The sequence below is a fragment of the Pyrus communis genome, chromosome 16 (genome assembly GCF_041283825.1).
Source record: "Pyrus communis isolate YQ-2024b chromosome 16, ASM4128382v1, whole genome shotgun sequence".
Taxonomy (NCBI): domain Eukaryota; kingdom Viridiplantae; phylum Streptophyta; class Magnoliopsida; order Rosales; family Rosaceae; genus Pyrus; species Pyrus communis.
In genome coordinates, this window is record NC_142580.1 from 11,687,831 (window position 1) to 11,826,889 (window position 139,059).

Sequence of the window (139,059 nt, forward strand, 5' to 3'; positions counted from 1 at the left end):
TTTGAAAAGGAGAATCCTACTCAATAAATTTCACAATATCACATACGAGAAAGTCTTTATGCGACACATGCATAAAAACGACAATGATGGAGGTAGATGTTGGCAGTACCGCAGTAGCAATGCTGGTTAGGTGACGGCGTGGAAATTGTGGTGGCAGCAATGATGACAACTATGGTGGGAGGTGATGGTGATGGTGGTACGGCTGATGGTGCTAACTATCACGCCATGATTCCAAGATAAGTAAGGATCGACAAATGGCAGACAAAAGTAGCAATACAATAATATAGAGAGTCAGGTGGGACTTATACATAATATACATCAGAGTATTAGTGGAAACGAAATTACAAAGAAAGGGAAAAAATCTTACTCTCAAGTACACTGCACACGCCAACTACACCCCTTAAAATTTATTCTCTAACTGCCACATGTACTATGCAAAAAAACAGCTCCACCTCGTAGGAGTGATGCACCAAACAAAGCAAGACCTGTATAAGCCATAAAGCTTGTGTGAGTTACAGTAATAAGACATATGTGATTAAAATGAATTAATCACATTTAGAAAAAATTATTTTGGAATCGTTTGTATATATAAGATAATCTCACTCGACATCTCAAATGAATCCACACATGCATTCAACCGAACTTTCATAATTATCACACACATTCAATCATCTATTGTATGAATATAATATATGCCCCAGATATACTCGTGATTGATAGTAATAATAAATATAATATATGCCCCAAATATAATCATGGCTCAGTATTAATAAATATAATATATGCCCTAAATATAATAATGGCTGACAGTAATAATTATATAAATACATATAGTTCAAAGCGTAGCATTAGCATGAGGAGGCAATTAGATAACATGGACGTGGCTTTACCAAATAGTTTTTACAATCTAGATTACTTTGACAAGTGTCACAAGGATTAGGACCAATGTTTATTTGTAATTATTTTTATTTAATCTCCAAGTTTTGCTGCCGCCATCTTTTAGTATAAACCCTAGTTTGGTACTGAGATGATTCTAAAAAAAATGGCTATAAAAAAAAAGCTATGAGCTTTTTTATGTTTGGTAAACATTCAGCTTCAACTTTTTTCCACAATTTTCACAGCTTTTTTTCACAGCTTTGAAAAACCAACTTTTTTTCACATCAGTTTTACATAAAAGTTTATCAAACACTATAATACTGTTTTTTATTTTTTTTCAAAAGCACTTTTTCAAAAAAGTTTACCAAACACTCTGCTGCTTTTTTCACAACTACTTATTCTCACAGCACAACAGAAGCAGTTTTTTTTCAAAGCACATCAATACCAAACCAGTCCTAAATAGGACATTCCTCCAACCGTTTTCAAACGTGAAATTGTTTTTGAGAAATGCATGCTATGCCTGAAAGTGTTTTTCTTACGTAGAGGTGTATATGTATATATGTTTAGAGAGAAAAATTAGAAGATAAAAGACAGTAGAAAAAATATATGATGATTTAGGAGTGATCAAGGAACTTGCTTAAGTACATAGAGCTTAACTATTTCGGTAGTGATGTGAATGAGTGAAGCTTAGCTATTTTGGTAGTGATGTGGATCTTTATTTTATCTTTGGAATCTAGGTAGGGGAAATGCGGCATACATTTATGGAAATTGATTTTATTAAATTTCGTGAAGTGTTATAATATTCTTGATCTTTTTGGTTGATTAATGTTGTTAGATATTAATTGGCTAATTGTTTAAGTTAAGTGTTTACTTGTTATTGGTTATGAAATTATTGCTGGAATGCTATTCGTTGATAATATATTGTGATATATGTGAAAGATGAAATGACGTTATTTCTGCATAACTCATGTTGTGAGATGTGGTTGGAATATCAGTGTTGAGATTGGAATTCGGGAAATGAGGGTAGTTGGAAAGGATATTTTTGTATCGTTGAATCTATTCATTGTGAAACCAGTTCCAAGCAAGCCCGGTGTGCATATTAGAATAGGATATCGACGGGATAATTGTCGATATGGGTGATTTAGGCTGGAGATCAATGAATTAGATAACATGACTAGCAAAAGGGGTTTATGAACTTGGGATATTGTATGGGGGTTAGTTTCTATAATAAAACATTCGAACCACCACTGCAGTGGTAAAATGCATGGTATGGGACGTACAGGTCCGCGTGTTTTATTATATAAATTAACGGGTGTCGTTGAAAAGGTTGGATTGCATACATGCATTGTTGTCATTTATGATTTGATATTTGGCTATATGATTTCATGGCGCTTAATTTAATATTGTCAATGTATTGTGATAAGGTTATGTCTCTACTAAGCTGTTGAAGCTCATCCCTTTATTGCTATGCATATTTACAAACTAGACATTCAAGAGGATAGGCAGGATGAGATCGGATTAGATGTGAGAATATAATGTTTATTCATCTATTTATTGTAGACTGTAAAGAGTTCTTGATTTGTTTAAGAATCATGAATTATTTTAATAAGAGGAATTTATTTTCCAACCCGTTTCTATTTCATTTTATTTATTGAGTTTTTAACTCACATTTCGAATTTGGGTTCGAGTTTTTATTACCAACCCCAGGTTCAGAGCGTGACATCTCATTAAGCTACTAGCAACTCTAGCATGAAGATTGAAGCACTCAGACACGATCAATGCTTAAAAAACACACAAGTATTATGTGAAAACCCACCCACGAATTGCACTATTCAAGTTCCATATTTCGAAAAATGAAATTTATTTTAATTTCGTTAATTTTGAATTTTTTTATTTCTTAGTTAAAGTTTGGAATTTCATAATTCGTCATTAAAAATTCATAGACCTTTCAGGATCAATCTTAGTATTTTCGACTAAAACTCGATCCAACGAACGTGTAGGCGGAAAACGTTCGCAAATTGGTGTTATAATGAAGGAGAAGTTAACAAACAAAAGGTAGGTCAAATTTTTCTTTTGGACAAATATATAAAGAAACTCCAGTTTTTCTAGAGGGGCAAACGGCGGCAGCGGCGGGCACTGGGGATTGGGGGTTTCTAGTTTTGAAAAAGTTGACCCATCATTTGACCTGTTGACCCGAATTCCCCTTGACTGACCTGGTTCGTTAGGGAATTTTCAGACACTGTTTCTAGTGTGCTCCAGCAACAAAAGACGTTGCCACTACAACTATTCAACTCCTCTCTTTCCCAGGAACATGTTCCACCTAAACACGACTCCATTTAGACACCGTTCACGGCGAGTCGAGTCGATAGTGTCCTGAGTCCCTTATCATCGATCTCGTGATTCTTTTCACTCTGACATCAACCACCAATAGCCACTGACTCATCCCGACTTGTGCAACAAAATTCAATTAGGTTTCAAGACGTTGAAGCTCTGATGAAGGCAAATCGATGTTGCGAGGGTGTTGGGTGTCCCAACGTTTCCTTGCCAATTTCAGGCATTTTTCGGTGAAATCAGATGTCGAGGTAGATATAAAACTTACTCTTCTCCTCTTGAGCTTCATATGGTGTAAAATGAGCCTCCGCTGGTGTTGGCTGGAATTCAGTGAATGAGATGTTTATTGGTCGCTGAGTCTGGCAGCACTTGGTTGCAGTGCGTGGCCAAAAAAACTGATCTCATGTTCCTAGGATTAGTTTGATGTCCTGATTTCATTTTCACTACCCATATGTCAATCACGCCACATGGTAGCCCATAGTCAGCGGTAAAGGCCTAAAATGAGATGTAAGGAGAGTCAAAACAGTGCTTGGGGAGGTAAGGTTGGATAACTAAGGTCGAGCAGGGTGCTTAGCATGGCCATTTTGAACAATCATGCCATTTTAGCTGAACACATGTCATTTCATCGTTGAATGTCAGGCTAATAAGTGAAAAGGTGTAAGCACCATAGTTTACGTACGTGGCGCAATAAATGCCAAGTTAGGGTGACCCAAGGCTAAAAGGTTTATTGAGGACCTATATAAAAGGGTGAGACCTCTTGTATTGGGGTCGAACGACTGAGAGAAGAAAGAATTGATGTATTAGCCGAGCACTATTTTATCTTGAAATTTAAATAGATCCAAGTAGCATAGTGGACTTAGTCTAGTTTTGAGAGGTGAACCTCTTACATCTGTAAGTCTAATCCATTCATTTCGTATCCAAAGCCCACCCAAGGTTCATTGTTTAATTTGTTAACCAACAAATTTTTTAGCGTTAACAAATTCAAAACTAGTGCAGTAGCCATTTCTATAGACACAATAAAGGTCTTCTTCAATAAGGATTAGTAATCCTAATTAATTGAAATCTAGTTATGAATCCTTCTCCAATTGAGGAACCAAGTCTATTTGGAAAACCATTCTAACTAAGAAAACAACTTTTATTGGGTAAACAATTTAATCCTCGAAGACTATAATTCCTAATATAGACTTAGGACAACTCATCATGGGCTAGAATAAAACTCAACAATCTCCCTCTTCGGACGATGAAGAAGTTATACCAAAATATGATTGCCCATTTGATCAAACTCTCATTGTTCAAACTTCTCATAACTAGGCTCCCCTTAATTGAAATACTCATGGCTAGACTCTCCCTAATTGAACTCCTCTTTCACCAAACTCCTCTTGATCGGACTTTTCTTAATTAGTCTCCACCGACCAGAATTCTTATTGGGCCATAAGGGACCGTAAGAGAAAGCGCTTGCATTCCCCCACAACTGTTTGACACACAAAAAAAAAAAAATATATATATATATATATATATATATATATATATCTAAAGTAAAATCCCAAAACTAGTGCACAATTAAGTGGATTCCGATAACATAGGAAAACAAGTAGTTGCAACAAAGAATCGTAATATATATGACAAAGACCGGGAAAAGCCCATACTATTTTTTAACATGAAATAAATAAAGATGAAATAGAAAGATAAAAGAAAATACAAATTACAAAGAGAATCAAATTTCCCCTATTAGTCATTATCAGAATTCCTTCTGATCTTAGAAACATCCGAGAAAACCTGCTATGGAGCTAACGACAATGGAAAAAAAATAAAAAAATAAAAAATTCAATGCCAAAGGAAATTATAGGCTTCTTTGCTAGAAACCAAGTTTCATCTGCATTAAAAAAGCTTTCCATTGTAAGTCACAACACCAACGGTATTGTTCCCATCTTTTTTTTGTTCTTTTTTTCATTTACAACAATGCTTTTTCATGTGACCTTTTTTCCTATAATAGTGGTAGTCGCCACTAAGTCTCGTCTCACTAGATTTTTTGCCTCTTTTCTATGTGATGCAGATTTTTCCAGTGTCTGCACACCTAAAGCTTTTCTCCTTGTTTTTTCATTAAACATGCTATCCATAGCAGCGTCCATAAACACTACACCATTAGAAGCCAAATTGCTTACAATTACAACGAAGGTTTTCCAACTATCTAGCAAGGATCCTAGCAACAATAGTGCTATCAGCTTTTCTTCAATATTCAAACCTATAGTGGTCAACTGTTTGATTATGTTCTAAAAGTTCAGGTGCTCTATTGCACTAGCATCTTCTGCATACTTCATGTTGACAAGCTCTTTGATAAGGAATGCTTTCTTGGCATCGACTTTTTTTTTTCTTCCTTCAATAAGGATTCTAACTTTTTCCAAAGAGCTTGTGCATCAATCTCTTTAGATACATGGTGATAGATGCTCTTATCCACTCGTTGTGTACCAAGATTCTTACGACTCATCTTGGTTCAATCAGCATCAAACATACTTACTCGCTTGCTCTTTACACGTTCAATTGCCTTATGAAGATCTTTACAATAAAACATGTCTTTTAAAACTACCTCCAAACACTATCCATCTATTTTAAAACTACCTCCAAACACTATAGTGAAATTTAAAATGACCAAAATTCCCTTTAAATCACTTTTCTCAAAATTGTAAAATAGATAAGGCTTTTTAGCCAAAATGGTCCCTGAGATTTCAAATCAATAGAAGTAGTCCCTGAGATTGTCCACCATCCATTATTTTGGTCCTTCCATTAAAAACTCCGTTAAGTGTCCCGGAGCTCTTGGCCGGAAGTTTAGGCAATTTTCAAAGCTTCGTAACTCAATCGTTTCTTAACCAAATTCGACCCATAATATATCAAAATGAAGATAGGAAAGTGTAGAATAAGATTATACCATTTGGAAGCCCAATGGTTGTAGGAGATGGTCGGAAAATAGCCTCAAAGTTGACTGGTCCGATGAAAAACTGGAAAACTCGCCGGAAACTGGGTAAACTTTAAATGTTCATAACTTCTTCAATACTTAACAAAATCAAGTGATTCAAAAATGAAAATCATAATTCTCGACGAGATGAAGAGAATGGTATCTTTTTCAACGGCTAACTCGCCGTGGTTTGGCCGAAAAAGGGCTCGAAAGTGGCTAACTCGAGACCAAGATAGACACTGTCGAGCCGTTTTCCAGCTAAACCACGGAGAGTTAGCCGTTTAAAATGTACCGTTCTTTTCATCTCGTTGAGAAGTATGATTTTCGTTTTTGAATCACTTGATTTCGTTGAGTATTAAAGACGTTAATGAACGTTTAAAGTTTATCCAATTTCCGGCGAGTTTTCCAGTTTTTCCTCGGACCAGTCAACTTTGAGGCTATTTTCCGACCATCTCTGACAACCATTGGGCTTCCAAATGGTATAGTCTTATTCTACACTTTCCTATCTTCATTTTGATATATTATGGGTCGAATTTGGTTAAGAAATAATTAAGTTACGAAGCTTTGAAAATTGTCCAAACTTTCGACTAAGAGCTCTAAGGCACTTAACGGAGTTTTTAACGGAAATACCAAAATGATGGATGATGGACAATCTCAGGGACCACTTCTATTGATTTGAAATCTCAAAGACCAAAGTGATGAGTTATGCAAATCTCAAAGATCATTTTGGCTAAAAAACCAATAGATAAATAAAACTCAAATACATCTTAGAATTCAAAGTACAAAAGAAATTAATAATAAATTTCAAAAAGAGACATGATATTGGCAATGATGATTGGGTGCCGATTTTAAGGACTATAGTATGGTCATGGAAATTTACGTGATTATTTTTCCGAAAGGATAACATTATTTAACGTATTTTGTATCATCAATGTTTGAACAATAGAGAAATGCTAAGGAGATTTTTTTAAAGTGAGATTCTTTTTGCCACCTTATTCTTTTAATGTAATATTTTAAAATGTTAGCACATAAATCGTGCCGAGAAAATAAGATGACGGAGAGTCCATGAATGTCCCACTTTTAAGAGAATCTTCTTAGCATTTTCTTAAGGATTAACTTCCAAGTAGTAGCCGCCAATGGAAAAAAATCTACCAACGTTGAAAGGGGATTGTAGGAATATTAAAGTGAGAGCAACTTCCATTGAAAGGGCATTGTAGGAATATTGAAGTTGCTCTGGGGATTGTAGGAATATTGAAGTTGCTCTGGGGATTGTAGGAATATTCAAGTGAGAGCAACTTCCAAGTAGTAGCCGCCAATGGAAAAAAAATCTACCGACATCGAAAGTGGCTTGTAGGAATATTAAAGTGAGAGCGTAGGAGTATAAAAAGCTTAATTTTAATTTTAATTTTTTTGTCAAACAGTAAATGTTATTAAATTAGATGTTAAATTAGTCACCGATAGAATTTGAACCTAAATTGTCATGCAAAAATTCAACTTCTTTTCACCACTGTGGTAAAGGGCCACTTGCTAGGAGTATTAAAAGCTTTAACTTTTTTTTATCTTCTTACTTTATACATATTAGTATATTGGGAGTATGATTCTCTTCCTTCAAAATCTTCCTCTCTTTCAGGCCCTTCCTCTTCAGTTGCCTCCTATTTGTACGGTTACGGTTAAGTCACGTCAACGTCTTGTGTTGACTTTTTTATAGAGAGAAAAACAAAAGGAAAAGTTTAAGAGGAGAGGGAAGAGGAGGGAATTTAGAGAGGATAAAATTCTACCCCAATATACTGTTGTATGCAAAGCACTTAATTTTTTTTTTTATTGTTTATTTGGAAAATGAAGATGGTGGTAATATTAGAGAATAAAAGTATAATTATTCTGTCAATTTATTCTAAAATCACCTCCAAACACCGAAGTAAAATTTAAAATGAACAAAAGGTCCATAACATTTTAAATTACTTTTCAAAAAAGTAAGAAATAATAGTAAGTTAACATTTACAATGATGATGAGGTGCTGATTATGATTACTATAGTAAGGTGGTGGAAATTTACATGATTTTCTCCTTCTCGAAGTATGACTTTTTAGTGTATTTAGTGTCCCCCAAACGTTTGAGGATTAAATAACTTGATGGTATTTGTACAAAAACCTCTTTGACAAAACTCCTCATCGAGTCACGTAGTGAACCCCAAACAGGAACTAAAGCTCGTCATCAACCTGACGTTATTAATTCTGCGTCATAGACACCGAAGAAAATTCTGAACGTGCATGGAAATGGATATGGTGTGAATGATGATCTTAATAAACGGCGCCGTCCTAAGTAGACGAATTACACTCTTTGCCTGCTGATCCGAAATTTACCAATACGAAGTTACGAACTCGTCGGGTTAGGCCAGGCTGTGTTGCTCGACGAAAGAAGCTGATCTGAGTGACTCATTTCATTTGAGTTTAGGCTTACTAATTGAACTGTTTTTGAAACTATCATTTAGTCTCAATTTACTTTCTAAAAGTGGTTTTTGTCTCACTTTGCTATCTGAAATTGCCATTTTCAATGTATTTGATTGCACTTCATTCCATTATGTTAAAGAAACGTTAAACTCAAACTTAATAAATCATTAAATTCCTCTTCTTTTATGAATGCTAATTTGTTTCGCTAAGAAGATCGGTCAATTGAACTGAAGAGCAGGATGGCGGCACGATAAAGAGGTGTGTAAAAGTAAAATGTCCAAAATACCTTGAGTTTACGTTTGTTTGAAAATAACAGTTGCATGGGGCTAAGTGAGACAAAACCAATCCCAATAAATAAATCATGACTAATTAACAATTTTAGGGGACAATTCAATTAATAAGTCTTTGGATTCATTATTTCAAATGCCTTTTCCCAGCTACTCTATAGTTTTTTAAGTCTTTAGTTTGTAAGTTTGTGGTTTATAAGATGTTCCACAATAATTTAAGGGACTTTGATTTCTATAACACAATTGTTATAGTGATGTGAGATGGATTTCGAGATTTAATTTAGATCAGTTGAACAAAGTTGAGTCTGCACCCCTGTATGCAGATCCTAACCCACTAATGTAAATTAGAAATTGTAATTCTCATCCAATCCGCCTACCATAGTTTTCGGCGAGGTCATTATCCAAACTATGGACGTGCCGCAGGCTTACCGACATAAACAAGAGTAGCTTTCATTATAGAGGGGTCCGGATCCTCGCCGGATCCTCTTAGTGAGGATTCTGAGAATCCATTAATTATGTCCGTTCATCGTACATCGTGTAGTAAAAAATCATTTTAAATATTTTTATTTAAAAATAAACATAAATCGTACTTGACAAAAATTGATCGCACGATGTACGATGAACGGACACGATTCACGAATTCTCAAAATCCTTATCAAAAGGATCCGGAGAGGATCCTGTTGGATTATAGAGGTGTGATTTGAATATCACACCATCAAATCTTTTACAAGAACGTCGGAGTATGGGAGACAATTGTAGGTATGATTTAAAGTATCACACCATCAAATCCTTCATTATAAGGTGGCCACGATATTCCGCGTGAAATATTGACCCATACAAAAATTGTAATCGCCATTGTTGAAAGCAAATACTTTTCATTAGGTTGAAAGATGTTGAAAGCAGCTTTTTCTTAATAATTTCCGTAATTAGTTGTGTCTACACATAATATAAAAAGTTAAACGAGTTTATTTTTAACAGATGACGTTATCTACACCTAAAGGTGGAGAAGTGAACAGTCTACGCTTCTTATAAATACGAGAAGAAAGCCTCCAGTTAATTTACAACACCTCCACTTACTTGTGTATTTCAGGTAAGTAAGCATGTCTTCCAATACCATGCAGCTTTCCGAATTCGGTAGGTGCACTAATAGAATCCAAATCAAACCCAAAAAAAAATGGCGTTCTGCTTATCTGGCCATCTACTGCTCCAGAGCCTTCAACCTTTCTGTGCCCAAATACGCAGACACCGAAGTCTCTCGCTCTCCTCTTTTCGCCAACATCAGAAGGAGAGAGGCAGACGACCGTTTCAGGATTGACCAAACAACCCTCACTGACCTTGTGAAGGACAAGAATCGAGACCGGGTTCAGCAGCTGGGAGGGGTTGAAGGAGTAGCATCATCCCTCAAAGTCGATGCAGACCATGGAATTCAAGGTGATCATGATGGTGAAGATATCGCCCGCAGACAAGAAGTCTTTGGCTCAAACACATACAAGCTACCACCACCAAAAGGGTTGTTCCATTTTGTGTGGGAAGCCTTCAAGGACCTCACCATTCTCATCCTTATAGGTTGCGCTGCACTTTCTCTTGGTTCCGGAATGCACAACCATGGACTGAAGGAAGGTTGGATCCACGAAGGAAGCATATTTCCCGATATCATTTTGGTCATTGCTGTGTCTGCTGTGAGTAATTACAGGCAGAACAGACAGTTTCATAAAATGTCAGAAGTCAGCGACAACGTCCAAGTGGAAGCTCTCAGATGCTGCAGGCGCCAGAATATTTTGAAGTCTGAAATTGTGGTTGGTGATGTCATTTTCTTAAACGTAGGGGATCAAGTTCCAGCCGATGGGTTATTCCTGGATGGTTATTCTTTACAAATAGACGAATCGAGCATGACAGGGGAGATCGACCCTGTTGAAATTAGCCGCAGCCAGAATCCATTCTTGTTTTCTGGTGCCAAGGTGGTTGATGGGTATGGTCGGATGCTGGTAACTTCAGTCGGCATGAACACAATATGGGGCGAGATGACAAGCAGCATCAGCCATGGCACAAGTGAACAGACACCTTTACAAGCTCAAATTAGCAAGCTAACTTACTTAATAATTAAAGTTGGTTTGGCAGTTGCTCTCCTATTGCTCATTGTATTGTTAGTTCGATACTTCACAGGCAATACAGAGGATGAGAATGGAAATCACAAGTTTGATGGCATCAAGACCAAGGCCGATGACATAATATATGCGGTGGCTGGGATTGTAGCGGCTGCAGTTACAATTGTTGTGGTAGCAATCCCAGTAGGTTTGCCACTAGCCGTGGCCCTCACTCTCTCTTATTCCATGAGGCGAATGATGGCCGATAAGGTAATGGTGAGGAAACTCTCTGCTTGTGAGACGATGGGCTCTGCTGCCGTCATTTGTACTCACAAAACAGGCACTCTCACCATGAATGAAATGAAGGTGACCAAGTTTTGGTTGGGCAAAGAACTTGTGTCAGAAGAGGCTTATTCATCTCTTTCTCCGGACGTCCTGAACTTGATCCGAGAAGGGGTTGCTCTCAATACAACTGGTTATGTATACAGACCTACCTCGGATTCAGAAATTGAGATCTCGGGCAGTCCAACAGAAAAGGCTATCCTTTCGTGGGCCGTTCATAAGATGAATATGGATACGCAGCAAGTGGAAACGAGTTGTAGCATTCTCAATGTTGAAGCCTTCAATTCACAAAAGAAACGAAGTGGGATTGTGATGAAGAGGCACGCAGACAATAAAATGCAGGTGCATTGGAAAGGAGCTGCAGAGATGATACTTGCAATGTGCACAAGTTACTACAATGCTTCTGGACATGTTGAGGATATGGATGACAATGCTAAAATGACTTTTGAGCAGATTATTGAGGGTATGGCGGCTAGCAGGCTCCGATGCATTGCTTTTGCTCGTAAAGAAGTTCCAGCTGAGGAGCAAATGGGTGATCAAGGATACAAAGTTGTGCTAAAAGAAGAGGGATTGACCCTGTTAGGACTTGTGGGTCTTAATGATCCATGTCGTCCAGGAGTGAAGACAGCAGTTCGAGACTGTCAGAAGGCAGGAGTGAAGATCAAAATGATCACTGGTGACAATGTTTTCACTGCAAAAGCCATAGCCACCGAATGTGGGATTCTCAAGCATGATGTGGATATGTCAAGCGGAGCAGTGATACAAGGCGTGCAATTTCGCAATTACACACCTCAAGAAAGGAGGGAGAAGGTAGATGAAATCTGTGTAATGGCAAGGTCCTCTCCGTCTGATAAACTTCTCATGGTGCAATGCTTGAAAGAGAGAGGTCATGTGGTTGCAGTGACAGGTGATGGCACAAATGATGCACCAGCATTGACAGAAGCTGATATCGGACTTTCTATGGGGATTCAAGGAACAGAAGTTGCTAAAGAGAGCTCTGATGTTGTGATCATGGATGATAATTTTGCTTCGGTGGCCACAGTTTTGAGGTGGGGAAGATGCGCGTACAGTAACATCCAGAAGTCCATCCAATTCCAGCTCACTGTAAATGTTGCAGCTGTTGGAATCAACTTTATGGCAGCCATTTCGGCAGGTGAAGTCCCATTAACAGCAGTGCAATTGTTGTGGGTAAACTTGATTATTGTCACACTGGGATATTTAGCTATTGCCACAGTAGAGCCCACAAAAGAACTCATGGAAAAGCCACCAGTGGGCAGGACTGAACCTCTCATCGCCAGCATCATGTGGAGGAACCTCTTGCCTCAATCCCTGTACCAAATTGGGGTCCTCTTGACTCTGCAATTCAAAGGTGAAACGATCTTCGGAGTAGATGACAAGGCAACTAAAGGCAACTAAAGGCAACTAAAGCCTTGATTTTTAACACATTTGTGCTTTGCCAGGTCTTCAATGAGTTCAACGCAAGCAAGCTTGAGAAAAATGTCTTCAAGGGAACCGGCAAACTGTATTTGGGGATCATTGCAGTGACGATTGTCCTCCAAGTGCTGATGCTCGAATTTCTGAATAAATTTTCCGATGGGGAGAGGTTGTATTGGAAGCAATGGTCTGCATGTTTTGGAATTGCAGCTTTCTCCTGGCCAATTGGTTGGGTTGCCAAGCGGTTGGATTTTCAAGTCCTCTGGGAACTGCAACTTTCTCTCGCTTGTAAACTCTCTTGCAAAGGCAGCTTTCACTCAGATGATGTACAGCCATCAGAAGATGGAGAAATGATGACCACTAGCGTTTGAAGGTAAACAAGCCCCAGGCTAGAAAGCATTGGCTGGTAATGACAAACAAGATACATGTATCCTGGCCATACAATAATGATAAACCAGAAAAGTCAATGTTCTTTGTTAAATCGATTGGATTGGGAAGCTCCATGCGTTATTATGGTGATTTGGTAATGTATATGAATGATATCGTTGTTGAAAAATAATAAGGAAAGTATTTAAGGGATATGATTTAATTAGTGATTTTATATGATTTAATTAGGATTTTGATATGATTTGATGTGGTTTGGTTTCCTTGTCTTGTAGAAAAATGATTGTTTTGATTTATTTACTAGTATTACTCCTTTGTAATCTTATAAATAATAAAGAATTGAAGTAGTATTTAAGAGTTGTGAGATTGTAGAGAATTATTATATTTGTCATCAACCCTTTATTCTCAACTATTGTGATTCAGAAATATAGATGTTTATGGCGCTGTAATATTCCTTTCGTTAGGATAAATGAGAAGAATTTGTACTTGCTACCTGAGGACTCTATTGTTTTTTGAAGTCTTCAATTTCAAATGTGTGGTTTATAGTTATTTATATTGCATGATAAGATCTCTTGCCGAATGTTCACACTTCCTACCCTTGTAAATTGTAATTATAAGTGAACTCGTCGGACTCCCATCTAAATCAGGTTATCATAAATCATATCGGAAATCACAATTACAAAAATATTTAAACCTTTGAGTTGAAGATAACAAATGTACATGATTGCATTGTTGTCTTAAACCAAAGTTGTGATGTATGTCAAGAACTGGATCCTCACTTCCAGTGTTTGGCTCTTCTATTCTAAATGGTAAATGTGTTGCGGCAGATCACGAGGAAAATTAAAACTGGACATAGGATTTGGTAGGCGAAGGATGGCAGCGATTCAAGTTCCTTGTCATGCAGTATGTGCGTTACTCTTGAGCCACCCATATTATTACCGCGAACACCAGTGTGTGACCGATTTCTTTGGCCAGAAGAAACCAAGGCTCCACCAGGTAATTAACACAGTTGCAGAAGCAATTAGGGAAGGGAATGTTATTTGTAAGAGGGCTCGAGGCTACCATGCATTTAGTCAGAGGAACAACCCTCTGCTTGTGGGCACTTGATGTTTTACACAGACGACTTACTCTACAAGAAAATGCGTTGCATTGGAAGATGGTTTCGCAGTTTTTGTTAAGCGAAACCATTTTACAAGAAAATGTGTTCCAAAAATAAATCTGGCTGCTGAACTAAAAAACATAATCATGTAAATACGTGTCATGAATTCAGACCGTGGTTAGTGGGGGAAGTATCTGTCCCGGACGAAAGCTCGACAACCTGTCTGACAAAATTCCTCATCGAGTAGCCTGGTGGGCCCCAAACAGGAAGGAAAGCTCGGATTTGGATCCTCTCCTGAGTAAAGGATCCGAATCATGCTGACCAATGAATACGGATCGTTAGATCAAAATCCAACGATTACAGTTATTATAACTTTTAGAGGATCTTACTGCTTGTAACCGTTGGATTTTGATCCAACGGTCCTTATTCATTGGTCAGCAGGATTTGGATCCTCTGCTCAGGAGAGAATCCCAATCCGGAAAGCTCTACACCCAACAGTGACTATATTCTCTCTCAATTATTGGTGAGAAAAATATTTGTATATATATTTTAGGAAAATGTGGAGGAAATTTTCTTAAAAGTGGGATTTTTCATGAACTCTCGACTACTTATGTTTTTGGCACAACTCCGATTCTAATATTATAAAACATTGTGCAATAAATATGAGGAGGCGAAGATTTCACAAATAATCTCACTTTAAGATATTCTCCTTAGCATTAATTATCCATATTATATATACTCTGCCAACAGAAACAAATTAAGCTCTCTCTCCCGTCAGCAAAATAACTAGATTGCTTGAATTTCTAAAAAAAAAATAAACAACCTAGATTTGAAAACCCAAAAACTCATAGCATTGGTAGTTGGTCGGGTCTAAATGAATGATATCCATTGATAGGAATGTGTCCTTGCTTCCCAATTAACAACTCTATGGTTTGAATTCTTTAATTTGTAAATGTGTGGTTTATGTATAACGTGTTCTACAATGTTTGGCGAGTCTAATTCTTATAATACAACTGCTATAATGGTGTGAATTAGATTCCTAATCATAACAACAATAGTTTTAGACTGGTTGAACAAAGTTGAGTGTCTACACCCTTGCGTGTGGATCTGAATCCCTTCGCATAAATTAGAATCTTGTAAAGAGAGAGAGACAATGAAAATGCCTTAACTTTTGGAGAGAGAAAAATCTGCCAACATTGAAAATGCCTTCACTTTTGGGAGCAGTATTCTTTCTGTCCAAATTTCCTTCTCCTTTTCTTTCTTTCACACTTTTCTCTTTGTCTCTATAAAGAAATGAACACAATGTTTGTCTGGCTGTAATTGTTCAAATAGAAAAAGAGCGAAAAGATAAGGAATTTAAAGAAGAAAGAATCCTACTCCTTAATTTTTAAGGTTGTCTAAAATTTCCAAGAAAGGGATGGAAAGGGAAATCAACTGAATGATATTGAGATCCGTTCTTGCAGTGTCGTAGTGCTAGGGAAACGTGTGCCCACCAACTTTATGTTCTTAATTTTTGCTCATCGAGTCATTGACACAAAAGAGAATTCTATTCTCGGTGAAAATGCTCATTTCTGAAAAGATTATTTGGGAAGAGAAGCATTCGTATGACATATTTACAAATAGAAATTTAACTAGATATTATTGTTAAGAACTTGCAAGGAAAGTGTGAAGTAATGCTTCTTTTTAAAATAATAGATTGATCAAATTTTTAAATCAAATTTGTAAACTAAATGATGCATTACAAACAAGAAATAAGAAGATTTAGGAAAAATCATCATGGGCTGTAAAACCCCAACAAAACCCCAACAAGGCTCTCCTTAATTGAACTACTCATGATCAAACTCTCTCTTATCAAACTCCTTTTTGACCAAGTTGGTCTTAATCAGACTTTTCTCGACCAGTTTGCCCAGATCATAATTCTTATCTGCTACCCTTTTTGAAAAAGTTACTTGTAAAGAAAAGTATTTATATAATACATTAACGAATAGAAATTCTAGATATTATTGGTAGGAACTTGCATGGAAAGTGGTCTGAAATAATGCTGCATTTCTTTTGGATTTAGGCTTATTAATTGAATTGCTTCTCAAACTGTCACTTAGTCTCAATTTACTTTTTCAAAATAGTTTTGTCTCACTTTGCCTCCTGAACATGCTATTTTCTACTCATTTAGTCTCACTTCACCTCATTCCATTATAAAAAAGTTAGATCCAAACCGAATAAATCATTAAATTCCTTTCCCTTATTTCATGAACCCTAATTTGTTTCACCAAGAAGATTAGTCAACTACATTGAAGGGCAAGATGAAGGCAAGACAAAGAGGTGTGTTATAATGAAATGTCCAAAATACCCTTGAATTTAACATTTCTTTAACTGAATGCGGGTGAAGTGAGACCAAAAGTGTTGAAAACGGCATTTTCAAGAGGCAAAGTGAGAAAAAACCATTTCATGGGATAAATTGAGACTTGACAATTTCAGGTGGCAATTCAATTAATAAACATTTTTTTAATACAACGATATACTTTACACCAAGATGAGGGGGAGTTCGATTAAGCCACACATTAAATAATAAACCTATGACAAATGTGCCATCTCTGTCTTTGTTTTTTTCCCAACTACTATATAGTTTTAAGTCTTTATTTTGTAAATGTGTGGTATATAAGGCGTTTCAATAGTTTAAGCAAGTTCGATTCCTATAACACAATTGCTGTAGCGATGTGATCCCGAGATGTAGTTTAGGCCAATTGAACAAAGCTGAGGCTGCACCCTTGTATGCGGATTCTAATCCCTCTCGTCTAAATTAAAAAGGGAAATTTTATTTGAATCCATATAACATTTTGCTATATGCAGCTTACTCTTTGCACCCGCATTATTTGTAATTAAATTATTAAATCTCTTTCAACCCAAATTTACTACTTAAACTACCCTCACAAACTCAATTCAATATGTAAATTTATCTTTACACCCATTTCAAAAAATGAAAAACCAAAATCAAAGCATTCTATCCACATACGTTATCTCCTTCCAACAATTGTTTTTGATAGAATTTCCATTATCCTCTATAGCGTTACTCTCAGTAAATTCCAGGTTGCTGTGTGCCAACTATATAGATTTGCAAGAAATAACTGCAAGCAATCAAATAATTCATTGATGGGAAAACATATACTTGACATTTGATGGCATGGAATAATCCGCAGTAGCATGTAACTAAATAATAAGAGGTAGGAGAGAAGTAGCATTTCTAACATTCTAGTCTTGAATCATGAGTTCTTGAGAAATACGTTGCAAAGATTGTTCTTCTTCCATTAAGCTATGAGAGGTTTTGAAATCATAAAAATTAAATGCAATTCGGACTAAAACTATGAAAGATTGAATGATATGTACCTCGGCGGTGGAATTGATCCACTAAGTTAAACAAATTGTACCCGTTTGAAATTAAAAAAAAAAAAAAAAAAAAATACTCAGAAGTAATTACATGAGAAGCACTTTGAAGGAAGATAGAAAATCTAGTTGAGAGCAACTCTATTTGGTGAGAAAACTTCTTGTTCATTTGGATATTGTCATTTTTGGTGTAAGAGAAAGAAGCATGAACACAAACATAAAAACTGTATTGCTGGTCAATTTTTTAATAACATAATTTGTACCGAATGGTGTCATTTTTTGTTAGGGTTTGATTATTAGATGTATGTTTATTGTTAAATCTTATTTTTATTGTTAATTGTATCTTGTACTTAATAGTAATTGTGTGGCTTAGCCAAACTACCTCATCCCTTTAGTGTACAATATATTATTATACTAAAAAAATGTTTAGGTTGGGAGTAGAAAGAGGTTATATGGGTTCAAATAAAATTTTCCAAACTTTGTTTCAAATAGTTAATTTAGATTTTTTTTAGTACATCGATATTTTTATACTAAGGGGATGGGGAGTTCGGCTAAATCATACAATGGGTAACCTAATTTGATATTGAATTTGCCGTCCACCAGATTCAAACCTAAAACCTCTCACTTCAAAATGAAAAGGAATATCATTAGACTGTAGTATTGAGAGGTATTGAGAGGCAATAGTTAATTAAGAATTAGATTAAATACAAATTATTCATTCAATCCCTATGGAGAATCTAGCTAGAGCCAACCACATATTGTGCTCTTGCAAGTATTTTCAAGTATTTTTATCTCTACTTTTGCTGGTAAAAATCATATCAGGTAGCTATCCAGAAGGTTTGCCACTAGCCGTGACCCTCACACTTTCTTATTCCGTGAAGCGAATGATGGCTGATAAGCCACTGGTGAGGAAACTCTCTACTTGTGAGACGATGGGCTCTGCAACCGTCATTTGTACTCACAAAACAGGCACTCTCACCATGAATGAAATGAAGGTGACCAAGTTTTGGTTAGGCAAAGAACTTTTGGAAGAAGGGGCTTATTCATCTATTTCTCCAGATGTCATGTACTTGATCCATGAAGGGGTTGCTCTCTATACAACTGGTTATGTATACAGGCCTATCTCGGATCTAGAAATTGAGATCTCAGACAATCCAATAGACAAGGCTATCCTTACATGGGCCATTCATTAGATGAAGATGGATATGCGAAGACAAGCTGTAGATTCTCAATGTTGAGGCTTTAAATTCGCAAAAGAAACGAAGTGGGGTTTTGGTGGAAAGGCACGCAGACAATAAAATGCAGGTGCATTGGAAATGAGCTGCAAAGATGATACTAGCAATGTGCACAAGTTACTACAATGCCTCTAGACATGTTGAGGATATGGATGACAATCATATAATGACTGTTGAGCAGATTATTGAAGGTATGGCAACTAGCAGGCTCCGGTGCATTGCGTTTGCTAGTAAAGAACTTCCAGCTGAGGAGCAAATGCATGATCAAGGATACAAAGTTGTGCTAAAAGAAGAGGGATCTACCCTGTTAGGACTTGTGGGTCTTAAAGATCCATGTCGTCCAGGAGTGAAGATGGCAGTTCAAGACTTTTGGAATGTAGTAGTGAAGATCAAAATGATCACTGGTGACGATGTTTTCACTGCAAAAGCCATAGCCACTGAATGTGGGATTCTCAAGACTCATGAGGATATGTCAAGTGAAGCACTGATAGAAGACGTGCAATTTCTCAATTACACACCTCAAGTGAGGAGGGAGAAGGTTGAGGAAATCTGTGTAATGGCAAGGTCCTCTCCATCTGATAAGCTTCTCATGGTGCAATGCTTGAAAGAAGGAGGTCATGTGGTTGCAGTGACAGGTGATGGCACAAATGATGCACCAGCATTGATAAAAGCTGATATCGGAATTTCTATGCGAATACAAGGCACAGAAGTTGCTAAGGATAGCTCTGGTGTTGTGATCATGGATGATAATTTTGCATCGCTGGTCACAGTTTTGAGGTGGGGAAGATGTGTGTACAATAACATCCAGACGTTCATCCAATTCCAGCTCACTATAAATACTGCAGCTGTTGGAATCAACTTTATAGCAGCCATTTCGGCAGGTGAATCCCGTTAACAGCAGCGCACTTCTTGATGGTAAACTTGATTATGGTCACACTGAGATATCTAGCTCTTGCCGGAGAAAAGCCCACAAAAGAACCCATGGAAAAGCCACCAGTGGGCAGGACTGAGCCTCTCATCACCAGCATCATGTGGAGGAACCTCTTACCTCAATCCCTGTACCAGATTGGGGTCCTCTTGATTTCAAATGCGTGGTTTATAGTTATTTATATTGCATGATAAGATCTTTCGTCGAATGTTCATACTCCCTTCCCTTGTAAATTGTAATTGTGGCTGAGCCCATCGGATTCCCATCTCAATCCGGTTATCATAAATCATATCTGAAATTACAATTACAAAAATGTTTAAACCTTTGGGTTGAAGCTAACAAATGTACATGATTGCGTTGTTGTCTTAAACCAAATTGCGATGTCAAAAGCTGGATCCTCACTTCCAGTGTTTGGCTCTTCTAAATGACAAATGTGTTCGGCAGATCACGAGGAAAATTAAAACTGGACATAGGATTTGGTAGGCGAAGGATGGCAGCGGTTCAAGTTCTTTGAAATCAACTGGACATAGGATGGGTACGTTATGCCTTTGATATTTTCTACCCCAGATTAGATGAGACAGGTGGCAGCATTTGACCTGAAGTTCCTCCTAGATTGAATTCCTCCTTCCTTGGATTATTCCCATGAACAATCCATATGTTTTAATAATTAATTTCCACGTGATCATAGAAAATTGGGATCATGTTATTTATCACATATGGGAAAGTCCACGTGACACATGCATCAAAGCCTAGTTTTTAGATCATGAATGCTGTAATTTCATCTTCTTGCCCTTAATTAGTGATTTATTAGTTTCAATTAAGTTAGTCGTTACAAATTAGTTTCTCTGGTCTAGTGTTAATTGTCTCTGTTTGGTTTGAAAAGGTATTATGTTTGAGTTCGACTCACATAAATACAAAGCCAATATATATTTATGTAAGTAAGCTCGATACATAACTCCTACGTAATTCCAGTCCTTTATGGATTGTACTTTGCATTAATGCATAATTTAACTTTCGCGTATGAGGATTGAGGTAAAATCCAAGAAGAGGTGGCCATGGAAAAATTTGCCATACGAATTTTGTCGTACTTTTTATCTTGTCTATGACAAGGTAGGTAAGAATAATGGCCAAACAGTAGTCATTTTTTTTAGCATAAAACAATAGTCTTATCTTTGCTAATTTTTTATTTTTTAAAAGGGTACAACTGATGATAAATCACAGTTATCCACCTTCTCAGCCAAAAAGGCTATGGGAAATTTTACCATGCCCGCGACCACAATCAAACAGACTCACCAATTCAGAACATCGAACCTAAGACCTTTCATATAATTCAAAGCAAACTGTTTAATATCCTAAAAAGATATGGTAATTGTCTTAAAGGTTGAGCTAAGTATCGCACAAAGTAACATCTGCTTGGATTAAGTTTGGTATTTTGCATTTGTCCACTTTATTATGAAAACTATCCCAACAAAACTGGGATGAACATTTTTTTCATTATTAGATTTTTTTTATTTATTTTTTTCAATATTAGAGCTTAGAGGATCAGGCATGGCTTAGAATTCAAAACAAAGTACAGTTTCAAGTTAAAAGTCTCTTGCTACATGCGTATGAGTGTATCAGTTGAGGCAAACCAAATTTTGTAAAACAGATGATGTAATTGTTAACGATTGGATTATCACTTAAGTTTTTATTAACGTGCTTATTTTTTATTGATGACATATCATTTGATTTACAAATTTTACGTAGCATTAGCCATATATGAGCCTCACCATTTTTATCTTCTCATTTTATATAGAATCTAGCCTCTTGCCACACGCATTGCGACAATTGGTTTTTTTTTAAATATATTTTGAAAAATGATGAACGTAATTATTATTTTATTTATTTTAGATGTTGTTGTTTTTTATTAAATATATTTTGAAAAATAACAGTCTTACCAGATGGACTTTTTTTTGTGTGAATATTTTTATTATGCATGTTTCACTCTTTTTACCCTCTCCCTCCATATAGATATCATTGTTTAAGGAGCACTTTATTTATTTTTTACTTTTTTTAATAAAAAATATTATCTACACTAAGGGAAGGAACAGATTAAACCTCATAATACACTAGCAATAATATGAATAATAATCAAACCTATGATTTTCCACTTACAAATAAAAAATACTGTTACATCGTAATACTAAATAACTTTATTTTTTATTTTTTTATTTTTAAAAAAAAATTAAGACGTTGGTAATATTAAGGAATAAAATTATAATTATTGTATCAAAACACATTATCATACGAACAACTCAGCCACGCCCTATCTCCTCCGCGTGCACAACACCACCCTAACGTTTCTTCTCCTTTCCCCACTCCGCTATGTCACGTTCTAGCAGAGAAAACATGGCACCCGCTTTATACTATCCGTTACCCACTCTCTCTCTCTCTCTCTCTCTCTCTCTCTCTCTCTTTTTCCACCAACGCCGCAACTCCTCAACGTTCTCTGTTGGACCTTGGTCATGAGTGTGGACCAAACTCCACCCTCTCTCTCTCATCCTCCTCCTTCTCCGTCCCCCTCTCTGCTGAACTGTAATCATATCTCTAACATATAATTACCCACAAACTGTATTAAATTTAATTCTCACTCTCTCCTCCGCCATGAATGCTTCTTTGCTTCCTTGACAACCCATCTCGCTTCTTTCTCTCTTTTAAGCTCTGCACTCATTCATTACTAGCACATATTCCTGACCTACCAAGCAACCATCTTTTCGAAGCAAAATCCCAAATAGGACATTTTTTCCGATCCCATTTAGCCAGATGAATGCCCTTTTGCTTTCACACCACACCTCTCCTGCTCTCTCTCTCTCTCTCTCTCTCCTCTAAAAACTTGACCAGAGCAAAACCCACATCCCAGAATTCGAGTTCAAGCTCCAATGTCTAAGCACTCATCCCAGCCCGACCCGGAAACCATGCCGTTCTTCGAAGCTTTCAACAAGTTCAGGCGTTTGAAGCCGTTGGAGCCGTCCCTGGGCGTTCTGGGATTCTTCTTTGCCAGTGTTTGCGTGATTCTGTTCTTCGTTTACTTGGATGACAGAGCTGTGGCCAAAGGGTTTCAGTTCCCAGGCCAATCGGAGCGGTTTATGTGGCTGCAGAGTAACTGGCCGGGCAAGTACCGGAGGGTTGAGTTTCTGGAAGAAGAGGGTGGTGGGTGTGACGTGTTTGAAGGGGATTGGGTGTGGGACGAGGCGTATCCGCTGTATCAATCCAACGATTGCCGGTTTGTGGATGAAGGATTTAGGTGCTCGGAGAATGGCCGTCCTGACTTGTTTTACACCAAGTGGAGATGGCAACCCAGGCATTGCAACTTGCCCAGGTACCTTTTCAGTTTTTGGTAGTCACATTGATTTTTATTGTGAGAAATTATTACTGTCTCAGCCATCCATAGGAAACTTCTGTACTGTTTTTCAGCATTTTCTCAGCAACCAAACAACCCGATAACGCTAATTGACTGTATGTATTTTGTCAGCATTTTTAGTTTTGTGTGTGGAGCAATAATCCTTGTCTAACTTTACATATGCTTGATGGCGACATTTTTGAATAATTTTACTCAATAATTTTTTCCCCGTGAATAATGAAAACAGATTTGACGCGAAGTTGATGTTGGAAAAACTGCGTAACAAGCGGCTAGTTTTTGTTGGCGATTCAATCGGAAGAAACCAATGGGAATCACTCCTGTGCATGCTCTCTTCTGCAGTTCCTAATGAGGATTCAATCTACGAAGTTAATGGAAAACCAATCACTAAGCACAAAGGGTTCTTGGTCTTCAAATTCAAGGATTTTAACTGCACTGTGGAGTACTACAGGTCTCCGTTTCTGGTGCTGCAGAGCCGTCCTCCTTCTGGAGCTTTGCAAAATGTCAGAACAACTCTGAAAGTGGATCAAATGGATTGGAATTCTGTAAAGTGGAGAGATGCCGATGTGTTGGTCTTCAACACGGGGCACTGGTGGAATTACGAGAAGACTGTAAGAGGGTAAATCTTAACTCTCAATCCTATTTGACTACGTTACAAGATTCACTCATTTGCATTCGCGCGAACCAACAGCGGAACTTGAACTTTAGTTATGTTTCAAGTTTTAAACATGATGTTTTTTCTTTCTTTCTGGATTTTCCTCTGGGTAGAAGGATTAAAAATTTCTGTATGTTTTGTTCAGGGGTTGTTACTTCCAGGAACGGGAACAAGTAAAGATGGAAATGAGCGTAGAAGATGCATATCACAAGTCCATGGAGACTGTGGTGCACTGGATAGACACTCAAGTAAATTCAAGCAAGACTCAGGTTTTCTTTCGAACATATGCTCCTGTGCATTTCAGGTTCGTATTTTCATTTTTTCGAACATATATTCTATCTATGGTTAAGCATATCCTAGATGTCTTAGGCAATTGGTCATGTCTTACGTACATTTTCGCAATGACCAAAATAAAAATCTGCATCATTTTCTTGCTCTTTTCTGGTGAAGTAAGATTCTATATGAAAATGTTTCCGAAGAAAAAAAATACTATACGAAAACCTTTATCGAAATATTATTCTTGAATAACGCAGAGGTGGGGATTGGAAGACGGGGGGAAGCTGCCACTCGGAGACACTGCCTGAGCTAGGTTCCTCATTGGTGCCTTCTCAATCATGGGATCAATTCAGGGTAGCCAATGTTGCGCTATCAGCTCACTCAAACACATCACAAACGACAAAGATTGATATGCTGAACGTAACTCAAATGACTGCACGGAGAAAAGATGGACATTCGTCCTTGTACTATCTAGGTCCTAACGTTGGCCCTGCACCTCTCCATCGCCAAGATTGCAGCCACTGGTGTCTGCCTGGAGTCCCTGATACATGGAACGAACTACTCTATGCACTATTCCTAAAGCAGCAGATGACCGGCACAGTTAACACGTCGATTTATAGAGCACAGGTACGATAAGTCTCCTGTTTGTGTTGCCATGGAAGACACGCTTCTATTGGCACAGTAATGCTTCCGAGGGGGGAAGGGAGAAGATCAAAGAAAACGGCACATAGCATTAATTTCGTCAGGATTTTGAGTTTCGGGTTGATAGCAGCCCTCAGATTTTTATCTCAATTGTGATTTGTGGGAGGAACAGGACCAGCATTCTTTTGGAAGACAGATCCCAATTTAGCCGGGAAATAGGTTGGCAGCGGTTTCTTGGATAAAATTATGAAAGTGTAAAGAAATTTCACATTTTTTTAAAAAAAATTAATTTTTGAACCGGCATGGTAATCCTTTGGAAAATATGTAATTAAATAGTTTTGAATTATTGTTATGGGTAGACAATGTCAATTCAATTTTAACTGATCAGTTGAGAATCATCAGCTTACTGATTTTTCTTTATTATTTTTTTTTTTCAACAAATGATATTATCTTCATGCATGGTAGGCAAGTGTTTCGGTACGGGCTAGCCATAATAAATCTCACACTGGGCTAGCCATTATAATGTGGTTCAAATTCACTTTTAACAAAAATCGAACCTAACACATCTTATTTACAAGTGAAGATGATACCGTACTACTAAGTGGCATTACTGTTCCTGAACATAAAATTTTATGAATAAAAAGTAAGGCATACCCTCATGCAATTCTTAATGGTGTGCTTGAAAATGGTCAGGTGCAATACATTGAGAAATCGCTTGTATTAAAGAGCGTTTAGAATAATGTTCCAGTAGTAAATTTGTGGTGCTTAAGCTGCTTAACTTCAATTGTTAGAAATAAAAAAGAGTGCGTGAAAGACTAATGCGTAAAAGTTAGCTCTCAAACAAAAACTTAAAATTAAATAATTATCGCATTAGGAATGATGTTTCAGTGGTAAATTTGTGGTGCCTTTGTTTGAGAGAAACACTTGCTTTAAAGAGAGTTTGGAATAGTGTTTCGGTGGTAACTTTGTGGTGCTTTGAGTAGTTCATTAACCAGGTTTCTCAAACAAATATATGAAATGAAAATGTATTGAATTGTTTATATGGCAACTTTTAGTAGTCATTAAATTGTTTTTGTGAACGTAAAGAGGTAAAGAAAAAAGAAGCATCGATGCTTTGTAATTGTTCGCATGACAGAAAAATTATGTAGACAAAAGGATTATAACTCATTTGATTAAGAGGTCTTACACGTAGTTCTTTTCTTTTTATTCTTTTTTTAAAATGAAATCAGTTGGTGGCTTCTGTCATAGTAGATCACTCTTTTAGAAGAGGAGAAGACTCACAGAGGCATTTCAACCTTCCTTAGCCACCATCGTGTGATTCACCGGAACCAAGAAATCGAATTCAAAACATACCGTGTAAAATACAAACCTGAAATTCATCTCTAATGACTGAGTCATTCCATAATGATTTCTTACGTGATAGTTCTAATTTCAATTCTTAGACCCCTATATCCTAAAAGCATATACTCATTTTGATTAATTTTTTAAAAAAGCTTCTGTTCCCTAATCTCCCGAGTTCTAAACTTAAATCACGATTGAAAATAAAAATAAAAATAAAAACAAAAACAAATGGAGTTTTAATAAAACACTCTCGGTACTTTTCACTTTTAACAAAAAATCACGTTTATATCTTTCCCTAGTACTATTCACCATAAGTTTTTCATGAAAAATGAAGTTTTTTTTTTTTGAACTTTTTATTAGTTTTCTAAAACAAAAAGCAAAATAAAATAGAAAGAAGAGAGGATCGTTCAGTTTGGAAGCGTGAAAATCAAGCCTACTACAGTCAGTCACACTCGCCCCGTGGAAGAAGTATTACAATTAGCAATGGCACCAGCGTCCACAGCCCAAGAGAGCCGATCGAGGGACCTCGATAAACTCCTCCTCCGCCCCGGTAATCTCGTCGGAACCGCCTTCGAACCCGGCCCTGGAGTAAACCCTTTTCTTCCTTTTCCTTCTCTCTCAAACACTCTCCTTTTTCGATCGATCAAACGATTTTGTGGGTTCTTACAGTGATTTTGTTGCAGCTACGAGATGATCTCAAAGAGTACGCCAGAGTTTTGGTGGTTGGGGCTGGTGGGTTGGGCTGTGAGCTGCTCAAGGACTTGGCTTTGTCTGGTTTCCGGGAGCTCGAAGTCATAGACATGGATCGCATCGAGGTTTCCAATCTCAATCGCCAGTTCCTCTTCAGGTTATTTGAATTTTTTTTTTGGGTGCCTTTTGCTTTAATTTGTAAATTTGGTGCCTTTTGCTTTAATTTGTAATGGGTGAATTGGAAAATTTGTTGATTTTACTTGTTTATTGCCCACTTTACAGTCTTTCATTAGCTAGAGTATTGAAGATTTGTATAATCTATCAATATTTTAGTTCTCTAACTGATCTTAATGACCCAACATTTTAATCTTAACAGTAAAATTATCCCTGAACCATTGATGTTTGTGTGTGTTATTAAATGTCTAATCTCTCAATATTAGCATTCTATCTGCTTCAGAACCGTCTATTTTGATAATCTCTGTCGTATACTAATGAATACTGTAATTTCTTTTTTTCTTTCTTTTTTTTTTTCTTATCTGCCTTATCGATGTAAAAAACAAGGGAAGAAAAAGAGTTGCACTTCAATTTCTTGTTAGAGTGCTTTCCTCATGAAATTTTTGTCGTAGACTTGAAGATGTAGGTAAGCCAAAGGCTGAGGTGGCTGCGAAACGTGTCATGGAGAGAGTTAGTGGTGTAAATATCGTTCCACATTTTTGCCGGATTGAGGACAAGGAGCTTGAATTTTATAGTGATTTCAGTATCATCGCCCTCGGTCTTGATTCCATTGAGGCTCGGAGCTACATCAATTCTGTTGCTTGTAGTTTTCTTGGTCAGTATGTTCAACCTATCCATGTTGCTCATATTTTGTCTCTGTATTACATATTAAAAGTTCTATATGGGTTCAGGTGTTTCTATAATTATATTTGCGCTTGTTTGTGTGATATTGATTATTGACCTTCCTTGTTGCTCTAATTATTGATAATTACAGTGTTTATTTTCCTTATGAGAACAGAAAGAATAAATTTAAATAAAATAGTCCCAGAAAAGCCTGCAGACAATAGATTTTGGTCATTAAACATGCTTGCTAAAATTGGTCCAGTTTTGCAAATTTAAGGTGTAGATTTTAGGGTGTCGAAATTGACACACACAGTCCACTTATGATATGTCTTGGAACTCTAAGGTGTCAAAATTGGTCCAGATTTTGGTTTGAACTTTTGTTTCTAATATCAGATCCTTTGTTGCTTTGGTGACCTTGCCTTGAAGCTCTTATGTATAACAGCATTTTTGGGACTTTTTTTTGAAAAAAATTCTTCTTGTCCTTGCCTTATCACATGCTACCCTTTGTACATCGTTCTTGAAATGAATTGCTTTTTCTTTACTATACTTGAGCTAACGTGGCCCTTCACATTTTATTTGTTATTCTTTTGGAAGAGTATAATTCTGATGATACCCCACAAGAAGAAACCATCAAGCCTATGGTAGATGGAGGGACTGAAGGTTTTCAAGGACATGCTAGGGTCATTGTTCCAGGGGTCACTCCATGCTTTGAGTGCACCATCTGGCTTTTCCCCCCTCAAGTGAAGTTCCCTCTATGCACCCTTGCAGAAACCCCTAGAACTGCTGCTCACTGTATTGAATATGCTCACTTGATCAAATGGGATGAGGTGACACATTCCACACGATTTCACTATTCTTTCCCCTTTACGTTTCATTACACTTTATAACTGTTCCATGAGTTAAAATTGATGGTATACAACTAAAAATGCATTCTACAAATAGTTACATAGCGGAAAGTCTTTTGATCCAGATGATCCAGAGCATATGAAGTGGGTCTATGACGAGGTCAGTGAAGTACAATTATGTAGTGATTTACATTTTGTTTATATTGATGTTCATTTTAACTTAGATTTGTTGCTCAATATCCAATAGGCTACCAAGAGAGCTGAGCTTTTCGGTATTCCAGGAGTTACATATTCTTTTACTCAGGTTCATATGTACTTAAAGATTTCTGTTTCTCCTAAGATTATTTTCTTTTTAAGATTCTGTGCCACTGAGCTGCATAGTTTGGATTGGGTGTTAATTTATATGGGTGAAGAGAGATATTACGATTTGCCTCCCTTCTCTAATAAGCAGATTATGTTGTTTACAGGGTGTTGTGAAGAACATCATACCAGCTATTGCTTCTACAAATGCAATTATATCAGCGGCATGTGCACTAGAGACATTGAAGATTGCATCTGGATGCAGCAAAACACTATCAAACTATTTGACGTGCGTTCTATTTCTCTTCGATACCACTCAACTTAAACATCTTGTCCTAGATGTCATAACCAGTATGGTTGCAAATCTATGTATACGATTAGTGAATGACCACTCACAAAATAGTTTAGGATTAGTGAATCCCCACCTCCCCCCCCCCCCCTCCTCCTCTCTCCCCTTAATTGCTTTGACTCCAAGTTTGCATTTCATTATGCTTGATCTCCGAAAAGTTAGATTGCAATGCTAAGGTTGTGAAAAGTGCCAATATTTCTTACATTGGCAAATTAGCTCGCTTTGGATGCTAGGTCATTGTTGAACATCATCATCATCAAAATTAAAGCAAATGGCTGCACATGTTTCATCTAATCAAACTTGTTAACAAAAGGTTTTATTTCAATATGTACTGAGTGTTCAGAGTCTTTGTAGGTATAATGGTGCACAAGGTCTCCACACAAAAGTGACTGAATTTGTCAGGGACAAAGACTGTCTTGTATGCGGACCGGGTGTTCTTGTTCAACTGGACACCTCAATTACTTTGCAAAAGGTTATTTTCTATATCCTTTGATTTGCTAGAATTTGGTTTCTATGAACGTATCTTTGGAGAAAATTTAGTTTCAGCAACATTCATGTTTAAGTTTCTAAGTCCGGCATTTTAGTCTTTGTGGTTAGTGTTCCTATAACTGGATTCTAGTAGTCGTTTGATGAAAGCTATTGTATGTTTAGGAGGCAAATGCTATACTATCTTTTAGTTATGATCCTTTTGATCTTATGGTTAAAACCTTCTGCATAGTGATATTTATACTCCTTGGTGTTGCTTTTGATGTCAACTCTACTTGTTTTGTGTTATATTTTAAAAGGTTCGTTTAACTTAAGAAATGAAAAGTGATTCTAGTTTCTAAGTGAACAAAGTCGGTACCGCACCAAGGTGTTATGTTGTGACCACCAACGATGCCTAAATCTCAAGTTCTCAATTAAGAAAGTTGTTAAGACTTCTCTTCCTTGTCATTTCTCCTTTGTCAAAAGTGAAACGCTCAAGTTAGTTTTTCTGATAATTTGATTCTGATTTGTAAGTATCAGTGATATGTCCTATTATTTTGCGCGGCTGCGCCTGTCCTAATTCAACTTTTATGGCAACAGTTCATTGATCTACTTGAAGAACACCCGAAATTGCTATTATCGAAAGCAAGCATCACACACAGAGGGAAGAATCTGTACATGCAGGCTCCACCTATACTGGAAGAGATGACCAGATCAAATCTAAGCGTACCACTTTTTGAGCTAATGGGTGAAGTTCCGAAGGATGTTGTCCACGCGACCGGTACAACCACAAAGAATGACAAAAAAACTTCGTGTCTGAGAAAGTTGCATGTTATTTTCAAAGGAGTGGATGGGATCACAGATATGGATCCAGCAGGAGAGTCATGATTTTTTCACTGGATCTGATCAAAGGCCACAGGAGTTGCAAAGCTTTTGAAGATTCTCTCCCTGAAACGATTGAAGCAAGAGACGGAATTGGTGAGGCAAGCTTGAATACCATTCTAAGTTGTAAATCTTTTCTTCGAATATTATCTTGAAAGATGATTGATCGTTTACTATCCACCATGAAAGCAATGAGATTTTACAGTTTCAAGTTGCCCTCATCAATTGTTTGGATGAGAATGTGTCTGGGTGAAAAAGATTGACCGTATGTGATCAAATCCTGTTATGGGCCTTATGACCCATGGATTCATGTCTTACCGTTACCTGGTAATTTATTTAGTCCAATGCTACAAGATACCATCTGTTTACCTGTTATTCTAATGATTGAACTAGTGTGTTTCAAATTGCTTCCTTAAGATTGCTTATAAACGCCTTTGCTAAAAGTGCTTTTATTATAAACATGTTGAATATATTATTAAAAATCCAAGTGTAACATGAATAGTCACGTTTGATGTATTCTTCGTAAAATCCTTTTAAGAGTTAGATTCACTTTTAAGTCTTTCTGTTAAACATAGTTATTAGAAGCGTAGTCGGTAGACCTTGATTAAGTTTTCCAAAACATGCCATGGTAGAAGATACCAATGTAATTTTCTAAAATATGAGGGGGGTCATTGCAATTTTATTTAACTTGAAGACAAGTTTGAAGATTCTTTATGATTCACAGACAAGGAGATCCAAACATCAAAACTTGATTACCACAGAAAACTTCATAGTACCAAGTCTTGTTGGGCATGCGCACCTGTCAAGCTATCCACAACCGAAATAAGATCACGGGAGCTTGAGGATGAGGCTGTCATTCCAAGTCAAATGGTTCAAAATCCCTAATTAATTCGAGGCCTATGAGTCTATGACCAGCTTCAAGCTTGGATGATCCCACATCCAACCCAACATTCCACTCCATGAACAGAAAATGATGAAATTTCAAATTAGTAATCCTCATTTAACTAATATAATAATCAAATGCCGTGTGAAACAAATTACAAAGACTAAACACCGTCGTATTATTGAAAAATCTACTGTGTCATTAAGTTGTATCCCCTGTCACTTCTACAACGCTTATTAATGTCATAACTAATTTCAAGATTCATTCCTCAATGATGTACTCCCTTGTGATTGCAAAAGTCATTAAGGCAATAATTAGCTTCAATGTTCATTCCTAGTTCCCACATGCAACCCAACATTTCATTCCAATAAAACGAAGAAAATTCAAACTTCATTTTTTGATTCATCAATAATTAAGTACCATATGAAACAAAGATTAAACTATCATTTTTTTTCAGTTGAGAAAATTTAATATGTCATCTGGATATATATTTTATGTCTACAACATTCATCAGGTGTCATAGATTATGTGATGATTGCTATAGAGTATAGACATAAAGAGATATACTTCATGTCATAAAACTAGTATATTTGGTCGTACTGATCACGTGATTAGTGTTGTAAACATAATGAGATATATCACGACGTCTACGGTGAGGTTTCTTCATTTTAGGGGTCATGATATTCCATGCAACCCTAATGCTCAACCAACGCTAGCCATGAAACCGTGTGGAAAAGGGACGTGGACCAAGCAACACCATATATACAATTCAACATTTTGCTTTCCAAAGAAGAGTAAAGTAGAACATGAAACAAGTGGAAAGAAAAAGAGAATAATAATGCATCTTACCCGTTAATGCTCTTGCAATTGACTGACCGATACAGAGGGAGGCAGATGAATGAAGAAGTGGGAAAAATCAAGCACACACAAAAGATCAATTTATCTGGCAACAAGTCTATTTCTCTAGTCATGCATGCTGGCTCACATGTTGCTTAACCCTAGTGAACCAGTTGGTGCTATTTGCACCCTTGGTTGATTGATTTTCATGCATACACATCACACTCCTTCTATTTCCAAAAACTAACACATCATTCTTGTTTTGATTTTTTACTTCCTTTTATGGCTTATACAAGATATGCATATGAGGCCTAATTGAATATGGATCGACAATATGTTTACTTTTCAAGGGTATTACTACATTTATGTGTTTTTGAACTTATGAATTGTATTCAATTAGTGTCAAAACACAATTAAGAACAAGTGATGCTTTCGTTAGCCGCGGATACTTCCATAGGTTGGGCACTAATTCTTTACATAGTAAAACTCTTCCGCATAGTGAAGCTATATATAAGCAACACAAGTGGATTAGTAACAAAAACATATTGCTAAACCATAGTGAACCTTGCACCCTTGGTGATTGATTTTCATGGATACAAAACTCTCCCTTTTAATTTTGAAAAACATCCCATCATAAATAAGGGCACTAACGCGTTACTAATATAACATTAAGGCTCTTACATTGCAGAAATTTTTCAATGTGCTTAGAACACGAAGTGATACACCACGTGTCATTATACAAGTGGTGAGATACTTGTGTTAATGAATTAACAACTTAAAAAGTAAAACTTCATTCCACTTATATAATGACATGTTGCATACCATCCATATTCCGCACACAATGAAAAATTTATCCTCTAAGTCGAGCGAAGCTAGCAAGCAGTACGAGTGGATAGTAATACTATATGACAATTTATACATCCTTGAAATAATACTATAAATGTACAATGTTTGTTTTTATGTGGACTATATATGAATGTCGAACCAAAAACTAGGTATTTATAGGGAAATGGATATGAGGGGCAGAAAAGTCATTTACAACCAAGTGTGTGGGTTTTGCTACAGATTTTAAGTCGATCTTGGATTGGCACGTGTCTGGGTGTGGGTTGTTGCCGGCTGTTCCTCATCTCTTTTGGGGCAACTGGATAATATGATGACATACAACATGATTCTTGTGGGGCAGTGGGACTTCAAATACAGATAGGCCAACTGCCTACCCTTCCACATGGCTGAACAAAACCATGTGTGTGTAGAGATGCAGAGTGGGACTTCACATAAACCCACCCATCCCCTTCCCCTCTGCCCTTTGCTTTTCCCCTATATATAATCCCTACTTATTTCCTTTAGATTTTATTAAGAGAGTTTCAGGTTCGGAGACAACACTCAGGCTTGCTTAACACACAAATAATAACCCAACTTCTTGATTAATTAAGCTGCATATATGGAAGTTGCCATGGAGAAACTAGAAGACGACTTGTTCTTTGCAGACTTAACTAAGCAAATCTCTCTTCTAATCATGGATGATGAGGAGGATCCTATCGCAACTTCCCCTTCAGTTTCTCTTCAGGTATACACTTCATTTGCAGTGATTGTAATTGTTTATCTTCTTCTTCGTGGATACGCTAGCAACATGTGGACGTAGCTCGTATTAATGTGAAGTGATTTCCGCAACTCTTGTCTTCCTCTGCACACTCTTGTGACATTTGAAATGAATAAATCCAGCGTTGTGTAGAAGGAGAAAAAGAGTGTGTGGAAGTCAGTAAACCATGTTAGATTTTAGTGTGTTGTTTTGTAAGTTTACTTTTGTGTTCTCGATCCGTGTATGATTACATCGTGTTGTACTTGTTCTATCTAGGAGATGAAGGGACTGATTTCCTAACATGTTTTTAATTGTGCTTACAGGCTTTCTCTTGTGCAATCCACCCACCTGCACATCCTGCCCTTCTGTATGAGCAATCCTGCAAGAGAGAAACCAAAGGAACTGGAGTTTTCATCCCACAATCAATACGTCCAAGAAGAAAGCACAGGCAGGGAAGGTTTGCCTCATGCAACTCAAAATCCCACAGATCGTCACAAGCTGATCACAACAAGACGATGGTTTCCCAAGCATCTTCCGACTGCGCTTTTAGACCGAAAAATGGATGAGATATAGAACCCTAATTATCAAGAAGTATTGTACAATGCAATAAATTTCTGCTGATGAGTCCCTTTGCCAAACATGGCAAGGCAAGGATTTTATGATACTAATATTGTTATTGTTATGGTGATGATGTTTATGTGTATGGGAAGGCAAGGAAAAGCTATTTACTTTTGTTCCTTACTCTGCCAAGGGGAGCTTACCAAAGGGTAGATTGTACCCTTTGAATTGTAAACGTGTATGGGGGATTGTTAGGTTGGATATAGGATGAGCTTTCTCTAATTCATTAAATTCTATTCGTTAATTGTTTTATTTTGATTTTAATTTGATTATTTGTCCAAAATGTTGTATGACATTAGCTTAATTTGATTTAACTCAAGATATATGAGTTACGTCAGTTAGTTGTGGTAGTTTGTCCAACTATTTGCATCTAAGTTCGAAATTTCTCCTGTAATTTAGAGTAGTTTAGAATAAGAAAATGATTTCTACATACCTTGTTCTCCATCTTCAAACTTGGGTGCATTGAAATTAGTTTCGTTAAAATATTGACTTGCCAAAAAAGAAAGTTCAATTGAAGGCAACATAAGTGCATGGTAGATCTAATGAGAGTTACATTTGTAGTAAAACAAGTACTCCTAACAGGTTACCTTAGTTGGTAAGCATAAATCCAATTGAGAAAACAAAGACTTTGGGAGAAAGATTGAGGTGCAACTTTCAGACAACGAAGCTTTGTAGCTTGCTGGATCTGCAAATTGGAAGAAGATATCTTGGATTTGTTTTTATGCTAGGAATTATCGAAAGGTAAAAACAGATGAGGTGGAAGTGACAAGCATATGAGCAATTTGGTTGGTTGCAAATCAACCTAAAAGGAAAAGCTATTCATTTGACTATAAATATATGTTCTTGTTTAAATTATTGGAATCTATTAGGGCCGTTGGCAAAGGATACTGCATCATTGCAGGCATCAACTTTCAAATTTCTCTTTAATCTTGACATAATTGACCACTTCTATTCCTTCTCTGAACTTTGCGTGATGTTTTGTGATTGATATTTATAAAGTCGTTAGAGTTGTATGATTGAAGCTTAGTCACCAAACCCTACTATCATCATTCACTAAACTTTTTCTTTTGTTATCAAGTTAAGGAAAATCAATTAGCAACAAATTAATATGGTTCTTGGCCAGACTTTCATGGCAGAATAACGACGAATATGTGGTGCAAGAGGCTCCAATTCTCAACGTGGAATTTACACTTTCGACGTGGAACATAAAACTAGTTCTACAACTACTGTCAATTCATTTCTCGCTTTGAACATGCTCTTTGATTAATCTTCCCTCAGCATGTCACGTTTCGATGGTACAACTACATGCATGCATTTCTTTCAGAAGGCATTCCTTTCATTTTCGATGTCATGTTTGAGTTCTCTCTTTAAACGCTTCATATATTTTCCCTTTCTTTTGGGCAACCTGTTTCATTGCTTTTTCTTATGTAGTTTTCAACTTTTGTGTCCCTTCCATACTGGCAGCCCATCAGGCCACATGACCTCTCACTTTTGATACGTGCCCTGTCGGCTTAGGTGAACTGAGAGTTGAGAGGGTGAATCATAAATCAGGAAACTGAGAAATATTACATGAGCTTATAAGGAGTTGAATGACTTTTCGTTTTATAATAAAATGTCAATTTCTTTTATGGTATTAGCCAATTAAAACATATTTTCTACATGTTGATTTCATCATCTTATTATCAATGTACTGTAATCTGTGGTGGAACTTCAATTTTCTTAAAAAGAGAGTGACAAATTAAGTTGAAACAAATAAAAATATTATTTGTCAGGGAATATTTGCGTTGATTTTTGCTTTGAGATCTAGCTAGCTCTCACTTTTATTTTTCCTTTTTCTCTTTTGTTGGATGAGAGCTGAGAGAAGTGAGATCAGAGATCTAGGTGCAGCACTTGCCCATCTGTTAACCAGTGGAAGTCACAAACTTTCAAAAACAATCGGTGAATTATTTAACGAAAGAGAATGAATCTGTGGTGCCCCACTTACAGTTTATGTCCATCCATATCTTAAAAATTGAATTCAAAGCTCAACATCTGCTTTTAAAACACAAGACCAAGTCATGAGATGAAATGATTCTGTGAGTTTTTCGGGTCTCTAGAACAGTAGACTGTCGTGGCAAAGTCATATGCTAATTTCATTTTTAGAGGGAAAGAAAAATGAAAAAAAAAATCCTAGTGAATAAGGTGTTGGATTTTATATATGCGTCTCCAAATTTGAAACTCATCCCTCCCTTATATTAATGTATTAATTTTGAACTCTCCTTTATCTCCTCAATAATAGTAATTTAAAAATAAAAAAAAAATTCACGAGTCACAACTTATGATAGGTAACAATATGAAAGTTCTTAGCTATTTTCCGTAATATATGTATTTACTTTTCAATTTTCGTGTTAGTCACAAGAAATAAAATCTGAAAGTTGATTGCAGTTTCTTGCTTCAACATATCTTGATTAATCAACACTTACGTAATAATCCAATTATCAATAAACACGTCATATAGTTTACAAAATATGATTTAAATAGATTCTCTCTAGCATTACTAATTCAATAATATGTGAGGTGCTAATAAAAACCTTCCGTTAATGCTTTTTATACAGCAATATTCTACTCTAAATCTTTAAACGACGCATAAACTTGAATGAGGATTACCGTTACTATCTAGAAGTGCTGACATCAAACTCATCGCATATAATCTTGTAAAAAAGTGTAGAGTGGGAGACTAATACGAGAAAATTCGGTCTTCAGCAGCCCAACTTTTAGCCAACTTTTATTCAACATTTGGTTTTACACTTGTGCTTATTTGGACGATGTAAAATGGTTTGATCTATTAAATTGGTTAGGCAGATCACAAATCAACTTACTTTTGGTTAAATCGCAATCGAATTTTTATGCAAGTGGGAGATTTTCAGCGGTCTACGACTACGAGCGGGTTGTGGTCCACCGATAAAGACCGACACCATATGCATTTGGACAAGTCAATAGGTCGGCCGATAGTCCTTTGCCTTCGACAGAGTAGATTGAAAATTTAACCTCCGGACCGACCTAACTGCTGAATGCAATTAATGGCAGAGCTAAGAATTTAAATACAGGTAAATTAATTTATTTTTCTTGTAATTTATAGTGAATCTAAGCATTGAGGGTATGCTAGGTTTTTGTTTTGTGCAATATTAACATAACATGCTTAATTTAACGATTCATTTTTCTTAATTGATCTCATTTTTACACTACTTAGTACTATGATTTAGTGATATTCTTCTTCACTTATAAGTGACATCATATTATTGCTAGCTCGTTATGAGGCTTAGCTCACTTCTCTACCCTTTTAGTGTAGATAATATCATTTGTTAAAAAAAATAAAAAAATTGGTCTCCTTTTTTTAAAGAAAAAGAGAAGAAAAATATTCTTGGCATACATTGGAAGTGACTTGCGATGTATTCAAAAATTTTATTCTTATTTTTTAACCTTACTAAATAATCATTTTATATTAAGATATGTAAGTAATTTAATAATAAATTTACTGTGGGGTCTATTTAATAAAATGTAGGGGCTAATAAAAAAACCTAAAAATTGGAGTAAAAAGTACATAATTAAGGTCTCATATGATTCTGCTCCACTGATTTTCTCTTATGTGTTACAAAATTGGAGTAAAAAGTACATAATTGTTATGATTGTTGGTGTATGGTGTCTTTAATCTTTATCGCAACCCATTCGACAAAATCCATGCGCAGGAGAGAGATTTTTTTTTTTTTTTTTTTTTTTCTTCTGATTCTGATGAAGGGGGAGAATTTATTAATATCATTGGGCCTGACTGCACAACTTCAGACCCAAACTCTGGCCATATTTCAGTTCAGGTAGGCCAAGACCCGAAAAATGTATTTCCGGGCCGCGTCTGTCCGGCCCATATTATAGGCGGAGATCACAAAAAGTCAATGAACTGAATTACACAAGTGACAACACAACACTGGCACTCTCAAGTTACCAACGATTTCGAAGCTCCGTCGATGGCGGACCTCTCCTTCCTCGCCCTCCTCCTCCTCCTGCCGCCCGCCCTCCTCTTCCTCATTCTCTACGTTATAGTCCGGCCCCGCCCCGTCAAGATCCCAATCAAGAACCGCCACGTGTTCATCACCGGAGGCTCCAGCGGAATTGGTCTGGCCCTGGCCCACCAGGCCGCCACCGAGGGGGCCAGAGTCTCCATCCTCGCGCGCTCCATCGACAAGCTCGAGGAAGCAAAGAACTACATCCAGCTCTCCACCGGCATCGACGTGTCAATCTTCGCCGCCGACGTCCGCGACTACGGCGCCGTATCGAAGGCGGTGGAGGAGGCGGGTCCCGTCGACGTGTTGATCGTGAACCAGGGGGTTTTCGTCCCCGAGGAGCTCGAGAAGCAGGGATTGGATGAGGTGAAGTTCATGGTGGACGTGAATCTGATTGGGAGCTTCAACATGATCAAAGCCGCTCTCCCCGAAATGAAGAAGGGAGAAGACCGTGGGCCGCGCTCGATCGCGCTGATGTCATCCCAGGCCGGCCAAGTCGGAATCTACGGCTACACGGCCTACTCCGCCAGCAAGTTCGGGCTCCGTGGCTTGGCCGAGGCTCTGCAGCAAGAGGTGATTTCTCACGACATTCACGTTTCTCTCGTATTCCCGCCGGACACAGACACCCCTGGCTTCGCTGAAGGTAAAACTGTAAAAAAATTGCAAATGTTCGATGTGGAATTTGATTGTTTCGATTTTGATTCTTTTTTATACGAGCGATATTCTACTTTAAACTAATATGAGGGGGATTCGAACTTGGATGCATTGGAATGTTAAATGCGGGTAGGGAGATTCGAACATTGGTGCATTGGGGAGCGCATCCGCTCTAGCCAACGTGGCTACTCGTGATTTTGCTCTAATTTTAATATTCAATTGTTGTAGAGACCAAGAGGCGGCCGCCCCTGACTGGCATTATAGCGGAGTCGTCTGGGGCGATGAAAGCCGAAGATGTTGCGAAGAGGGCTTTGGATGGGATTAAGTCTGCTTCTTTTATTGTGCCTTGCAACTTTGAAGGGTTATTGTTGTCCATTGCCACTGCTGGGTTGTCTCCTCAGAGGTCCTTTGTTATGGCATTTTTCGAGGTGGTTGCAGCTGGTTTGGTTCGTCTCGTTGCTCTGTGTTTTCAGTGGAATTGGTATACTAGCATACAGAAGTGGCAAGCACAGAACAAGAGTGAGTATTGTTTCATATCACTGTTTAACTGATTATGTTTTAGTTTTCGGTTTGATCTTACTGCATAGAAATTGTATTTCCTAGACGTAGTTGCCAATTGTTTGTATATTTCCTGTTGTTATCCGAACTGCCTAGTTTAATGAATGGTGCTGCCGGGTTTAGAGATGTTTCCTGCATTTGAATTACTCATATTGTGTATCCAACTTTGCATTTCAAGACAATCTTAATAGGCTAGAGAGACTAATGTCATTTCCTTGTTTCATGTTTCTGATCCGAATCTGACAGTATAATGAGGACGAATAGATGCATCGATTAAAAAGAATGAATCATTCACTAAGGAAAATATGGTCCATGATCGGCGGATTGCAGGACCTAGCACCGGTGTAGCTGACCTTGAATGGTTGGGATAAGATTGTGCTGTTGTCATTGCTAGTTAGTAGGAGATCAAAGCGAAATTATACCTGTGTGCTGCTGCTGCTTGTTCATCTGTCGTAGAATGTTACATATTAATTCCGATTTTTGTAACCAATATACCCAAATGGCGGCATCTTAGATTCTTAAGAACCTCCTTTCCCTCTAATCTAAAGTAGCAGTCTGGGAGTTCGATTCTTTTCTTTTTTTTTCTGTGCTGACATCCTTGCATGTTTAGTTATGAGTGAAACTTCACCATTTCTTGTTTTTTCAACGATTTTAATTTCAGGGACCTGAGATTCGCGGTGCTTTGTATTGCACTTGGACTGCAGTTGTCTGTTGTGGGTTACTTTGGTTCTTCTAGTCTCTGACCTCGTCCAAGGTGGAGTTTACCTGTTGAATTAACGGCATTGCTACTTGAGGAAAACTTTTCGGTCACCAGTCTCCTTATTCCTAAATTGACACTGTTGGTTTTCCAGGCATTCAGTATCGTCTATATTCATTCCCGATTATGATAGATCCGTTTGTTAGGAAATTAAAGCAAGTCCTGAGATTTCTTTTGATACCCTTTGAATTTTGAAAAATCTTATGCATCGTATGCCAATGGCAGATCCAAGATTCTAGCATCAGGTGATCCTAAATAAGGTACTTTATGAAATATTTTTTTGAGTCGTATGAATTTATAGTGAATTAAAAGAAAATAACGGTGTCAAATATGTGGTTTAAAAAGCATTGATTGAGTTATACATCATTCTTCTATTAATTAAAATGTTATGTGACACAACCTGATTGAACAACAATTAAAAAAAATGAGGAGTTGGCCACGTGGGAAATGGAGAGAGCGTCTTTCTTCTTTGTTGGAACCAAGGTCCAAGAAAAACAAAGCCATGATGATCTTCTCTGTATTCCTCTTCGTCTGAAATTAAATCCTTCTTCTTGGTTCAAAATTTCTATTGCAAAACTTTTGCACAACCATTCTCTTCCACCACCTGTCCGGACCGTTGGTGGTCCTCAAAGGTCCTCATAGGTGCTTCTTTGGACTTCTAGGTTGTTTCGAGACCAACGGGGTCCATGAATAGATTAGCCCTTGCACATAGCAAACTATGATTTGTTTACAAGAATGAACGACTTTTTACATGTGAGGATCTAAATATTTTCTTGGTTAAAATACAAACTCAAAAAATAAATTATTTTAATCCAAACTTGAAAATGAATTATTCTAATTGAAAGGACATTTCGACCGAAAAAATACCCAATGATAGTGATTTTCTTGCACTCTTCCTCTCCTCCTTTGTTTTTTTATTTTTTTTATTTTTTTATTTTTGAACAAACAATATTATCTACACTAAGTTTTTAGCCTTGAGGGGGTGAAGATGGATCGCCTTGAGGGGGTAAAATTTTTAGCCTGGAAAATTTAGCTTTTAGCCCAGAAACAACTTTTCTGCTTCAACCGTTCTGGCCTAAAATTTTAGCCCGGGATTATTAAAGAATGAACTTAGGCTATTTTTTTCCTTAAATTAAATTTTTTTTAAATAAATATGTAGAATATCGTAAATTAATTTTATGAACATTTTTATCTAAAAATATTTAAATTCCGATAAATATTGAAAAATCACTAAATTTTCCACAAAGCAAGCCTTCAACTTTCAATTCACCAACCATTCCGCCACCATTGCAATTTTCTTGAAACTTTGCAATGATTTTATCCCACAAAACTTTCTTATTTTGATTTATGACAACTACATCATCTTCGCTAACAGAAACTCATGCCAAGCATAAAGCAACATCTTCCTCGCAGGTCCAATTACGACCTCTAATATGCTCTCTTGCCATGTTGAACAATTTGGAAATGGAAAGAAATTGTAGAAAGATAAATTGGAAGAATTGTAGAAGAAAATTGAGTTTTGTGTAGATGTTTGAACAAATACATAGGTATTTATAGAGTTTTTGGGTGAATTTTGAGTTAAATCATTTTTTTTTAATTATTTTAGCTGTTGGATTTTAGATTTTTTTTTTTACCATTAGATTTGATTATATTCGACCTCAGTCGTTGGATTCAATGTATTTTAAAATAACATATTCTAAAAAAATTAAATTTGAATCTGGACCGTTGGATCAACCAACGGTCCTTAGATCTCAGCCCTTGGTTTAAAAATAGAGTTGTTGGGGTTTTTTTGGGGTGGCCGACAGCTTATGACAGAGGGGCCCACCCCTGTCGAGCAATGTCTGCAAGCCCATCGATTATATTTGATCTCAGCCGTTGGATTCAATGTATTTTAAAATAACATATTCTAAAAAAATTAAATTTGAATCTGGACCGTTGGATCAACCAATGGTCCTTAGATCTCAACCCTTGGTTTAAAAATAGAGCCGTTGGGGTTTTTTCTGGGTGGGCGACAACCTATGACAGAGGGGCCCACCCTTGTCAGGCAATGTATGCAAGCCCATCGCATGGGCGCGTTGGAGAGTGACCGTGCCGAGAGTGGCCCAACTGCCCGTGAGTCCACTCGCATGGGGGGGTGAGGGTGGGAATTTGGCCCAGCTTTGGCATTCGGCTTTTAGCCCAAAGATTTAGCTTGGGTTGGAGTGGGTTTAGGGGGGAAAATTTGACATTTAGCCCATTGTTGGAGATAGTCTAAAGGGTGGGGGAGTGGGCTAATTCAGGCTAGAAATAATGTATTTCAAGTTTGCATTTAACGAAAATTGAATCTAAGATCTCTTATTTATCAATGAAGAAGAATATTTTTATACCGTAGTACTGAATGACTTCTCTCCTTTTTTATATAGGGTAAATTACATTTTACCCCCTCAAGTGCATTTAAAATATAATAATTTGTTTATAAAAAACAAAAAAACAAAAACCCATTTTCACCCCCCCCCCCCACCAAGACTCCCTCTCCTCAATTCTTTTCACCACCCCTCCCATCCAAAAACCCACCCCATCCCACCCCACCCCCACCTCCCCATAACCCCCAAACAACCCTCCCTCCCTTCTCTCTCCACAGCCGACGCCCCCGCAACCCCCCACCCCATCCAAAAACCCAAAAAAAAAAAATCGCAATCTTGAACCCAGATGAGCACGCAGAAGAATAGGATCAAACGACCTCTCGATTTCGTCGATCCTTGGCTACACTATGAAATCGAACTTCTCTGGCAATGGGTTGGCCTGTGCGTGCACCAAGCTCTCATCCAGATCGAGAAACTCTGTCATCTTCTCTGGAAGAGACAGCGGCGTAAGTGGTGGCTTGAACAATAGCTTATGGCAAACGGGGTTTCCTGATCCGGGTTCGCATTTTGGGCATTGGCCGTGGAGAGAAGGGAGGGAGGGAGGGAGGGTTGTTTGGGGGTTGCGGGGGAGGTGGGGGTGGGGTGGGTTTTTGTTTGTTTGTTTTTTTTTTTTTTTTAAAAAAAATAGGGTAAATTATTATATTTTAAATGCATAAAAAATTTATTATTTTTGCCACGTGGCACAAATTTGGCAGCCACGTCAGCATAAATATGGATTCCATATTTGCCACGTCATCACTTCGGATTTTCTAACGGATGTATGAAATTGAAATAAAATGATAAATAAATGTATGAAATTGAAATATTTTAAAAATATTATAAGAAATTGCAATAACTTAAAACCTGAAACGATAAAATGTAATTTACCTTTAGTTTCAACTTTAAGGTTTACAAACTCAAGGCAAAATAGACGGACAGAAATAAACCTAGGAGTGCAGAGGAGAAAATGGGAGGCTGAATAAAAATCACTACCCATTCCCAAGAACAAAATGGCGTCGGATTATGTTTCGGCCCATGAAAGATCCAGACGCGAGGCCCAAGTGAGTAAGACCGTACAGACCGTAAACTTGGGGCCATTCCATCCGCGTAGACGATTCCTTCCTCCAATTGTGGAACAACTTACCAACAAAGCGAAACGAATTCAGTGAGTCGACTCAACTGCTCAGCGCTCAGCAATGGCGTCCACACTTCTGAAGCGAACGAGCTTCTCCGCAATGAAATCAGTGGTTGGAGGCTTCCAAATCGGAGCTCAATCAAGAGCCTACGCGGCCGCTGCAGTCGGGACCGACCTAGTCTCCGCCGCAACCAATGTTTCCCTCCAGAAAGCTCGCACCTGGGACGAAGGCGTCTCCTCCAACTTCGCCACCACTCCTCTCAAAGACATTTTCAAGGTTTCATTTTTCATTTATGTGTTTAATTTTTCTGTTAACATTCTGGTTTCAGTAAAATTTCAAGATTTTGGAGGCTGAAAATTTTGTGAAATTTGTGTTTTCAGGGCAAGAAAGTCGTCATCTTTGGGCTCCCTGTAAGTTAATCTCCCTGTTTATATCATGGGCTTGATGTAATTTAATATGTTAGTGAGAAATGCCAAATTTAGGGTCAGTAAAACACTGAAAAATTGAGTAAATTATGAATCAAAAGCATTGAATTTATGAATTTTGTGAGTTCCTAGAAGAGGAATTTAAGTGGGTATTTTGTTTTCAATATGTCAGGGCGCCTTCACCGGCGTTTGCTCTGTGCAACACGTCCCTAGTTACAAGAACCAGATTGATAAGTTTAAGGCCAAAGGGGTTGATTCTGTGATTTGTGTAGCTGTGAATGATCCATATGTTATGAATGGCTGGGCAAGCAAACTCGAAGCCAAAGAAGCTGTAAGTGTTCCCTTTATTAAGTGCCTTCTTCTAATTTACGGAAAGAAGTAACTTTGTAGATTGCGCCGCTCTTAGTGACTTGAATTTGGTGCCAAAAGTAGATAGATGGATGTCTGGATCATCAGTTCTAAAACTACATTCTAAATTTTAGCTCGTTGAGCTAAGCGGCTATAGCCTATAAGAGTTCACAAGTCAGTCTCGAGGCTAACTACTTGGAGAACAATCGTGGTTTTTATGTTTGCGAATTCTTCTTTTCTAAATTGCTATGTTAGTCTCAACTCAAGTAGGTTCAGCTTGATAACTCCGTCTGCTTGTACATAATAAAAATCGCATTTGGCAATTCCTTCAAGGTTTAGCAACAGTGCTTTATTGTTTGAATGTAAATTATTGCCACTTCTTTTTTTACTTTTTGAAATTTGGCTAAATAGATTGAGTTCTATGGGGACTTCGATGGGAGCTTCCACAAAAGCTTGGAATTGGATAAGGATCTCAGTGGTGCTTTGCTTGGACATCGCTCTCAAAGGTATAATCATCATCGGTTGTATTTGTTTACATTTTTGTAATTGAGTGTTTTGGAGAAACAAAAGGGAATTTATTGAATAAAACCTAGATGGGTATCTGGATTTTGCATCGGACGCGGTTTTTTATCCATGGACTGTTCTTTAGTCCTTTTACCCCATCCTCCCTTTTTTCCCAATAATTCTAAGGGTCACCCTCCCTCGGTTTTATCCACAATCTATCTTTACTATAGCCATAAAAATTTCAGTTTTGAAGAAAGTTTTGCTCTCTTTATGCAGATGGTCAGCATATGTGGTCGACGGGAAGGTGAAAACTCTAAATGTGGAGGAAGTGCCATCAGACTTCAAGGTTTCTGGCGGGGACGTCATTTTGGGGCAGATCTAGTTTTTATAGTTCTTGTGACAATTTACACGGTGCTTGATCCATGATGAGACGTCATCCATAACTGACTTCTGTTGAGTTCTGTTGAGTTTTGTTTGTTAATAAGGTTATGAAGGCCGAGTTTTGGCATGAAGTTTTCGGATGTTATGGTTTTAGGAATGGGACATTTCCGGCCATTAGCATCTCTACCTTTGTTTCCTAGTTCATATTGGACCCGAGACCCCTACCATATGATGCAATCACATTCTCCAGTCCAATTGCTGTTTTTTTTTCATGCATTCCTAGTTTGTCCTCCAGGTAAGTTTTCGTTGGTTCGTTGCGCCCACATTTGTTGTATAGCTCTTTCGGTTCATCCTCTCTTGACAAGGGTTTCATAAACGATCGTTAAGCTCATTTCATATGATGGGAGTTGCGCGGGCGTTGGGCAGTGCTCTGTTGTGCTATCCAAATCACTTACCTAATTATATTGGTAGCTTCAGGACTAACGAAAAAATAAACGCAGGACATGTATATTAAGTAAGTTTAAACAGTTGAGACAACTGTTAGGTAGTAGGAATTCCCCCAGAATCCACTTAATACTAATTACTAAGCTACAAAGGAAGGGAAAATGTGAAGGGGGAGGACAAATAACTCATCATCACACTGCATAAATAGGCAATGAGCAGGACGCAAAACGAACCAGCAGCGTGTGGCTCTTCACATAACGTCACTTGCTGAGGTGCCTAATGCTTGAAAGGTAAAACACATTCCTTATGCTGAGAGGTAAAACACAAACGATTTGGAGATGAGCCAAATCCAAACTCCATACGGCATCAGTGTCCGCTCTGTAGCAAAGCAGGTTTTTGTTAGGTGTTGCTTTACACATTAAACAAGGGGAAATAAAGCTGGACGAATGAAATGATTTTTGCTTCTATATTTTGAAACGTAGTTTCATCTTTCAATATTATTAGCAGCAATTAGTCAATAGAAAAATGTTACAAAACGTCAATTTATAGAACCTGTGCAGAAGAGACTTCAACTCGGCCTGCTGTAGCAGCTTTGACGTGAAGGTGCATCTGAACTTTCATCAGCAACTCTCCCACTGTTACTACAAGAATGAACAATAACATTCTCTAGCACACCTTTTCCCTTGAAGGAAAAGTTTGAAGTTTCTCCTCCGCTATGGCCAGAAACAGGAGAAGGGGCTCCAGGTCTCTTTGGAGTAAGGTCGAGGCGCTCAAACATTCTTGCAACACCAGCAATTCCTGCACTCATCTCACGTTGAACCCCTTTGGTCATCTCCTTGACTGAGTTGTTACGAGCAAGTAGCTTTTCCCTAAAGCCTCGAGTGCTTCTTGAGATTGACTCTTTGTATCTTTCACAATTTTCAAACATGTGTATAAGAAAGGAGTCAACATCAACTTCAAAGTGAAGTATAGCAGTAGCATTTCTACCTGGCTGAGGCAGCAGACAACTTGGATTTGATAGAATCGGGGAAATTGATAGTCTCGGATGGGCTTGGTCTGTGTGGACCATCTGGTGATGGCCGGCCATAAATAACTCTGGAATGACCAAGAAATAGTAAGCCACCAGAAGATAAAAAGAAGAGATGAATACTATAGACAACAAAGATGACGAAACAAGCTTAAATCATATTCATGTGCCATGAGATAACACCTTCTATCTATGCACTTCATACTATATTGCAAACTACATTCCAGGTGATCAGCACAAGGCAGTAACATATATCTGCTTCTTGTGTATGTATTAGAATAAAATAAAATTTATGTGCGTCCACATTAGGGAATAACTTTTGGCCTTAGGTGCAAACCTCGGCATGCAACGGATATCACTATTGGCAGCAGTGCTGCAAATAAAAGACAATGGAGATTGAATAATAGATGGCCTTTGAGAAGTTGGCGAATCTTCTGGAGAAGTTGGGTATGTTTGCTGGAAACCAGGCACACTTTCATGGTTGGAAAAAACAAAAACACGGGAAGGACCTAGCCCAGATGATCTCTGTCTTTCCCTTCTGCGAGCATAACGAGCTCTGCTAGAAGCAGCAGCAAGATGCTGCATGATGCGCTCATCCAAATCGGAGTCATCTGAGAAAGATTCCTGAAAAGTTCAAGTTTGCTGTCAATGAAAGTCCCGTTACCAGCAAGAAAAATTAAGTATACAAAATTTATTATAAAAACTCACGTGCTCAGCATCAAAATCCTCATATGAATGATATGTTTGGGGTGCCATGGAAGATGTTTTTCTTGACCTTGAGTTCTTCTCATTTTGTATAGCAGCTAGAAGCTCTTGGCTACACAGAAAATAAAAAAATAATTGAAACATAACGGAAAGCAATCAAGCAGTAGCACATGCATGAACTAGAGAAAGTTACATACAAAGCAGGATCCTTCAGGGAAAATGACTGCCAACAAATTGGGCATTCTTTACTTCTTTGTGACCTAAAAGAATATCAAGATTAATAAGAAAAAAACCATTTACAATTAAGAAACAATAAATTACAATTAAGAATATCAAGATTAATACTTCTTTGTAGACCGTGGAGGATGGAAGTAATGTATCATTTGGCCATATAAAAGACATAACCTATATATAAAGTGGGGTTACCATTCTAATATACAGTGAAGATGATATTCGTGTTTGCAGCTGGTTATCTGAAACAAGGATAAATTTTCAGGGTTAAACACTCAGATAAACGTCTGAATCTATGAGTGCAATACTCGCAGACAGGACATATTTCACAACAAGGGCTGTTTACTATCCATTATGTGCTATAGAGATCTGGTACAACAGCAAATAAAAGATATCTAGTTTTTGCGAAATAACTTTAGCATGATCACAACCATCACTGCAGATCCTCTTATCGCAGAAACTTCTCTTATATTTCAAAAATATATAGAGAAAAAGATGGAAGTCCAACTTGGTTCTCAAAAACACTTGCATTCTAAATCTTTGCGCATTCCCACCCGTTCATTTCCGTCAAATCCGACCAAGGAAACCGAAAGATTGTATTAATAAAGGATATACTTCAATGAATCATCATGCTTTATGATAACAATATACATTAATCAAACACAAGATTACATTGTTTTTCCATCAACCAAGTTTCCCAGACACTGAAAGAACCCCAAAAACTAGCTAAAGAAACCAATTATCAGAATTGACCGTAGATCACAGTCCATTTCGGCTACCAAAACAAGAGAAACTGCAAAAACATAAGAACTCGAAATCAGACTGTCAAAACCGATTTCCACAATTTACATTAGCAATCACAATCAGCATTACGAGACTGACCCAGTAAATACTGTCAGTTGGGTACGCACAAAACACTGAGTTGTACAAAAATTCAAAAGCTTTTCAGGTTTTGAAGAATCATACAGTGCCCGGGTCGTCGCAGTTGAACGGCTCGAGGCAGATGCTGCAGCAGTCTTCATACGAGTCGTCGAGAAGATCCGTGGAGGAAGACGGGGGAGCTGAGATGGGTTTTGGATTAAGAGAAGAAGAGGGAGCGAAAGACGCCATTTTTGAGCAATGCGGAGGGAGACGGAGAGGTGCAGAGGGACTGAGGGAGAGTGATTTTAATGGAGGAGATGGGGGGACTGGTGTGAGGAGGAAGAAGACAGGGAACCCTAGAAAAAGTGTTGGTGGGGAAGGAAAGAGTAAAGGGTCAAAGTAAAGAATTTTAGGGAGGAGAAAAATGAAAAAGGATCAGAAAACGCAGCGGCAAAGCTAAACACCGATTCACACGCTTTGGTTTGATCGAATCAATCAACCAAATACTGGATTTCAATAATATATAATCAATCTCTATATTCTCTATTTATCATTTACTCCTTTTGTTTTGGTTTATTGTTGTGCAAGGGAAAGTTTGCTAACAAAACCACTATTTTTGCAATTTTCTTACCAAAAAACTAAATTTTTTTAAAGTATTTCTTGCTTGTATAAGGTTTTTTTTTTTTAAGGTATATGTGAACTGATTCTTTAAAAAACACTTATCAAGAACATGAACTACTTGAATTTCAAAATGTTTAGACCATCTTCAATGACACTTGATTATCGGTCTCAAAAGAATGCTTCGATTTATTTTATCAAATTTTGTATTTCAGTTTGAACAAGTAACTAGACCAAAAGTAGCATGGGCAAGTAAAGACAATTGCTTACATACTTCAACTTTCATATAGAAGATTTACCAGTAAGACCGATAATCAAGTGCCATCTTACCTAACATCAAACGAAATTTCATGACTTTAACTTAGAAATACAGTTTTCCTAAAATAATAAGCTTTTGAAAGACTCTATAAAGCTAATTTGGATGACTTGTTAGTCCCTTCTAAATTTCAAACTAACATTTGCTCAAATAACTAATCTAGATGACTTGAATGATATATATGCTAATTTGTCAGTGACAGAATGAAAATTTGAAAGTTGAAAGGACTATGAAAGAAATACAATAAGTGTGAGGGCCTTACGCAAAGGTCCATTTGTTTAGAGGGCAATGGCTCGCCATTGTATTGACCGTCCAACAACTCCAACCGCACACCATCAAAACACAGGATACGACGCCGTTGCAATTTGGTGCTTATAGACGTTATTTTCCCTCTATAATCGGCCGGCCACAAAGAGAGAGATCGAACCGAGTCAGTGACTCACTGAGTCTCCGTCGATGGCTACACTCTCAGCTACTCAGCTGCTCCATCTTCCACTCCCGCTTCAAACTCAAAAGCCTCGCCATGCCCATTTCCACTTTGAATCCCTAAACCCTAACCCCAGGCTCTTCTCCTCCAACGACGTCGTATCCAATTGTCGGCCATTACAGGCCATTATCAACACTCCCCTTATCGCCACCGACGCCAACTCCGAACAAGAACCCCTCACTCTCCGCCGCATTTGCCAACCCCACGTTCCCGACCACGTGCTCAAAAGAATGGAGGACTTGGGGTTCGTCGTTTCGACGCCCGTACAGCGGCAGGCTCTGCCGACTCTGTTTTCCGGCCGCGACTGCATACTTCACGCGCAGGTCAAAATTCGTAGACCCTTTGGTGTCATAGGTGTGTTTTTGAATCCAAGTTTGAATCTTGTTATGTGACTTCTGGTAATTAGACAGGTTCTGGGAAAACGCTGACGTACCTGCTTTTGATATTTTCTGCTGTGAACACTCGGAGATCAGCTGTTCAAGCTCTCGTTGTGGTTCCCACTAGGGAACTTGGGATGCAAGTAAGTCTTTTGGTGTTAAGTTCTCTGGTACTGATTAAAAAATGGCTGTAATTTGCACTTAGTATGGTGTAATGTATGATTATTTTGTTTAAGTGAGTTTAAGAAGATGAATTTACGTGTGTTTTATAAGCAAGGTTACGAAGGTTGCTAGGATGTTGGCCACGAAGCCTAAGGAAGGCGAAGTGGAGCAGAAATCGTGTACTGTTATGGCTCTTTTAGATGGGGGAATGTTGACCAGGCACAAGAGTTGGTTAAAGGTGCTGCATTTTAGTTTCGTTTTACATGTTTGCAATGATTTAGGTTTTCTGCAGTTGTATTATGTTACGAAGAAATATTGTATTTTAGTAATGTGCTTTATTCGGTGCTTAAATGTTGTTTCAGGCGGAGCCCCCTACTATTGTGGTGGCAACGATTGGGAGTTTGTGCCAAATGCTTGAGAAGCAGATGATTAAGCTTGAATCGATGCGAGTGCTTGTAATTGATGAGGTAGTTTTGTGTGCTAGATGAGTTGTTATATGAGTAGAGTAATGTATTGTCCAAAAGGCTAACCAAGGTTGTCTGAAAATGCTATTGAATGAACAATGCCTTATATTCGCTGTTTGTTTAGGTTGACTTCATGTTCAGTTCCAAACAAGTCGCTTCTCTTCGGAAGCTGTTGACATCCTACACTTCAATCAATACCCGACAGACTGTTTTTGCCAGTGCTTCCATCCCTCAGCACAGACGATTTTTACATGACTGTATACAGCAGAAATGGACCAAGGTTTGTTGATATAGTTCTAGTTTCGTGTCAACATTATACAGATTTCATGTTGCATAACATTATGTGCGTATTTTACAGAGTGATGCAATTCATGTCCATGTCAATCCAGTTCAGCCTATGCCATCATGTTTACAGCATAGATTTGTGGTAAGAAATTTCATAAATATGCAACCCATTCCATCCTGCTTTCTGGTTTACCTGTCATTAAATCATCTACACATCTGCTTTGATACTTTTTTTCAACAATTGTCTTCATGACATTGCATAAGAGACATCTATGTTCTTAATGTTCTAATTTCGAAGATGCTTATTCTGTTCATACTTGACAGATATGCCGTAAAAACAGAAGGAATGAGACTTTGCTGTCCTTATTACAGTCAGACGCGCCACGGTCTGCTATTATTTTTGTCGGCGAGCAGGTTTGCATTGCATATCCTTCTTTGTAATTTTATTTTTCATGGTGAAGTAATCATAACTTTAGTAGCATACATAGTTCATAATTGTATCAACGGTTTACCCAGAAAGTAAACCTCTAATGAAGATGTCGTTTAGGCATGGGTCATATGTGACCGACCGAGTGCTAGAGATGTACTTAAAATTAAAACTTATAATCTGTAATTGTTGATATAATATAAGTTCATTTTTCGAATTATATAGATGGGCTATCCATTCTAGTAATATATAGTTCTTATCTATTTGGTCAGTCTGAGAAGTCAAAGAAGGCTGGAAATGCTCCATCAACAACAGTATTAATTGATTTCCTGAAGGCTTCATACGAGGGATATTCAGACATCCTCCTTTTGGAAGAAGACATGAATTTCAATTCACGAGCAGCTTCTCTATCGGTAAGTTATATGCTTTTCTCTTCTGGTCTGAATCAGTAAATCATGTTCAATAACTTCAATTCCTCGAAAGTAATATTAGTTCTAACGGAATGCTGAACAGAAATGCAGTTTCTGTTTTCAATTTCCGACTTACCTCTGGAAAGCATCCAAAATTTCCATTTTGCGACAATTTACTCTTGGTCTTTTGTATGCAATCATTTCGAGTGGAAATCTTCTGATGTATCTATTTACTTAATTTAGGAAGTCAGACAAGGAGGAAGCTATCTTCTTGTGTCAACAGATATAGCAGCCAGAGGGGTTGACCTGCCAGACACTACTCATATATACAACTTTGATCTGCCAAGAACTGCTGTTGATTATCTTCATCGAGCTGGAAGAACAGGTAGGAAACCGTTTTCAGACAAGAAATGCTCCGTTACCAACATTATAATGTCAGAGGAGCGGTTTGTTTTACAAAAATATGAAAATGAATTGATGTTTAACTGTGAAGAGTTAATTGTATAGAACCTGTGTAAGTCTTAGTCTGTAGCTCCAAGGAGTAGATTATGTATCACTTTCCTTGCGGAAGGAAAACCAAAAAGCAATCACAAATGCTTCATAGCATAACTGCATTTGCAGATGCTCGTTCAGTCCTTTTTCCTTATCTTCGGGTTTCAGGAATATATGTCTTTGGACCATAAGTGGTACACTGTCTTAACGTTTGATGGACAAGATTGTCCTCTCAAACAACGATATGGATAATTGCATATGTCATTTTCTGTACACACTACACGCATACATTTGAAATGAATCATAACTCGTTCTCGAAAGTGGATTAACAGGATTAGGGTGCACGGGGGTTGTTACTTGATTGTGTTATTTTAGGAAGAAAGAAATGGCAGAGTTGCTTATGGCTGCTTAATGTTTACAAAATAACAAGGTTTATACACATCCGGATCATGACTGTCTTGCTCTATTGACATGAGTATATATGTTGATTCCTATTGCATTTTCTCTTTTAGTTCCTTCCTGGTATACCCATAAACTAGAAGGATGGATGGATGTTTCAGATCACAAGTCCATCGACGATGGTTGAATTTTTCAATATGATGGTTATACCCGAGCGGATGTAGAACCCTTCTGACGATCTGTCAGCTTCCTGTACGCCCTGCAATTTCATGCATAAACAATGAGAACAAATTAGACTAACGCATGTGTGTGATTGACAGTCGTTAACTGTTAGGGGTAACTAATAACAGTGGGCATGTCGTACCTCCGAGTTTGCAATAACAACGTTCTTCCCAATCCTTGCGTTTTTGTCGATGATGCAGTCTCTGCACATGACATCAAGAGCCATGATAAGCAAATAATTTTGTTGAACACTGTAAAACTCATAAAAGACAGGGAGGTTTAAGCAGCTTGTACTTGATTTTTGTATTCTCTCCAATTCCGACGGGAACTCTTCCTTCTGCTAACAGTGACACTCTCTCAGAATCGGTTTCGTAATAATCAGCGCCGAGCATTACTGTGTCCTGCGTGCGTTTTCACAACCTCCGTTTGAATTACTCTTTTGTGTTGTTGCATTAACAGGTTGAGATTAATATTCTTCGGAATTTATGAGACAAACCTTCAGGTGAACATTGGAGTTTATTCGTGATCTGATACCGACAACGCTGTGCTCTATGAAGCTGTCGGTTAAGAAACTTCCATGTGATACGATGGAGTCAACAATCTGCACAAGGAGGAGGCATGTTTTATATTTGTAGGGGTTTCAGGGAGATTCAAGTGCAAATGAAAGACAGAGCTGCCAACCTTGCTGTTGTCAATCTTCGATGGAGGTAAGTTTCTCCTTGAAGTATACATCGGCTTTGCTGCATCGTAGAAACTAAATTTATTTGGCTGAAAGGTATAGAAAAATAAACGTGCGTTAGATTCTATCTGTGAAAGTAGAAGCTTCTTCCGCTAGACTGCTACAATGGAAACAACACACCATTCAGAGGATTAGCTTTGTACTTACATGCTCGGTGAGGGCAAGGTTGGCCTCGAAGAAGGATCGGATGGTTCCAATGTCTTCCCAGTAATCATTGAAGAGATAAGCCTGCGCAGCGGTTTTACCCAAAGAAACGTCATGGAATGCTGAGTGAAATACAAAGTGAAAACCAAAGGTTAGTGAGTTCAAATTCACATATAAAATTCTCAGAGAGAGATTTGATACCGACCTTTATGAAAAATTCTTTGGCCGAGGCAGGGATTATCTCTGATCCAAAGTCATTCGCTGTCGGAAAACGCCATCTGACTCGAACAGTTAGTGTAGTTTTCTCAAATTTCTTTAACATAGGGTGCGTGTTTGTGCACGTAAATGTGCAATTTTATTTATAAATCATAATTCATATATGATTAGCACCTTAAGAGATTCAGAAGTATCTCCTTCTTGAAGACATACACTCCCATGGATGCAATGTATGGTTTCTTTAGAGCTTCCTCCACCGAAAGTCCCAAAACGGTCGTATCTACTGCCTGCAGATTGATGTTTGTACCAAATTCAGCATACAGGTATTCATATTCCAATGCCACATCAAATTATTGTAGCTTAAGCATGAGTATTACCATTGCCTTCAGGTCATCTCCTTTAGGCTTTTCGCTGAATGATAGGACCCTTCCTTTCTTGTCTATCTTCATCAGACCAAAGTCTGAGGCTCGGCTATCAGCGAAAGAGAGGAAAGTCCAATAAGGTTGATGAGCAATAGTTGTAACTGAAATCAGAGTTGAAAAGAGATGTGTTGCGCAAGCGTACCTGTCATCCATTGGCAAACAAGAAATGGTAATATCGGCGCCACTCTGCCTATGATTCTGCAGTGAATTGAGAGGTAAGTTTTGATGTATTTGAGAATTGACTTTTTGAATGTTTTCAATTGAAGAAAAACTAAATGTTTTGCCTTACTTGAACATAGTCCAAGTAGTCCATTCGATACAAATGATCTCCGGATAGAATCAGCACATCCTCAATGTACTTGCTTCTTGCATCCTGCAGCATGAAAAGCCTTGATACAGATTATAATGCCTCCAGATTTTAGGCCATCTGCCTCGAATTATTTACGAGATAATGAAAAAGAGAGTAAAAAGGAAAGGGAGAAACAAAGAGAAGTATAGATGCTCTGTAAATTTTTAAAGGAACTCCAGACCTAATTACTTCAAATTAGTAGAGGACAGACAGAAACTTATACTCTTTTAATTCTTGATTTAAATGCTTAGTCCTTAATGGCTCTTTCTCTTTAATATAACGCAATAGCTCTCCAGATGTTCCCTCAGGGACGATCGAAAGATCTTAATCTTAACTGTTTCCGTTTTCTGAAGAAAAATGACCAAGATCTCCAAGCAGCATAGTTTCCTCCTACTAGCTTTTGGGTTCGTGAACGGTTCTCTGGCCAAGGTGAAGGTTGGGGTTTTATAACTTAGGAAAGGAAATTTCTCTGTGAATCGTACAAACCGGGGTGCATCTATAGTATCACTTTCAATCCCTGACAAAAATGGAAAGCTGCCTGACATTGTCCTAGGGTTCAATTCGGTCAAGGATTACATGAACATTTCCTCTCCCTTCGGTGCAATTGTTGGACGGGTTGCTAACAGGATACATGGCGCTGCATTTACGATGAATGGAACCCGTTTATTAGCTAGTTCCGAATGACGGCAACGACATGGTTCATGTTGGTCCAAGAGGATTCAGTCGTGTTATTTGGAAAGCGAAAGATATGAACCATAGTGCTAACCCTAGCATCCAATTCTCCATCACAGCTTTGATGGCGAAGAAGGATTTCGATCTCCTTGTCACTGTGATGTACAAACTCGTTCGAAACAACCAAATGATTGTAAAAAGGAAAGCCACAGCTCTAAACAAGCTTACTCCAGTGAATCTAGCCCACCATGCCTTCTGGAGCCTAGGTGGTTACAACAATAGCAACATTTTACACCACTATGTGCAGATATTCGGGTTCCATGTCACACCAGTCGATAGCCAGTTTATACCTACTGGTAAAGTCATGCCGGTGAATGGAATACCTTATGATTTTCACCTCACCTCACACCATCAGAAGCAGGATCAAGAAACTACTGAACGGTTATGATATCAACTATGTGCTTGATGGTTTCAAGGGTGACAGAAAACTGAAAAGGGCGGCTTTCTTGCACGAAAAGAAATTGGGAAGAGTGTTGGAGCTATGGACAGATGCTTCAGGCATCCAGTTCTACAGCGGTAACTACTTAAAGGGTGTGAAGGGAAAAGGTGGATCTGTTTCTAACCGACACAGAGGACTATGTTTGGAGACTCGAGGCTTCCCTGACGTAGTGAATCACCGAAATTTCGCTTGACAAATTGTGACTAAAGGAAAGCCTTACATTCTATGCTGTTCAAATGTACTTCTCCATAGCTTGCATAGATATTTCTGTATTTGATATGTATTAGCTTTTTCTTGAAGCTCAAGAAACAAAGAAGACAATCTGAATTTTTTTTTCTGTTTATCAAATTGTCGTTTTTGAGTACCTCGAAAAGCCAATGGAATTGACGGACAGCATCTGCAGTACCCTGGAACCACCTCTGCCCTGCCTCGCCCGGAGTTTGAGTAGCTGCTAGAACCTGGCATAGAGCGAAAGAGCGATATTAGGGTGTGTAACATTTTGTCGAAATTACTTGATGCTGATTAGTTAAGTGGGGGATTAATTATGTTAATCTAAATACGTACCTCTACATATCCGTCGCCGAAGGAGGTGCCGCTGCCAAAGTTGTAAGCTCTTGAAATGTGCCTGTTGAGTGATGCTGAGTTGAACTGAGTGAGGATATAAACTTTGTTGATTCCACTGTTGATGCAGTTACTCATTGGGACATCAATCAGCCTGTATGCTCCCCCTATTGGAACCTAAATTGGAAGATGTAGAACAAGAGGGAGCATTCCTCAACAATTTATGATTGGTTTAGTAACCATTTCGTTTTTTGTTTTTTCCAGAAATAATATCACACAATATTGCGCTAACAGCAACACGTTAAACATATGAGTACAAACTAGAGCAGAGTGCATTATGTCCGCTATTTGCATTGATTTGCATCAATATTATCTAAAATGTACCGATAATGTATGAATATATACGTTTTGTCACAATAATAACATCAACCATTATCAACAACGCATTAATTATATATTGTTTAAAGAACGGACGCATGTTTCATAGTCGGATGGAGTAAAGCTTCAAGTTTTGTAACATGGAAGAAAGACATACAGCAGGTTTGGCACGCCTCTTGGTGAGTGGGAAAAGCCGAGTCCCGGCTCCACCTCCCAGTATGATTGCAACGACTGTTCGTGGATCCCTCTTCTCAATATCTATGTCCCTCAACTGTGATATGCACCCAAACATCATATATCAATTCCACATATGCATATATGCAATGTTAATTGGGCAAGTATTACCATACACCATGGGCTTCTTGGCAAACCTCTAAATAAGGAAAATAATTTTTGTACACTCTTTCTTTCGCACTTCTATTAAAAACTGTCTCTTGATTCTCTTTTTCTTTAATCTGATTCAAATGACAGAAATAAACAAAAATATGCATGGAAAAAAAAATATTCGTGTGAAAATCATTTTCAAATGTGAACAAAATGTGATATGATTAGTATTATTGTTTTCGTTTTCACTAAAAAAAAAAAGGGCACTTTTGGCACTCCATTTTTATCTATCTCTACTTTTAACCGAACATTTATAAGATTTTCTGCACTCATAGAAAGTTGGAGGCCTGCAAAGATGCTTGGAGAAAATGAGTGTTAAAATCGCCAGCGAAGAAAAAACGTTTGACTCTTCGTTGTACACGTGAACTTGAACAATGCCACGCAATCTAAAGCCAAGTAGGCTTTAGACACGATGATTTTATGGAGAGAAGCAATCTCATGCAAATACAACAGTCATGCATGAAATGAAATTCATGATTGTAATTAGCTAATTAGTCAGTAAGTAATGCTTTTTTATGTGGTGAGTTCGAGAGCTCACTTTGGCCTCCCCCGCTATATCAGCAGCAACAGACATGCAAACATGCTGCCCAACCCTACCATTCTTATTAGCTTCAACTTGAAGCTGAGGCAGGTTTAGCTTCTTCCCCATCATCTCTCCACTACAAAACTTCACAAGCCTCTTGTTCCTCCCCGGCACTCCTGCCGCACTACGCCATTGGCTGGCGGCAGAGAGCGAAATCCGGCAATGATCCGCTGACACTGCCATTTTTCTTCCCTCGGATGTTAATTCCAGGGAGGGGAAGGAAGCAATAGAGCTTACTTGATAGCTATTGGAGGATTGGGACACGTTATCCAGACTCAATAGCATCCACCAGTTACATATTGTGTTTGTATTTTTCCCACCATGAAAAAGCTTGTAATTACAGATTAGTCCCTCGTGATTTCTTGGAATTTATGAATCAAAGAATATGCTGGGCAGCCCTCGATTGTGCATGTTGACAAGTTGTAACTAGTAACCAACACGATAATTTCAGTATATGTACTTGTATACACTATAGTTGGAGTGCTAGAAACAAAATTGAGTGTGTTAAATCGCTATCTCTAGGAGAAGTCTTAATTAAATTCAATCTAACAAAAAAAAAAAAAAAATAGAGTTACTTGAGTTTGACTTCAATAATATGTATCATTCAACGATGCAGATATTTTACCCATTAAATTTGATTTCGAAAAGTGTTAAATCTTTTAATTCCAATCACACCGTTGAATTTTTTTATTTTGCATTGTTCTTGAAACAACATCGCTTGAGCCCATAACTACAAAAAGTACTATTGGAAGAAGGAAAAAAATCTAGAAGGTATGGTTTGGAAGGAGTTTAATGATTGAGAGGTTGGAGGATATGTACAAGTGTCATAGACTAAGAGGAAAGGTTGGAGGATATGTACAAGTGTCATAGACTAAGAGGAAAACTTAAATGAGATGAATTTACTGTCACGTAGAGTCTTTTGTCGGAAAATATAATGTCATATATAAATTTTTTTTCACATGACGATGTATGATTAAATCGAAATGCTATTTGATAGTAAACCTATTCCGTGTAGGTTGTTCTTCGTAACCTAAAAAGTTCCTTTTTTTCTTTGGCATCAAATTCAACTCATTCACAAAAGTTGATGTTTCTGCACAAACTCTGTAGCAGCACGTAAGAACGTCAAAAATCCCTAGTTACAAGTAACCCAATCTGCAGGTATGACCTAAAGTTCCATGTTACGCAACCATCTCCAACAACTAAACCAATTCATTTTGAGACCCAAAAGTAACTCGTATTTGTCCACAAACGTACTCTCTATCACATGGAAAAAATAACCCATATCTCCAAATCGAAGGGGTTAAACGCAAAAGGATTCTCAACCCTTCTATTCTCATCTCTTTCCATTACCTCCTCTTACACGTTATTTTTTATCTTATTATCTCTATAAAAAAAATTCAATATAAGATGTTAATGTGGTTTAACCGTGACCATTCAAATAGGAGGGCATGGAAGGGTAGAGAGATTAGGAGGGTAGAGAATTTTCCTCCGGGTTACACATAGCTGCGTGCAAAATTATAGTTCTCAAGAATTATTTTTAAATGAACAGTGTCAACTATATTCATAAACCATCTCCAACCGACTGAAGGGGCTAAACATAGCCCCCTCAATAATTTTCAGAGGGGTGCATTCAACTGGGATTGTAATGGATTTATAAATCTCATAAATTTTGATGGAGTTTAATTTATTTATAGAGATTTTACTTAAAATTTTAAATGAATTCCCTCAAATTCTCAAAGGTAGAGTGAGATTTGAGAATATTTCACACCACAAAATTTCTCGAATTCCCTAACTTTTTAAAATCTTTTAAAATTAAATTCTATTTGCATAAAGGGAGTCAAAGTAGTGATCATGGCATGTCGAGACACTTCTTTGTCGGTCCTATCCATTCCACCTGGAATGTTATAAACTCCTTTAAAATTATGATTTTTTTTTGTCGAACCTTTAAAATTATGATTTTTTTTTCCTTTCCAAAAGTAAGAATTTTATTAGATTTGAATGGAAATATTTACATCAGAAGCCAATATATTAAACAACCATTGTGGCTTAAGACCATCCCAACAATGAAAGAAAGCCCTCTTCCCCCCCCCCCCCCCCCCCCCAATCAAACAAAGCCACTAGATGCGTTGCCTTGTTACCAATTCGAGAAGCAAAGATAAATTCTATTGACATCAACTGTTGTTTCAAGCACTGAATATCAAAGAGGATGCCTTCAATCACAACATTGGGTTGCATATTCCCATTAAGGATATCCACAAAGACACTAGGAGTCTGACTCTACCTGAACAACCGCAAAGCCCTTATCAATACAGGCCAACACTGCCATTCGTATCCCATCCGCTTCTGCCATCAAACTAAATTTATATGGCAAATATCCACAGCCGTCCGTCCCCTGAAAGATACCCGAAAAATCTCTTGCTACCTAACCATATCCACCACGGCCCGACGCCTTGACCCAAGCTCCATCACAATTCACTTTAATTGTACGAAATGGTGGTCGTGTCCAGCATATAGGAACAATATTACTTACCTGGGCAAAAGCTTGTCGCTGCACCCTATCTACACATGGTGCCTTCTCTTGTTTCAGCTCTTCAAATTGACACCATTGTCTCTTCATTAGTTTTATGGATTCCAATGGTTCCACATTCTTCTTTTCAAATACTAGACAATTCCGAGACTTCCTGTACCATTGTAGAATCCAACTGAATAGGGGTCCCAAACCAAAATACCCGCAAACGGGCAATGAAAGAACATGTGGCATTGTGTTTCCTCAGCAACCCCGCAAGTCGGCCAAGTAGTAGGTAGGCCAATACCTCGACGCTGGAGGTTCATTTTAACCATCAAAATATTTTTGCAACTCCTCCAAATAAAATGCCGTAATTTATATGGGACATCCAACTTCCATCTTATCGACCAAACCTTGCTCCGCCCTTGTCCTGCACTCGACTCCCCCATCCTTTGCGTCCAAGCTCACCATTACGGTTACGATTCTGAGCAATGTAATACCCAGTTTTCACCGAGTACACCCCACCTTTTGTATAGTGCCATATTAATTTATTTCTCCACCCAAACTTGCTTAACGGCATACTCAAAATACATCGGGCTTCCACACTACTAAAACAGGTAGGTAGTCACGATATCAGTACGCCATTGGCCAAGGCTACTATCAATCAAATCCACCACTCGTTCCGACATATTCTCATGGTTCGAAATAGGTTTGAAAGTTCTCGGGTAGGCAACCATGGATCAAGTTTAACTCGTATTTGTTTCCACTCACCAACCCTCCATCAAATTCTAGCTCGTAGGATCGTCCGTCCTTAAAATTATGATTGAATACACCTAAAATTTCGGAGAATTACTTAAAATCTTTATTGAATACCTGGATTTGTATAAAGAATTAAAATCTCTCAAAATCCCCACCCCTTAGTTTTAAGTTTATTTTTTAAATTTACTAGTTAATTTAATTAAATTACCATGTTAAAATAAGGCTATCCGAATATGATTTTTGAGTGTCACATACTTAAAAAACACCAATAAAATTTTCAAAACGAAACCTATTAAGCAATTAAATCATTATTATATTCAAATACAAAGATGGTATAAAATTCAAAGAACATTGTATGTGTGATATCCCATCGCCAAAATTAGTATTTTATTTCTTTTTAGACGTATTTTGGAGATTTTACAGAAGTTAGTTCGTTAAATTCTCTAGTTTCGAAAAAAATGAAGTGAGGGGTATTTCTGTCATTTCCAACTTTATTCTACCTTTTCGGTCAAATCTTAAGTTGTTTTTGGTAGAGCTTGAACCCACGTGACACACCCCAATCCCGATGTCCTAGGGACATCGAGATGGCCACGTGCTGGCCGACACCTGAAGGTGACGCAAGCCATTTAATGAATGCATATGCTGAGAACATGAAAAACATGCGTATAAATTTTGCTCAAATACTAATATAATAAAATAATATTCAACTGCCAACAATGAAAACATAATGATAATGCATGACATGTTCAAAGCATACATCTAATTCAGAGTACAAGCGGAAGATAAAATAGAAAGGTGCTATTACAATAAAAGTCAAAGCAAAGAGAATGACACTGTATCACTGGTAGGGGAATGCCTTGTATCTCAGATTGTATTCCTTGTCCCTATGTCCTGAGGGGGCGCAAAACAAACATGAATGGACCAAGTTGATATACATAATAATAAAACAGTTATTCAACATACTAACCCCAAAGTTTTATGAAAACTAATAGCATAATATGTAATAGGTTTTCCGAAAACCCTAGCATGCCATAAAACCTTTCATGAAACATATCTCGTAAATAGTGTGCTAGCTAGTGATATCAATATCAGTATCTCTTGGCCCGAAGTCATTAATATATACCTCCTGCTAGCCATATATCTCCTTCAGCCAGATATCTCTCTCGCCCGTAGGCAAAATTGTGACCACTAGATACGCACAAAACCATTGAACATAGTCTTTCCAAACATAGATACATATATCTCAAAACATCTTCATAGTATAAAGTCATCCATCGTCTATACTATAAAGAAGTGTGTAAAAACATGTTCTAAATAGCATATAGTCATCCATCATATATACTACAAAGAACATCAATTCGATAAAATATGATATTCCAAAATATTCGCAGTAAGCATAATATCTCATAAAACATTTCATAAAACATAATCATTAAATCATGCTTTTCATGTATGCATTTCTACTATTAAAACATGCATTTTAGAATGGGTACACTCACAAATACTCCATCATCGAGAGCCGTACAAAAAGGGAATGAAGGAATCGCTGCTAATATTCGCACCTAAGCACATAAAGTGTCCAATTAATATAACTCTATTCAAACAACTGAATTTGGGAAATGGGCATAAAAAACGGATCCAGGACGTCGAAATTAGCCTAGGAGGGGTCCCGAACGAAAACCGAAAAAAAAAGTCAACAAAAGTCAACATTGATCGTTGATCAGTCAAAATCAAAGTCAACGGTCAGCATTGACCTGGTTAACGGGTCCGGGTTGGGTCAAGTCAACCGAGTTTGGGCTTGGGTTGGATTCGGGTTGGGATTTGGGCCAGTGGGCTAGTAACCCAGCCCAAGGGGAAATGGTTTAGGGTTAAGAATTCACGGGCCGAAACCCTTTGGTCTTGGGCTAAAGGCCTGGCCCAAATAAAAGGGTTTTGGGTTTTAAAAATAAGAAAATAAAATAAAAAGGATTTGGGTTGGGTTTTAAAGAGGATAACATGCCTAAAAGTCAAGTCCTTTACGGCCCAAGGGCCTAACTAACAAGGTTTGGGTTTGGGCTGCCCTAAAGCTTTGGGTTTAGGGTTTAGGCCCAAAGGCCCTAGGTTGTTAGTTCTCACCGGGGAAGGAGGCCGGAGCCTCCCGTGCTCCGGTCAACGCCAATCTTCCACTCTAGGGTACGATTTAGGTACGAAAATGAAATGTAAGGTGAAGGAAAATGTTTTCTCACCTTCAATTCACCGTGGGATGGCCGGAGGTGGCTGAATTTCGGCTTAAAACTTACGGGGTTCACCGGAGCTAGTTCTTGGTTTCGCCAAGCTTCACAGAGGCTAGGGAGAGTGAGAGTGAGCCCACGAGTCGATGCTAGTGATGTTGGTTCATCGCATGCAATATAGGTGTGCAGATGGGTACGTGTGAGTGTAGAGATCGGGGAGAGAAAGATCTGTGAGAGGGAAATGGTACTGAGCTAAGAGAGAGACTCAAGAGTGTTGACTTGGGGGAGGGGAAAGAGAGAAGAAAAGAAAATAAGAGTTGAGGGTCTACCATGTGACAGGCTACGAAGGAAGAAGAATCTTAAAGAGAGGGTACGGATTGGTTAAGGATATGGGACTAATATGCAACTTTTATATACTTTTAGGGTAATTGTGAAATTACATTAAATTTTTGGGGGTGGGGTTTCACACCAAGAGCTTGTAGGCATAAATGGATTTCAATTCCGAGTTAGAACGAAGAAGTTAGACATGTTTAAAGCGAGGGATATTTTGGTTATTTAGACCTTACCATAAATAGTGGGCTTCTACAAGTGGATACCCAGATTCTTAGAAGTTTCCATTTCATGAAACCTGACCCATAACCCAGAAAACCCACCCAAATTGACCCATGCGACCCATGAACTTCCGACAATGATTTCGATCAACTCCGGCTTCATTTTTTGACACCACCACCACCATCTTGAAGCTCTCACTCCCCTCTACAAAACCCAACCAAGAACCACCTTGATTAACCTCTGTAGGTGGTGGCGCGAGGCCACAAAACCCAACAAAAACCAACAATGCTTCAGCCATCCTTTTCATTTTTTCGGCGCATCGGCAAAGTGACTGCCGACGCCACCAACTAGACGTTGTAGCCCATCATCCCAGGAGTAATTCCTGACCAGCCTTGACCACGTTGGACCACCGTAGGTGATGAATCGATGCCAGGAAGCTTCCAGCACCCGCCGGCATTATTGGCAAAATTTACCCTCTTTCGTCCACTTTTGGACTTCGTGGCAGGTATAAAAGTTGATCCTTACCTTGAGCTCTATCTTCTTATAAATTTTGGTAGAATTTGGAATTAGTCGATAAAGTGGGTTTCCGATCGTTGAAAACCATTAGCGCAGCGGCGTGTAGGGAAAAGTTAAAATTTATGGATTTTAGATAGCGAGACAGTCTCAATGTCTTGAGCCAATATCCAAAGTCCATTTATTGAAATTCAATACGGTGATTCGATTATTCAATTCTTCAGATAATTGTACCGTCGTACGATTTTTGTAATTGACAACAATCTGACTGTTGGATCGTCGTGCAGTTTTGTGAGCATCCTTGTTATTTGTTGTTACACCTTTAAGAGCTTACGGATTATAAATCCGATGAGCGGATCTTCCGAATTGAATAACCTAGGTTTGTTGACCTTATAGGACCTTTGATCAACATTTGGATTTTTAGTCAATGTGCCCTATTCTAAAGTGTCGTTGTTATAGAATGTTATTAAGGCTTGATGGAGCTTAGTTGGCTCATCTCGACGACGTGCAAGTGGCACTTGGCCTCGGTTTACGTGTTAGTCTTATTAAGTTTCCTAAGCGGGTTTTGTGTATTGTATTAGATTCCCTTGGAGCGAAGTTGGTGAATCTAGAAGTGCAAATAACCCAAGTGAGTGACATTAATATTATGTGATATGGTTATTACCCATGAAATTCCTTGTTATATACTATGTGGATATAACATGGATTAGCAAATGATTTTATGGAAATGTGTGCTACTATGCTATGTTTACTTGAAGATGCTATCAGAAATATATTTATATGTTATGCTTGAAATGATTATGATATGTGAGAGCTAGTAGAGGACTGCTAACCGAGTACATACGATGATGTGGGATAAAATGGGAATTTGCACCATGTAGCAATGGTACATGGATGGTCCTGCTTGGTTAATCCACAATGGAGGACCAAACTACTTTGGGATCATGCTTGGTTAATCTACAATGGGTGATCCTTATTACTTAGGTATGGCCATACATATTTAGGGGTGATCATGCTTGGTTAATCCATGATGGGTGATCACTACCTATTAGTTTTCGTAGGAGTGACTCTGCTTGGTTAATCTGCTAGGGGGGGTCACTACCTACATGGTATTCTCATGAGTGGTTTTGCTTAGTTAATCTTCAATGGGAGACCACATCCTGATTGGTTACCTATTGTAGGCTTCAGCCAACCTATGTTTCTCTATAACCCTAGAACATTGTTTATTATATATATGAAAGATGAGATTGAAGGCCTGTGTGGCTCAATCTAGAAAGTGACAATTGAATCAAATAGTTTACATGATGATGTTGCCTAAAAGAGAATGATTTTGGATGTGACTCATTCCTACTCTAACGAAGAGTGCAATGATGGAAAAAGATACCAATCTCATTCCTACACGTGATTGTATTATTGATTTTGCGTCATTCCTACACAACTTCGGGTTGTGTGATGACTTAGAATGTTATCATGAGACGTGTGGTGAGATTCAAAATTGAATGTGGTTAGATATGAAATATGTGGCAATCAGACTCTTATGATGACTCGGAATTGATGAAAGGCGAGTGGTGAGTAACAATCCGAAGAAAATGTCAGAATGATATTGACAGTGATCGGATTGGCCCATTATTCAGAGGAAAGTCCTGTGTGGACGTAGCACTACTTTTTCATTTAATCATTTGATGTTATTTCTATTCACGTATGCTGTTTTATTGTCACTCACACGAGTTTCGCAGCTTATTTAGGTTTTGCTTTGCACGATGCGCCATTCCCACGGCGTAAGGTTATTTTGCAAAGTAACTGGTAGCGGTTAGAGGAGAAAATTTCAGGTGGTGTAGCTGTGAGGGCAGTGCACTTAAAAGTAGGGATTGCCACCCTTTGTTGTAAGTTATTTTCGCTAAGCTCTATTGTATATTATACGTATAAGTCTTAGTGACTCTATGTATTTTATATTGTACCGCTACTATCCTATCGTTGCGTGTTGATTCTGGACGTATCTCGAGATCGAGACGTGACAGTATGATCATAGTCAGCCTTGCTTGACTTCCCCATATGTATTCCCTCCATCCCTACTCCTCCAATACACACCATTAAGCAACCATTACAAGATTTCATCAAATTTTCTCTGATTATTTCCTCATCGATAATTTTTGTAAAAAAAAATCTCAGATATGACAATTGCAAGGTTGAATTTTTCATACATGAACCTTCTGAGCCAATTCTTGAAGGAGAAGAGAACCTTGCAATCTCTCCCATTAGAGACGACCTTACTTTTACTTTTTTTCAAACATGCTTTTTGATGTTGATGCTACCATTTCAAAGTTGTTGCCTAAAATGGAGGTATTACACTTGATGAAGGGCTGGACCAAATTGTGTTCCTCAATCAATAAGCTTGGGAGCATGAATAAACTTACAGTTTCCTCCAATATCTTATTAGATATAGTTTCCTCCAATGTCTTATTAGTCACATGTAAAATTACCATGAATAATCTGTCGAGAAATAATTGAATAGAGAGTAAATTGGAAGTTTAGCACTTAAAAATTCAATCTTGTAACAGAGAAAATCGGAAGAAAAAAATTAATAATAAGGGAGCAATAGCCAACTCATGTTTTAACTACCTTTTAGATTGCGTATATGGATCAAGTCATAAATTTCAAATGTTTTCGTTGCTCATAAATATCCTATATGTTTGGCATATTAAAAATATGATGATCATGTTTGCCAGAAAAAAGTATGACCATTCTATAAACAAACAAAAAAAATTTTGATGATTATTTTTTAATCCTCGAATTCCTATACTTTTTCCAAAATTCGTCGAGAAAGAAGAAACTAAAGCAAACTACATGGTAGCACATGACAAAGTTATGACAGCATAACACGAAGAGTATATGGGTGCCATGGTAAAAATTAGAACCTTATAGTCAGTTAGGTAGAAATTAATAACTGATATAACAGAAATATAGTTAGAGGGATATTATTGTAAGTAGGTTATATGGCTATATAAGAGATTGTATAGCTATCATTTCCTTAAGTTCATTTTGTATACATTTTATCCATTCAATCAATACAATCTCTCTGGTTTTCTCTCTATCATCTTCCTTTTCCTCTGTATCAATTTTATATTTTGCAATGTAATTAATATGGTATCAGAGCCACCAGGCTCACGCCATAGATTCTGGTGGTTTCACTTCTTAATAGTTAAATTTTTTTTTTTTCCTACTCTCTCGTTTCGACACCGGATTGCTGTTTGTAGACAGAGAGAACCTTCGTGCTGGCTTTTAGAGTTTGCCTCTGCCATTTGAAAAAAAAAAAAAAAAAAAAAAAAAAAAGCCCAGATTGACCTGCACTGGAGTTTTCTTCTTCAGATCTTGTGTGGTCAACGGTGGAAGGTTGGCGGGACAAGAAAGATCGAGGTGCTCTAATTCCATTTCCTCGAGTTGACGATTTTCTGGTGGCTGAAGGTGGATTCTGTTCTTGGGAGCTCTTTGTGTTCCAATTCTGTGCACTCCAACTGTTTGAAGAAATGGGTCAGTGAATTCTTTGATCTCTACTCTGTTCTCTGTATGGAAGAAAGATCAGACATGAGTGCACTCCAGGTGTTTGTCGAAATGCCCAACTCAAAAGTTTCATGTGAAGGTTATGTTTTCAGTCCCTTTTTCTCTGAATTCTTGAACAATTAGAATGGATCTTTTCTGGGTTTTTTTTTCAAGTTTTTTTGGTGCTGGTTCAGAATTACGGTTCTGCTACTTGGTTGTGGCTTATGTTGCTTTTGGAAGTATATTTGTTCAAGATTTGGGTATTCTATTTGTGTTTCTGTTGTGCTCCCATTTTCAAGAATATTGTTGGATTATGTAAAATGGCACTACCAGTTGGAGTTTTCTTTGGGTATTCAATAAGGTGAATTCCAGTGATTTGTGCCTTGGTGCGATGGGTTTTGAAGATGAGTTCTGATTGTAGCTTATTTTGTGTATCAAGTATTTTGGGTTTTGAAGATGAGTTTGTTAGCATTGTTTCCGGTTTTTGTGAGTGGAGGATGTTGTTGCCCGTGCAGAGGATGAAAGTACTAGTTATATATTACCAAACAAATGGATCTGAACTTCTGTTACCTGGTCAGTCTGTCAGCAATTCGACTAATGGTGATTTATCTGTAGTTTCACCCAATCTTAGCAGTATAAAATGGAGTATGAGGGGTTTGCATTTTGTGCCTCTGAACTTGTAAGAAATGGACAAGGAAACTCTCCTGAAAGTGGCAATCCCATGCTAGTGAATCTTAGGCAGAACAATGTGCCGGGGTAAAGCAGAGAAGCAAGCAGCAATGCCTGTTTACCGGTCAATTCGAGTGTTGGGTTTCTTGAAGATTTTGCGCTTGGAGTTTATGCACATGTTCGATCTCTGGTGTAAATCAGGTGATTTTGCTCTTGGTATCCATATGCAAATCTATAATGTTGTCTGAGAAGTTTATTGTGATTTGAGAATTCGGAGCTCTCTGATATGAAAAATTTGTGCAATATCTACAATTTCTGTGAATTGGACTTTCTATGATTTCGTTTTGTGTGAAGAATGAAGAAGGTTGTTTGATTAGTATACTGAGGATTATTATATTTGAGATTTGTGTAATTTGAGAAAAGCAACGGAGTGTCAATCTCTGGTGAAAAGTGAAAAGGAGTATCAATCTCCTATGACAAGAAAGTGTCAGTCTTTCTTGGTAGAAATCAGTATAATTTTTTTTTTGTTAGGTTTCATGTCAGCGAAGTGAAAAGGAGTGTCATTCTCCTTGGTTGATTTGGGTTCTTGGAGTGTCATTCTCCTTTGTTGATTTGGTTTCTTGGAGTGTCATTCTCCAAGTACTTAGTGAGTTCTTGGTTGCATTCAAGGGAATTCAAGAAGCACGTCACTAGTTTGCAGCAAATCAGAGGTTCCAAAAAGGGTCCAGTCACAGTGCCTTAATGTCAACAACTCCAGACTATCATACACTGCTCCAAACTGCAAGAGATAGGGGTTGAAGCAGTGCAGACATCTTCGTTTCGTAGTTCCAGATCAGTCTCAAGTACCTAGCTAGCTTAAACTTCACTTGGATCCTCCAAGTTTAGTTTGAGGGGGGAGTAATAACTGATATAACAGAAATATAGTTAGAGGGATATTATTGTAAGTAGGTTATATGGCTATATAAGAGATTGTATAGCTATCATTTCCTTAAGTTCATTTTGTATACATTTTATCCATTCAATCAATACAATCTCTCTGGTTTTCTCTCTATCATCTTCCTTTTCCTCTATATCAATTTTATATTTTGCAATGTAGTTAATAGAAATAATGCTAAACTATTGACAAAACCAAATAACTTTTAAGTTTTAGTAGCAGGAGGATTGTCGCCGGATCCTCTTTGTGAGGATTTTGGAATCCTCTAATCACATTCGTTCATCGTACATCGTGCAGTCAGAAATTATTGTAAATTTTTTTATTTAAAATTGAATATAAACAATACTTGATAAAAACTGACCGCACGATATACAACGCATGTGATTGAATGATATTCGGGATCCTCACAAAGAGGATCCTCTCTCGTTTTAGTAATACTTTTTTCAACGTTAACATTAAAAACAATTAAAACTACATGGACTTATATACGCTATGAAATTCATGGACAAATGTATACTCCTGGCCAAGGTCGTGTTCTCTTGAGTATGAAATTAATCCATTTATCATTGATCAAGACAACGTACTTGACACAACTCCTAAAACTAGCACTCTCTGTAAATGAACTCCTCATAATTTTCAAACCCAAAATTAATAAACAAGTTACGGAAGTTGAAATGCATGAACTAAGCCATTGGTAATGTATCCACATGCCTACTTTTGTTTCTTATATACTCCTCTCAATTTTCGATGTTCAATCGAATAAATTAAAGAAGATCAATAACTAAAAGTTAACATAATTGTGTAAGAAATAAAAAAATGTGTGTGAATAACATTATCTTTAACGTAATGTACCACTTTATATTCAATTTCGAACTTCCCCTTGTGGGATGTACTCAAAAAAATTTCGAGTTCTCATTTCTTTTCGATATGCATAAATTAAAATGGGTTGGAATATTATCTGATGAAAAAAAAAACATCAAAATCAGAAATCATTTTGCTTTATTTTTCACTTTCCATTCATCTTGTGATGTTTTCAACTACAAAAAAAAATAACCAGAACAAAACCTCAAGTTTAAATGGTTTACTTTCCCGATAATAATAAAAACATTATTATTTAAATATTAATTAACGTGTTCATTTATAAATGTAGTATAAAAAATGGTGTAACGTTACTTCTAATTTTGGTTCCAAAGGACAGACCAAACTTTTGATTAGCATCCGATTCCAAAACACAGTCGGTTTAGGCCGCGAAGGCTCACCCGAAAAACGTCGTCGTTACGCCCAGTTAGGAGTCACATCTTCGTCAAACAAAGTAAAGTCTGCTTCCAGTTTTAGCTTCTACTTAAAGCAACAGAAAGAAAAGCAAACTCCCAGAGACTATACATCTCTCCACCGCCACCGTCATTAATCTGACCTCGCAAGAATCCGCCACAAGCTCCGCCGACAATGGCGTCTCCGCTGGGTCTCCTCCTCCTCCCACTATTCCTTTCCTGCATTGTTTTGTTGAGCCACCAGGTCAAATGCGATGGAGGTAAAGTTTTATGCTTTTGCTCAACAGCTTTAATTAACTTCCAAATCTTGAGGCTTTATGACAATGGTGGAGTTTCTGTATTCTGTTTCTATATTTTACATTTACGATTTTATTTCTAATTTGGGTTTGTTTAATTTATCAAAATTATTATTTTTTAAAAAAAAAACCCCATTTCATATGAGATCTGATTAGAGGATATTGAACTGGGTTTAATTAATTTGGATTGAAAAAATAACAACATAGAATGTGTACTATCTTACTGGATCTTGAGGGTTTAGTTCTTTGCAAATGGGTAGGTAATTGTAGACTTGTAGCGTGTGCATTTTTGCTTGAATGTTGTGGGAAAACTACAATATTACACTCTGCATCTCCCTGGATGAATCAATGATCTGTATTTACTAGGAAGAGATCCCATAGACTTGTGTTATTGTATGAGACTCGTTCTTTTCTTGAGTTTCATTCCCCTTCGGAAACATCCGATAAAATTGGAAGGATACAATATAGGCATAGCTGGGGAATATCCGATAAAATTGGAACGATACAGAATAGGCATAGTTGCATTTCAAAAAATAGACTTAGTTTGGGAACATCTGATAGAATTGGAACGATACAAAATAGGCATAGTTTGGGCAGACTCGTAGTTCCTCAGTTGTATATACAACCAAGGGTTGTCAATATTAGTTACAAAGTTGCGTTGTTCATTAAACATGGATTTGCTATGCTGTTTCTAAATTTAGTTCCATAAACTGAGGAAAGCTAGGTATACGTTCTTGGGACTAAGGCTAGTTTGGGAAGTGCTGTTAAATGACTGAAGGCGCTTTTAGAGAAAATGTTTTTGGATTCCAAAAGCACTTCAAGTGCTTTTCCTGGATTAACTTTCATTTTTACTAAGGATTTACTCCATAAACATTTTCTCTAAACGCGCTATCAGTCATTTAAAAGCACTTCCCAAACGAGCCCTAATTCTATACAAGACTGTATCGAGAAGATAAAGTGGAATAGACCAACCGCAGAACAAATACATTGGTTGCCTAACCCTAAAGCATATTCAGGGTAAAACTCAAAGAAGAGCTCTGGTTTGACAACCGAAAGTTAACTTTCAAATTTATGTTGTACACTGCCACATGATTGTCTAGTGGAAGTATGTATCACCCTTTTGACTTGTACATATTGACAATCAAATTTCGGTCTATCTTTTTTGCAGTAGATGAAGAAGATAGTCTTCTTCAAGGCATCAACAGCTATAGGACTGCCACATTGAACCTAACGGCCCTTACAAAGAATGCCAACGCAGAGTGCCTTGCTGATGAGATGGCTGAGCAATTCAAAAATCAACCCTGTACAAACACCACAGGCTCCAACACAGTACCAGGCACTGAACCTAATTTCTCCGACTACCCAAAACTTTTAGCCAAATGCCATCTGAATGTCTCTAACACAAGAGATGGGGTCGTAATGCCTGCTTGCGTTCCCAGCCTTGTTCCTAGTCTGGTCCTTACCAACTTCACGAAGTCTCAGTACTCTGATAATCTTAACGACACCAAGTTTACTGGAATTGGAATTGGCTCTGAAGATAACTGGATTGTTGTTGTTCTGACCACCAGCACACCAGAAGGAAGCTTTGTGACTGCACAAAGTTCACCAGATGCACAAGATTCTGCCGGTTCTGCTTCCAAGATCAGTTTGGTTCCCTACCTGCTATTTCTACTAATGGGTTTTATCTTTCATTTGTAAACCAAGCGGATCTCCGTACACTTCATATTTCCTTGGCAATTGCTGCATTTACGGAGAAACCTCAGTCGAAGGATGCTGCTGTAAGACAAGTTTTCAGCATTTTCGACATAGGAGATGCATGAATTTCCTATGAGAGCGAAATATTACTTCCATAACTTGATGTGTCTTGTAACTAATACTGGATTGTTGAACATGTGTATCATCGATTCATCGTTGTTATTGAGCTTTCAATTTTTCGAAAAGTTTTGTGATTGAATACATGAACTGTGCTCATTTTCTGCATTGTAATCAGTATTTAAATAAAATTTGCACTAGATTATATTATACATAGCAGTGTTCTAAAAAACGCCCTAGACGGCCGTCTAGGTGCTAGGCGCCTTGGAACCGAGGCGATTCTGTGCAAAACGGTTGGAAAAAATCGGGGCGGCTCTGGGCGGTGCTAGGTGGCTGGGTGATTTTTTTTTTTTTTTTTTTTTTGTGTGAATTTGTTTAAAGTCTAAGTTCTAATTATACCTTGAAATTTTGTTAATTTTATAGAATAGGTGTGTTGTGTATCAACTTAAATTCCGGGATGCTAAAGATAATTAGTTTACATTACTAAATTCCCTTATTTTCCTCCTATTTTCCATTTTATATTGTTTTAAACTGTGAACTTGTTATACATGTGTCATCTTACAATACTCCTCACTATGGTTATATGGCATATATGCTTAATGTGTTTTTAAATTTTGAACTTGTTGGATACTTTTTTTGCATTTTATCATTCTTTTATTACCTTATCCATGGATTTCATACAAGTATAATTTTTTATAAGTATCAATATGCACTTATTTACAAGATATACAAGAAATTTACCTAAATCCGTCTAGACGCTAGGCGCTAGCCCGTCGCCCGACTAGCGCTTAGCGTTTTTTAGAATCTTGGTACATAGGATGGGTAAAATACCCGAGTATGGGTAACTGACAATTGATGGTTACAGTTATAGGTATTTAAACTGTTATGGGTAATTGTTTAAATAAATACACGATTGTTATGAGTATTATACGTAAGTACAAAGGGGTGTCAATTTAACCATGCTTTATGTTTGCAAACGGGTACCCATTTAACTCTCTTTTGTTCTTGCAGTCTCTTTCCTCTCGACCAATGGCAATACCCGAAAACTGACACTGACGTGAGGTTTGTCTTTTAATATTTTATCAGCAGAGTCTTAATTAGACTCACAATAACAATAAATTAATTGTTTTGGTGTTTACAATTACACATATATATGTATATGTATACATATAATGAACAGTGGTTGCTACGTGCGAATCCAAACAAGTACAGAAGTGTGAATTCAATTAGTTTGTATTTATACAATTAAGTGATTTATTTTGCAGAACGTAATTGGTTTTTTCTGGATATTTTTTGACAATCTAAGTGAACAGGATGACTAAAAAGCCAAAAGATACATCAAAGTGAAAAACCGTCCTCTCTAACCCATATTTTCCTTGCTGATATGAAACTAAACTTTTCCAGCTTCGACCAACATTATTGAATTTGAATCCGATATGTAAAACTCCAAATGTGAACAAATCCAATGATACACGTTTAATACAAGGACTCGCTTCATGCATTTGATTCTCATTGTCATCGCTAATTCAAGCGCTCTTTAATCTGCTCTTGTTCACAAACAAATACCTCCTTAGAGCAAGCAAAAGGACCCATGTTGTCTTTGTGATCTTTTCCTTTATCATCAAAAGCAATGCCGAGCTCAGCACAGTTTTCAGTATCTGCGCCTGTAATCCTTTGAAGAAACCCAACGGCCCCTCTCGTTTCCAAATGGCATAAAATGCACCTGAAACTGTCTTTTGGGACTTTTGAGTTTCGCTCTGAGCTCCGTTGCTGCCCTCTTCATCTTCTTCTGCAGCTTGAATCATGACCTTGCACCTGTCGCAGTACATGAAAGCCATATATGAAGGGAGGTACGACATGTATCAGTTCCAAAACCCTGCTTTTCCGGCTTCCTGTAAAGACTACAAATAAACTATATACGTGTTGCATAGAGAAGATTGGTAGAATTGAATATCCACCTGATGGCTGGGTATGTCAAGCAGGACGCAATGCACTTTGAGACGGCGCCCAATACGAAAGCAGAAAAGGCAGAAAGGGCTTCTGGAGATGACTCTGTACCTGTTCTTTTTCTCAGCTGCCCCCTCAGAAGTCTTTGTTTCAACTGATCAAATACTGTGTACTGTACAAAAACAGCTCAAAGATTCAAATTAAGTTATCATTTTAGCATCTTCAATCAATTATAATAGCCTGTATATGGTATATCGTACACTAGAGCGTCAACTTAAGTACCTGGATAGATGGGTTAGATGTCAAAAGAAGAGATATGCCAAGACCATCAAATGCCTCAATCCAAGTTCCCTCTGAAAGCGTCTTCCAGAGTCCTTTGGATTTTCCAAACTCACTTGTCTGCATCTTTGAGGATGCTGTATCCAAGGGCTGCAAGCAAAACCCAGAAACTTTAACATCATATGGTAAGGACTAAAATTAGTAACTAAAAAATAAAACTGAGTTCTTTGCTCGGTGATAGCATACGATTTTGAACTCGTCTATTGACTCTAACTGGCCCACGACTAACATGCATATCTTTAGTAAAGGGACATACTGTTTTTCTAACTCACCTGTGTCACTATGACCATACAAGCCCCGGCAGCAGCTGCAACAATTAAGTTTGCTCTTGTTCCCATGTTTTTATTTCCACTTTTCTCCAAGTATAACCTCTTAAAAAAACTGTATCCATAGAAGTAGATGAACTGTGAAATAAAGGACTGAAAGTTCTTTGTCCCAAGGCCCTGGTATAAAGAAAGCACCTGACGGGTAGAAATTGCTTCCCATAAAACATCAGAAATGTTCCTGCAAATGCCAAAAAAAAAAAACATTCAGATGAAAGTTGCATAAGAAAAGTTTTTTTGGACATATCTTGTTAGATTTAAAACAAGACTTGATCTTTCCATGGTTAACCTAAGGATATTTGAAATTTCGAAGCATTGGAAAAGCTTCCTACAGTGAAGGAAATTTCCTTCTTTCTTTCCTAACCTTCTAAGGTGAAACAAGTTCAAAATGAAAAGGGAGACAGATATACACAACATATTGTCAGGTCAGGTGCAGCTTATACACCGAATACCGCTCTGCTAAATAACATATGAGACAAAAATCACTTCTTCGGTGATAAAGCTGGTTTTAAAAAAAGTACACATTAAATCACCACTCGCTAGCGTTTGTTACTCAACGGTTAGTTCATGGAATTATCTCATTGCTTTTCTTACGGGGGTACCTCCATGAAAAACACTAGAAAGATCACATTTTGGAGGCATAATCATATAAAAAATATTGTTTAAGGCATAATACACAACTGCAGGCTCATCATTGAATAATCTTTTCAGATATCGGACACGCAAAGAGTAATTAAATACAACTCTAGTTCGACTTTCATCTTAAGTTAGCACGACTGACAATTTATTTGGCACAAATGTTGAACTTAATCTGCATTCCAATTCAAGCAAATGACTAAGCCAAAAGCTTAAAACTTTGAACATGGCAGCCTATAAGATAAACTGCAATTACATTTGAAATATGGGTAACAATAAGGCTCAAATCATACACGCAATTATATACCTTAGGACCCAAAAGGTAATCACATTCCCATTAAAATATAGAATATGGGTAACAACAAAGCGCAAAGCATACAAACAATTAGACCCAAATTAATAAAAACAAAAACCCAGAAAATAAAAGAGGCTGAAAAAAACAACCTGTATTTCTGCTGATGCTGAGCTCGGACTTCAGCTTGGTACTTGGTCTTGCAGGTGTCGAGAGGGTACAAGATGGTGGTGCTGACCAGAGCTCCAATGGCGCCTGAAGTTGCCTCTGCAACTGATTCCAGATCAAATCCCATCCTCTTCTCTTTGGGGAATTGGAATCCTGGGCTGAGAAAAGAATTGGGATTTTAGGGGAATGGAAAAGGAATGTAATTCATGGGGAGCTGGGGTGGGCAGGTCCGTAAATATGGAGGTATGGTGTGGTTTTGTGCGGGTGCAGGGCAGTTAGTGAGGAACTGAAAGCGATGCAGTGAGCGGTGAGAGGCCAATTGGGATGGGTTGGTCATACAGTTTCTTAATCTTCTCGGGAAACGGAAACGTGAACAGTCTTCTATCTCTAGAGACTTGAACCGTGAATGAGGACATCCTGTTTATTGGATTTGAGAATTCTCATATATCATGTAGTAAGAAATTATTTTAAATATTTTTATTGAAAATTAAATATGAATAGTATTTAATAAAAACTGATCGTACGATATACTCAAAAACTTTTGTTAAAAGTACTTTTAGTAGTTTGAAAATTAGTCTAAAAAAATTAGTTTATTTTGCATTACTCTTTAATTAAAGGATTAAGAAAATCATTTGAAATTGTAATAAGTATCTAACAAGTGCCTCTTGATAGCCAAAAACACTCGAGAAATTTTTCCGATACACCATAACTCATTATAAATAACTTTTATTTTTCAAATGTCAAATGTTAATTTGAAGACTTATGTGACAATATCAATTTTTTTTTCAAATAATAAACGTAAAACCTGATTTTAAAAAGCAATAATAAAAAGTAAAATTACTTTAGTCTAAAGTAGAAAATTCAATTGCAATGTTCAACTAAATAGTGTTTTGTGATGCTTTAAGTGGCATTCACTCGTAGATTTAACTCATCGGCTGAAGATGCTGTAAGTCTTTTTTCGTCGAATGCATCATAATTGTTTATGGCTACCAAACATTACTTTGACTCCCGAAAGTAATCCCAAATATGTGGATGAGCCGCCGAAAGCCGATCTCATTCAATATTGAGAAAATGCACCATTAGACTAACTAGTTATGTCTATTAATTTTTCAATTTCACTTTGTTGTTTGAAAGATGTAGAACAATTTTTATTGTTCTAGTGTCTCAAATTTTTTCCATCGTGTATGCAGAGCCATCAGAACTTCACATGATAAACAGGTGCATGAAAATTTTTGTCCAAAAACATTTACAAAGTGTCATCATATAACTTAAATGTGGAAGTTTCTCACCAAAACGTGAATATGCACTATTTCATATAGAGTTCATATAGTGTATCAATGTATTAAACTAGGATTGTTAATGATAAAAAGACTGTCTATTATTGCAACTTGACTTCAACAATCGATAGGTAATGAATTTTTATTTTCCTATTGTTTGATTCTTAAAATATTTCTTACTAACCTTAAAAGTTGTTAGGATTACATCTAACATCTTCGATAAGGGAAGGGATCATCTCTAGATCCCTTCCTTCTAATCCACCAAATCAGAGGATCTCCGAATTCCACGATTTGGTGGATTAAGAGGAAGGGATCTGGAGAGGATCCCCTTCCCTTCGATAAATATTGGGCCAGATATTTAAAAGAGAAAATAAAAACATTGGTCCATGAATTTTGACTCAATTATTTAGAGTTATAGTCCATAAATTAAAAATATATAATTATTAATTTATGAACTTGTTAAAATATGGAGTAATGATTATTTTGGATAATTACGGTAGAATATTCATTTCATATATGTAATAACTCGTCCCAAGTTTAGTCGTTTTAGTTACGGTAGAATATTCATTTCATATATGTAATAACTTGCCCGAGACCATTCGTAGCGTATTTCGACACTTTAATTCCAAATCAGCACTTCGTTTTCCCAAGTTTAGTCGTTTTAGTTAAGTTTTACTAATTGGTCCAAATATTATGCTTAGGTGTAATTACTATGGGAGACTCTGACTTTCCTAGTTCGAACAGCTACAACCTCGCAAGTATATGTGAGCAGGTCTTTTCTTTTATATAGTATATATATTTGTTTAGTTTTCCCATATATATTTAATAATAAATTTTCTACATGATTACCATAATTAAATTAACGTTTATAAGAAAGGTCATAATGTTGAGAATTATGAAATTATTCTGAATCATGCAGGATGCACAAGTATGCATATTATTATGGGATGTCTTAATTATACTTGCAGTCATGAATAGGGTTATGTTGACTAGAATTATCTATTTACGTTATTTGCTCATCATGTGTTGCACTGGTGTTAGTACTCGCCCAAGCCAAGGCCAGTCTTTCAGTTTTATGTTCACATTGCACCGTACACTCACTTTGGATCCATTGTAGGTGCCAGTCATGTCCTATATTGCTATAGGCAATTAAGACTTTTATGTGATGCGTATAACGCCAGTCTTCATGTGATTGTAGTACTAGAGCGTAAATCATTATTATACCCAGTCATGTTCATGTCAGAATATCTATGCATAAACTCGTGTGTCATCATATGTCAATGAGCACTTAATATGATATGTTTGTTTATGCGAAATTATGTGATTACCTGACGTTATGTGTTTATTTACGAATGTCATGACACATTGCATTCTTGAGATATTACTAGCTTCGGTAAGTATTTTTCATACCATACATAATATATATATATATATATATATATATATATAAATTGTACTTGTTTTACGGCGAGGGGTTATTACGATTTCAAAAAGTTTTACAAAGCTTTATTTGTAGGCCCACTCACCGTTGTTTTTCACCCCTCCAGGATTTAGTGGCAGTGTTCGTGTCGATGAGGATTTCTGGTAAACGCTGATATCAGAGATTACTTCTGATGGTATACTTCTTATTCTAATTTTTACTATACTTTATTTATGCTCTGACATCACGTGTGAAATATGTTCATTCCTGCTCACAAGTGCACCCTTATATTTAGGCAATTTTAGGTTTAAATTTATTTATATCTTCCACATCACTACACTTTATGGTTTCATCACCCTCCGGATGTTGGGCAACACAACTTGATTCGGAGACTAGGTAGACATTCCAAGTTGGGATGTGACAATATATTTCCTTTAAAACTTTTTATTTAGATGAAAATTATTAATAGAATTATCCAAAATAATCATGGTTTACATTGTAATTCATAACACAATAATAAGGCACATTCAAATGGTGACCGTTTGGTTATATCTATTTTTTTATTTTTTGAATTATAGAGAAAACAGATGCCCCAGACCTTTTCCCTCCATTCAAAATTTTCAACTCTCCTCTCTCCTTCCTCCTCCCACAGAGCAACCCCTCCGCGGCCCCACCACCAAATTTCAAGAAACTAATGAACCTCACAAAACCCTAGCCTTGCTGACCCTACAGCTCCACCGCCGATGGCAATGAGCCCCAACGACCGACCTAAAAAGAAAACGCTAACACCAATGCAAGGCCTCGTCGGCTTGATACGCGAGTCCCTGCCGCTTCGGCCTCCGCGCCGGGACGAGGTAGGAGGCGGAGGGGGAGGAGGAGGATTTGGTGGCCTGGTGGGGAAGGTCCGCTCCAGCCTCCGAAATTCGCGAATTGGACTGTTATCCAAGGCTCCGGTTTGTGCTCTTCCTCCGGTTGCTTCGAAAGACGACGCACCGGCGATTCGGTGGCGGAAGGGCGAGTTGATTGGGTCCGGTGCCTTTGGCCGGGTTTACATGGGAATGAACCTCGATTCCGGAGAGCTTCTCGCTGTGAAACAGGTCTGCCTGCTTCTTAATTTCGAGATTGAATTCGGTTTCTTGGTAATGGATTTGGGGTTTTGATGCTTTTGTGATTCTTACAGGTGTTGATTGCGGAAAACAGTGCTTCAAAGGAGAAGACACAGGCATGATTCTGATGTTGCATAAATTTCATTGCTTTCTATCAAAGTTTTAATTTTTAGATTCTAGTAGTTGTAATTTTTGTTGGGGATTGCTTAATTTGCATTTGGAAGCAGTAAAAATTGCGATTAATTGAATAAACTAAGCATTTCGGTGATAAATTTGTATTCTTTGTTTGGCTGCATATTAATGACCTCATTTTTTGTGTGCTAAGTTACTGTTAATAGTTTGAATGATATGTTTTCAGATGTGAACTCTAATTTTCAGTTTGAGACTAAGTGACTGCAGTTTTGTCTTTCTAAACTAATGAAATCAGGCTCACATTCGAGAGTTGGAGGAGGAAGTGAAGCTTCTTAAGAATCTCTCACATCCAAATATTGTTGTGAGTACGATTGTTTTCGTTCTTTAATGGAAGTGATGGTGATGGTGATCACTTACTGTCTTACTGTTTCAATGTTGTTATTTAGAGGTACTTGGGGACTGCTAGAGAGGAGGATTCATTGAATATTCTATTGGAGTTTGTGCCGGGTGGATCCATATCGTCCCTCTTGGGGAAATTTGGATCCTTTCCTGAGTCTGTAAGTATTTACTACTTCCAAGTGATTGACATCTGGTGTTTGGAATATCAATTTTACATTTTGAAAATGTTACTTGTGCAGGTTATACGAATGTACACAAAGCAGCTGTTATTGGGTCTTGAATACCTTCACAAGAATGAAATTATGCACAGGGACATCAAGGTATCTCCCCATTTGAACTGTTTAATCTTTTCAGTTGGAGTACGAGGTGACCTCTCTCTGTCATTTAATCATGGGCATGCTTCATATAGGGTGCAAACATCCTTGTGGATAATAAAGGGTGCATTAAACTTGCTGACTTTGGTGCATCAAAGAAAGTTGTTGAACTGGTAATGACATTTTTAGTATGTATTATGGATAAATGATTTTATTGTCTTTTTCATACACATCAATAGCAATTTCATTTATTGATACAGGCTACTATAAATGGTGCCAAGTCAATGAAGGGTACTCCATACTGGATGGCGCCTGAAGTTATTCTTCAGACTGGCCATAGCTTGTAAGGACAACTACTAATTTTTACGCTGAGGATGGTCACACTACTCACAATTATATCTTGATACAATGTCAATTAGAACTTAGAAGTGTTTCTTAATTCAGATTTGAAGTATCTTTACTAAGTTTAATAGAGTCGACTATTTTGTGATAATTCCTTTGCTATTTGTTTTATTGTTTATGAACTTTGTTTTCTGCATTAGCCATTATTTTTAGTCAAAGTTTTTTTTTCCAGTACCTTACTGAGACTTGTTTTGCAGTCTTGTGTGTTCCTTTTTTCCAGGACTGGTTTTACAAGTCTTCTATTTCAGTTGTGCATATATTAATTAGATAAGGTTCACTGATGTTGATATTTTGTATACAGTCTGTTTACACAAGAAATGGTACAACCTTTAGCGCACTTCTCATCCTAACCTCCAACTAGAAGCATGTTCTCATTCATTGATGATTTGTGCCATCTTTGTTAGTGGATTCAGCTACTCTATGTTTCTGATGCTTGGATCTCATTTGTTTTGAATATGTTTTTTTAGCTCCGCTGACATATGGAGCGTTGGATGTACTGTGATTGAGATGGCTACAGGAAAGCCTCCATGGAGCCAACAGTATCAGGAGGTAACCCTTCAAGCTGCTTTAGCCAACTAATAGTTTGATTATTGTGTCTAACATGACTAGAATTTTTCTAATTTAGTGTGGTTTTATCGAAGAGGTTGGATACTAAGATTACGAGTTTTTCTTTTTAGGTTGCTGTTCTTTTCCATATTGGAACAACAAAATCTCATCCACCCATCCCCGAGCACCTCTCTGCTGAGGCAAAGGATTTTCTGTTAAAATGCTTAGAGAAGTACAACTATGAATTCTATTTTTCCCTAATTGTTTCCATTTGTACGAGCTAAACATACTTCAGTCTCTAGATAGAATATGCAGATGTAAATTTTTTACAAATGCCATCTATTTATATTTTTCCTTAACTCTTATACTCCATATTTTGGTGGCAGGGAACCTTGTCTACGGTCTTCTGCGTCAGAGTTAGTGCAGGTAAATATGAATGCATACAATGTTGCATATTAGTTCGTAGTGTAATTAGGAATGGGGCGTTACATACAAGCAGATGCGTCATAGTTTTCAATCATAGATATTTGACTTCCTAGTTATTATGTCAAAGATAGGATAATAAAATAAATAAATCGTGTCCATCTAAAACTACGGTCGCTTGTGAAGGTCTTTTTCTTCTTCTTCTTTTTCACTAATGAAATAATATGTGGTCATGTGCAGCATCCATTTGTGATTGGGGATTATCAGGAACCTCGTCCAGTACTTCGTGCTTCATTTATGGTTGGTATAATTGACTTAGTTTTATTGGTTCAACTATTCTATCTGTTTGATCATTGTTCTACAATCTTCATTATCTAATAACAATACAATTAGTTAATAACTAGTTTTATCAGGAAGCTGGAAACGAGATGGCAGCACCTGGGACAGATCTTAAGAACTTGTAAGTCTTATCATTTAATCGTTTTGGAATTTATTTCTGGTTGACAATCTTGCCTCTACTAATTTTATTACCACTACAGCCCTTCGATCAGAAGGTCTACCTGTGCCGGCTTGAAGGATATTTGTGATATTGGCTCTGTTAGGTGCTCAACTGTATATCCAGGGAATTTTTCAGGAGGGAGCTCCCGCTGGGGACCTTCCAATAATGATGACAACGACATGTGTCAGATTGATGATACGGATGACATTGTCCTTGGTTCATTTGCAAAATTTAGATCTGTGGTTGGACCTGATGAATTAAACAAGGTAATGAACTTTTTCCTTGTCCTTCTAGATCATTCAGAATAATGAACTCCAATTATGATGAGTGATGTGATTGTTTGAAATAGAGTTTCAATCCCATGTGTGAACCAAATGATGACTGGTCATGCAAGTTTGATGAAAGTCTGGAAACGGAGAGAAGTGGAATTAACTTCTCCCCTTGTCAAACAATACATGAGACTTCTGGGAGCATTGGAGCATCCCAAAAGGTGGAGACTGAATTCACGTTTCCTTCTGGGCCATCAGCAGCTGAAGAGGATGAGGAAGTTACAGAGTCAAAAATAAGAGCCTTCCTGGATGAAAAGGTACTATTCATGTCTGCTGAGTTCTTTCCTGTGCAAATTAGTGGTGAAATCATTCAACAATGGTATGTTTTCTCGGAGTTTGTGTGGTAGGATTCTAATGCAATAAACTTGCTCCATGAACCTAATCAGGCGTTAGAATTGAAGAAGCTGCAAACACCTCTATATGAAGAGTTCCGTAGCTCATTGAATGCAGCTGGTATTGGAAATGCAAATCGTGAACATGTTTCAAAGCATCTGAACTTACCTCCTAAAAGTAAATCACCGAGTCGCGCACCTAGTAGAAGATTCTCTACAGCATTTGATGCTGCAGGCCCTGGGAAACATACAAGAGATGTATCAAATGCCAGTGGTGTACATGACCGAGTCTTGCAGGAAATTCAGCCACCTCAGCTTAGTGAATGGAAAGAGCTCCCTCATGATCAGAAAGAATCATTTAGTCTGAGGTTTGTCTTTGGTGTTTGATGCCTTTTCATACCTTATGTCTTGCACTATTCTGCTGTAACCAAATGGAGATGGGTTTAATTTCAGTGCAAGCTTTTCTGAGATGCAAAGAAAGTGGAAACAAGAGCTTGACGAAGAGCTCGAGAGGAAGCGAGGCAAGTTTTCATTTGTATTTTTCAACCTGGCATAACTAAGATTTGTTTTGTATTTATGTATGTTGTTTTGTTTTGATTAGTACGATCCTCTCTTTTTAAACTTGCGGGTGACCGTATATGATTCTTTTAGTATATAGCACATAAATCTTACTGGAACTGGCTTGATGCAGAGATGATGTGGCAGGCTGGTGCAGGAACGAATACGCCATCCCCAAACAAAATTCAAAGTCGACAAAGAGAACGGCTAGGGATGGTTTTCCCTGGAAAATGAAGTGTATGTATGTACCTCACTTGTATCTATTTTACCATGATATAGAAATAAGTTATGCTTTTTGCTTGGGAGCCCACAGTATGCACGCACTCGGTAAGGATGTTGTCCAGTATTGCATTGGTCCCCTTGCCGTAACAGGCCGTGCAACCTTCTGCCTGCTGCGTTATGTCTCATGCAGCACAGCCAGAAAACGTCACAAAACCAGTGATTTGTATTGATTTTAATTTATGTGGCCTTTGTATCTTACTGCTGGATATGAGACATGAAGTACTGAGTTTGTATGAATTTTATAAAATTTCAATATATAGTATGCTGCAGATTCTATCATGCATTCCTCTTGTCAGTGGGGTGATTGAATATTTTACCAAAATGCAAATTTCTTGGATCAAATTGTTGAAGCCACTGCATTTGAGGGCCTTAAAAGAAAAAGAAAAGGAATGAACGTGAAACAAACTGAGCCCAAACCTCAATTTGGGTCATTTTATAAAATAAGCCTTGGCTTAAGTACCCATGTTTGATTAGCTTTTGTTTACGTTTATTAAAATTTTATAAACTAAACCATATTCACATGAAAATAGGTGACTTCTGGTGTAAATAGTGTTTTTTCAGCGTCCGTTTCTACCCCAAGATCACTTTTAAAAAAGTGAAATTGTTCCCATTCGGAATAGTCTGTAAATGCATGTAGTGACAAGAATGACAAAGTCTATTTCTAGCCAAGTAATCCCCAAGGCAACACATACAAACGTCAATACATTTTTAAACCAAAATTTTAAATTAAATGATGTGGTCGTAGATGATTGGATTATTAATTAAGTGTCAATTAACGTACTTGTTTCTTATAGGTGACACTTCATTTAGTTTAAAATTTTGGTCTCCTTAACATTACTAATTTAATTATTGATTGCATATAAACAATCATGACTAGTCACAAATGAATTAGCAAAAATTTTCTTTAAAAGTGTCATTGCTAAAATATGTCACTCTAACTCACTCTTCAAAAAACTCTTTAAATTTTATTTTTCAGCTTAAAATATTAATATCTTAACTTTATGTTAACTTGCACAACCCAATTTGTTAACTTGAAGTAGCAGCTGACCTTATATATTTACAAGGTCAGTAGTGCTAATTCTTTATTTTGCTAATTGGGTTGTTAGCTCATATGCGTTTTTCTTAGGTGAGAGCATCTCCAAAGGAAATGTCAAAATCCTTGGTGCAATGCCATTGTGCATATTTGACATTAAAAGTCTTTTCAACTGAAGTGTTATTTGCTGACTGGATTTGAAAGCTTAGTGACTTAGAGTCAAATTTGACATCAATATCAAATTTATTTTTAATTCATTTTAATGGTGAGTCCCTTATTCCACTAACATTTCAACCAATAAAAAATTTGTTTCAACATTTTTTAATAATTACAACAATTTAAAGTTCTATTTAAATAATAAAATAACATTTAACAGTTGAAAAAGTACAAAAATTGATATAAGATTTCAAATTGCCACATTAGCCATCAATTGTAGTTTAACTCTTATAATTTGACATCTCATTTGAAGATGGTCTGACATAACAAATCTAACTTTGCTTCTGGAGATGCTAGATGAAATGTCAAGAAACTTGGGTTGGGTGAGAAATTATTAGTGTGGGTAATATAGAAACATAAAATCCCCCGCGTTGTATGTACCGTCGTTGTTCCCTAATTTAGGTATGGAATTGACCATTGAACTCATCACCATGATTTTCCCTCTGAAAAAATCATAAAAAAAATCTTTAAAAGTTCCTTTTGTTCCCCAGACAAACTATCGAGTGTGTGAGCATTTAGTAGGTGAGTCAAAAAACCTAAAGCAGGTTTAAAGTCTCCATTTTTCCCAACCTTTGAATATTTGAATGGCAGAAAGTTTATGGATCAAAGAAAGGAGAAATGGTTCAGTGTGTTGTTTTTCAGTTGGGTACATCAAATATCATAATGTAAATAGTATAATTTTATATATTTATTCAACTATTTGTATTATAACATTTAGTTTACTGAACACTGCGATCTCACTAAAAAATTTCTTCATGAAACCAACATATAGCGGGAAAGGGGGCTGAATTTTTAAATCATTATTTTTGTCTCGGATGCGGTGGGCATTATTTTTTTCTTTCTTTTGTTGGTAAATGAAATGATAACTTCTTGATGTGAAAGGCCAAGATCGTTGGAGCTCTCAACAAGATGATTATATAGATCATTTGAAAATAACCTAATGTATTCTTTGAAGGCGAAGGAAAAAATTTCTTTCGAATCCAATGATATGTTTATATCAAGTAGTAGAAGATTTGGGCTAAAAAATATAATGAGTTAACTTTAATAATTCGATGTTGAACTCTTTATTCATGAGAATTGAAATCAAAAGATTACTCCTTACAAATAAATAAGAACACAATCAAACTGTAGTTTGAAGTAAAAATTATTGTTACATTCAATCAGCTTTTCTATTGAAAAGGATGGGGTTAAGTGCTTTTTTATTGTCAAAAATTCATTGGAAAATAAACTTGTCATTGGAAAATAGGGACATGACTGGACCATTTGGTTTTTGTTCACAAGAACAATGGTGGACCAGCCCCTATTTTATATTTTATGAGAATATCAATCGTATGATTCTCATGAATATACTTAAAAGTCCAAAGATTATAGGTGAGGTGGGTGACTGGTGTATATCAGCTGTCCTTTTATCCCCTCCTCTCACCCTCCAACCGATCCCTCCCTCACTTTTTATCATCGAAAGTTCTAAGGACAAGGGAAATAGACAATGAGGCATGCACCAAGCTTGGTCGAAGGGTATGAAGTGGTTCAAATTGTCATTTGTGGAACTTCGCAAGCTCACACAAACCCACGTAAGAGATTTGAGTCATCTGACATTATGTTTTGCAAACCACAAGAATTGTGACAATTTGATGATCTTCAAGGTTCTTAATTAATGAGGTGGAGAATATATGTTTGTGATTGTCTCCAGGGAAGAAACGACTCTGTTATGTTACGTGTTGAGTATTATAGACACAAATGATTATATATTTTGTCATGAACTATGAGTAAGATTCTATGTCACATGTTAGAGAAGATTTTATGTCAAGTGTGAGAGGGTCTTACTTTCTTTGCATGTATAATATATAATATATAAATTATGTATATATGTAGCATTCTCTTTCTCTCTTTTCTTTTCTCTGTCAATAATTTGCTCCTTTTTTTTGTGGCAATTGCAGCTAGCTGTGAGTTCATGCTTATCCATTTATGCGTGGAAAGTTAGTATGAGAGGAAAAGATGTCCTCAAACTTATATTTCAAGTCAATTTTCAAATCTTGCAACGGATTTAGAAGATGTTTATAGACTATTGATGTAATACTTTTCTGTATTCGTTTAATTAGTAAAAAAATCAGCCTGCTATAGTAATTAGGCATTAGAACTGTTTATATTTTGATGAGGGGGGACACACGGTTTTATCCATTGGCAGACTAAGACTATTGTGGTCAATTTTTGTGTGGTCTCCTCCTTTTTGGGCTGCTTTCTTTGCCATTGTATACATTTGGGGTCCAAGGTAGCTAGGGTGGATATGGTGGTGGGGTATGAAGGATGAAGGATGAGGAGAAGTTTTTGCGTACCAGTGGTGGTTCCTTTTGTTAGTGACGCCATGGCTGGTGGCGTTGGACTCATGAAGAATGAGACTCTCCTTTACATATACATATTTTACTCGTATTAGAATATTGGTCATATAGTCATATGTGATGGTGTGAAACATGATGGAAATTGAAAGAGAATTGATGTGTCATAGATTAAAAATGAATATTTTGAGAAGAAAATGAGAAATTATTGAAAATGGGATGTTGCACGATTTGCAAAATGGTATAATGTCCTTAACAAAGTGCACCATTGAATGTATCATATTTAGTTTTTAAAATGTCCATATATAAAAAAATAAAAAAAAATCTTATAAATAGATTACTTTAGGGTGTTGTGTTTCTACTTATGTGTCATGAGTTTGAAACTCCCCATACTCTAAATTATTGTAATAGTTTTGAACATCTTCCTCCCCTTAATAATATTAAAAAAAAAATTTAATATTAGTTTTGGGTTTTGGATATTGATATTTATCCAACAAAGATTTAGATCCATTAGTAAATACACAGAATTCCATCTCATTTTCTTGATGCCTAATTGTTATTTGTTTCTCATTCATGAGAGAATGACAAACTCTTACGCAGCGTGACAAAAAAACAGAAAAAAACAAAACAAAACAAATAAACAAACAACATTGAAATTTACAAGAAAATATGATTAATTCTCAAAGTTGTTTATTGAATAATTATGACAAATAAAAACCCTAACACCACAACCTATAGCCTTGTTAAGATCCTAATTGAAAGGAAGATATGAAAAATAACAATATATCAAAACATATCCTCAAAACTTAGCTAGAATGCTGCTAAGCGTAGAGCGTTCCTCGTGATGACGTTTTCTTCAAAACGATAAATCATGAGGATAAATCGGACACCATCCAAATTTACAACGTTTAAAGTTTTAAACTTTGTTAATGACTTTATGCCTTTAAATCTAATTCTTGATTTACTCCACCATTTGATCTACATCATTGAAAAGGGGGCCAATGATATATTCTAGAGCTTTAGATTCCATCATATATATGGATGACAAAAGGACAATCTACAATTAAAGTTAAATAGATTGTGCAAATTAATTTGAAAAGCACATGAATGAATGAACTTTCTCGGCCATATAAAAATTGCAATATTCGAACTGCAAAGAGTGCTTACGCATGAAACCAACCCGTCTAAGTAATTAATCTATGAAAAAGTTATAAAAGCTGTTACGATCGAAGGTGTACTATTACAAATTGGCTCTTCGAAGCTCGATCTGACCTCTACCAAAGAAGATAGTGGAACTTGTATATCGTGGCTTGGCTTTGCATGAATGATACTAACGACTTTCGAGTCCTTAACTACCAAGAAATTAAGTAAAGCTCCTTTCTTAAAGAGGCAACAAATAAAACCAATCGAAATGCACCTTTGGTGTTTCACCAAATGTCCACACATTCATGCACCTTTGGTGTTTCACCAAGTGTCCACACATTCAACTTTTACACGTGGAGCAGTATACTTGGTCATCTATTAGCCTCGTGGATCAGATCAAATAAAATATGGCTTTGTGGATTCCATGCATACACAATGTCGTCAAGAGGTATTTGCAAAGTAATTAATCCAGATGACATTAAGAGGAAAATTAACCATGAAGAAAAAAATTACTCTAGACAAATTAATAGTGCACATCTGTAACTACTCATCGCATTAGGTAATTAATGATAATTTTTTTTTACTTCAGATAAATTTTGATATTATGTAATACCATAAGTTTAGGGTAGTGCAATCCACACAATTATTTTTACTTCTCACACACTCTCTCTCAATTTTCGGTCGTCGGATTGAATGAATTGAAGTTGATTAATGGATAAATATTAACAAAGGTGTGTGGGAGATAAAAAAAAAAAGTGTGAATAGCACTACCCTATGTTTAATTTCATCATTATATATTTAGATAACGATCACTTTGTCAACCATTTTAAACCAACTTCTAGTTCTAACCATACACTCCTGCTATTTCCTGATTTACAGACAAAAGAAAAACTAAGTATATATGTTTTTTAGAAATAAAAGGAAAATTGCCCCAAGTTTAAGAGACAAAAAACTTACTCCACCACATCTCTTTTAACTCCTCACGCACAATTGATATTTCATACACTGATATGTTATGTATTAATCTATGGTCATCAAATTTATAAGTTTTCACTATCATCGTTGCAGTTAAAAGGATACAATCCCTAAACCCTATATATTCGTCATTTCCGTGCCCTTAAAACCTCTATGAACCCGTAATAGGAAAACAAGAATTTTGGAAAAGGTTAGAAAGCGTAACAGAGAATTTATATGTCATCTTCCCGTCCATTCCAATTGACAGTTCGGGACTGAGAATTATTGCAACCTAATGCAAATTAGCTGGATGCATAAGTTTGAATTTTTAACTATATGGAGAAATTCAACCCAAAGAAGAACTATTAAGGCATTGGAAACCCTATCAACGTACATCTACGTGGATAAAAAATGTAATCTGGCCAACTTCCAAATTCCTGTCCTTTTTAGTGGGGACTCGGTTTCCTTTTCACAACGACTGCAGTTCATGTGGATATGGAAGGCCTTGCGCTACGATTCTGTTTTTGACACGTGGTTCACATTTGGAAGTATATTATACACTGTTTTCATAGTATTCGAATCGACCCCATAAGGAAACACTTCACCGTTTTGTTTTGTTTTTTTTTTATTTTTAAAATTGATTTATTGCTTTTCAAACTACTTCTGCGCTTAATTTTCAACTTATGGAAGTAAATTATCAGATATCCATAAAATAGGATATGTAGGCACAAGAGAAAAGATGAAATTAAGAACGGGGACAGAGATGAAGCTAGATATTTGTATAAATAGGATATCCTCAAATAACAAAGTCACAATTAAAAAGCTCAAAAATTTATTAAAAAAACACTTATTTATTATTCCATAAAGTTTTTCATACAACATATTACAATATTCCTCAATAAGTTTTCATGTTTTAAAAACGTTGCATGACAACATCATTACAAATATCATCAAATATCTCTCTCTTAATAAAAATAACTATGTTATCATTTATCCATTGATCTCTAAATTAAAAAGCTCAATTCTAAATTGTAGTGCCAAAAACGAATTAATGAAGTAAAGTCATATAAAATACCTTGTGGAGTAAAGTTCTTGCATCGAATTTTGATAATTGATTACTTGAACTCCAACTATGAAACTCCAAATTCAACTGAGTTTTGGTTGAATGAAAGGGGAGGAAAACCCTGAGGGTAATGCTAGGGAGATCAAATTTGTAAACCAAATAATGTGCATATTAATGATTATATTATTGTTTAAGTGTTGATTAACGTGCTTATTTCTTATTGATGACACCTCATTTTGTTTGCAAATTTGATCTCTCTAACATTATCCAAAACTTGGAGAAAATGAGGACAAGAATTGCTTTGCCATGGTGGTGGGATGAGTTTTGTAAGGATTAGGGACCTAGGGTTAGGAAAACGGGGAGGCACAATTCAATAGTCATTAGGTGGGGCATGGGGGATGCAAAATGGTAAACTTAGTTTAGTTGTCTACCAATTTTTTTTCATTGTAGTTTAATTAGGGCTGTTCACGGGGAATTAAAATGCAAACTATACATTTTTTATTTTCAGGAAAAAAAAAATGAGTGGGGGCATCCGCCCCCTAGGCCTACACTAGCATTGTCCTTGAATGAGGACATCCGAGGTAAGTAGGAGTGGCTGCAATTGAAAATAAGATGAGAGAAAATCACTTAAAGTGATTTGGACATGTGAACCGAAGACCTACAGATGTTCTAGTTAGAGAATGCGAGTATAAGATAGAAGCTTAAGGAAAAAAAGATAAAGGAAGATCTAGAAAAACTTCAAAAGAGACTTTAAGAATAGACATTGAGTACTTAGACATAACGAAAGACTTAGTGCTAAACTGAGCACGGTAACATTTTAAGATACAAATCTCATTTAATAAGATAAGACTTTGTTATCGTTGAAGTAAATTATCAACATTAAATAAATTTTAGGTATGAAAATTCAAGAGATAATACATGCAGACAGTCGATGAGTAGTAAACCGCACGTTATCCTATCGAGAATCCCTAATGAATGGATGCCCTAACTCCACGATGGAGCACTGCCTTCCTCTATCCGGTCTTTATATACGGGGTATGTACTTTCATTGTTGCATGTGACATTTTAAGGGAGGCAGATTATCTGCCTTCCCATTTTTCGTGCCCTTCTGTTTTATGTGGTCACGGTTAAGCCACGTCAACATTTTATATTTTTTTTTATAGAGATAATAAGATAAACAAGAATAATAATATTAAATATTGACGTGGCTTAACCGTGTTCATACAAACAGAAAAATACGAGAAGACACGAAAACGTGGCTTAACCGTGTTCATACAAACAGAAAAATACGAGAAGACACGAAAAATGGGAGGACAGAGAATCTACCTCTCATTTTAAGGGCAACAAATGGAAAAAGAATTACTGTCGTCATTACTCTGATTGAAACAGATCGATTATTAATCTTGTCGGCATGCACTCATTTAAACTGCTCTAACAATAGGTACTGTCGGCATACTCTTGTTGAAAGACTCAACAAACCTTCATATCCAACTATATTATAGCACGTAAAGTCGTACATCACGTTCAATTGTCGTGGGTACATAAAAGGACCTGTGGCTAATAAACCTAATATAGAAATTCATATTCGTTTATCCATCTGATTAGTCACTGATATTTTTCCCACCTTATTTTTCTGGTAGTGCAATTTGTACTATCAACACTGAAGAATATTTCCAAAAGGATGAAAACAGAAACATATATGGTAACTGAGTGCATGGCTATAGGGTAGTTGATGATAAGTTGATAACATGTTCCAACGGTGGTGAGAGCACACCGTACGTACATGAAGATGAAATTAACTATTTCTATTGAGACTAAAATGTAAGGTTGATAGTACTCATAGATACCATGAGACACTCCCCCCCCCCCCCCCTTTTCTTCAAGCAACATGTTAGAGTAAATATATAAATATAGAGAATAATCCGAATGATAACTTTGAGGTATGACTTGAATCGTTTCTTTAAAGTGTTATTTGCCCCTACTCGAATGAGTTTGCTAAAGGGTTCTTGGCAAGTCACTTCCAGGATACAACAAAGTATGGAATATTCGATTAGCAAAACCGAATTGTATTCCCTTATAAATAACTAGAAAGAAATTGTATGAATGTGATGGAGAGAAAATAGAGCAAGGAATGTAGAAACAAATTTCTCGAAATTGTGTATAAAACATTATGCCACAATAGGTATTTATAGGCATTAAAGCACCCTTTCATCAAGTCTTTCATTTTAGTTGAAGATATACAACCATTTTTAATAGTGTTGACCCAAAAGACATGTTTTCTATTTAGAATTTTCAGAAAATAAATATTGATTATTTACATCTTTTAATTATACTCATACAATTTGAATAAGCATCATGTCTTTTAACCAAAAGTTGTAGTTCAACCAAAAAATACAAGGTTGAATTAAACACAACCTTTTGGTACCATCATTTTCGTACACACATGCTGCACAATGCAGCACCACTATATATTATATTCATATATATACATATATAACATATATACATATATAACATATATATATATATATATTGTAGTATGTCATATGCTGCAATGCTTCACTCAAAGAGAAGCAACGGTTAAGCAAATATGCAACTTTTCAGCCAACAAATATATGAATATATTCTTGAAATATTCAACACAACAACCACTACGATTCCACTTCCCAAATCCCCATCTTACTTTCAGTTTTGCAGGCCAAACCGATACCAAAACCACCGCCAGTTTTCATTTCCTACGTTTCTTTGATAAACTCTCTCTCTCTTTCTCTCTAAGGGCTCCCTGTATACCAGCCCTAGACTGCAGTGCGCACTAGCAACTATCACTATCAGGCTGGCAGTTATATGAACCTTCTATCCTTTTGTGCTTTTAGCTGCTATACATCATGTTTCTGATGCCCTTGTGGGAAAATTTTGGTTCTGAGTCACAGATATGTTGGTCCCAAAAGCTTAAACGATGTATATAAAGATCATACAGAATCCATCCTTATTTTAGAGATAATCCAATGTATGATACATTCTTGCATTGCACTATATATGGTTATTAATTAAGCATGTACGGAAGGGCAATCTTCATACTCATCATATTCCAATTAAATTTCATATTGCTGATGGCATGGCCGAAATGGAACAAGGAAAACATGCATATTCTATATATTCACCATTGAGCTAGCTGTGGCAGCTCGAAAATAACTCTTGGGAAATTGTGCTTACTAGCCTTTTACAAATACAACAACTAAAATTAGCCGCGCTCTCAAATTGCAATCTTTACCAACTTTTTTGATAAAAATATCCTCAATAGTGTATCAATAATGTATTAATATTGTGTTGATACTTTATTAACTTGAGGGTATTTTCGTCCAAAATGGCTAAAAGAGATTGCATTTTGAGAGTAGTGCTATTTTTGGTTGGTGAATTTGTGAAAGGGCTACGAAGCCCAATTGCCATAACTGTTCTGCCATGAGTTTAATAGCTCACATGACAAGAGATATAGAGAGGAATACTGAAACTCATATACTCACTCGTGAGCTAGTTGTGGCATCTCGAAATAATTCTCTTATCTTAGGTTCAACAAATCATGTGATGAGAGAGATAAAGAGAAATATTGAAATTGTTTGTGATATTAACAGAGTTTATCTATCGTGTAATAAGTCTTGTGGGTTGGAGAGTTTGTCTCAATAGCTATTAACACCATCAATTACTTATCATAGATTGTCATGGATTTGACTATTTTTAAATGTTGAAGTGCTATATTTTTGGATGATTAGAAAGAGAATAATTCTTTCGATTATAACGTGTGTAAGAAAAGAGGATGACACAACATTACGTGTAATTGTTAAGAAGGAATAACTCCTTACATAACGAAAAATAGTGTAATTTCCATTCCAAAAAGTATAATTTTCCTACATGTGTATGGGGTCCACCCATATCTCACCTGATTATTGCCAAATGCCTTCTGTAGGAGATTTTACAGTGTGCTAGAATTATTTTGCATGCATGTTAATTCTCTTGGTGGAGAGCAACTGCATGAAAATTTGTTTTTTGTTTTAATGAAAAAAAAGTTAATTACTGCATTAATAATATAAGAACCACCTCCCATTGTGAGTGTTTTAGCACTTTATTCAATTCAAAATATTGGTGTCATTGAAATAGATTTATTTGAGGAAAGTCTGATCATTTCTGTTGTCCATGTCTTTCTGTATGTGTGTGTGAGAGAGAGAGAGAGAGTAACAAGATTAACTACCGGAGGTGGCTATCACAGGGATACATTATGAAGACTAAAAGGGAATTTGTAGAATAGAAAGAGAGAAAGGACAAACAGAAAATTGTGAAATTTTGATCACACAACTGGAGAATACTATGCTTAATTAAACCTTTAATTACTAACAAGCCTAATTAAGTAGACACCCAATAGGGCTCCCAATACTTTAACCATCCTTTCTCCTCACACTCACCACTATCCTCTTTGCACCTGCTTGGCCTTTTAAACTTGTCCATTCCCTCATCACCCCCAACATTCAAACTATTCCCATCCACCTCCTCACCTTCCATCAAGCACACAATTGATCTCTTCCCTTCTTCTTCTTCTTCTTCTTCTTCTTCCTCCTCCAGTTCTTCTTCTTTATTTTCTCCGACTTCTTCTTGATCTTGTTCTGCTTCCTCCTCATTGATGTCATTTTCACATGCTTCATTTTTACACCCTTCATTGTATTCATGAGTGGCTGCTGCTTCTCCTGAGTCAAAACTGGGAGAAAAGGTTTTTGAAAAGCACAATCGAAGGTGGCCATTGCTCCTTTCAGCTTGGAAGAATGTATGACTTAAAGGGGCCTTGACAGCCTTCATGATCAGCCTACCATCTTCCCTGTGAGGCCTAACTTGTAGAGAATCCTCACCACTTATTGTTGTCAACGGAGGTGGGAAACCATGAATATTATTCACCTTTTTTCCACCCGAAAATTTAGGTTTATGTTGTCGCTCCCTTGGCACAGCATTCGATTCTGATTCAGGCATTGGTGAGAAAATGCTGAAGCTTTCTGTGATAATGGCGCCGGTCTCGCAGCCTAAGTCCTCGGTGCACATCTCCAAGCTCTTCTCATTTAGCTTGGTAACTGATGAGCTCCTGTAAACCCTAGGAGGGGTGTAATTATTTTCTTCGTCCACCTCAGCAGTATGGTTTTCTAGTGAGGGTTTGGAGATAGCTTGGAGGAAACTCCAGCCACCCACCAAGTCAGATTTTTCGGAGGTGGCCTTATTGCTGTTGATTTCCTCATAATTATTGCATTTCTCTTCAGAGAAACAACCTTTGATTCCTAATTCTTGGGTGGGAATTGGAGAGATGTGATGAGCTCCTGGTGCCGAAAACTTTAGCCTTAGGGTTCTTGGCTCCACAAGATGATGAGACTCCAGGCATGACTGCAGACCTTGGCACACGATTGTCGCCATATACGATGACAATTTTCACCAAAATTTTAAGTGGGAAATGACGTTTTTAGCTGGAAAATGCTATGAAAGAAGAGAGAGAGGGGAAATAGAGACTTCAGATGAAAGGTCTTGTTGTTTTGTGGTGTGTGAGAGACATGGAAAACAGAGGACTCTGTTTCGGGTGTTAGGAAATTAGAAGGAAGAGAGGTTTCTGTGTTGTTTGGAGAGAGAGAGAGAGAGAGAGAGAGAGAGTGGAGAGAAGAGAGGAAGGAGGGGATTGAGCAGAGTGATAAGAGAGGGTGTGGGGTGGGTATTTGTAGTCCGAAGTGGAAGGTATAGAGCTCAGAAGGAGAGGTGACCCAGGTGGGCAGGAGGCCTTTTTTGCGCCACTTGAATTATACAAATTTTAATATGGTAACACACTACAAATAGGCAAGAAAAGGAAATTTTAAAATAGTCCTAACCTTTAAGAGAGTGATTCAGGCTCATTATTTTTTATTTTTTGTACATTCCTCTTAATTTCAGTTTTTGTTTTTTTCTTTAATTTGTTCAATCTGTCATTGTTTCAGAGAGAGGGGGGGTCTAGCGGTCCAATATTAATGCACTAATGTCGTTCCCAACTTATTCACTTGCTAGCCTAGCATGTGTGAGGTTTTCACAAAAAGCTCTTGTGCAATTAGAAGTGAAACCGAAGTTACATTCTGTTTTGTAGGGTTTCCAAGATGGGACTTTTCACATTCTTCAACATACCCCCTCACCTGAGGCCACTCTTTAGTGTGCCACATGTGCATCCAATCTTACACTAGTCACCTTTATGTTTTTTTTTACTTTTGTTTAGGCAGCAGAATATGAAATGCTCACAATTGGAAGGGTCAGGGCAAGGTCGAGGTCATTGTTCAAAATAGTAATCATGCTGATATTATTGGGTTGTATTTTATCACAAAAGTGTCTCAATGCAATAAAGAGTGTGGTTATTCAATATATGTTATTATTTGTCATGGCTAAGTTTTCAATGTAGGATTACATTCTTCAATACTCCACGTAGAACTGTGTCTTTACTGGGCCACACAAGCAACTAATTTCACACCAATGACCTCTTCTTTCTTTATTCTCAAGGAGTGGAAAATTTATGGTCAGCTCTTGGTCATTATTGGAATGGTTTGTCAAGTCCAGCTCAGTTATCATGTCATTGTTTCACCATCAGATCAACGACCCACTACTAATTATATCAATATTGTCTCAACTCAATCATCTATACAAATTGGCAAGTATTGAGTTTTATCATAAAAGATTTTAGTGTAATTAGAAGTGGAACCATTCAATATAATTGTAACTATCATGTCAAGTTTCCAACGTAGGATTACAATTTTCAACCCACTCCAATCGCTAGAAGCAAAAAAAGCGAAACGTGTTGGAGGTGAAAAATAGTGTACATAAATCATTTTCCAACTTTTTTTTAAAACTCCAATTAACTTTTTTGCTTTTAAACTTTGTGTTTTCTCTTTATTAATAATATTAAAATTTGAATTAATATGAGGATTTCGAAATTTTCAGCAAAAGATTTTTTTTTGTTCTTTCTCAAATCTCATGTAGACTAAAATGTCCTTATATGGGCATGCATGAATGAATTTAAAGAGAGAGACACATGGAATTTATCATTTCTTCAAACTTAACATATTTTCCCTTTCATTTCCAAATGAAAGCCAACAAAAAGGGCAAGGGAGAAAAGGAATCCTCCAAAAATTTATTGACAGTGATATTGCTTTTTCTCTTTCTGAAATATAGTACTTACCAATTAAATACCTGAAATCACTATCTGCTGTCTGGTGACCAGTTTTTTTATTTATGATCCATATGCCACACGAGTCTGGCATTAATAGTACGTAAATAAAGAGGAAAAAGAAATACATCAGCACACACCCTTCGACATTACTAGATTTGCACATATTTATATATTATGCTGACCGCAGATTGTATACACACAATCAACTTAGGAATATAGGGGGACATATTTTCTTGTACCAGATAACTTGCTATACTATTATCAGGTATCAGCTTATGTTTTATTTGAATGTGTAGTTCAAATCGACAATTTAACGACATAAAATACTAGACTTCTTGTCTCTTAAGATGCTCTTGTTGTAGAGAGGGATCACTTGTAGATACCTTTGGGTGCCAAAGGGGTGTCCTAAACTAATAATACAATGTCATAAGAAAGTTAAACCACATGAAACTATAATATTGGCTCGAAATGCCACCGTAACATTTTACAAGGGTGGGGGGTGTAGGTACGTAAGTTTCCCCGTATTGCGAGATGGTAATATATAATGTACAGTTATTCATAAGGGTTGATTCTTGATAGATGATCTGACCACAGAACATTACTATTATATGCATGTACAAGTAAAGCTCGACTTATAAACAATTAGTCTAACGAGAGAACATTACCCTAGATCGAAATCTACGTGTTATTCTATATACCAGGCCTAGATAGGAAGATTCATACTGCATGCATCAAGAGGGGGGAAGACTGTCAGCGCAGCTGCATACATCAATAATTATGTTTGTAGAAATACAATTTAATTAATGTCAGCAGGGAGACACAATCCCACGGGCATATTTTCCTATGGATCTTTGAAACAAGGAGAGGGTGATGGAGTGAGTCCCACTTCAATATAACCCTGCAAAAACTAGCCTATCTTGTTCAAATAATGTCATAATATTGCCTCATGCCTGCCTGGTCGGAATATTTGTCAACGCAACTACTGAACATCATATTTTCGATTCGAAGTTTGCGACCTACCCACCGCACAATTTGATTCAAACCTTGAAACTTGAAGGAATCTCTCAAAGGTAAGGCCTTTAATTATTTTTTTTTATTTTTCAATTTTAGTTTTTGAAAGGCCATGTGGTTCCAGTTTTTTTCTTTTCTAATCACCCAACTTGGTGGATTGTACAAAAAATTTGGTTTGTGTTAACAATTATTATGTTCCTGCCGTCACTTTGCATCAATCCCACAAGGCCATAGAACCTGTACATGAATCTTAACTCCCTGTAGAGCCACTGAACTAACTGTACGGCCATCTTAGGCAGACAAGTTAAAAGCTAGCTAAGTCCACTAGGTTACCCTTTTGTTTGTCGGCCGGCGAGGCTATGTTTGAATAAGAAAATTTTAAATTTTAAGGGATTGAGTCTAAATTAGTACGATGGATCAAAATGTAGATAAAGGTGATCAGTTACGCCTTTTATATGAACATCTCTCACATGTTTATGTACTGTAGATAAAGTCTTCTTTAGGATCGTAGGGGACTTTTTCCGCCAAGAACGGTTGCTCAGAAAGCACCTTGGGATTGCCGACGAAGGAAGAGTTGCTTGACCGCGAGGAAGGCCCTAGACGAGTGATAAAAGCGTTGCTAATTCACTCTATCTACATTTTACATTCCATTTGTTACTAATTTGGACTCAATCTCTTGAGACTTGAGAAATTCCTCGCTCAAAAATAATATAAATGTATCTCTCTCTCAAAAGAAAAACTTGAGTAGAGACTTTCGTGCCAAGTGGAAAAATGAGGAGAGACAGAGCTATGTACAGGCCATAAACTAGCATCCTTCTAAGCATGAAAGTCTAGCTCTGCCACTAAGCAAGAGTGGTTGGTACTACCTAATTAAACATAATATGCATCTCAAATTTAATTCTTTATTCAAACTTCTTAACACTTTATGTTTTAACTAAACATTGCATGTATGTCACTCATCTTTCCACGTGACTGGAAAGTCCTCATGCTGAAACACAAGCACAACTGCAAGAGTGATCGATGTTGCCTATAGTTAAAACATAATGTGTTTCAAATTTCTGGCTATAATTCAAATTGCAAAGCACATATTATTCTAACTAAACACTGCATACATTTTGACCTAAAAAACACTGCCTAGTGCATACGTATCACTCATCCTTCCACGTGTCATGATGAACACTCTTTATATCAAAGTCCCCCAAGAAAGGTCTTAGATGGCTATAATTCAAATTGCGTAGCACATATTATTCTAACTAAACACTGCAAACATTTTGACCTAAAAAACACTGCCTAATGCATGCATATCACTCATCCTTCCACGTGTCATGGTGAACACTCTTTATATCAAAGTCCCCCCAGAAAGGTCTTAGATCTCTCTTTGTCTAAAAGATCAAAGGCTTGCTTATTGACCAAATGGAAAACCAGCTCAAGCTAAAGAAGCTATAACCACTTGTGCGCGCGCACACAAAAACCCTAAACCATGTGGGAAGACAACAAGTGACCTACCCTAAACGCTAAAGCATACCTAGAAGAGTCTAGGACCATTGCCTAAAAATGTTGCTTTTAGGAGTACTGGTTGCTCCTACTAGAGGGCGTTTTGTGGTGGTGAATGATGTGGGTTTCCCGGTATAGAAATGCTGGACCAGAAAGCTGCGCAATTGGAGGAAAAAGTAAAAAGGAAACCAGCAGGAGCATCGGGCAATCAAAATTTTTTTATGTGTACCTGCTGACATATTATGCCATTTGCATGTTGCCTTGTGTGCTTATAACTTATATGTATAATATTATCAAAATTAGATCATACTGACGTCAAAAGTGTACTGTTTAAAACCATTATTTGTTTCATATTAATATATACCGACCTCTTCTGTTCAAGTACATACTATAAAAAAATGCGTTCTCGTAATTTTATTTCACTATTTTTCTTTATTATTTTACATATAAATTGATATGAGAGGTCCAAGAGCCTGAAGAGGCCAAGACTTTGCATGAGAGTGCATGCTGAGGTCGCCGAGCTGACTTTCTTTTAAATGATCAGTTGACAGATTAATTAACAAATAAATTCCTCATTTAATTACTAATGGGAGGATTAATTAAGTTAAGGATAGAAAAAGCATAATAATACAAGAAATCACTAGATGCTTTCTGTTTAGCTGTTTAGTGTATTGTTTAATGTTCTATAACGTCATTAGTTTTGTTTTTGTATTTAATTATTTTTAATTGCCATATCAAGTTAATTAACTTAATTCGGTGCATGTCTTGTTTCTCTCTTTTCCATGATGTAAAGAAAGCAATATCTTCCCGCAATTTATAAGAAAATGATCAGCATATGAATCTATGATTAAGAATCTAAGATAAAGCTAAAAGTGAATATATATGTATAAAATCAGCATAATATGTGGAGAGCATCATGCATTACTGTTCAAGTAAAGTTAATTTAGAAGGAAAAACCAAACTCATGGATGCTTTCATCACCTTTGAGATATTTTGGATCAAAAGTTGGAGCCATTTGTTCATGGACAAAGGTCAAATACCATGTGCTATGATCATCAAATGCTGTTAATCCAAATTTTGAAAATTTGACCATCTATGTCATCTATCGGTTCAAGCTTATCTCATTTAAAAAAAAAGGTTAAGTGCTCATAAAAAAAGTAAATTACAAAATATATCTTGAGGTTGAGAGACACCAGCTGTATCAACCATTAAAAATTACGTATAACAAGAAAGAGTTTGCTCAAAAAATAGACGCGGTGGGTGGGAGAGACTCAAGTTGGCTAATTCATTGGCAACAAATTTATCTCACAATAGATATATATGTCGAATACTACAATTTCAATTATGACGTATCATCTCACGCTAATCTTATTGCACTGTAATTTCATAGATTTCTAGCTTGGGGGCGTATATATGGCCATATGTAATTCGATCTAGTAGTAAATAGTCCCACAAAAACCAGAAAACTTAATTAAGAACCCTGATTAATTTATTAATAACCTTTTGGTATACCTCTAATTGATCATACTTTTGTGCTCTCTGTTAGTTCAAAAGTTTCCTCATCAGCAAGCTAATTGAATAACAAAAAGGCCATCAAGTGTGTATCAGAATCTGTTTTTTTTTTTTTCCCTAATTAATTTTGTTGAGAGAAAAACAATAGTTCAAACTTTCTGCACCTAAAATTTTATGTGACATTTATGTGATCTATCTATTTAAGTGACACACGGAGTTTAAACCCACGTCATTATGCAAAGACTCAACTTCTTTCCACCATTATGGTAAAGAGCCACTTGCACATGTTCTTTAACTTAACTTATATTTAGTTTTTAATTTTTTTTTATTAAGGAGATAAGTTGAAAAGTTTATAATGTTAAGTAAAATTTAAATGAATGACTAGATCTCAATAAATAAGATAGGTCACACAGAGGCTACATAAATTTTAAATGAAGATTTGAAAACGAAAAACAAAGAGAAAAAATTGCATCAGATTCCATCATAGCTTTTTGAGATTTTGAATTGGAGAGAATCTTTAACAAAGAAAACGTTATGTCCCCTTGGCTTTAAGTGAAAGCCTAAAGTTAAGCCTTTGATTTTTCCAATAAACATCATTTTTTTTCGGCTAAGTTATGCAAAGGTCTCTGATTAATATTGTGAGTTTAATTTCTGAACTCTATTAATAGTTTTTTTTTTTTTTTGGTCTTTGAATTATGTCATTTGTTGTATAGTAGTCATTTTCATTAATTCCGTCAACTTTTTTCGTTAAATTGAGGGATAAAATAAGGATTTCATCCAAAAAATAAGAAAATAAATTTTTCAAAGAGAAATACTTGGCTCCTCAAGAATTGAGGAGGAACCTTTAAAGTACTTTATAACCTATTCATAGAACTTCATGCTTATAATCGAAATTCCTTAAGAATTGACTAAACGATCTTAATTTTAATTGATTTTTTGTAGAAATGATCTTTAGATAGTGATTTATAATATGAACAGTTCTAATCACAAGCACGAAATTCTACGAATAGGCCACAAAGTATTTTGAGGAGCAACTCCCTCCTTAAGGAGCCAACCTCTTTTCATTTTTAAATAAATTAGATTTTTTTTTGTATTAAAATACCACTATATCCTTAAATTTGACGGAAAAGAGATATATTTGATGGAATGACTATTCATGCAATGTAGAATTAAATTGAAAAACATAACAAACAAATATAAGAGTACAGAAACGAAAACTAAACATAAGATAAGTTCAAAAAAACATTGTTACCATGCATTTTTTTTAATTAAGGCTTTACTGAGAAAGACAAGAGGACCCAGTTCGTGGCTTACACAAGCAACTAATTAAATGAAGCACTCACACACATACATACCTTTTTGACCCATGTTATGATGTTAGTGCCACGCCTTTCCCCTCCATTTTCAGTTTCTTCAAATTAATTATATACTTAAATAGCAGCTGAATAAAGCAATGAAAGCCTACGTAATCCATGCAAACATGTCATGCAAGTAATGGTCATTAGTTTATTTTATTGCTAATCTAATGACAAAGTTAACAGTACACAAACATCGAGCCCATGAAAAAAGCTTTTAGAAGCACGCAGTAGTTAGTACACATACATAAGCATCGGAGTCGAATGTTTGGCTTTATTGATGGTGACTAAATAAACTTTTAACTTTTAATCTCGGCTTGCATGTTTTTCTCTTGGATTTGGTATTAAATCAACATGCTTAAACTAAAACAAGAATCGAAGAAAGATTGAGATATCTTGGATGCATGATATCTAGATTTATGTTTCTTAGTTGGTTTGGGATTCAGTTTTAGTATTGGATTTGGTATTCTGGGGACTTTATCTACCCATGTCATCTATTAGTATAAATAGATGTATATGGGATAGAGTTTTGTGTGAGAGTTTTGAGAGGCATAAGTTTGTATACTTGAGAATACTTTGTGTTTGTGAGTTCTCTTGTATTTGTTGGTAATCAATAAAGTTTCCGTTGTTAAAGAGGTACTCCTATATTGAAGAAACTCTGAAATCGTTTGTGTTTTGTTTATTGCCTAATTGTTTTGGTTTAGTTTTCAACACTTTCTAGAGCTTGTAGTTGTAGTTTCGACTTTTAACTATGTTATCTGTTGATGCAAGGATTTAAAGAGTAATAATAGGGAGATCAAATTTTTTAGAAAAAATTAGATTCTACCACTTCTTTTTCACATTTTTTAAACTAAACATTTGTAGGTTTTTAAGTTTTGATTAAACTTTTAAAAATTTAATTAGGGTGCTTTAATTTATGTCCACATCCATTTTCTAATTTAATTCATTTATCTGTTGTTAATGTATTTGTCTCAAAGTAAAAGGATATATACTCCTCATTTCTACTTTATCCTTTAATATCACTTATTAATTCTTAATTATCTCCCTAAAAATCATAGACCATGTTTTCTGCTTTTTCATTTCTCTCATCCAGTTCATCAAAAGAGAGATACATGCGTGAATACTTTTGCAGGGGAGAGAGAAAGAGATAGACATAGAATAACTACTAAAAATAAGCTGCAATTTGTTAGGGGGTATAGAGAGATAGACGTTCATAAACAATGATCTATTTTATTGGCTTATGAATGTTCCGCAATCTTTATATCCACCATTATTGAATATGCACACATATTGCATCTTGTATCTCTTGACATGGATCACCACAATTTATTTTTCAAATAGAAACGTACCAATGTCAAATTAAAACGTACCATGCAATTTGAAACGTACTCATGTTCAAATGAAACGTACCCACTATAGTATCTAAAAGGAAATTGAGTCAATCGAAGAGAACTTTCCAAACGTACCATGGTATGTGAAAAATTATGAAAATATCGATACAAGGTGTGGTAAAACAAAAGGCTTACACTTTAGTGTCAATATTCAGATTTGAAGGGGTACAATATATCGTACCCCACCATCTTCGATGACAATTTGACATTGACATGTGCTATCAATTAATATGGTGTGGAGTTGGAAGAAAAAGGTACGCAAGAAGCAGAAGAAAATATCAAGTCGTTTTTTTAAATTGTAAAAGAATTTCTATTGAAATTGAATACTGAATCATAACCACTAAAAATTTTATAGCTAATTGGTAAAGTGCATATAATGGCAAATCGTGTAGTTTTGTATTAAGTGGAACCTAAATTGTAGGAAAATGTTTAATCAAAATTCTAAAAGGCATGGATGTTTAATCTCAAAATTTCAAAAGCTAGGCATCTGTATCAAAATGCCCCAATTTTTTAATCAAGTTTGCAAACCAAATAATGTGTCACCAATAAGAAACAAACACGTTAGTCGACACTTAATTAACATTCAATCATCTATAACCACATCATTTGGTTTGCAAATTTGATTTAAAAAATTTGGTTTCTCTAGCATTACCTGAATTTGAATATCTCTGATATATCTGTAAATGGGGTTGCTAATAATGAAAGAGAGTGAAGTGATATCTTTGCAAGATTTCTGCAAATTTTCAGATATATTTCAGCAATATCGATAGTTTCGGTAAAATTTTGGTACAAATTTTGGAGATTTTAGAGATATTTCAGTAAAAATTTAATAATAAGATTCTTTATAGTTGCTAGTCGGTATCTTAATTGTGTAATTTGAAATTGAGAGGCAATCAAAACAACATAAAATTTGAAATTGCCCCTAAAAACAATTCTTTCAAGTTTCAACAACAAAAGGAATAGAACAGAGAAAATGTATTTTATACAACTTAATTCAAATTGAATTGTATAAAACCGTAGCATTGTGCTTGAAGTCAATTTCTTCCAACTTGCTTTCACTTTTTCAACTTTTATGCTACTAGTTAGCTTCTGTCATTAGATAATTTTAAACGATATTTCCACCGATATTGATTTATGTATGAATATTTCTCTAAATTTGGACGGCATAAGTGCCAAAGAAAAACAGAACCTGCATGCGTCATTTGGCACTTTCACTTCCACTACCATAGCATTATAGTGGTAATCATTGAACTAAATTACTTGTTAAATTGTTAATATCCTTTTGCAGATAATATTAGGGTTTCTAGATGATCAAAGCCCAGCTAGAGTTTCTGCATTTGGCCTTAAAAAGTAGCTGTAGCTATTTAAAGTTTTATTAGAACAAAAGTAACGTTTGTAAGCACACTAGACTAGCTGACTGATGAGGAATAACACTACTACTATGTTAGGAAATTTCCCTCATCGAGTTATCCAAAAATTATAGACTTGGAGGATTAACTAAATATATGTAAACCAATCATGATTAAAAAATAGTAATAAAAAAAATTAAACATTCCAAAGATTGTAGCTAGCATTAAGAAAGTCAAGCATATAATGTGTGGAGAACATACATATATATATATATGTCTGTGTGTGCACGCGCGCGCGCGTGCAAATGCTCGCATTCACAAAAATGGCGTAGTTAACTCATAACCTCATAGTTACTCGGTATGCAGGGTTATATATATATATATATATATATGGTAGCTGCATCATCTGATGTTGTGATTTTTGTTTTGGTTGACTTTATGGTGTGACTAGCTATAGCAATTGATGGTGGAATGAGGGTGAAAGCATTGCAATGCTGCAGCAATGGAGTACATTTAAACCAGCTGCCACACACCGTAATCCAGAAAATAATAATATTAATATTTTACTTGAGAATTGTTATTAGCATTCTAAAAATCTCATTTGGTACTCCAAACTTTCTATAATTAGAAAGAAAAATACACTTGTGAGGAGTGTAGAATGAGATTTTTGGAGTGCTAATAACAGCTCTCTTTCACTTTCCAATTCTTTTCTTTCTCATGTTTGCTGATGCATATTTCACTTTCACTTCAACAACGAAGAAGCCAATGATAAGAAAGCAAAAAGCCCCTTCCATGAGATATTACTCCTTGCCTTGGATAAATAGAATCAAATGAATTGATATTGGTACGATCCGACCGCATGAATATAAATAAAAAAACATTTTTCGGGTAAGCTTCGCCGCTCCGTGGTCTTCATAATAGAAGAGATATTTGTCGATATGCCTGCGCTATTTTGGAGAGATCGTCATAAATGATTGAAGTGTGTTGTTTACGGGTAATAAAATATTCAGGCAATTAAAAAAAAAAATTTGTTATCAACACTTCAAAAATATTATTTGCATTAACCACAAGGTGTGGTGCTATTGGCAAATTACCACCTTCACTTGGTGCATCATCTAAGAGCACTTTGTTGAGGCTTCAAAAATTAAGAAAACCCGGTAGCACCGACCCTAGCCTTTGTCGCTGTTTCCTACCTTCTCTATTTTTTTTCTCTACTCTTTCCTCTTGCCCTTTACCCTGATCTATTCTATCCCTCTTGCCCAGTTGGTATCCCTCCTCTTTGTTCATCTTTATTCCGATTCTCAGCCATGAATATCGTGGAGATTGTGTGTAGAGCTCCGACGTTTTCATCGACTCAAGTGTTTCCAACACCACCACCTTCACCTGGTTATCTGCCTTTACCGGCAGCGTTGTTCACAGGCTTCCACGGACTTCATCCCGATAGTTGGCTTCCTTTGATCAGTTGCTAGCTATCCTTTCTTTGTGGCTATGCTTGTGAAGCAGATTGAGGTAGAATGCTGCATTTGAAGAGGTAATGCTCGACTCTGGACGAGGAATTGAATGACTCGAGGTTTACTCTGGCTGTGGCTGATGCAGTTGATGTTTCTAGAGTCTGTAAATTTGTTTGTGTGTTTGGGTTTCAAAGGTTAGTTGGACCCTTTGTACTCTGTTTGTCTTGGCCCAATTTTTGCTTGTCCATATGTTAACTTTGGGCCTCTGGTTGTGTTTTTGTTTGTTTCTGGTTTGTAATAAAAGTAGCCTTCAACCAAAAAATAACTCACCAATTTCAAGACGCATTACGATATCGTCCATTTTGCTTGTTGATAAACAAATCTTACATGAAAAATATGTAGGCCTTGCATGAGACTTGTTTGGTAGGTAAAAGGGAGAGGGAGAGAGGGAGAGAGAGGGAGGGGGAGAGAGAAAGGTAAAACTGTATCTATTAGATTTTGGGATCTGAAGAGCGACGAAGGTGAAACATAAGAAAAGAAGAGAAACCTAGTTCTGTGTTGAAACTATAACTTATATAACTCATATCAAGATTCAGATTTACATGCGATCCTAGAAGTATCAAAATCTAAGAAAATTATAGAAGTATTATCCTTTGTTCGCACAGTTCTAGCCTCACTCAACAAAATATTAGCATTCTTCTCCGCCAAATTCTCCCCGTCCATCGAGTATCTCTCTTTCGTCTGTACAACACCAAGTTCAAAAACCCAGAAAACAAAAGACATTAAGCGAGTAAAGAATAAAATATTGATACTTCTCACAGAAAAATTAGTAAAAGAAAAAAAATATATACCTGAAGGACTAGCTGAGTCGCCTTCTTCGGACTAATTACATCCCATAAGCCATCACTGCAATTCCAAATCCAGAGTTAATTTCCATCATCCATAAGCATTGTATTTTTCTCTTGTGCGGTATTGAATTTCAGAATGTAAGCTTTAAACAAAGTCAAATCGAAAGGCGCCCTAACCTGGCCATTATCGCAAAGGCATTGCTCGCTTGATTGATATGCACCACTGGGCTAATGTATGGTTCTGAACTGAAGCGGGAATCCTGCTGTTTAAGAAATTTGTCTCCAAGCATCCGAGCAAGGTTCAAACCTGAACATGTGAAGAAAAGCGTGGGCATTCCCCAACAACTAATCATGTAATTCACAAACAAAATGAAGTAATCATTACCACATAGTCGTGTTTCACCCTCTTTCAAAGGCACTCCCGTTTCCTGGATTCGGAGTCTTTCACCAGAACTACTAATTCTATGATCTTCGGTCATCTTAATCAGCTTCCCATCAACACTGCCACAATTAAATCATACTCAGTTTATAACAGGGAATCACAGGTTTACTTTTATCCTAATGGAAAGACAAATAGACAAACACATACTTCATAACACAAGCTGAATCTCCAAGATTTGCACATTGTACAAAGAAACTGTCACTACCATCAGTCCAAACTAGAAGCAGAGTCGCAGTACAGCCCTGCAAAATATGGTCCCTTATATTTATGCAAACCGCAAACTTTAACTACTAGTAACAGAAACATCTGAAATGTATGAGAAAGGAATCAATTTTAGATGTGTGCGAGTCAACTGCTTTAGTTTCTAATAACACAAAAAGTGCAAACTAATGGACCAAGGTGAATCAAGTGAACTGGGAAACCTCGTAATGGTGATTCATGCATGTTTCTGTCTGTAAAAATGACTCCCTGAGAACATCTGAAGCATCACATACTGACAAGACCCTCTCCCTTTTTAGCGAATCCGATAAAATGTTGGCAATGATCTGAGGAAGAAGCCTGTAAAATAAAAGGACTATAAGGTAACTACCAAAGAATCCAGTACAAACATAGGACACTAAATTGTAAAAGAAATACTAACTTGCTAGCAGATATGGCGGCCTCTGCTCCACCATGTCCATCACAGATACCAAAAAGTCCGAACTGAAGGGCAAGAACTTAGGTGATATTAACTCGTTCAGAAACTTACAAAAGTATTTCAATAGAAGAAAACACAATGAGATAAGCTCTGAAACCTGATCAACCCCAGGAAGAGGCCATTGATAGTAGCACACATCTTCCATTGGAAGCTTCTTCCCTCCACGACGCAGAGCCATGGGATCTGAAGCCATGCCAACTCCAAACGGGACCTGACTCTCAGTTTCCGATGCTATATGAACCTATAGGAAATTAGCAAATGTTATGTCAGCTATACAATACAATTTGTAAACACTAGATATCCTCATTATAAAGCCAAAAACTAGGCGAATTAGGATAATAAATATAGAATAAACAACTATGATATCAAACAAAGCCTTACCCACAACAGAAAATAATATTCATATACAGACTATAGATCAGTTTTCTAAAAGGAACCTGTTTGTTATGTTCAATAAAAGAGGCGCTTGTACAGAAATGAAAAGAAATCATTAAGGGGGTCATCTAAGTAGCACAGAATTTAAGCCTCTGTATCATAGAACGTTATGATATAATGGTAGGTTTGTCCTATTATATTTACACAGGCAGGGTTAGAACAAGCGATCTTGGGTCTTGCACCTATTTTGTATACCACATGAATCCAAGTACTTGTATTCATTGAAACTTATATTTTCTGATATAAATTCTTCTCAGTTGCAGAAACAACATACAGCCTAAGTAAAATTAGATTAATGTGAGAAATTCACGGTAAATGTATCTATGTACGCAGCCAGAATGTCAGCTTTTCTCAATTATGTGTATGTTCTGCCTAATTATATTTAATTAGCATGAAGATGATCAATATTAAGAAAAAAAAAACAGTAATGTTATACTTTCTAAATGCAGATATACATTTTATTTTCTTCACTCAGATATAAGGCGCATTGTCTTACAAACACTTTTGAGGTCGTTCCGAGTGTTATTATGTCTCCACTTGCAAGCTCCATGGGGTTACCCCAATGTCTACTTCCAGAATCAGGATTATTGATTGGCTGAGAGTTCAGAAGTGTTCCATTCAGGCTGCCCATGTCTACCAGCTCCCATTTCATTTTCTGCAGCCAGTGATCAGGAATAACATAATTATTATACCACAAACACACAGATGCAATGCCAATAAGTTCAAAGAGGTAGTTGTTGTTATGCTTACATTTGAATTCCAGTTTATCAATGCATGCTTTCCTGACACCTCCGAGTCCTTCAATAATAAATCACTTGGAGGAACCCTTCCTAGGGTCATAGGAAGCCTGGAGGTACTTGTTGACTGTATGGAACAACGAAGTCCATGGGAAGGACCAGATATGACCTCCAGGTTGAGGCAGGTTCCTGCACTTCTAAAAGAAGAATATGATCACATGTTTTACACACTCAACTGTATAAAAAACCATTAGAAGAATAAACACTTCAAACATGTGAAAGCAATAAGAAATTACTTTGATTCAAGGTATCCTTGGGCAGAACCTCTTGAAATCTCTCTTGTTCTGAACTCTGGCTACCGTTCTTCTGCTCTTCCACTAACTGCTGGATTGCAAATGGACGCTTCAGTGTCTGACCAACCAAAATATCCTCTGGAGCATCAGAAATCACATCCAGGACCAAGCTATCACCTGAAACCAGTGAAGCATAAATGTCTGGTTTTGCTAAGGAGTGAAATTGCACTTAAATGCAACTAGTAAAAGAATTATTTAAATGTGGAATAACTTGATAAACTTAATTACCTTGAGCCAAAATGGGAGCTGCAGTGGGAAGCCTCGGCTTATGCACAAGTCCTTGTGGTCGGGGTGAGCGAAAATTCCCTTCACTTGGAAAGCATGCTCCCTCTAGATCGTAACCTCTTGGAAAATCAATGCCCTGGTTCCGGACAAGATCCGCATCATCCGAAACAAGGGGTCTCTCAAGCTCACCGACCTAAACGAAGAATTACAAGGTGTGAAAAAGCTTATGAACCATAGGGTAAACCAAATGATAAATCATATACCCAAGAAGCACTTGGTATTCAGGTATTCATTGAGAATACTAATAGAGACACGAGACAACAAATCATCTAGTGGGATGGCTTGGGTTTTCGAAGGGTCACGTAGCATCTGCCCTTTTCACCCTTTGATAGAGTGTGTAGTTTTGTTACTTTCTAGTCTCTTGTATAAAGCTCGTGCGCTAGAGCACCACACCTTGGCACTCGTTCAATTACTCTTTTTGCAATGTAGGCTTCTGATTTCATTACTTTATTGAAGGTGACAAACGCAAAGCAGAAGACTAAACAATAGAAAACATATAATCATAGAATTTTCAACAATAGAAACCATCAACCACTTGAATATGAAATGAAGTAAACAGCTCAATAGAGTCGCATACATAACATCAGCAAAAAGACAAAACAACAACTAAGTTCTAACATTAACACACAAAAGCTCAAATTCCCGGCTTCAAAGTCTTCAACTTTACCAAGATACGTAATATCAAACCCTAACAAAACTAGAGGGCACCAATAGAAGCACGAAACAAATTCAATTTTACGCATCAAATCATTGATCACGCTCAAATCACCACAAATGCTACTCACACATTCCGAGCTAAATTGATCAAAGTGGCACAAACCTACAAATCTTAGGCTCTAAGCTTTAACTCAAAATCCGAAACAAATAAGAAATTCCCATTAAAACGGAGGAAAAAAAAAACCCGAAAACCAGTGATAAAACAAGGTCAAATCCGTTGCGTCAAAAAATTCAAATTTTCCTTCCTTTTTTCCTACGTTTTCTCAGCAGCCAAACAGAACATTACACTAATGGCGCGCTCTCGAACGGAAAGGAGGATCGAAACCGAACCTCTGAGAATTTCTGAATTGAAAAAAATTGGGGGAAAAAGTGGAAAGAAAAGAGGGGAGGAGGAGAATACCTTGATAGTGCGAGAACGAGAGGAGGAGGAGAAGAAGCGCCATGGTTTGCAGGCGAGGAAGATGAGGAGGAGGATCAGAAGAAGCATAAGGAGAAGAAGACCGACAATGCTCACTAGCATCGTCATCGTCATCGCTCTCTCTCCTCTCCACCAGATAGAGATTGCCTTTGAGTTTGCGAGAAGCTCGCTTTGAAATGGTCGCACATTTTTTCCTTCTTCTTTTTTACTTTTTCACCTTCTTTTTATTATTTACTTTTTTACATAAAACCCGTTGAGCAAGTTGTCTCTTATCATACAAAATGAGTTGAGTTATTACATGAGAATATGAATTCAAACTCTGTTGGTGACTAGTTTAATAATTAATAGAATAAAATTTATCGTTTGACAAAACAAAACAAAAAATATAAAACCCATTGAATAAAAATCGTTTATTCGGATTCCATCATCATCGATGCCCCTTCTCACCAAAAGTAAAATTTAACTGTTTACCACATGCAACTGCTATACTATAAAAGGTTCGATGTTTTAACATTAAGTATATTTCTTTTACAAGCAATAATGTGATGGTTATGACTCGAACTTGAAAGATAGTGGATTGAAGATTTTATTGAAAATGTTGGAAAATAATTTCAAATGTGAAAATAAATACTCTAAAATACAAAGGAATTTATATAATTTTTTGTGTTCACCGTAACAAATTTTTTATTAAAAAATTATGTTTTGATTTCACTAAATGAAATAATCATAAGATAAACAATAACTAAGCTTAAACTAATGATCATCGGACTAAAAGATCACTAAATTAACATTATAGTTCACACTCCTACTTCAAATGTCGAGGCGTTGCTTTGAATTGAAAAAAACCATTGTAAGAATTATATAATGATAAAAAAAAAAGCTCAAATAACAAAATAAAAATTTGAAAACTAACTGCAGAAACCGGTCCAATCCGAAAATAAATAAACAAATAAATATTGGTTAAAATAAAGAATGCATTTAATTTTGTCACACAGAAAGGGATGTGAGTGGGAAGGGCCGGTGGGGGATATTCTAAACTTTGTCTAAAGCTCCACATCACTTTTGTGTATAACCGGCACAATTGTCAGTTTAACAGGCCTCTCCTTATTTTGGATGGGGAACTTATATATAGAATGGTTTACCGTTCAAGAACATATTGTCATGTTATAATAATATATTAGTAGATCGAGATGTTATGTAGCGGTTAACTCATTTTTGTAATTTGTTCTCCTTATTTTAAGAAATTTTTCAAAACGTTTGATATTCAATTGAGAACTCAACTTGTCATAAAATAAATTGAGGTACACAAAAAATATATATCATTTCCTCCATTTATATTATGGCATGTGGAATACCGCTTGAATACCGATACTGAGAAAAAATCGGTCCCTTATTTCACACCCACCTCTTGGCTGCTTTGGACCAATTTGGCTTCAACTTTTTCAACCTAACCATAAGATAATCTTTGATATAATGTAAGGCAAGTTAAAAGAATGTTATCACGCTGATATTTTGTTTGTGTTTCGAAATTAGATATGTAAGAGATACCAAGGCCAAAGAAGAATCCTATATTGTAACTTCATGTTTGGAAACTAACGACACAACGATCTTACAAAATAAAGGTCATTTTGGTTTAGAGAACGTTTGGAAATGAAATTTTTCATGCACTTATTAGACATGCTTATTATCTCGCCTCATTTCACGTAAACCTTATCATATAACAATGCTAGAACCCATCACGAGGTAGTTCAATAGCAGAGGACGAATTTCATGTTCATATTTCATACGGCATATCTTGGGTTTCATTTTTAGCGTTAATCAATCACTCAATGGTAGTTAAAGAGAGACTAAAATGCCTCTGTGACCTGGCCCCCAAAAGAATAGACTACCGTGGTGAAGACTTACAGAGGCATTTCAGAGATATTTTAGAAGAAAGAACATTATATATCACACAAATGCCTCATGAATTAACTTTCAAATGCATGCAATGGCATTATTTGCCATGAATTCCAAATTATGTATGCATGCACTCCTAGATCTCGTTATTAAGAAATTAAAAGGAAAATTAACATATAATAAGTATGATTAGTAATGTTCAGAAATAGTATTTATATATAGTTCACAAAATGTATGTAAATTGTTTAGTACCGAATGGGGAGGATATGTAGAGAAAGATGCAGCAGCTTTAGACATTTCCTTGTTGAGGATGCGCATAGAAACACAACGTTTCTTCTTCCAAACTCGATAAGCAACAAGTGTAGAATACTAAGATGAATGTTTAATGTGGAGAGAAATGCAAAACTGGTTTTAATTTATATTTAAAAAAAATTAAATGGTTTTGATTATAAAAAGAAAATTAAATATATGGAAAGTGTACCTAAGGTGTAATATGGCCTTTATATAGAAGCCATATCGCCAATAATTATTTACATTCTAATATTTTAGATTTGATTTTAAGTTTTGCATCCACTAATATTTGGTAAATATATTAGTTTTTATAAAAAAAATAAATAAATTAGTTAATTTATTTAAGATGAATTTAATATAATTAGAGTATTTAACCTATATCAAATAGATACAAGTACACGGTCGAAAGTCTTATATATTGTTATATAACGCTTCCAACGCTTACGATTTTCGATGTGGGATTCAACATTCTTTGTTAAGTTAACAAGAAAAATATAACCGTAAATAAACGCTCACTACCACTAACGTGCAATCCCATAGTCAAATGTGTGTTTGTTGTTGGAGGATATGAAAGCGAGTCTGCAGTTAAAGATCTCTCGCCTGACAATTTGGTCATCCCATCTCCGTGTACATTCTTCATTTCAAGATCAGACATTTTTTCTTCTGTTATCTCATCGAATTAGAATTTTATATGAATTTTGAAGGAAACAAAATGTCAATAAGACTTCCACCCACCCACCCCACTTCGCTCCGCCGTCGGCAAACCGTCAATAAAACTTACACCCACCCAATCCACCATTGGCACTCCGATATCTCCTTAGTCCTCACCCAGCCAAGCCCCTTTCTTTCTTCATCTAAACTTCCACACTAGGTTCATATAAGAGGTTTTGATTCAACTCACTGCTTATCACCACCTTTCAAATTTTAAATGTGCAGGGAGACATCAAAACCAAGTTTGAAATGTGCAGCAAGGCACGATGTTTTAATTGGAATCTCTTAATTGGTTTATAAAATTAAACTGTAAATTACATAAAGAAAGAAAAATTAAGAAACGAAAAGAAAAAAATGGGTTAGTTTGGTAGTGGTGGTGGAACCACTTTGGTTGAAGGTGGAGACTGTGTTGCAATCTTGCATAAAGATGGTGAAGGGTGATGAAGATGAAAACAATGGGCCCAAAATGGATAGTTTTGCAGTTTTTCTTATTATTATTTTACTTTTCTTAAAATGGCTCCGCATTGCAATTAAATGCTTTAAGTTGCGAAACAGGTGTCCATCAATTGGTGAACTCTCTTTAGCGGCAAGTCTTGCTAGCAATTCTCCTCTTTACATTTGCAATGATGAAAACAAAATATTTATATTTACAAGTTATACTGATTCTACAAAAATAGTTGAAGACAGTTAAACTAATTTTGCAAAAATAATAGAAGACGGGTTAAACTGATTATGCACAAAATGCAAAAATGGTTGAAGGCGAGTTTAACTAATTCTACAAAAATAGTCGAAGATGGGTTGAACTGATTATGCAAAAACGGTCGAGGGGTTGAACTGATGTTGCAAAAATGATTGAGGACGGGTTGAACTGATTCTACAAAAATAGTCGAAGACGGGTTAAACTAATTCTGCAAAAAAGGTCGAGGGGTTGAACTGATTTTGCAAAAATGATCGAAGACGGGTTCAATTGATTCTGCAAAAATGATCGAAGACAGGTTAAACGTTGAAGATGGGTTGAATTGATTCTGCAAAAATATTTGAGGACATGTTGAATTGATTATGGAAAAATGGTTAAGGATGGGTTGAACTGATTCTGTAAGAGTGGTCGAAGACGGGTTGAACTGATTCTGCAAGAATGGTCGAAGACGGGTTGAACTTGACACTCCCTGATCCTAACATTCCCCGAACACCAAGATGGACATGTGTTGCCCGACACCTGAGGGTGACGAAGACCATTTATTGAATGCAAATGATGAGAACCATGAGTATATATGAGCCATTTATTGAATGCAAATGATGAGAGCCATGAGTATATATGAGACTTATAAATTTAAATATAATGAATATGCATTTAAGGAACGTGTTCAGAGTACACATCTAATTTAGAACACTAAAAGAATTAATATAAAAATTCAATGAACAAGGAATGAGTCCTACAACGAGAGGACTTGAAGATACCAATGCGGAAGTGTCTTGATGCCAATATTGTACGCCTCGATTCTAAGTCCTGAAGGGGCGCAAAATAAACATGAGTGGACCAAGTTGATATATATATAATAAAACAGTTATCAATATACTAACCCCCAAAGTTTTATGAAAACATCAATAGCATAATATGTAATAGGTTTTCCGAAAACCCTAGCATGCCATAAAACCTTTCATAAAACATATTTCGTATCTAGTGTACTAACTAGTGGTATCATAATCGACCCGAAGGCTAATATAATAATCTTCATTCAACCCGAAGGCCCCTACATCACCGACCCAAAGGCCAATATAATATCAGTGCTCAGAGGCAGAACAGTGACCACTAGATATACACAAAACATTTGAATATAGTCTTTCCAAACATAGGTACATATATATCTCAAAAACATTTTCATAGTATAAAGTCATCCATCATCTATACTATAAAGAAATGTGTAAAAATATGTTCTAAATAGTATATCGTCATCCATTAGATACCCTACAAGAACATGGGTTCAATAGAAATATGGTATTCCAAAATAAGCTCAATATAACATGATAACCAATTTCTCATAAAATGTTCACAAAATGTATTAAGTAAATCATGATTTTTCATGTATGCATTTCTACTATTAAAACATGCATTTTAGAAGGGGTCCACTCACAGATACTTCGCCGCCAAAGAGCCACGCAAACTAGCGAAGGCGGAGATGCCACAATACATGCACCTAAGCACATAAAGGATCCAATTAACAAAACTATATTAAAATGATTGAATTAGGGAAAACGGACGTAAAAAATGGATTCAGGAAGTCGAATTACCCTAAGAAGGGTCTTGGGTAAATTTTGAAAAAGTCAACAAAAAGTCAACACTGAAATATTCCGAGGAATATTCTTACATATATCAACTTGGTTCACTCATGTTTGTTTTGCACCCCCTCACGACTTAGAATCAAGGTGTACAATCTTGACATCAAGACACTTCCGCATCGGCATCTTCGAGTCCTCTCGGTGTAGGACTCATTCCTTGTTCATTCAATTTTTATATTAATTCTTTTAGTGTTTTAGATTAGATGTGTGCTCAGAACACGTTCCTTAAATGCATATTCATTATATTTAAATTTATAAGCCTCATATATATATATATATATATTCATAGTTCTTAGCATTTGCATTCAATAAATGGTTTTCGTCACCCTTGGGTGTTGGCCAGTACGTGCCTATTCCGGTGTTCGGGGAATATCAGGATTGGGCCATGTCAGAACTGATTCTGCAAAAAATGGTCGAGGATTGATTGAACTGATTTTGCAAAAATGGTAGATGACGAGTTGAGTTGATTCTAATAATAAAAGGATATAAATTGAATCCACATATAGTTTCAAAACTGATTATGTAGAAATAGTCGAGGATAAGTTGAGCTTTTGGCACATATTAATTTTGTTAGAGTTGTGAGGGTTAGATTTTATTATCGGGAGATGATCTGGTCCGGATCTCTCCCATCAAAGGCCTAGGATCAAGTGATCTGGGCAGTTGAAATTTGATCCCACGACTACAAACATGGGTGAATGTAATACCCTGAAAATTTAAATATATGAAATAGAATATTAATAATTATGAATATGTGGAGAAAATCGAAAATAAATCGATTTATGGTTATGAAAATTTAATTGAGGAATTTAAAATTTTTGTTACCGAAATTATTAGAATTTATGTAATTGTATTATTGAGATTTTATATTATTTTTCGAGAATTTATATTAATTTATTTAAATCTAGTTTTAAATTAAATTAGTTACGAAGTTTGAAGTTTGGAAATTAATTATCTAAAATCTGTAGACCTTTTGAGGTCACAATTTGTATTTTTGAATAGAGCTCGATCTCACGAATGCGTAGGCACAAACCGTTTGTGAAATAGAGTTATAATGAAGAAGTTATTAACATCTAAAGTCAAGGATATTTTGGTAATTTTAACCTTCTTTAGAAGGCTCCATATTTTCTGGAGCCATGTGATATGCCACGTGTGTGGCTGGGATGAAAGGAAAAGAAAAGAAAAGTGAGAGATGGACTGCTGAATGAGAAGGAGAGAAGAGAAAGGAGAGAAAGGAGGAAGGAGACCGGCCAATCAGAAAGAGAGGAAATGAGGGGAAAGGGAGAAGAGAAAAAGGAAACCGAACCCCTCTTCGACCCGCCAACCCAACCCAGACATATCTCCCAATTTCGGCCACCGTTGACGACGGGACCGGTGCCAAAATGATCCTTACCTCGAACCCAGTCGTTCCCTCTACCAATTTCACCCAAAAATATAGGGAAATTGACCTTGAATTTGCGAGAAACCGCATGGTGGGTGCGGGGGTTCTTGCCATCGATCCTCCCATTTCTGAAACAAATTCCTTCAATGATCACCACCTATAACATCCTCTTGAGCCCAAGAACAAAGCCCAAACAAGTTTGGGGGCGGCGGAGCTGTTTTGGAGTCGAATCAAGAACACCTAAATCAAGGGTTTCCGGAGGTTCGAGGGCGATTTGAGGTGTTTCCCGGCCGAATTGGACTTTGGCCCATGTATGAAAGTTGTTCCTCTCATTGAACTCTACTTACCTGTAAAATTTGGTAATTTTTAGAGTTAGTCGGAAAATTGGGTTTCTGTTCACTGGAAACCGCCACCCACGACGGCGCGTGGGCAATGGACCGATGCTGCAATTTAATTACAAATTTTGATATTTTAAATATGATTTTGGTACCCATTGGATGTGTTTCAATCATTATAACTAATGTAGGATATTTCGTTTATTTGGAATATAATCGAAAATAAATTAAGATTGAATGGTGAACTACGAAATGCTTGATCTCGTTCATTGGTATGTAGGCAGTCTAACAGGGGTTAGATGCAACCTTAGATAATCGAGACAAATCTTTGGTTGAAAAATTGAACTAAGAAAAGGAATTTGGTGAATAATGTGAGATTTAACCTTATATTTTGGTAAATAAATGTTGATCATAAATTTTGTGAGGGAAAAATAAATTAAGGTAGATAACTAAACAAGAGTTTAGTTTGGGCCTATCACCGATATTATTTTCCGAAATAAATATTTCAGGGCGAGGCGTTACAGGAGGCATCTCTAAAAGTTATAATAATTGTAACCGTTTGATCAAATTTCAACGGTCCGAATCACTTGATCATGGACCTTTGATGAGAGAGATCCAGACCGGATCCTCTTCCTTTATTAACAACCATAAAGCCTTGGGGGTATGACTGATATTTTAAAATATTGTTTAAATGTTGTTGGGCTGGGCTTTAATAGTTTTTTTGTTTTTATCTCTCAGTGACATGTTTAAAAACTAGGGGAGTTTCTTGAAATATAGTCAAAAATTTTGTTTCTCTATATAAAGCTCCCTTAGGAGTTTTGTTATGTTTTCCTTTTCTATTATTTTGTATATCTCGTGATGTTAATCAGGTCGCTTGTCTTTTTAAAAAATGTTATTCTAGTTTTTTATATCCAAGTTTGGGGATGAATAGTTTTGTGTTGTCCTATGTACTATCTATGCCGATTAATAAAGTGGATAATTAAAAGCTAAAGAAAAAAAAAGAACTTTAACGAAAAGTTTCCGGTATTGTTCACTTTAACGAAAAGCCACATTTTTATACTAAAGAAATCAATCATAGTATTATTCACTTTACCCTTTATTTTGTTATTTTCGTTAAAATTCAAAGTTTTCAAGCCATTTTTATTAGTTTTTCTAAGAAAAAATGGTTTTTTTTTTCTATGAAAACAAAATAATTATTAAGCGGACATTAGCATTGTGTTTGGATAAAAAAAATTTAAGATTATTAAGGAATTTCAAACTGAAGGAAATGGAACTGACGAAATTTTATTTTTTAGAATTTGTGAATTTTCTTGTTTGGTTAACCTAAAATAGCACATAATTTTTTATTCTTAAACTCTCACTCATAAAAATGACACATATTTACATAAAATTTAAACTTGAGAATTGGAGGTCCCAAATTTCAAGATATTTTTCCATGTTGAAATTCAAAATTTCTATATTTATGAATCTAAATAAGGGAAGTAATGCATTTCAATTTATAAATTCTAATTTTTTGATCAAAATTTCAAATTTATTTTTCGCGTCTAAACATACATACTGTAAGTTATTGGCGAGTGCGGTATTTCAAAAAGAAATGTGGGGTACCAGTTAGAATTTCCCATTTACAAGCTCCAAACTCTATTTTTCAAGGATAATGCTTGAGAGATTAAATTTGCAAATTTTATGATGCGTCATCAATAAAAATAAGCACGTTTATTAAACTTATAGTAATAATTCAGTCATCAACTTCTATGTCATTTAATTTATAAAATTTTATATATAAATTTAATTTTTCTAACACTATTCTTTATTTTTCGAGTGTATTTGCTTTGGACCAAACACCCTGAACTATCTGTCAAAAAAAAAAAAACCCTGAACTCTCAAAAAACCCCCTGGAAAGGCGCGGTAAGGACCCAAACGACCACGTCGAACAGAAATGGGGAAGAAGAAGAGAGCCGAATCAGAAGCAGAAGCACAACCAGAAGATAACAAAGTCGACATTGCCAGTGGAGATTCTCATAGGAAAGAGAAGAAGAAGAAGCACAAAGTCGACGGGGCCGCCGTGATACCCACCGTGAGCGTCGCCGTCCCCGGTTCAATCATCGAGAACACTCAATCCCTCGAACTCGCCACCAGAGTATATTTTCTCTCCGTCCAAACGGATATTTGCTTTCTGTTTATCGTTTCACTTCCTCTTCAATTTGCTAATTAATTAATTTTATTTATTGCCAAATATTTCTCAGTTGGCCAGTCAGATTGCTCGTGCTGCGACGATTTTCCGAATCGACGAGGTTTTAATCTTTAAACTTGTTTATTTGAACTATGATTACCAAAATTAGAGGTTTAGGCTCTGTTTGGATTGCTTCGATAAGGGCTAAAAGCGCTTCTTGACAGCCATAAGTGCTTCTGTCTGCGTTTGGCAGAAAAGTTTAGACGTGCTTATGGCTCAGAGAACGATTTCTGGAGAAGTACCTACGAAAATGCTTCTTCAGGAAGCACTTCCAAGCTGGAAAAGCACTTGGATTGTAAACAAAAATTTTATCTTGTTTATAAATGAAAGCACTTTTAGCAAAAGCGCTCGCGCCATTAGTGGTTTCTATAGAAGCAATCCCAAAAGGCCCCTTAGTTATATCAGTTGATGTTTAAATGAGCATATTAGTCTATTTTGTTGTTGATTATTGTGTAAACAGGTGGTGATATTTGACAATAAGAGTGAGTCTGGCTCATTGCCAGAAGCTGATTCGGATGAGAATGAAAGTGGTGCTGCTTTTCTTGTACGAATCTTGAGGTACCTTGAGACACCTCAGTATTTGAGAAAAGCTCTGTTTCCGAAACACAACAGCTTAAGATATGTGGTGAGTTCTTCGATTATGCGTCATATGTTGTTTTTGTTTATTATCAGCTTGTATTCTCGACTTACATTGGTTTGATAGGGTATGTTGCCCCCGCTTGATGCTCCGCACCATCTGCGAAAACATGAATGGGGTCCGTTTCGGGAAGGTTAGATATTGAAATAATGCTTCTTCTAAAATACAAAAACTTGTCTGATAAAAACTTGTCTGATACTTGCTTAAAAGATGACAATGTTCAAGATATTGAACAAGAACCAACATGATAAATGAAATGGTCCAGACTTCGGACTTACATGGGATGATGGGATTGTACCACTTAGTTTTGTTTGGTTGTTTGTTCTTTCTGTTTAGACCTATGACCAAATAACTTTGAGAGCTTGCGTTAAATGTATAGGTGTCACACTGAAAGAAAGACCTCCCAACGGAACATTAGTTGATGTGGGCTTGAGTAAGGTACTCTCTCACATTCTAGTTGTACTGCAACTTGATAGTTTCTTCCTCGCTTTTCCCTCCCGACTTAACCATTAGTTAATTTAATGGTGGAATATGCAGAATGTCATTGTTGATCAAGTACTTGATCCTGGAACCAGAGTTACTGTGGCTATGGGGGCCAGTTGGAACTTGGATGCTGGTAATGATTTTGTCCTGAATTTTTTTTTTTGGCCTTTCCTATTCTCTCTCTTGACCATTAGTGGAGGCTTTTGCTGTTGACTATGAATCTTATGTGGGTATTGGCCTTTTCTATTGCATTGATCTAGATATCTCACGGCAGGTTGTCTCATCCTCAAAGCCTAGGGAAGAAGCAGGAACTTATTGGGGGTACAAAGTGCGCTATGCTTCCAATATTACTTCAGTAATGAATGAATGCCCATACAAGGTATTCATGCATTGACTCTCTCTCTCTCTCTCTCTCTCTCTCTCTCTCTCTCTCACAGCCCCCTTCCCTTAAATACATGGTTTCTTATTAACCATTCAGATATGGCGTTTCTTTACCAACTTCTGTTATTCAATCACAGGGAGGCTATGATCATTCAATTGGTACATCAGAGCACGGTCAGATTATTAATTCCTATGATCTCACTATACCTACCTTCAGGTACTTTTCTCTGAATGTACTAACCATTAATAACATTTTTTTTCCTTAGATGCTCTGCATTTCGCATTATCTGGGTAGCTGGTCTTTAGCCACTGAAGGCAATTGTTGTTCTCTGTATGCTGTAATTTGATAGATGCCTACTGTAGTTTGTATTCATTGATTAGATTGCTTAGTTATTGGGCAGGCTCTTGTTGTACCTGGGATGGAATTTCAGTCTCTTTCAATCTGTTAACCTCTTTCTAGATGCACATTCTTTTAGGGATATGGAGAAAAATAACATGATACTGCTTCCATTTCTTTTCAATAGGTATTTCAATTGTTACCTTACGTGGGTTCTTTAGTTTTCTGGTTAAGTAAGTTCGCCTGGCGGGTCTTCTCAGAGATTGGCTTTGGGGCAACCGTTTCATCTCTATTACAATATTCTATCTGTAAAGTTGCATTAAAGTTATTACACAGAAAATGAAAATTGTACAAGCGTTTTTTCAGTCAATATTTTTTTATTCGAATAGATGACTGTATTCAGTTGTGTTAAAGCATCATGGGTATTTGAATTTTTTTTTATAATCAGTTTTTTAGCAACATATCAGAATTCCTTTGATTTTTATTTTTAGACACTTTATATCTTCGTAGTATTACTTCTTGCAACTATATTACAAAATTTTTTTAGCATGAGGCAAATGTGAAATTAGATACTTGTTAATTGACTGAATGAATATTTTGGTAGGCATCTATTGATTGCTTTTGGTGGACTTGCTGGGTTGGAAGAGAGCGTTGAAGAGGATGCTAACTTAAAGGTACGGTTCTTAGGGCTTTAGTGTGATACTGTGAATTGATCAGGGCCTTGGTTTTACAACTTAAAGTAGATATTGAGTAGTAAAAAACAAACTACTTCGTACATCTGAGCAATCTAAAAGATTTGTTAGGACAGAAAACAGCCCCTTATGGACTTGTGAACATCTTTATGATCTTGGAAACGCTTGCATGAGGCAAAACATCTAGTGGCTAGCTTAACTGAAAGTAAAAATATAGAAAGGAAACAGTGATTGAATTCTGTTTTTATTGGATCTTTTTGCAGGCAAAGAATGTGCGAGAGATATTTGATTTGTATTTGAACACATGCCCGCATCAAGGGAGTCGAACAATTCGAACAGAGGTACTTATGACGAACTCTTTGCTCTTCTGCTTATGGATGAAAAGTTCTTACTGAAAATACTGTGATACCATTTCGAATATTTGCTTCTTCATGAGCAGGAAGCCATTCTCATATCACTTCAGTATTTCCAAGAACCAATCAGCCGAGCATTGAAGAGAACTCGTTGAAGGACATTAAGAATTCCCACAGTTGTCAGGATCACAGGGAACCTGAAATCAATTCACGATTCTTCCTCATCGTAACTTGGCTTCTAACGTCATGAAAGGCGGGAATGGCAATTTTGTGGCAGAAGATTATCCTCTTCTTTTTTGTTCATTTGTTTTTTCGCAACTAGTCCACAAGCTCAGCCTTGAACTGCGCGATTAAGCGTACAATTTGTGATCCAAATTAAGCTGATAGGTTGGAAGGAAAGTATGGTCAGAAGCTTCAGTGATGTTGTAGTCCGGGTTAGTATTGAAGAGCTTTTGTATTGGCGCTTCGAGTAGGTGGATCGAGCGCAGCTAGTGAATTTCGGAGCATGAGCTCATTCTTTTCTTGTTGTAAACGTGTGAGACATTTTTTTTTGGGTGCTGAAATGGTTACATCATCTTACAATTTGTTCATCATTTTATTGATGAAATCACTGCCCTTAAGAATATTTATGAGAAGTTTTAGTTAACTTTGATGTATTGTCGCCATCTTATTGGAATCTAAGAAAGCCAATAACCAGCACATGATGTTTTACTGCAGTGGGCGGAAAATAATTATGTCTATGTATTTTGTGTAGGTTCGGTCTCCTCCCCCTATACAACTAATAATTTAATACGCTTATGCTACCGTTTGTTAAAAAAAGAAAGCCAATAACCAAATATGGATTTCAAGTATTGTTAATAATACGATATTTTGAAAATAAAATTACTCTAATTTATAAAGTGGGGGGATTCAAAATTTTTATTTTTTATCTTTTATTTTTGTCAATGGGGGATTCGAACTTGGGTGTGAAAAATGGGACGGTGTGTTTGTCATAACCAAACCCAACTCACATCTACCAAAATGGGATAGGTGATTTGGCTTATTAGTTTTGGATGTGAAAATGCAAAATATTAATATTTATTGTAGAATAAAAACCGAAAACTAAATAGATCAATTTGATTGGTTACAATTTCAAAAATGGTGGTGCTATCCACACATCACTTTTTACCTTCTACACACGTTGTTAATTTACGTTCTTTGATCATTTTTAATTCATTCGATTCGACGATAGAAATTTAGAAGGATATGTGAAAAGTAAAAGAGTGTATAGTCACACTTAGAAAAATAATCATTACCAAGATAGTCAGTTCGGGTAACGGTAAAGTGCATATCGAACTGCAAATAAAATTGGCTAAGCTCAAATAGGTCGATTTTGCCACTTTACATGTCTATCACATGATAAAAAGGTCAAATCCCATTTCATGATTTAAACGTCTTGTCCTTAATTGAAATGTTTAGCAAACTACGCGGCTTCAATTATCAAAATTAAATCTACAAGTTCATAAGTGAAAAAAAAAAACCTTAAAATAAAAGTCAGTTGGAAACAAATGACATTGCCCAAAAAATCCTTTGGAAAAAAATAAGACCTCAAACATGGACTCTGTAATTTCTCCTCTAATAAAAAAAAATAAAAAAAGAGTAGAAAAGGGCACAGCCGGTATAACATAGGGATGGTTTTGGTGGTAACCAAAACCATCTGTACCAATTATCATACCAAATATTTGGTACGGCAAAATTTATTACCATTACCGTACCAAATTTTCTGTATACCGAATATCGGTATATCAAATAGTTTGGTTGGTATGGTATGCCAATGGTAATTGCTATTTTATTTTACACCACTTAGTTTGCCCAAAATCTAATATTTTTTAATTAATGTAGAAGTGTAAAAAATATAGAAAAAATATATAAACGCTCGTAATAACAAACTTTACAACTTTCATAAAGAGCTTAACTTTGAAATTTGTCGTTATAATCATATAAATCATAGATTAAAATTTAACAGTTGATTGTTATTTACAATTACGCTTCATTTTTCTCATCAAATTTTGTTTTTTGTTTTTTTTGGATTTTGTTTTTTGAAAACATGATTTATTAGAGGATGTAGGAAGATGAACGGTTTGGATTGTTGATATTATGTTCAGAGTTTTATGGTTAGTGAAAATATTGCTTGATGTTTATAAAGCTTCTACAAATTATATGACATTAACTCATATTTCAGTTAACTGTAAATATCGAAACGTGATATCAAAGATCTGAACCGTTCATCTTCTTACATCCGCCAGATGATCATGTTTTCAAAAAACAAAATTTTAAAAATGAAATTCAGTAAGAAAAATAAAGCGTAAATGACAATCGACGGTTAAATATAAATTTAAGGTTTATGGATTATAGTGTTGGATTTTGAAGTTGATCTTTTCATGAAAGTTGTAAACCTTGTCACTATGAGTGATTGTATATTTTTTTTTTTTACATTTTTTACACTTCTACAATAATTATTATTAATTTTACCCTCAAATAATTATATGAATAAATACATAATATAATATTAATAATATCGGTAGGTACGGTATACCACCGGTACTGGTTTTGGATACCAGTACCGTACCAAAACAGTATGGTACAAGTACCGTACCATTACAAATTGGAACAAATTTTTGGTAATAATTTGGTATGGTATGGTTGGTAGGATGGTTGGTACGGTAATTTGATAAAAATTTCAACCCTAGGTATAATTGTCCCTATTTCTCATCCGCCCAGGGGTATTTCCGTCAAACAACAAAAAATAGAACCGTGTTTGGCAAGACCATAAGTACAATAATTCGGTCGTGATTTTTCCAATAAAACCCAAAGGAGAAAAAAGGGAGCGACAAAACCCACCCGAACGCCGAAACGAAGACAACAACCAAAGTAATCTGATAAACAGAGAGAGAGAGAGAGAGGGGGGAAGAGAGAGTGAGAGAGCGTGTGATATTTGTAAGGCAACATCTCACAGATAAAAATTCGTCCCCAAAAATAATTCATTTCAAAAAACGACCGTTTGAAATCAGATCGTATTTGGGAGGGGGGGTCCGTGCGTTCTTTCTCTCCCGCCAAGGTCCCCCATGGCCGAGCTGGACAGCAGCAGCGCCAGCCTCGACCACGTCCACAAGACCAAGTCCCTGATCTGCGCCCTCAACCTCCTCTCCCGCAACCTCCCCCTCCCTCCCGACCTATTCGACGTCGTTTCTTCCATCTATGAATGCGCCCCGGATGCCCTTCTCGACGGTGACGAGGGTTTGGTACGGTTTCTTCCCACTCCCTTTTGGCTTTTCCAAGTTTTGGGTTTTGGTTCTTGGGTTCTTGCCAATTTGGCGTCTTGGGTTGGTTTTTTGTGTGAATTAGCGGTTTGGGTTCGTTTCGATTTCAGGGTTTGGTTGAAGGTTGTGAAATATGAGATTTTGGAGGACAAAGTTTCGACCTTTATGTGTTGAAGTCAATTTAAATTGTTCACTGGAATAGGAAGGGGTTTTTTTTTTTTTTGGCAGCTTGTTTTTGTTTATCTTTTTGCTTCGTTGATTCGAAATTTAGTAACTTTGAGATATGTAATGCTTGCAGGATGGCCCTCATAGTTCTGCTTCAGAAGAGGACTTGTTAGCAGACCTTGGAGATGCACTGTTGGAACAACGTCAAAATTTCACCTCGGGTGCTTCATTAATAGAATCGAAACGAAAACGTTATGAAAGCTACATTCAGCATCGGTTAACCGAACTTGAAGGTGACTAGCTTTTACAATTTCATGAGAACTAATCACTGGTGTTTCACATTCCGTTGCTCATTTGCCATTCCTGCTAAACTTTATGAATGATATTTATTCAGCATCTAATAGCACTTTTGTATGTTTGGTAGAGTGGCGATATAATGTTTTATCAATAGGCTCCTAGTTGTTGTATGTAGAAATTTCTGCGCATTCAAACAATGTGAAGGAAAGAAAGAACAAAAGAAGAAGGAAAAGCTAAATATTTTTTATGATTGATCTGGTTGGCTTCTGTCCTCTCACCCACATTTTAAAGTAGATGTGAAAGTTACTGATTTGATTATAATGTGACCTCTGGACCTCACCTCCTTTGCTGAAGAGGGGCAAGGTCAGGTTAGACTAGGTCTTGGGTCTGCAATTTTTTCCTGCAAAAGAACCCTAGTGGTCATATGTTCATATCTGAACCTGCATTGCACTTAATTCGAAGACCACATCGTTTTTGCACTTTTGGGCCGTGTTTTAACCAGTAATGTACTTAATTCAATGATCAGCCAGAAATTATTACTTCAACCCTATGAGTAGCGTTCTAAATTGCTTTTGGAGTCTCGTTAGTGTTTTTATGTGCAGTTATTGTCTAGCCTTATTTACTACTGATTTTGAATCAGAATTACCTTCAAGTAGAGGAGAGGACCTGCAGACAAAGTGCTTGCTCGAACTCTATGGGCTAAAGGTAAACTTGATGTGCTGAAATTATTTTGAAATTTCCATTTCAGAAAGACACTTTTCGTTTTTGCCTGTGAGTCAAAAACTTTTATGTACCTTTTAGCATTCTCCATTTTCCTAAAATATACAACGGAAAAAGTCATTATTGTGATTGTTATTCAGAATGTTATGTTTTATATTTTCTGGTACCGATGGATGACATGCATATGTCCTTGTTGGCAAGGACTTCTATTCTAGCAGCTTGCAGAATTGCAAAAGAAGGTTCGCTCTGAAGTGAGTTCAGAATACTCACTCCGTATGCATTGTGAGCATCCTGACAAAACATTGTTTGACTGGGGCATGATGCGATTGCGTCGTCCACTCTATGGTGTTGGAGATGCTTTTGCCATGGAGGCTGATGATCAGTTCAGGAAGAAACGAGATGCTGAGGTTCTATCCTAATACATGCTTTACTTATTTGAAATGGTCACACTTAGATGGGGATAATGAAATCTGGGTATTTAGAGTAACATAGAATTGACAGAATGGGGTGGCAGTCTTTGATTGATTGTATTTGGCTAGTAATTTTAACACTCCTCTTTTAGTCTTAGGCACTCCGCCTGTGAATGCAGAAGAAATTGTAAAGTATTCAGTTTGGCGTGCATATGGCGATAAGAGAAGTGCCAAAATTGCTGTCCTTGTTTTTTTTCAGGCTACCTTCTTTTGGTGTTAATAACGAGTAAACGTGAGGTTTAATTTTGTTGACATGAAGGCTATAAAATATCCGGGGCATTTCATAATTTTTTATATGTATGTTAAGTGCATCAGTGCATCCTGAAAGCTGCTGATACAGTAACATACCTTTGATGCAGCGCCTCTCAAGGTTAGAAGAGGAGGAGAAGAACAATATCGAGACTAGGAAAAGAAAATTCTTTACAGAAATACTTAATGCTGTTCGTGAATACCAATTGCAAATTCAGGCTTCTATGAAACGTCGGAAACAGAGGAATGATCATGTCCTGGTATGCTTTTTTGTCTTTTCATAATTATTACTGTTTTCTCTTCACCTGTAGCGTCTTGGTTTAAATGTATTGGGATAAACTCATCAAGGATTGTCATACTCAGTTTTGGAAGAGACCTAGGAACAGTCCTTATCTTTCACACAATCTTGATCTCCTACTCAGTGATGAGGCACAATATCCATGCTCACCATTAGATTGAAATCTGGCAACTGATAATTGAATCCGGATAAAGTACTTTATTTTTTGAATGTATGTTAGCTGTTGGATTTTGATCCAATAGCTCGCAAGCATAAATTTTCATGCTCCCCAAGGAGTAGGTGATGACTGTACACACTCACTCACACACACACACACACACACCCACACATATACACACCCACACACCCATATTATATGTATACATCTGTATCAGAGATGCTTTAAATGGGGATCTCGTAAGCAAAGGGATCACATGTGAGCCCAACTTCATCAAAACAGCAGTCTTTTAAATCTTCTTTACATCCTGAAGACAGGACTTGTTATATTAAGGGCCTGAACTAATACAAAATATGTTGGAATGGAATAAGGTGATTGCTATTCTTACTACATATTCATGGTGAAAGAGTCCTTTTATCATTATCTTATTTTGACAGAGTTGGCATGGAAAGCAAAGACAACGGGCCACACGGGCTGAGAAATTGAGGTTCCAAGCCTTAAAGGCTGATGATCAGGAAGCATACATGAGAATGGTTAAGGAGAGCAAGAATGAAAGGCTGACAATGCTTCTTGAAGAAACAAATAAACTCCTCGTTAATTTGGGAGCTGCTGTTCAACGGCAGAAAGATTCTAAACATTTAGAGGGTACTGAAGAAATGAAAGACTCTGAAGGTGATTTGACTGAGTTGGAAGAAGATGTGGAGCTCATTGATTCTGATTGTAATGATGACAGTAGTGACTTGCTTAAAGGTCAGCGGCAATATAACTCAGCCATCCATTCTATTCAGGAACAGGTAAAAGATAAAGTGTTATTCTTTGCCATTATAGTTTTCTTTTTTCTTTTTCACTCCATTGTTTATATTCCACTGTTGTACAATTTGACCTGTATAATTTATTTGTTTTAACTACTTTCTTGAATGGTATTGGTATTGGACCCTTGACAGCTTTAATTTGGGCTTCCTAGGTCTTAGCATAAAATTAAGACACAAATCACTCATGTGGAAGTTCCTTTTGTGAACTTTATGGATTTATGAAAGCTCATGTTAATCAAATGAGCAACATGGCTTGAGTTACTTAATCTGTATGACAGGCATATGCTTTCTTTGTCTTAAGGATATTGAATTGACCCTTCTTTGGGAATTTCCTTGGCCTTCGACCATGCTTTCATTGTTAGTTTCTTGGCTATTATATTGTATGTGGGTGGGTTATGCTTATGAATTAACTAGTATAAGGGGTGGTCCATTTGGCTCATTTTCCGTGTGATCTAATTGAAAGCTTTTTAAAAGTTCTATTTGTGACAATGTTCGAATTGCTGAGTGCTTTGGAGTAGAGGATTTACTAATAATTAAATTCAACAGGTGACTGAGCAACCCTCCATGCTTCAAGGTGGAGAATTAAGGCCTTACCAGGTTGAGGGCCTACAATGGATGGTTTCCTTGTTCAATAACAATTTAAATGGTATTTTGGCTGACGAGATGGGTTTGGGTAAAACCATACAAACTATATCATTGATTGCATATCTCATTGAAAACAAGGGTGTTACTGGACCCCACTTGATAGTGGCACCGAAGGCCGTACTACCAAATTGGGTTAATGAATTTGCAGCATGGGCTCCTAGGTATGTTTACAGGGTCTTTAAACAGTGATCTCTCTGTCTCTGTCTCTGTCTCTGTCTCTGTCTCTGTCTCTGTCTCTTTCTCTCTCTCTCTCTGTCTCTGTGTATATATACAAAGATATGATATATACCTACCTACATTCATGATAACATGAAAGAAGAATTATAATGGATCATTTATGTATTTTCTTCTTGACCAGTATTGCTGCCGTTCTTTATGACGGACGTCAAGACGAAAGGAAGGCAATGAAAGAAGAATTATCAGGGGAAGGAAAATTTAATGTGTTGATCACACATTATGACCTTATTATGAGGGATAAACAATTTTTGAAAAAAATCAACTGGTACTACCTGATCGTTGATGAAGGGCATAGATTGAAGAATCATGAGTGTGCTCTTGCACAAACACTTGCAGGGTACGTGCTACATGCCAATAGAGGCCTATTTTCTTTTGATGCTTTATATAAGTCTATGTTTCTTCTTTCAATTTTTTGTTTTTTACCAATTCAGTAGGGCTTATATATTAACCTTGTTATTGCCCCTCTAAGTGTGAGAACACTTGCTTCGATGCTTCATTTTATGCTTTTGCTTTCAAAATGGTGGTCATCTTGTCCACTCCTTGAGTAGTTTAATAATTTATGGCAATAAAAAATTTTTCGTTTTAAAAAAAGAGTAAATTGTAGCTATGGTCCCTTAACTTTAACTCAATTGGAGCAATGGTCCCTCAACTAAAAATCCATTACCATTGGTCCCTCAACTTTAATTCAACCGGAGAAATGGTCCCTTAACTTTAACCCAATTGTTGCAATGGTCCTTCCAACCTAACTTGTTTTGACAAAAATTTTGATGTAGTTGACAAAAATGACCATAATTACACACTTTGATGAGTTGAGGGACCCTTATTATATAAATGGTCATTCCAACATAACTTATTTTGACAAAATTTTGACGAAATTGATGAAAATGACTATAGCTGCACATTTTGATAAGTTGAGGGACCAATTATAATGGATTTTTAGTTGAGGGACCATTGCTCCAATTTGATTAAAGTTGAGGGACCATTGCTACAATTTACTCTTAAAAAAAAAGGATTTATTTATTTTCTGTTTTTGGATGGGCAGAAAGCTGCTGTTTAGCTATTTATATCCTAATCTGATGATTCAAAAAAGCTGTTTATCCTACCTTTGGGTGAACAAACTTTAAAGATGAAAAGAAAAACTTTGTCCCGTTTTTTCTTCTTTCCGAATATTTTTAACTTGGGTGTTTTCCGAGAGCTCGTACTTTTGCCCATACCTAAAAAAAATCTTCTTAAACTTTGTGGGAATGCTGCTTTGTAACAATACATTTGTGGTTAAGTTTAAAGGTTGGTTGTAAAATTGGACTGAGATCATGAATGTACTTCCAAAGAAACAAAGAAAGAAACAAAGTTTTCGTGCAGATCATGTAAAAATCTAAAATGTATCTGACGGCAGCCAGAGCATTCCTAAACTTATCTAAATTGGTGGTTGCTCTCTGTTGTGTCATCATATGATTTAACGAACAAATCTAATACTACCAATGTGATTTTTCTCTGAGGGTGTGGCGTAGTTTTTTGTCCCCACTTCGTAGGCTCCCTACACTCATGAAATGTGAACTGATACTGTTTACTTTGCAAAGGGCTTTCTCTGTTCAGGTAAAAGAAAGTCTCGGTCCTATATTTGAAGTTTGAACTAAGTCTTGGTATACTGATTTGATGCAAGTTTGAACTAAGTCTCGGTCCTATAGGTTCAATAGTGTTTGAGTTTTTATGAAGATTAAATGCAAGTTATTGCCTCCATTAGCAAATACATAAATGACTTGTGTTCCATAAATTTAATAATCTATTATCCTTTGAGTTCTTGACAGGTATTTTGGTTACTGTCTGCTGGTTTCTTTTTTTCCTACTTTTTATTTTTTATAATATGACGGGTTCTGTAATTGAATTTTTTACTTGTACACAGTTACGATATGCGACGTAGACTTCTGTTGACTGGTACCCCAATACAGAATAGCTTGCAGGAGTTGTGGTCCCTGCTTAATTTCCTTCTCCCACACATTTTTAATTCAGTTCAGAATTTTGAGGACTGGTTTAATGCACCTTTTGCGGATCGGGGCAGTATTTCTCTTACCGATGAAGAACAGCTATTGATCATTCGCCGTCTACATCATGTGGGTCTTTGCTCCCAGTTTCTGTTTATTTTGGTTTTGTGGACTTTTTTTTTTTTCTAAAAAAAATTGAAGCATTTCTTTATGTTGTAGGTTATACGGCCCTTCATACTAAGGAGGAAAAAAGATGAGGTGGAGAAGTTCCTTCCTGGAAAATCTCAAGTCATACTGAAATGTGACATGTCAGCATGGCAGAAAGTATACTATCAGCAAGTTACAGATGTGGGCAGAGTTGGGCTCGATAATGGTTTGTAGCTTTGTTGGAAATCCTCTACATTAATGTTAATGCGTTTCACCATTCTTCTTACCTGAATCTAGGTTGAAACATTGTGATAGTTAACGTCCTTGAAAAGCAGTCTAAAATTGCACTGATTATTTATTCTGTCATAATTTACTGATGAGAACTTGTTTTTAGGTTCTGGAAAATCAAAGAGCTTGCAGAACCTGACAATGCAACTCAGGAAGTGTTGTAACCACCCATACCTTTTTGTGGGAGATTATAACATGTGGCGCAAGGAGGAGATCATCAGGGCATCGGGAAAGTTTGAACTACTTGATCGTCTACTCCCAAAACTCTACAAAGCGGGGCACAGAATCCTGCTTTTCTCACAAATGACTCGTCTCATGGACATTCTTGAAATTTATATGCAACTTCACGACTTTAAGTATCTTCGACTGGATGGTTCAACAAAAACTGAGGAAAGAGGGACTCTGCTTAAGAAATTCAACGCTCCAGACTCTCCTTATTTCATGTTTCTCTTGAGCACTCGTGCTGGAGGCCTTGGTTTGAACTTACAAACAGCAGATACGGTAATAATTTTCGACAGTGATTGGAATCCCCAGATGGACCAACAGGCAGAGGATAGGGCTCATCGTATAGGTCAAAAGAAAGAAGTTAGGGTATTTGTGTTGGTTAGTGTTGGATCGATTGAAGAAGTAATTTTAGAGCGTGCTAAACAGAAGATGGGCATAGATGCCAAGGTCATCCAGGCTGGACTGTTTAATACAACTTCCACAGGTTGGTTGTACTTCAATTTCATGCAATTTTTTCTGCTATGATGTCATTACTTCTAGCAAGAAAGAACTAGGTTTTATTGACTGCTTCATTACGTTGCCTGCACACGCTTTCTACACATGCATCACGTTCGTACAAATGTAGTTTCATAATACACATGCATGTCGTTCCAAAGTCAGAACCACTGCACTGAGTTGCAACTATTATCGATCTTGAGCTTGCTGTTGAACCCCGCATAAACTACAAGGTCAAAACTGTGTTTCTTTTTTCACTCACGGTAATGCAACACATCTGCATCAGAGATTGAATGGAAGGGATGTCTTGCACCTTGCACGGTTAAGATAAACTAATTTTCTTTATTTTCTGCTCCACTATGGCTGTATTCTGACGAAAGATATACCTTGTGTTTGCAGCTCAGGACAGAAGAGAGATGTTGGAAGAAATCATGCGCAAGGGTACAAGATCGCTTGGGGCAGATGTGCCAAGTGAGCGAGAAATCAACCGCCTTGCTGCCAGATCAGAAGAGGAGTTCTGGCTGTTTGAGAAAATGGACGAGGATAGAAGGCGAAAAGAGAACTACAGATCTCGCCTTATGGAAGACCATGAGGTTCCTGAGTGGGCATATTCAACACCTGATAAGCAAATTGCTACGAAAGGCTTTGACAGTGGCAGTATCACAGGAAAGCGCAGGAGAAAGGCGGTACAGTCTTATTCTGATGGCCTTAGTGATTTACAGTGGATGAAAGCTGTGGAAAATGGAGCAGACATATCGAATCTTTCAGGCAGAGTAAAAAAGAGAAATCACGCTCAATCAGATGGCGTTGTATTAGTCAGTGGTAATGCAGGAACAGAGGAAAAAGTTACAAAATTGATTCCAAATGTTCCATTGGTGAGAGAGGGAGATAGTGAAGATACCTACGCGTTGACCCCAGCCTCGAAGAGACACAAGTCTGAAGGGCCTAAAATAGAGAAACACGAAAGTCACGCAGCTGGAGGAAGTGGTTTGAATGGGCCCATCTTGACGTTCAAGATACATCGGAAGAAGAGATCAAGCTATGTTAACCCAAGTTCATCCTCTGATGGCAGAGGGCAAAATGCCAATGTCAGAGGAAATGGATGGGCTTAATCGAATTGGCTCAGCTAGTTACCTGAGCATGATTGTAGTTGCTGTCTTGTACATGGTCTTGAGCATTGACCAGCTTGCAGCTGCTCGGTTTACGCAAATGCTTCACGACTTTGTAGACTGATCTGGTCATGGGTGACACTGACTTAACCGCCATACATTCTGGTTCTTGTAAGAAGTCCAGCACGTAGAGCAGCAGCGTGAACTTTATGAGCTCGGAATTATCGATAGCACATTCCGATCTCTTTGTCAGGCTCAGTAGGATAATGTATCAAAGAAGAATTATGGTAGGAAAATGTATAAATTGATAATCTTTTGGTTTACAATTAATTAGAGATTGCATCAGTTTCAGAGAAGTTATTTTACAAGCAGAGACTTCTTGCTCGTAAAGTTTACGTGATTGCTTTTGAAAGCGGTTTTTAAGAAAAGAAAACGCTTATGATGGCTTTTGGCTGATGAAGCTAAAAATGCTTATAGGCCATGAGTACTGTACACTTACCACGTATTTGTACCATCTCTCTGGTAGAAATGATGGTACAAAAAGTAACATTTTTTATAGGTCATAGAAACCTTCTTTGAAAATCAAACGCTTCTTCAAGAACCAAGTTCAAGTATTTTTACAAGTACTTCCATAAAAATTTCAACGTGTTTGTAATAAAAGCACTTTGAGCAAAATACTTACGATAAAAAGTGCTTCCTATAGAAGTAGTCCTAAACGAGCGAACAAAGCCTTTTCACTCATGGAACAAAGCCAAATCAGAATCATCAAATCACGTCATTTAACAGTAGTAATATCACATATTTCGTTCTAACGTCCCTCTAGGGAGACATCCGATAAAATTGGAATGATATATTCTGTTCTAACACCAGCAGCAATGCTTTGCTGCGTCGCATAAAATAATATCCAGAATAACCCTCATACATAGCAACATCAGAAATCAACTAGAGCCACATCTATCACAAAAAACAGGAACTAACAATGATTAACTGACTACACAACGATAAAAGAAGCAATTTAAACCCAATTCTACGAACACCCGTCATCACACAGCTCTAAGAAACAGCTGGTGCCAACTGATGCATAATAAGATTCAATAGTCTTCCTAAAAGCTGCAAATACCCTCATCAGTAATTGATGTTAAAGAGGGTATTAACCCTGCGGAACCTAATCAGGAAAGAGAAAAACACCTAGACATACGAGAGGACCTCTATTCCTCTTGGCCAACTTCAAGGTTTTTCAGTTTTGATTCCAATTCATCTTCATTACCTTCGCCCTCTCCAGATTCTTTGTCGTCATCTTCATCTTCATCATCGTCATCTTCTCCTTCAGGGTCATTCTCGTCCAAAGATCCAAGCATGTCGGGAGTTTTCTTGAATGCATCCTTCAGCTCGTCAATGCCCTCATCAGAAATGAAATTTGCATTGATGTTGAGCAACTTAAAACCGGGCTTCTGGACCACAGCCTGCACCAAAGCACGAGCGCCTGCTCTTCTGATTTGGTTGGTGTTGAAATCAACTTCGTGCAACTCCGCATGGCCCTCCAACACCTTGCTGATCTGAATAGTGCCTTCATCCTTAAGGCTGTTCTCACCTAAATTCAGCTTGGCCAGATGTGGTTTGGCTGCTATACAAGCTGCTATAGCAGGAGCAGCTTTAGCTGTTATGTCGTTTCCGGCAATGTCAAGGACTTCAAGTGCAGGAGCTGATTCCTTGAGAACATTGGCAATTGCAACTGCACCCTCATCTTCTAGGTTCAAGTA

At 36.7% G+C, this 139,059-nt stretch overlaps 14 protein-coding genes, 1 non-coding gene and 4 pseudogenes across 26 annotated transcripts in view; 13 read left to right on the forward strand and 6 right to left on the reverse strand.

The window, feature by feature from the left end:
- Window positions 1-9,903: 9,903 nt before the first annotated feature.
- On the forward strand, window positions 9,904-13,343 carry LOC137732690 (putative calcium-transporting ATPase 13, plasma membrane-type pseudogene; annotated as a pseudogene).
- A 4,996-nt stretch (window positions 13,344-18,339) lies between these two features.
- Window positions 18,340-19,965, forward strand: LOC137732692 (calcium-transporting ATPase 12, plasma membrane-type pseudogene; annotated as a pseudogene).
- Window positions 19,966-22,154: 2,189 nt separating this feature from the next.
- Window positions 22,155-25,142, forward strand: TBL11 (TRICHOME BIREFRINGENCE-LIKE 11). Its single transcript, XM_068471595.2, has 4 exons — window positions 22,155-23,132; window positions 23,401-23,790; window positions 23,972-24,130; window positions 24,360-25,142. Exons 1-4 carry the CDS (start codon window positions 22,693-22,695, stop codon window positions 24,736-24,738), a joined length of 1,368 nt encoding a protein of 455 aa, XP_068327696.2. The 5' UTR covers window positions 22,155-22,692; the 3' UTR covers window positions 24,739-25,142.
- Window positions 25,143-26,433: 1,291 nt separating this feature from the next.
- On the forward strand, window positions 26,434-30,857 carry ECR1 (E1 C-terminal related 1). Its single transcript, XM_068470635.2, has 9 exons — window positions 26,434-26,673; window positions 26,769-26,932; window positions 27,402-27,604; window positions 28,207-28,439; window positions 28,555-28,617; window positions 28,705-28,761; window positions 28,925-29,046; window positions 29,461-29,578; window positions 30,172-30,857. Exons 1-9 carry the CDS (start codon window positions 26,569-26,571, stop codon window positions 30,457-30,459), a joined length of 1,353 nt encoding a protein of 450 aa, XP_068326736.2. The 5' UTR covers window positions 26,434-26,568; the 3' UTR covers window positions 30,460-30,857.
- A 2,500-nt stretch (window positions 30,858-33,357) lies between these two features.
- Window positions 33,358-34,622, forward strand: LOC137731790 (uncharacterized). The gene is made up of 2 exons (XM_068471009.2): window positions 33,358-33,740; window positions 34,076-34,622. Exons 1-2 carry the CDS (start codon window positions 33,615-33,617, stop codon window positions 34,316-34,318), a joined length of 369 nt encoding a protein of 122 aa, XP_068327110.2. The 5' UTR covers window positions 33,358-33,614; the 3' UTR covers window positions 34,319-34,622.
- A 3,528-nt stretch (window positions 34,623-38,150) lies between these two features.
- On the forward strand, window positions 38,151-40,614 carry TSC10B (NAD(P)-binding Rossmann-fold superfamily protein). 2 transcript variants are annotated; one of them, XM_068470933.2, is made up of 3 exons: window positions 38,151-39,047; window positions 39,287-39,577; window positions 40,278-40,614. In XM_068470933.2, the coding sequence occupies exons 1-3, from the start codon at window positions 38,369-38,371 to the stop codon at window positions 40,283-40,285; spliced, it is 978 nt and encodes a 325-aa protein (XP_068327034.2). In that variant the 5' UTR covers window positions 38,151-38,368; the 3' UTR covers window positions 40,286-40,614. The 2 variants fall into 2 exon arrangements, with proteins under 2 accessions (XP_068327034.2, XP_068327035.2); XM_068470934.2 differs by having other exon boundaries at window positions 38,296-39,047; window positions 39,863-40,614.
- A 3,233-nt stretch (window positions 40,615-43,847) lies between these two features.
- On the forward strand, window positions 43,848-45,820 carry LOC137731194 (peroxiredoxin-2F, mitochondrial). The gene is made up of 5 exons (XM_068470296.2): window positions 43,848-44,166; window positions 44,271-44,300; window positions 44,488-44,646; window positions 45,075-45,169; window positions 45,444-45,820. Exons 1-5 carry the CDS (start codon window positions 43,951-43,953, stop codon window positions 45,547-45,549), a joined length of 606 nt encoding a protein of 201 aa, XP_068326397.2. The 5' UTR covers window positions 43,848-43,950; the 3' UTR covers window positions 45,550-45,820.
- A 208-nt stretch (window positions 45,821-46,028) lies between these two features.
- On the reverse strand, window positions 46,029-49,329 carry LOC137731925 (E3 ubiquitin-protein ligase RHF1A). Of its 2 annotated transcripts, XM_068471187.2 has the most exons (8): window positions 48,922-49,329; window positions 48,151-48,197; window positions 47,922-47,984; window positions 47,728-47,836; window positions 47,357-47,643; window positions 46,980-47,087; window positions 46,545-46,900; window positions 46,029-46,370 (listed from the first exon to the last, which is right to left on the reverse strand). In XM_068471187.2, the coding sequence occupies exons 1-7, from the start codon at window positions 49,063-49,065 to the stop codon at window positions 46,561-46,563; spliced, it is 1,098 nt and encodes a 365-aa protein (XP_068327288.2). In that variant the 5' UTR covers window positions 49,066-49,329; the 3' UTR covers window positions 46,029-46,370; window positions 46,545-46,560. The 2 variants fall into 2 exon arrangements, with proteins under 2 accessions (XP_068327288.2, XP_068327289.2); XM_068471188.2 differs by lacking the exon at window positions 48,151-48,197 and having other exon boundaries at window positions 48,922-49,319.
- A 731-nt stretch (window positions 49,330-50,060) lies between these two features.
- LOC137731276 (P-loop containing nucleoside triphosphate hydrolases superfamily protein) lies at window positions 50,061-56,921 on the forward strand. Of its 5 annotated transcripts, XR_015957703.1 has the most exons (11): window positions 50,082-50,560; window positions 50,644-50,757; window positions 50,892-51,014; window positions 51,139-51,243; window positions 51,365-51,520; window positions 51,599-51,667; window positions 51,850-51,939; window positions 52,225-52,365; window positions 52,606-52,747; window positions 53,935-55,211; window positions 55,699-56,921. XR_015957703.1 is itself a non-coding variant. In XM_068470374.2 (9 exons), the coding sequence occupies exons 1-9, from the start codon at window positions 50,207-50,209 to the stop codon at window positions 52,867-52,869; spliced, it is 1,416 nt and encodes a 471-aa protein (XP_068326475.2). In that variant the 5' UTR covers window positions 50,061-50,206; the 3' UTR covers window positions 52,870-52,994. The 5 variants fall into 5 exon arrangements, 3 of the variants coding, with proteins under 3 accessions (XP_068326475.2, XP_068326476.2, XP_088543631.1); XR_015957704.1 differs by lacking the exon at window positions 55,699-56,921 and having other exon boundaries at window positions 52,610-52,747; window positions 53,935-54,068; XM_068470374.2 differs by lacking the exons at window positions 53,935-55,211; window positions 55,699-56,921 and having other exon boundaries at window positions 50,061-50,560; window positions 52,606-52,994.
- On the reverse strand, window positions 53,205-58,684 carry APL1 (ADP glucose pyrophosphorylase large subunit 1). The gene is made up of 15 exons (XM_068470373.2): window positions 58,378-58,684; window positions 57,613-57,726; window positions 57,081-57,254; window positions 56,882-56,974; window positions 55,286-55,369; window positions 55,139-55,194; window positions 54,952-55,045; window positions 54,749-54,861; window positions 54,564-54,636; window positions 54,362-54,442; window positions 54,157-54,243; window positions 53,972-54,076; window positions 53,770-53,876; window positions 53,618-53,678; window positions 53,205-53,512 (listed from the first exon to the last, which is right to left on the reverse strand). Exons 1-15 carry the CDS (start codon window positions 58,603-58,605, stop codon window positions 53,411-53,413), a joined length of 1,572 nt encoding a protein of 523 aa, XP_068326474.2. The 5' UTR covers window positions 58,606-58,684; the 3' UTR covers window positions 53,205-53,410.
- On the forward strand, window positions 55,703-56,921 carry LOC148689977 (uncharacterized; annotated as a pseudogene).
- Window positions 58,685-71,412: 12,728 nt separating the features above from the next.
- On the forward strand, window positions 71,413-73,609 carry LOC137732250 (putative GPI-anchored protein At3g06035). Its single transcript, XM_068471553.2, has 2 exons — window positions 71,413-71,633; window positions 72,838-73,609. The coding sequence occupies exons 1-2, from the start codon at window positions 71,549-71,551 to the stop codon at window positions 73,365-73,367; spliced, it is 615 nt and encodes a 204-aa protein (XP_068327654.2). The 5' UTR covers window positions 71,413-71,548; the 3' UTR covers window positions 73,368-73,609.
- Window positions 73,610-74,886: 1,277 nt separating this feature from the next.
- Window positions 74,887-77,605, reverse strand: LOC137732150 (peroxisomal adenine nucleotide carrier 1). Its single transcript, XM_068471451.2, has 5 exons — window positions 77,171-77,605; window positions 76,040-76,271; window positions 75,711-75,857; window positions 75,440-75,600; window positions 74,887-75,296 (listed from the first exon to the last, which is right to left on the reverse strand). The coding sequence occupies exons 1-5, from the start codon at window positions 77,311-77,313 to the stop codon at window positions 75,008-75,010; spliced, it is 972 nt and encodes a 323-aa protein (XP_068327552.2). The 5' UTR covers window positions 77,314-77,605; the 3' UTR covers window positions 74,887-75,007.
- A 2,824-nt stretch (window positions 77,606-80,429) lies between these two features.
- LOC137732021 (mitogen-activated protein kinase kinase kinase NPK1) lies at window positions 80,430-85,484 on the forward strand. Its single transcript, XM_068471305.2, has 17 exons — window positions 80,430-80,980; window positions 81,064-81,105; window positions 81,417-81,482; window positions 81,568-81,678; window positions 81,760-81,840; window positions 81,930-82,007; window positions 82,095-82,177; window positions 82,704-82,785; window positions 82,914-83,014; window positions 83,169-83,208; window positions 83,446-83,505; window positions 83,619-83,665; window positions 83,745-83,970; window positions 84,054-84,290; window positions 84,420-84,733; window positions 84,819-84,886; window positions 85,057-85,484. Exons 1-17 carry the CDS (start codon window positions 80,627-80,629, stop codon window positions 85,155-85,157), a joined length of 2,091 nt encoding a protein of 696 aa, XP_068327406.2. The 5' UTR covers window positions 80,430-80,626; the 3' UTR covers window positions 85,158-85,484.
- A 10,681-nt stretch (window positions 85,485-96,165) lies between these two features.
- On the reverse strand, window positions 96,166-97,672 carry LOC137730718 (protein FANTASTIC FOUR 3-like). The gene has a single exon (XM_068469677.2). The coding sequence runs from the start codon at window positions 97,387-97,389 to the stop codon at window positions 96,343-96,345; it is 1,047 nt and encodes a 348-aa protein (XP_068325778.2). The 5' UTR covers window positions 97,390-97,672; the 3' UTR covers window positions 96,166-96,342.
- An 11,593-nt stretch (window positions 97,673-109,265) lies between these two features.
- LOC137731793 (protein phosphatase 2C 70) lies at window positions 109,266-113,825 on the reverse strand. Of its 2 annotated transcripts, XM_068471011.2 has the most exons (13): window positions 113,629-113,825; window positions 112,455-112,644; window positions 112,170-112,343; window positions 111,887-112,062; window positions 111,633-111,791; window positions 110,799-110,942; window positions 110,645-110,706; window positions 110,427-110,562; window positions 110,152-110,246; window positions 109,948-110,063; window positions 109,740-109,869; window positions 109,566-109,620; window positions 109,266-109,455 (listed from the first exon to the last, which is right to left on the reverse strand). In XM_068471011.2, the coding sequence occupies exons 1-13, from the start codon at window positions 113,758-113,760 to the stop codon at window positions 109,300-109,302; spliced, it is 1,725 nt and encodes a 574-aa protein (XP_068327112.2). In that variant the 5' UTR covers window positions 113,761-113,825; the 3' UTR covers window positions 109,266-109,299. The 2 variants fall into 2 exon arrangements, with proteins under 2 accessions (XP_068327112.2, XP_088544297.1); XM_088688171.1 differs by having other exon boundaries at window positions 109,740-110,063.
- An 8,597-nt stretch (window positions 113,826-122,422) lies between these two features.
- LOC137732079 (uncharacterized) lies at window positions 122,423-126,124 on the forward strand. The gene is made up of 11 exons (XR_015958019.1): window positions 122,423-122,731; window positions 122,838-122,885; window positions 123,285-123,449; window positions 123,528-123,594; window positions 123,841-123,899; window positions 123,999-124,077; window positions 124,205-124,323; window positions 124,463-124,542; window positions 125,267-125,336; window positions 125,618-125,695; window positions 125,794-126,124. It is a non-coding gene; the product is annotated as an uncharacterized LOC137732079 (transcript).
- Window positions 126,125-128,546: 2,422 nt separating this feature from the next.
- LOC137731537 (putative ATP-dependent DNA helicase CHR12) lies at window positions 128,547-137,655 on the forward strand. 2 transcript variants are annotated; one of them, XM_068470661.2, is made up of 12 exons: window positions 128,547-128,988; window positions 129,305-129,464; window positions 130,109-130,173; window positions 130,407-130,595; window positions 131,018-131,167; window positions 131,800-132,156; window positions 132,721-132,980; window positions 133,178-133,393; window positions 134,957-135,164; window positions 135,255-135,408; window positions 135,577-136,179; window positions 136,590-137,655. In XM_068470661.2, the coding sequence occupies exons 1-12, from the start codon at window positions 128,812-128,814 to the stop codon at window positions 137,300-137,302; spliced, it is 3,252 nt and encodes a 1,083-aa protein (XP_068326762.2). In that variant the 5' UTR covers window positions 128,547-128,811; the 3' UTR covers window positions 137,303-137,655. The 2 variants fall into 2 exon arrangements, with proteins under 2 accessions (XP_068326762.2, XP_088543668.1); XM_088687542.1 differs by having other exon boundaries at window positions 128,662-128,988; window positions 130,404-130,595.
- A 445-nt stretch (window positions 137,656-138,100) lies between these two features.
- LOC137731548 (RAN GTPase-activating protein 2 pseudogene) overlaps window positions 138,101-139,059 on the reverse strand; it is a 3,830-nt pseudogene continuing 2,871 nt past the window's right edge. For all 3 annotated transcript variants that reach the window (XR_015957752.1, XR_015957753.1, XR_015957754.1), the window contains exon 2: window positions 138,101-139,059. This exon is cut by the window's right edge. The product of XR_015957752.1 is annotated as an RAN GTPase-activating protein 2 pseudogene, transcript variant X1 (transcript).

What these genes read in the sequence shown, in the direction of transcription:
- LOC137731790 (XM_068471009.2), top strand. Translation starts at nt 33,615, where the DNA reads ATGGAAGTTGCCATGGAGAAACTAGAAGACGACTTGTTCTTTGCAGAC. An exon ending in CCCCTTCAGTTTCTCTTCAG is followed by an intron (nt 33,741 to 34,075) that starts GTATACACTTCA and finishes TTGTGCTTACAG; the next exon opens with GCTTTCTCTTGTGCAATCCA.
- LOC137732250 (XM_068471553.2), top strand. Translation starts at nt 71,549, where the DNA reads ATGGCGTCTCCGCTGGGTCTCCTCCTCCTCCCACTATTCCTTTCCTGC. An exon ending in CCAGGTCAAATGCGATGGAG is followed by an intron (nt 71,634 to 72,837) that starts GTAAAGTTTTAT and finishes TCTTTTTTGCAG; the next exon opens with TAGATGAAGAAGATAGTCTT.
- TBL11 (XM_068471595.2), top strand. Translation starts at nt 22,693, where the DNA reads ATGTCTAAGCACTCATCCCAGCCCGACCCGGAAACCATGCCGTTCTTC. An exon ending in TACGAGAAGACTGTAAGAGG is followed by an intron (nt 23,791 to 23,971) that starts GTAAATCTTAAC and finishes TGTTTTGTTCAG; the next exon opens with GGGTTGTTACTTCCAGGAAC. An exon ending in TATGCTCCTGTGCATTTCAG is followed by an intron (nt 24,131 to 24,359) that starts GTTCGTATTTTC and finishes TGAATAACGCAG; the next exon opens with AGGTGGGGATTGGAAGACGG.
- LOC137730718 (XM_068469677.2), bottom strand. Translation starts at nt 97,389, where the DNA reads ATGGCGACAATCGTGTGCCAAGGTCTGCAGTCATGCCTGGAGTCTCAT.
- LOC137732021 (XM_068471305.2), top strand. Translation starts at nt 80,627, where the DNA reads ATGGCAATGAGCCCCAACGACCGACCTAAAAAGAAAACGCTAACACCA. An exon ending in TTGGATCCTTTCCTGAGTCT is followed by an intron (nt 81,679 to 81,759) that starts GTAAGTATTTAC and finishes TTACTTGTGCAG; the next exon opens with GTTATACGAATGTACACAAA. An exon ending in GAGCCTTCCTGGATGAAAAG is followed by an intron (nt 84,291 to 84,419) that starts GTACTATTCATG and finishes GAACCTAATCAG; the next exon opens with GCGTTAGAATTGAAGAAGCT.
- LOC137731537 (XM_088687542.1), top strand. Translation starts at nt 128,812, where the DNA reads ATGGCCGAGCTGGACAGCAGCAGCGCCAGCCTCGACCACGTCCACAAG. An exon ending in AGAGGAATGATCATGTCCTG is followed by an intron (nt 131,168 to 131,799) that starts GTATGCTTTTTT and finishes TTATTTTGACAG; the next exon opens with AGTTGGCATGGAAAGCAAAG. An exon ending in TTTGCAGCATGGGCTCCTAG is followed by an intron (nt 132,981 to 133,177) that starts GTATGTTTACAG and finishes CTTCTTGACCAG; the next exon opens with TATTGCTGCCGTTCTTTATG.
- LOC137731276 (XM_068470374.2), top strand. Translation starts at nt 50,207, where the DNA reads ATGGCTACACTCTCAGCTACTCAGCTGCTCCATCTTCCACTCCCGCTT. An exon ending in TACAGCAGAAATGGACCAAG is followed by an intron (nt 51,521 to 51,598) that starts GTTTGTTGATAT and finishes CGTATTTTACAG; the next exon opens with AGTGATGCAATTCATGTCCA. An exon ending in GTTTACAGCATAGATTTGTG is followed by an intron (nt 51,668 to 51,849) that starts GTAAGAAATTTC and finishes CATACTTGACAG; the next exon opens with ATATGCCGTAAAAACAGAAG.
- TSC10B (XM_068470933.2), top strand. Translation starts at nt 38,369, where the DNA reads ATGGCGGACCTCTCCTTCCTCGCCCTCCTCCTCCTCCTGCCGCCCGCC. An exon ending in CACCCCTGGCTTCGCTGAAG is followed by an intron (nt 39,048 to 39,286) that starts GTAAAACTGTAA and finishes CAATTGTTGTAG; the next exon opens with AGACCAAGAGGCGGCCGCCC.
- LOC137732150 (XM_068471451.2), bottom strand. Translation starts at nt 77,313, where the DNA reads ATGGGATTTGATCTGGAATCAGTTGCAGAGGCAACTTCAGGCGCCATT. An exon ending in GTATGGTCATAGTGACACAG is followed by an intron (nt 75,858 to 76,039) that starts GTGAGTTAGAAA and finishes TTTTGCTTGCAG; the next exon opens with CCCTTGGATACAGCATCCTC. An exon ending in CATCTAACCCATCTATCCAG is followed by an intron (nt 75,601 to 75,710) that starts GTACTTAAGTTG and finishes GTTTTTGTACAG; the next exon opens with TACACAGTATTTGATCAGTT.
- LOC137731793 (XM_088688171.1), bottom strand. Translation starts at nt 113,760, where the DNA reads ATGACGATGACGATGCTAGTGAGCATTGTCGGTCTTCTTCTCCTTATG. An exon ending in GAACGACCTCAAAAGTGTTT is followed by an intron (nt 110,943 to 111,632) that starts GTAAGACAATGC and finishes AATTTCCTATAG; the next exon opens with GTTCATATAGCATCGGAAAC. An exon ending in CGACTCAGCTAGTCCTTCAG is followed by an intron (nt 109,456 to 109,565) that starts GTATATATTTTT and finishes GGTGTTGTACAG; the next exon opens with ACGAAAGAGAGATACTCGAT.
- ECR1 (XM_068470635.2), top strand. Translation starts at nt 26,569, where the DNA reads ATGGCACCAGCGTCCACAGCCCAAGAGAGCCGATCGAGGGACCTCGAT. An exon ending in ACTTGATCAAATGGGATGAG is followed by an intron (nt 28,440 to 28,554) that starts GTGACACATTCC and finishes TTCTACAAATAG; the next exon opens with TTACATAGCGGAAAGTCTTT. An exon ending in CCTCAATTACTTTGCAAAAG is followed by an intron (nt 29,579 to 30,171) that starts GTTATTTTCTAT and finishes TTATGGCAACAG; the next exon opens with TTCATTGATCTACTTGAAGA.
- LOC137731925 (XM_068471187.2), bottom strand. Translation starts at nt 49,065, where the DNA reads ATGGCGTCTTTCGCTCCCTCTTCTTCTCTTAATCCAAAACCCATCTCA. An exon ending in AGGATTTTGATGCTGAGCAC is followed by an intron (nt 47,644 to 47,727) that starts GTGAGTTTTTAT and finishes TGAACTTTTCAG; the next exon opens with GAATCTTTCTCAGATGACTC. An exon ending in TTGTCTGCTGCCTCAGCCAG is followed by an intron (nt 46,901 to 46,979) that starts GTAGAAATGCTA and finishes AAATTGTGAAAG; the next exon opens with ATACAAAGAGTCAATCTCAA.
- APL1 (XM_068470373.2), bottom strand. Translation starts at nt 58,605, where the DNA reads ATGGCAGTGTCAGCGGATCATTGCCGGATTTCGCTCTCTGCCGCCAGC. An exon ending in ACCTTGCCCTCACCGAGCAT is followed by an intron (nt 54,244 to 54,361) that starts GTAAGTACAAAG and finishes TATACCTTTCAG; the next exon opens with CCAAATAAATTTAGTTTCTA. An exon ending in GGAGAGAATACAAAAATCAA is followed by an intron (nt 53,679 to 53,769) that starts GTACAAGCTGCT and finishes TGTCATGTGCAG; the next exon opens with AGACTGCATCATCGACAAAA.
- LOC137731194 (XM_068470296.2), top strand. Translation starts at nt 43,951, where the DNA reads ATGGCGTCCACACTTCTGAAGCGAACGAGCTTCTCCGCAATGAAATCA. An exon ending in AACTCGAAGCCAAAGAAGCT is followed by an intron (nt 44,647 to 45,074) that starts GTAAGTGTTCCC and finishes TTGGCTAAATAG; the next exon opens with ATTGAGTTCTATGGGGACTT. An exon ending in CTTGGACATCGCTCTCAAAG is followed by an intron (nt 45,170 to 45,443) that starts GTATAATCATCA and finishes CTCTTTATGCAG; the next exon opens with ATGGTCAGCATATGTGGTCG.